Here is a 125,306-nt window from a genome sequence, read left to right on the forward strand (position 1 = left end):
AAAATACACAATGAAGGAAAACTAAAACTAAACTGAATTTCCAAGTAAGGTCAGAAAAACTATAGAAATAAAAACGAATATAAAAAGGCAAAACTATAATAACCTTGCTTCCCACTTTGAATTGGCCGACGTCTCGAGTTTGTCTCAGCACAACCGAGCGCGGATGTAAGTAGTCGGCAGCACCATGAATGTGGAGGGATACATTTAATTTACGATACACCACACAGACTGTTATTTGTGAAAGCATGTACGTCTGTTAAGTCAGAAAGCCTTTCATTGATTAATTGGTTTTCGGTTAACTAGCGACTCTAAACTGTCTCCAGTGTGAGTGGGCGCGGGTGCCCTCGGACTTTTATTCTGTCCACGATTGCTGGTGTGCTACTTTGCACCCTGTGCTGCCTACAGTTTGCACAAATATATTTGTAATACAGAACAGCAGAGGTGGACTTACAGGTAACAGGAGGCTTCACATAGGAGTATAATGATATCAGGATGTGAGGGTCCCGCAGTTGATGCAAGGCGTTGTATATCACGTGCACGGAATGGAGCTGTTAACCCTGGACTGACAGGGTCAAAGGCCGCCTCTCTAGTTAAATCTGTTACAGTAGTTTTTTTTTTCTTTCTTTTTTGTACCCGTCATTCTTTTAATTACAATTCTGCTGCAGGAGAGCCTTCATTCGATGAAACGTCGAGAACGCGCGGGACTGACTGACCGGCCTCCCGCCTTCCGCTCTCTCGCACGTTTTGACCCCAAGCGCTTTCCGTACTGCGTTTTCTTTTTTTTGGGCCCGGAATGAGAATTCGGAGGTCAGGCATTACATCCTTGTAAGGTACGTTTAGAGTGCTTCATGACAAAGTCATACAGCTTCTATTCTTTATTTTGAAATACTTGGGAGATTCTGGAATTACTTTAAATAAATGATAGGTGTACGGTGCCTGTTTGTAGATAGCAGAGGTATAGTTTAATAGTAGATTGTAAGTACTTCAGTGTCACGATGTCCTTTCGTCATAACGCGCACGGTTAGAATTAGATAGATAGATTGATACTTTATTAATCCCAAGGGGAAATTCACATAATCCAGCAGCAGTATACTGATTAGAAGACATGTTAATGTTTTGGTTATGTGGCTTTAATACGTGCACGCTCTTGTGAAATCTTAAAATATGGGACGTATGGACCTTGTAGATTTCGGTGCTGTTTACGACAGAACGTTTATGCCACAAAGGCTCTGAATTTTTGAATTCGATCTTAATGGGTCGGCAGTATTAATACGGCAGGGGCCGATCTTTAAACCCCGAGTTTCAGAGAACTTTTTGTTAATAGTTGAAATATACAATGTACTCTAACGAATGTCCTGGTGGCACAGTAGTAGCTTGGCCTCTTTGTTGTTTTCAGCGTTGGACCAGTTAAACTTTGCAGGCTGTCCCGGTGTTAACGTGATGTCTCTTCCGAGTCTCCTGCTGCCCTAAAGACGAGCTGGTAGAGGTCATGGACGATTATAAACCGGCCCAATGTAGGTGTATTTATGTAAAGTGAGTCGATGAGATGGGCTAGAACTCCATAATCTTTATTCCTGACTTGTGCAGACGGGATGTGCAACAGCTCAGGGACAACTACCCTGACCCAAACCTCTGAATTGGATTTGTATTTTACATTATATGTCAATTCACGTGAAATCAACAGGGGTATCGACTGGACCATCTCCGATTTGCTTCGTACTTGATGAAATTACTGTCATTTTTACCAAATAACTAGTGTGCAAAATTTGAAGCTTGTATGTTCACTAGTTTCAGAATTATGGGGACTTTAAAAATGGGGGTGGTACAGTAACGTTTGAACTCTTTATACGAGATGACATTTTCAGAAATTATTTAGTATTAGATGTCTTTAACATACAAAATCGTTGGGCCACAGTTGGATATTTGCCAGTTCATGGTTTGCTCATAATTGTGTAAAACTATTTATTTCACGCTTTAGAGCAAACTGCGACCACTATATTTCCAAATTAAATCCCATCAGATCTTTCAAATGTTGATAGATATAACGTGTGTGTGTGTTTGTTTTAGCAATTAGGTACATGTCTCAAAGAAATAGAAATCAGATTTGTGGGGCATTAAAAATAAATTTACGCCTATATTTCATGCCCATGTATGACATAAAAAAACTATACACAAAAACAAAAGTTGTTGCCTTGAAGCCCCACTATATTTACTAGTGTTGCTAATGGCTATTATTGCTTGAAATAACTGATTTCTAACTTCTTAATCACGTTTGACTGAAAAGCCCCATTTTCAGCAGCCATTCCTTCAGTGTCCTCCTCCCTCACCTTATCTTTAATCAGTCATTTTAAATGCAAATTGGTTATCTGAAAAACTTTGATTCTATTCAATAATGTAACTACATTGTCTTTCTTGGGTTGCAGGGTGTTGGCAAGTTCAGTTATTGGTTCAGAAATGGCCAAAATGAAACCGCTTTCTCAAGACACGTTAGTCTGTTGTTTTTTCTATAGAATTAAGTTTATTCCTTGTGTCAGACTGCCAAAAAATGGAATATTTCATACAAATGTGTCTATTACTGGCTCGAGCCAAGAGGACAAACTGAATCTAACCAGGATAGAAAAAGAAGAGGAAGGTGCAGATGGGCATATGAGAGTAAGGACATTGGAGTGTGTAGTTTGAGAAACAAATGCCTTGCAGGTCCTCAGTTGACTACTTTCTTAAATAAACGCCAAGTACCAGTGTCATCTGCATCAAAGAAAAATGGTTCCAGGATGCTGGCAGAAGTGGCAAAGTTTCAAAGAAAATGGTATATCTGAAACGAGCAAGGAAAAAGTAAAGTTTAAAATGGGGAAAAAGAACCCAGACATTCTCTGTTGTAGATGACACTGTGATTTAGAGTGTATTTAAGAGGGAAGTCAACTGAGGATCTGTAAGACGTGTTGTTTCTCACTCTACACTCTTTGATGTCTTTATCCTCTTATGTAGTTGGGTATCTGTGCCTTCCTCTTCTTTTCTGCTCTGGATGGATCATTTTCCCTGCTTCTCTCAAGACAGTGGTAGACACTTTTGTATGAAATCTTCAATTTCTTGGCAATCAGTCACACGGACTAACCTTCATTCTTTTTTTTTTGAGAAAGCTGTTTGATTTTTGCCATTGTAGAACCTAGAACTGAACTTTAGATACATTAGTAACTTGCAACCATTAAAGACAGTGTACTTGCATTATTGAACAGGTTTCAGCTGTGCTAATGCAATTAGCTGTCAGGTTTTGTTTGGAGTTTGTGTTCTGGTTTTCCCCATATATTCTGCTTTTCTTCCAAGGACAAAAGATGTGAATGCAACTTCTCAGTGGTCCCAGATTGTTCCTGTTCAATGGTGCTGCTAGCATAGACCCTGCCTAAAAGAACTCTCTACCAGATGTAGTGAGTTACTGTATTAAAAATGGATGAGTGCTTGGTTTTGGGGAAGGCCAGACTTTAGTGTTACAAAATGAAAATGGATGGTGCCTTCAGGACTTGAAGTGCTTTGCTGTAGCCTGTAATGATACATGACTGTGATGTCACTTTCCCGGTCCTCCTAGTTTATTTTCTTTTGGAAAGTGTTTACAGTTGAGGATGAATGTAATAATGGTGAGAATGTGGGGATGATCTTGAACTTGGAATTTAAAGGGGCAGCTCTCCCAGAGATATGTATAACAAGTAATACAAATTCTGAATGCATGCATCCATCCATCCATCCATCCATTATCCAATCCGCTATATCCTAAGTACAGGGTCACGGGGGTCTGCTGGAGCCAATCCCAGCCAACACAGGGCACAAGGTAGGAAACAAACCCTGGGCAAAGCGCCAGCCCACCACAGGGTTTGCACACATACACACCAAGCACAATTTAGAGTTGCCAATGCACCTAACCTGTATGTCTTTTTGGACTGTGGGAGGGAGAACATGCAAACTCCACGCAGGGAGGACCCGGGAAGCGAACTCAGGTCTCTTAACTGCGAGGCAGCAGCTCTACCCACTGCGTCACTGATTCTGAATGCAGCTGTTCTTACATTTTTTTGAATATCTAACTCCAATTGATAAAGTGGATGTTTTATACAAAAAAGCTTAATTTTTTTTGAATGCGGCAATAAAATTTTGCACCTTACGAAGACTGCTCATTGTTTCCAAGTGATGTCTATCCTCTCATGTTAAAGAAACTACAGCACTATAGAAATTATCTATGAATTTCTTTGGCAAAGGTACAGTAGGACATCAGGCTACATTATATTGTCATGTTGATAGATAGATCCTTTATGTGAATTTCCCCTTGGGATTAATAAATTCAACATTGAGTGACTCTGGGTAGAATAAATGATGGAGTGATACCTGCCTAAAGTGCTGGCGTTGTACTAGGTACATGCTTTACCCTCCGCATGCTGATCCATGTTAAGATCAAAGCCCAGGAGCAGTAAAACAAGGTGCTTCTAGGCTGGGCTAGGCCAGGACGGGGCACGTGGCTCAGCAGGTTTTGGGCAGTGGGCACCACATGCGTCCCATAGTATTTATGAGAGAGCTGGCTTTCTCCTGGAAACCTTCTGCACACAAATGAATACTGTAAATTAAGAAGACAAAATTACATTAAACTATGCAATGAAAACTTCCATAATTTTCAGGCCTGCTGCAATTTGCTTTCAGTTTTTAACATCATTAGGTGTTACTGACCTTGAAAGAGTATTAATAAAGTATCTATCTATCTTATTACCTGACTAGCTGTGCTACCTGTCTACGACCTCAGCGTTAAAGTTTGCAGTGCACCATGCAATGCTTATATCTTCAGTTCCACACCATTTGTATGAGATTTGTAAAAGCAGTGTTCACGTATGTGATGCACCATCTATCGGAATGACAAATGCAATGCATTTTATTACTAAAAATGTTTGTGATGTGCCATCTTTTTGAATGGCTGAGATATAGAAACCATACAGACAAACAAGACAGATGCACAGACACTTCCTTTCATTGAGGTGGAAGTAATGTGTTTAGTGGCGATGGCTCCGATGAGTTTTTTCTTAAGGTAGATACCAATTGCCAATTTCATGTTACTGGATTGGCCTATTCCCCAATTATATTCTTTTAATAAAAGCTTTTTACACTAAGCTCCAGCATATACAGATGCATAGAAGCTTTATGTCTTATATTAGTATTAATTCTAAAAATACCAAAGTTAACTGTAGACCACAGATGTTAACTATTCATTTTTGTATTAACAAAATTAAATTCTATAGGCTTATTTTTTAGTAGCCATAAGAAATAATGAAATAACATTTCCTTAAAATATAAACTTTAATAAAATATGTACAAAACTATTTACCCATAATACTAATGGCATAAAAGAAAATAAAATGCTTCTCATAATTAGAAGCTGCCATATTGTTTAATTTCTTCTGTAATTTACCAATCTGAAACAAAACTTAATTTAAAAAGTGTTTTTCACCATTTCTCTAACAAAATCTATAGATTCTTGCACAATCACTTCATTAATATTAGCAATTAAACACTGCTTAATATACAGCAATTAAAGCTTTTATTAGTTTTTAATCATTAATTGCACTACATGGTTTTTTGCGCTGTTAAAACATTCATTTACTGTGTTTATGCAGGTTTTTTTTCTTCAGTGTACTAACTAGACATTCCTAATTCTTGGTGTATGGCCTACCACTTCAGTAGTGCAGTACTTGTTTCTTACTAATCTTACACTGTATGACATACACAAATAAATATTAAACATTAAAAAAAGTTGCAAATGTATCAAATGTTCATAAGATGTTTATTAAGAAGACACAAGGCTAACATGCTTAACAAATTTATAAGACATAGTTTACCATTAAGCTAACAAGCCTATTGTAATTAAGCAGTAATTTTCAAATTCTTACCTTTTATTTTTAAAATAAAAATTGTAAGCTGCTGTACATAACACAATATCGCTGTCCAAACGCAGCAAATTGTATCTGTTGCAATTCAAGGACAAAAGAAAAAGGTCAGAATTCATTAAAGTAGCTTTCCTTGATGTTTGCCTGGTTGCACAGGACGGTTTCTCCGATTCCTTTTTTTCTCAGTTTATTGCTCCACTATCTTTAACGTAAATGCTAATATTCCGTTCTCCTCTTGCTGTCTTGTAAAACAAGCCTTGACTTGCTGCTCTTCGTTTACAATACAAGAAGTTCGCTGTTAAAAATAAATAAATAAAAAATAGGAGTGTTGGCTCAACTACCTGTAATAACTTGCATAAGAGATCACTGCATTTAAATTACCGTCAAGCTTAGAAAAGCATGACTAAAAAGATCGTGTTTTGTGATTGGCCAATGTACTGATCACCAATCGAGTCTTTTGTAGTGAATTTCGGCCAATTGATCAGCACATCCTTAGTGTTAAGTGAAATTGATAAAGTTTCCTTAAAGAATTTACTGTAAGTATAATTTGTATGTGATAAATTATGGTTTGGTTTGATGAGGTCTTCCACATCTAAAATTAGGCAATTTACAGTAGATACAAAATATAGGAAGATAAATCATGAACCAAATTCACATTTTGAAAACTTGAGCATTCTTTGTTTTTAAAAATGATGCTCTGGGAATGTTGTCATTTGATGGAAATGCGCAGTGTTAAAGTACTTGGCGTGACTGAGATTCATGTTTGCTATGTCGGCTCTTTCAGTGTTTGCTTCGTAACTTTGCTCTACTGACATATTTTAAGTGTTTTTATGATGCACCATTTCCCTAGTTGACTTGAAGGCTGATTTTTATTTCATAATGCCTGCTTTTTTGCCTGTGATAGGAGAGTGTGTAGTCTCAAATTAATTTTATTAAAAATGAAGTTCCCCAGATGTCTGGGACCATTATGAAACTCCAGTTTGAACTTTGAAAGCCATGACAGAGGTTGGACTTAGGAGTGAATTTCAGAATTGGGTTAGCTTTAATTATACATTTTATACATACAGTTAATCTGTAAAGTAACTTAATCTGTTGTTCTTCACTTATTTTAAAGCAACAAACCAAGAATGTTCCTGACACTGGCTTTGTTCAGAAAGGGGATTCCAGGTAAACAGTGGATTGGAAAGTACAGAAGACCTCGGCAGATTACGTGGCAGATGAAACGCAACCTAATTGAAAAGCTGGAGGTGGAAGCCGAAAATGAGTACTGGCTGAGTCGAGCCTATATGACAAAGGAGCAGGAGAAAGGCCATGCAGCGGAGTATCGCCTTCAGAGATGGGCTACACTGAAAGCTTCACAGATAAAGAGCTTTCCCGGGCATAGGCATGTGGGAGATCATCTAAACCAGTTGAACGTTTCCAAAAAGTGGACCATACCTTAGATTTACAAATTTTTACCTTGACAAGGACAATCTGAAAAAGAGACATAACTGTCAAGTTGTCGAGTTGTACTTGAAGTGTAAATATAATTGCAACAGCATATGTCCATTAAATAATTTTCCCTTGGTTTATATTCAAGTTATTTCTTTAAACATTTCTATCAGTTTTTATTTTTGTAACACATTTTATAAAGCGTGCCATTGTGAGATTCTTTACATAGGAAAAGTAACAGAACAAATTAAAAAAGATCATTTAGTAAAAGTACAATTAAATGGTTACAGTATTAAGAGCATAGAAAAGTAAAAATGAACTATTAGTATAAAGGAGTAGAGTCAGATGGAGCGGATATAGAAGATTTAATTTTAAGAAAAAGGAAAATGAATAGTGTTGAAGCCTTACCAGAAGAACAGTAAGCATTTCAGAGGGAAAAAAAAACCTCAAAGCTAAGTAAACAAATGCAGAGGACTATCAAGAACATCTCACAAGTTGGTACAAGGCCGGAGTGTAGGAACAAACAAACCAGTAAGGCAGCAGAGTTCTGAAGATGATATAGCATCCTACCGTAAGCCTTTTGAGGATGATCTGTTCATTGCTTTGTCAGCTGCATGGCAGTAGCTTTTTGAATCTGTTGTAACCTGCACTAAGAGTGAAAAACGGGGAAATAATTCACAATGTTGGCATACATAAAGCATGAATATTGGCAGCTGATGTGACAATATAGACATGAGAGAAGACTTGTTTTTGTTCAGTTCAACATACAGTGCTCCCATTAGGATCTGTTGGTGTTTATTTCATGTTTGTGAAACCTGTTAAAAGAGTTAATTATGCTACAGTTTTATTAAAAATGTTGTAGAGCATAATGGCAGGCTTTTTAAAAAGTGCACAATTTATAGCTAACCCAATATTGTCTATAGGCCAAACGTCTTTAGTCTTTTTCATACTACCTCTCCAACCAAATTAGTTGTCCTGTGTCACACTGCATAGACATGACTCCAGGGAATTATTGCTGCCTTGTGCCCAATGGTTGCTGGAATAGGCTCTAGGCTGCAGGCCCCTGCGGTCCTGCTCAGGACTAAGAGGGCTTAGTTAATTGTATTATATTTTGGGACTTGCTGCTTTATCAGAATCTTTACCCACACTGTTTGCAAAATAATACAGTTAATTTTGCATGTAAACATCCACTATGCATAGACCAGGCAGGTGACTTTTGTTTTAGTGGTCCCCAGTCCAGTTAGGTCTCTTAATCCAGTATGGCATTGGTATGGATGGAATGGCAGAGACAATATGACCTCTATATAGATAGAACAGCACAGACAATATGGTGTCTGTATGGATGGAATAGTTGACACAGCATGACCTTTAGATCAGCCTCAATTTGTACTTGTGCTAACCCTGACCTACCTCTTTGACCAGTGGGGTTGTTTCCCAGTAATTTAGCTTTTCACTTTAGATTAGATTTTACAGATTGCCTTGCCTTTCATCTTCCATCTGTATACAGACCTGCTTATCCCTACATGTATTTTGATTTCATCATGCAGAAATCACCTTTTACAGGATCTGGTTATCTGTTTGACCAGGTGAGTCTTAAATGTGCCCCAAACATCAGAACTAGCTTACTCAGCTTCCCTTTTTTAAAATGAGATATCATTTGTTAAAAAGCAATAAATAATAAAGATTCTCAACCAATGTGCTATATATTGCCACATATTTTTAAACATTTTTAGTCTCCACTACAGTGATATATCTTGTTAAAGTGGTTCCTGAGAAGCTTCACACCAGTATATTCCAGTATAAAAAAAGGTTGTGAGGTCAGGCCAGGTGCCAGGATCTCTGCATTTGTTAAAAGCCTAATACTAATAGAGCTAGTATGCCATAAAAGGTACAATTAAATAACATTGTCAAGTAAATCCTTATATATAATTTGATACTATCCGTATGTATGGTGTTCGCATCAATACCTCGACTCAATACAAGTCAGAACCATGCAATGGGACTCTGCCTCTGTAGTTAGAACGTAACGTGGCAAACGCGGTCGCAGTATTGCAGGATTGGCTAAGAATGTTCGAATGCTTCAGTGACGCTGCTGGACGGCCAAGTATAGTAAGTCGGTGTTGGTTCGAGCAGATAACAGTAAGTTCGGTTGGTTTTTGGAACGTTGGTTTGGTGGGGCGTACTTTCCAGGACTAACATCGTCAACTGACTTAAACCCTTTGACAGCTCCGGAACCGTAAGTAATTTAGAACGTATCGCCATTTGCTTGGTACTTGGAAATCTATCTTTGGGCAGTTCGGTTTTGACATCCATCCTTCTGACAGCTATTGGCAAACTGAGTAATGACGGCTGGGTATTAACAACGGTCATTGTTTAAATTTTAGCCGATCTGAAATCTAAAATGACCACACCAACATAATTATTGCTCCAACTCTGAATAGAGTCGTAAAATACAGTTTGTTTTGAAAATCTGTTTGCCAGAAAAAATCAAATGAGGTGCGCCGAAGAGCTGAGTTCACGTCTCGCAGCCCCGTTTAAACAGGAAACTCTTCATTACATCGGCCGAAAAGGTCGATTTTAAGCACAAATCAGTGCCATGATAACAAAAAACAAAGAATTCTTTGCAGAGAAAGTATGGATTTCACAAACATGGAATTTGTAACCCGATTTGATCGGGCTCTCAGTCGCTAGTCATTACAATATTTGAGTATGCAAGGCAAAGAGAGCAGATAGCATGGTATCACGTTCATATACAATGCGAGGCACTGCATTAGAGTGTGTGTTGAATTCAGAAAGAATGTAATGTCTTCTGAGGAGGAGTCAAAGAGCCACTTCAGAAAAGATTGCACAGTTTATTAAAGTTGTTACAAGTCTTACCTGTCGTTTTATTTGTCACTTTTGTACACCAAAGAGAAAAGACCTCATTAAAGTACTTCAGAGCTTATATCTTCCTTATATGAGAGGTACATCACCTGAAAATTTGTATCATCTGTTTCTGCCATTCAGTTGCTATCATTCTGTCATCTTCCTCTCCTAAGCTGCAGATGTCTTTGTTTTTACTTTTGAGTTGGATAGAGGCAATCAATGGCTTCTCCCAGTCCAAGGCTCTTGTCCATGTCTATCAGCAATTTAATGCCATCCACTACCAACTGAAGGAGCTCGACTTCGGTTACTCCGGCCGTGCGCTTGTTGAAAATTGTGCAGACTCCACTCCCAGAGGCACCTGTGTTTAGAGATCAAAATGAGAGAAGTATGATTTATGACATTTATATTAAAATAAAAAAGATAGGTAAACAAGGGCTTTAATCAGTAACTGAGAGCAGGATGGCACTCTGCTGTGGCTGGAGTATACGTGTGCTCTTCTCTTCTCTAATTGGTCTGTAAGGGAGTGTGAAGAGCTTTGACCCCAAAACCCGAACATCTGATTAACTCTTCATTATGCCTATGAATGAATGCATAACAACATTATCTTTTCAACGTACCATCCTATATTTACAGGTTTCGTGGCCATTTCTTCTCATTAGCATATCTTTTGTGTAAATAGTGGGTTTTGGTGCAAGTTTATCAGTATTCCTATATTTTATACTTCAACAGCACTGTACACATGGCGTCAGCTAAGCACCCCTTAAACAAACTGAATTCTAACGGCTCATTTATGTAGTGCTTAACACTGCTGCCTCACAGATCCGGGCACTTAGCTGCAGTCTGATTGTGGGCACAGTCTGTGAGTCGCTCATGCGTGTTCTCCTCGTGTCCTTCAGCTTACTCTCACACCAGCAGATTGGTGGGCATGGTGCAAGTGAGTCACGACTGTTGATATTTGGATAGAATGTAGATGTGACACTGGAAAGGGTTTGGAGAATGAAGAAATAAATAAAAAGTAAATTGATTTTAAGGGTGTTCATGTTTAATGTTGTTTACAATATAACTGGGAGTAAAGTCATAAATTATAGAAACTAACCAGTAAAGTGTAGAGGAAGACATAGCAATAAAATGCATGTGACAGAAAGAATAGTGTAAGGTGACTGGTGGATGACTCACATGATTATCACTTCACCCCCCAATACATTTTTAATGAACTGTCTTCTAAATTGGGAGGCAATCTGCCAACAAATCTCAAGATGGTAATTACATTGTGGTTGAAGGCAAGAATCCTGGGCTTTGATGGAAGATCAGCTAGCTGGGAGGCCCTCATAATGGATGGAGAATGGGATGACATAATGGAAGGGCAGAGCGAGAATGACCAATATACCAAGTTGCAGCATCCCTTTTCTGGGACTCCTACCCTGCTGGGTTCCTTGGGAAAGTGCCACAGGGACCTGCTGTACTTTTTTTAATTTAAAGATGTCCCAGCTGACCCAGCAGTGCTTGCTGGGTGCATCGAGAGACTGCTCCACTTCACCTAGAGGAGAACAACATATGCCTGAGGAGGACTGAAGAAGGATCGGGAGAGTTTTGCTTGTGAAGAAACCTGGAAAGGCATTTTTGTTAAATAGAAATAGGTGCATGATTTTTTAACCCAAAACTTGTGTATCTTGTAGTTGTGTCTGGGGGTTTAGGGTCTTATGTGCCCCCCCTACTGGCCACCATATTCAGGTGTTATAATTAATGGGAATGAAGCATAGTCCAGTGTAGTTCTAAAGGACCATGGCTGCCAAACACCTAGCTAGATGGCACATGTTTCTGGCCTTCTGTTTTACACCCATTTATCACTTGAAAGCAGATGTTCAGTCTTCAGATAGCTTGTGGCTCTCTCTTTGCTGTGATACTGCTAATAATTTGGAGAAAACATCTGCTGGTGCTCTGCTAATTTGCAGCAGTTTAATCTGGTTTAAGCCTGAGGAATTAAAAGCAAACCAAGATCTCACCTAAGCACAGTCGGCTGAGTATATCCTCAAATTTAGGGTGCTTGGAGATGTGATTCAGCTTGACTTGAACAGTGGCCTTTAGTCCTGTTCCAACCACTGCTGGCGAGCTGAGCACGTAGCCAAGGTGGTCTTTCCAGATGAAAGGATGTTTCAGTTCTTTATACATCTCTCCAAGCTGCAATAAACAATAGTGGAACAGTCAGATGTGATACTTAAGATGAATATCCATAGTAGATGGATTTTATGTGAAGTATCTGGAAGTGCTCTGTGGGTAAACTTGGGGTCGGACATCATTTTCAGATTTCACATTTTTTGGATAGTTTGTCACAGTGGAGAGGCTTTTTGTGTGTCGCCATGATCTGGAGAGCCAAAGCAGCTTGAGCTACACATTCCCAGCAGGTCCAACCATGCTGACTGCTCACACTATACTGGAGAGTATAGAGGTCAGCCTAATGGCTGCAACAAACTGGACCACCAGGAGATGCTTGGCCACAATGCCACTATTGGCAGAGTATTTCCAAACAACTCACCACTGCACTCGGGTCCCAAACCAAGTGACTCGTTGTGAGGTGGGTGCGGCAACACGCTGTCAGCACATGCAAACCAATGAAAATAAAGCAGATGGGAAATGTGATTCTCTCTCTCTCTCCTCATATAATTATATATATATATATATATAATTATATATATATATATAATTATATATATATATATATATATAATTATATATATATATATATATAATATATATATATATATATATATATATATATATATATATATATATATATATATATATATATATATAAAGATTGAAGAATGGTATGTACAGTTTGTGTGGAAAACCTCCAAAACAACAACTAGAGGAGAGATGAGCACAAAATCACTTTAGGGTACAAGAAACAACCAAATCAAATGTTATTTGTCACATACAGTTAGGTCCATAAATATTTGGACAGAGACAATTTTTTTCTCATTTTGGTTCTGTACATTACCACAATGAATTTTAAATGAAACAACTCAGATGCAGTTGAGGTGCAGACTTTCATCTTTAATTCAGTGGGTTGAACAAGAAGATTGCATAAAAATGTGAAGCAACTAAAGTATTTTTTGAACACAATCCCTTCATTTCAGGGGCTCAAAAGTAATTGGACAAATTAAATAACTGGAAGTAAAATGTTCATTTCTAATACTTGGTTAAAAACCCTTTGCTGGCAATGACAGCCTGAACTCTTGAACTCCTGGACATCACCAGATGCTGGGTTTCCTCCTTTTTAATGCTCTGCCAGGCCTTTACTGCAGCGACTTTCAGTTGCTGTTTGTTTGTGGGCCTTTCTGTCCCAAGTTTAGTCTTCAACAAGTGAAATGCACGCTCAGTTGGGTTAAGATCAGGTGACTGACTTGGCCATTCAAGAATTTTCCACTTCTTTGCTTTAATAAACTCCTGGGTTGCTTTGGCTGTATGTTTTGGGTCATTGTCCATCTGTATCATGAAACGCCGCCCAATCAATTTGACGTCATTTAGCTGGATTTGAGCAGACAGGATGTCTCTGAACACCTCAGAATTCATTCGGCTGCTTCTGTCCTGTGTCACATCATCAATAAACACTAGTGTCCCAGTGCCAATGGCAGCCATGCCCGCCCAAGCCATCACACTGCCTGACTCCACTGTGTTTTACAGATGATGTGGTGTGCTTTGGATGATGAGCTGTTCCACGCCTTCTCCATACTTTTTTCTTGCCATCATTCTGGTAGAGGTTGATCTTGGTTTCTTCTGTCCAAAGAATGTTTTTCCAGAACTGTGCTGGCTTTTTTAGATGTTCTTTAGCAAAGTCCAATCTAGCCTTTCTATTCTTGAGGCTTATGAGTGGCTTGCACCTTGCAGTGCACCCTCTGTATTTACTTTCATGCAGTCTTCTCTTTATGGTAGACTTGGATATCGATACGCCTGCCCCCTGGAGAGTACTGTTCACTTGGTTGGCTGTTGTGAAGGGGTTTCTCCTCACCATGGAAATGATTCTGCGATCATCCACCACTGTTGTCTTCCGTGGACGTCCAGGTCTTTTTGTGTTGCTGAGTTCACCAGTGCTTGCTTTCTTTATCAGGATGTACCAAACTGGAGATTTTGCCACTCATAATATTGTAACAATTTCTCAGATGGTTTTTTCTGTTTTCGCCTTTTATCTGATTAATTGATAATGACGTAACGACGGACTTGAACACACCTGCCTATGAAACAGCCTTTGAGTCAATTGTCCAATTACTTTGGAGCCCCTGAAATGAAGGGATTGTGTTAATAAAATGCTTTAGTTGTCTCACATTTTTATGCAATCATTTTGTTCAACCCACTGAATTAAAGCTGAAAGTCTGCACTTCAACTGTATCAGAGTTGTTTCATTTAAAATTCATTTTGGTAATGTACAAAACCAAAATTAGAAAAGAGTTGTCTCTGTCCAAATATTTATGGACCTAACTGTAATTATGTTGTACACAGTACAATTATGTAGCGAAATTCTTAGCTGCGAAGTTCCAAGACTGTACTTTAAAAGGAAGAATATTAAAGACAGTAAACAAATATCTACAGTACATACAATGCCAGGAGTGTGCATTATATTAATATTGTAAATTATATATATACTAGGGGGTTACCCCCTGCTCGCTTCGCTCATCAGCCCCCCTTTGTTGCGCCACATACAACTTGGCAGGTGGGCCGTGGCACCAATGGCCACATTTGGGTACCGAGAAAGAAACAGAATAGGTGAGGGTTAGTATTCAAATATAATTATCATGTTACTTATGTTATAGTGCTAATGACTAACAACAGAGATGCAGTATGTACAGTTAATCAGCAGCTCTAGTCAGGATATGCTAAACTGAAGTAGTGAGTCTTCAGCCGGGATTTAAAGGCTGAGACCGAGGGGCATCTCTTATGGAAGCAGGAAGACCATTCCACAGTTTAGGGGCCCTGTAACTAAAAGCTCGACCTCCCACTGTTATTTTATTAATCCTTGGAATCCTAAGCAGACCGGCATCTTGAGATCTTAATGTGCTCCAGGTTTGTAAGTCATGATAAGTTCAGACAAGTAAGCCGGACCTTGGCCATTTAATGCTTTATATGTTAAAAGGAGGATTTTGAAATCTGCCCTAAACTTAACTGGGAGCCAGTGTAAAGATTTAAGAACTGGGGTTATGTGTTCATATTTTCTTGTTCTTGTAATAATTCTTGCAGCGCATTTTGGATTAACTGGAGGCTGTATAGAGAACAGTTTGAACAGCCAGTGAACACCGCATTGCAGTAGTCAATCCTACTAGAGATAAATGCATGAATTAATTTCTCACAATCCTGTTTATTTAGAAAGCCTTAATTTCCTAATATTTTTAAGATGGAAAAAACATGTTTTGGACGACTTTGTAATATGCGCTTTAAATGACATGCTAGAGTCAAAGATAACTCCTAGATTGCGGGCTGATTCAGTAAAATTAATTGGGATTCCAACTGAGTTAAATGACGACAAAATATTGCTGTGATCAGCCATTCCCTCCAACAATTAACATCTCTGTTTTATCTGTATTTAAAGACAAGTAGTTCTCATTCATCCATTCCTTTAATTCACTAACACAACTAATTAAAGACAACATCGGAGAAACTTCATTTGATTTAAATGAAAGGTATAACTGGGTGTCATCTGCATACGAAAGTGAAAATTAACATTATGTTTCCTAATGAGAGATCCCAGTGGAAGCATGTAAAGTGAAAACAGTAAAGGTCCAGTACTGAGCCCTGGACACCATATTCAACTTCTGTGTATAATGATGGAGTACTGTCAGCACATTTCTGTACATACTGGAATCGATTTGATAAATAAGAACTGAACCAAGTAGCACGGGCCTGTAAGCCCAACATCGCTTTCTAGCCTGTGCAGTAAAATAGAATGGTCAATGGTGTCAAATGCTGCACTTAAGTCCAACAACATAATTACAGTGGAATTTCCTTCATCAGAGGATATCAGAATGTCATTTACAACCCGTGTTAGTGCCGTTTCTGTACTATGACCAGTGCGAAAGCCAGACTGGAATTTCTCAAATAAATTGTAATGCTAAGGTGTGACTGAAGCTGACTGGCGACTACTTTCTCTAGTATTTTAGAGAGAAATGGTAAATTTGAAATAGGCCTATAGTTATTTAGTATGTGTGGGTCTAGGTCTGACTTTTAAGTAAAGGTTTAATGACTGACACTTTTAGTGCATCAGGTACTGTGCCATGCAATAATGAACTATTGATAATGTTTAGAATTGGTGCTACAAGAACATCCATTGCACTTTTACTAGTTTTGTTGGCACTGGATCTAGGGAACAAGTAGTGGGCTTCATTTTCGAAATTAAAGTTAAGACTTCCTGCTCAGTTACAGGATTAAAATTATTAAAGTGCTGAATGCAATGTGAGCAGGGTCTGCTAAGCTAGTATTTGGTTTGTACTGTGATGCTGAGATCTGGGATCTTATATTTTTAATTTTCTCATTGAAGAAGTTCATAAAGTCTGTACTGCTAATATCTGTTGGTATTTTGCACTGTTGATCTGAATTCCCATTTGTTAATTTAGCCACTGCTCTAAAAAGTACCCTAGGATTTTTATTATTGCTATCTATTAATGTAGAATAGTATTCTGAGCGAGCTTTAAAGAGGGCCTTTTTATATTTATGCCAGCCACTTAACATCTTTGCTGCTCATGTTGTGAAGAGGGGGGCTGAACGCACCCTAAGAAGACGCGGTCGCTCCTCCGAAACACACTCTTAAACGGTGATACAAAGGGAAACAAATACCATTTTTTTACCTCCTCTTTGCTCGATCAGCTGCTGGCTTGCTGCTGCTGCCATGCCACGTGATCTGCATCTTGCGTGGCACTTCAAACATTTAAAAGCCTGTACAGCAGCTGTCCTACTCTTTGTCTTTTATTTCCGGCCCTGGGTTGTGGTTAAATCTCTTGGCACAAAGTCTTGTCTCGCAGGACGTGAGTTCTTGATATTGTTTAGTTTATAATTTAAAAATATAATAAGAATTTGAAAATCTAACAACATCACATTAAAGCTCGATAAATTCTGAAAAGAATGGTACCAAACATATATACTGTATGTAGGTTTTAAAATAAGCCTGATTAAAAGCGTGACATTAAAACGTCACATATAATTGTTACACAAAATCGTTGCACTTTTAGGCTTAGGATTTTATATATATTGTGGTAGATAGGGGCCGCTCTCGCTCCCTTGAACCCCTGTCCACGACTCCAGACGCCAGGTAAAAGTCCTCAGATCGACTTTATTTAATCGCCACAGTGTACAAAGTGCCCCCTCCTCCACAATACTCATATAACAAACACAAATACACAATAAACCAATCCTCCAGCTCCCAGACGCGTTGCCACCCTTCCACCCAGCTCAGCTCCCCGTCTGGGAGCTCCCACAGTCCTTTTATATCTCCTGACCCGGAAGTGTTCCCAATCCCCAGTCCATGTGATTCTCAATCACTTCCAGGTCAGGTAAAAGCTCTTCTCTTCAACCCGGAAGCCCGTCGCTCTTCCTATGACGAACTTCCGGGTCATAGGGCACGAAGAAGTCCTCGGTCCTCCCTGCAGCTCCCTCTTGTGGCCCCCATGGCATCCAGCAGGGCTGTGCATAAAAACCACATTGTCCATGATGTCCTGCTGGTCTTCTGGGGACCTCCATGCTGCAAGGAGGGCTCCACCTGGCGGCTTGGGGGTATTGGCCGGGATAAACAGCCAGCCATCCTCCACAATATATAGTAGATGTATATATGTATATATAAAATGAATATAAGCATGCATACATATGTCAAGTGACAATAAGACACCATGTAGCTCTAGGCACTGCCCTCATTTAGGATGTGGATGGACTGCGGACAGAAGCTACTCAGTCTCTCTGGACTGATCTTCAGGCAGCCATAGTGTTTACCTGACCACCACATGAGGAAGATGCCATTTTTGGGATGGCTGGCATCACTAATGATTTTCTTTGCCCTGGCCTGACATCATTTGTTATTGATGTCCTGGAGGTGTGACATCACACACCCACTAATGCATTCCCCTGACCGTACCCGCTGTCTATGGATTCTCAAGATGCTGCAGCATGCAGTTCCCTAACACTTTGTAGGACAAAGTGGGCATTGCCCATTCTGCTAGACTTGAGTGGTGCACAAGGCCTGTGTGTTTAATGGATGGTGTAAATATTACAAGGGGTAACCCGGCTGGTGCCCCAACACTTCCTCTATGACCAGTGTTCTCCCTCGGATGACACCACTTGCAGTATATATGCAGTTATCATATTTCTATAATCCTTGTGTTTATGAATAAATTGTATTATTCTGCTTCTTCAAATGAGTGGACCTCAGTTACCTTGATACAAGTGTAAAGGCCGGTACTGTAAAGTAAATGAAGTAAGAGCCCAGCCAAATTATTTAATCAATTGCCAAGTGATAGATAATTAACCAAGTTAAATCTCTTCTTTTTCATACCCTTCCTGTCAGGATACTATTGATGGTGGATTTACAGAAGTTCTTTAGTACTTGACTCTAAAATGTCTAAAGTCTCTAAGGTGTAAGACTTTGTTGTGCCTTCTTCACCAAGGTTTTGATGTGCTTAGAGCAGGTCAGGTCCTCAGTTATGTGGACACGGAGGTCTCTGAAACTGCCCACCCTTTCCGTCCGAGTGTTATTAATACTGAGGGAGCTCTAGTGCCTCTGCGGTTTTCTCCCCAAATCCCCAATCAGCTCCTTTGTCTTCCTGACATTCAGGAGCAGAATCTCCTGGCACCAGCATGGCTGACTCTGCACTTTATTGTCGAGTTTGCAGATGATACAGCAATGGAAGGCCTGCTATCTAACAACATTGAGCAGGCTTACCTGAATAAAGTGCAGTATATGCACTCAAAAAAAACATAATATTCAGGGTGGTAGAGCCCACAACTTCCTTCAGCAGCTTAAGATATAAACAGGAGCCGGCGCTCAACTAAGTGACATTCCATCACAGGGCCGACTCAATCAACCTAACATGCAGGATACTATGGAAGTGACAGGAAAATGCACATAGACATGAGGAGAACATGCAATCTCCACATACACGAGGACTGGGCATGGGATTGGAACCCAGGACACTGAGACTGGCAAGTAAGGGGGCATTAGTTTGTGCTTCTTTCATTTGTAAGTTATTCTACCTTAGATTTTAATTCATACTGATCTGGTGCCTGAATGAAACTGCAGACTACAAGTGTGATTGACAGTGGCCAACTCTTAATGCAGCAGATCAACATGGAGTAGAAAAGCCATCACCATCTGCCAAGCAGTGGGCACGCTACTAAAACTCAGCAGCTGACTCACAGCCATATTCAGTGTGCACTTGCTCTCATTTATTTCAAACAAATTGTTTCTTTTCCCTTTGGATGTAAACAGCTTTAAAACTGTACCTTTCTCACAACGTTGATTGCAAGTCCGAAGGCTTCTTTTATGCTCCCATCTTCCTGTTTAGACGTTATCTGAAGATGTTCTTCCATGTTAACCCATATGTAGACTGTTTCATTCTGACTTATCCTAAACAATGATAAAGTAAACATTACCAGACTGGAGCAAAGCAGCAAAACAGCAAAAAACGTGAATTCCTACCTCCTGAGAATAGCCCAGACAAGACCAGCAGGTCTCAAACTAATTTACCAAATTGTAAGAGGAGGGAGAAATCTGCACCTGGCAAATGATGGCTATGGACCGGCTTCTTGTGAGAGAAATAAAGAACAGGTGGCTGAGCTGTGGGCCGAGCACTCACTTCTCTAGCTACAGTGGCATGCAAAAGTTTGGACACCCTTGCTTAAAATGCCAGAAGGTAAACTGATCACCAAAAGGCATCAAGGCAAAGACGACACATTTCTTTGATATTTTAAGCCAGGTAATGTTTTAATTTGAACTTTATTTTAATCTTCTTGCCTCCTCCAATCTCACACCAGTTTCTCAGACACATCGAATTTTGTTGCTGCAGCATAGTTACCAATTTCTTAGCCAATTTATTTTGCCACTTCAACGACTTTTGATTTAAAACCAGCTTCATGTTTTCTTCTTATAGAACGCTCCATCGTAAATAAGGGATGCTTTTAAGATAAAGGTGTATGAGGGTGTGAGATACAAAAATCACAAATCAGTGCAAACGTTGCATCGGAATAGTTTGGGTATTACCGTGTGGTTACGTGGGCACAATAGAGAGAAAGAGGTTAGGAGCAGGCGCTGATACAGCGCATTGCCGCTCCCACATAGAAAAAAAAAAGGCAGTATGCTCCATGGTGACTCTCTCAGGTGGGTGTTAGCATATCGTAATCCCTTGTACCAATAGTGTGAGTTTTCCACATTCGACTTATATGACCGACATTATAAAGTACCAGAAATTATACGGTAAAACTAATCCGCAGGAGAACTTATCGGTGAGTATATACAGTACTCACAGTAACTTTTGCATGTTACTGTATAAGATAATATTTTATATGAAAAAATATCAAGTTGAATTAAAACATAGGACAAAGTTTTCCTATTCTCCCCTACTCTAGCATTGCTTTGTATTTCTTCAAACAATCTAAAAGCCCAAGGCGACATCTGCGAGTCTTGCGAGAGCCGTGTATGCACTGCAGTGCAGAGGTATCCTCACCATAAACCGACAATGCCACAACTAATTTGATAATGGAGTTCTGACGTCAGACCTACCAGACACCACGAGCATCAGGCCAGTCTCTGGCCACTCCAGTCCTCATCATCATCACAGAGGGGCCACTGGCTATACAATCATTCACACCTGGATCTGTTGCCTCCTGTGCCAATTCATGTAGTGGCCAGTATTTACCTGGAAAGGCTGTGTCCATTTTGGTAAAGGCTAAAAAAATAAATAAATAAAGTTCAATGTTTATATCCATAAAGGCAGATACTCCAAGTAAGTTGCCTCCTGCCCCACCAACAAGCCTGCAAATACAATACTATTAAGTGACAATGAGGGTCATTTACACTTACTTGTTTGGCTGATGCCGTTATCCAAGGTGACGTACAACATTTATGATACAACTGGTTCCATTTCTTTTGGGGTCACACAGTTTCAGTAGAGGCATCTGAACCCACAACCTCAGGGTTTGAAGTCCATAGCCATAACCTAATAGCCATAACCTACACCACACTGCCTGCCATATCATATAAAACTTTGAAATCCAGGACTTATGACATACTGTAAATATACTGGATTTAGAAATATTTTATACAGACACCCATATGTATACAGATCTTGTGGTCCAGATCTAATTATGCAATTTTCATTACACTACAACTTATTAAGTTTATTACATAGAAAATCACCCAAAAAATGACAGACCATCGAGAAGTGTGCAAACTGACGACATGAAGAATCGTCTTCGCACTGAACTGGAATCATCCCCGCATAAATCAAAGTCATCCAGACGATCTACATCTGCATAATTAGATCTGGACAACCCTGTACATTGTCACATATGTGCACCTGGCAATCACCTTCCTGGCTCTGTCGAGATAAACAGTACCACCCCAGGATGAGAGGGGGCGCTGTCAACAACATTGTCTTCCTTTTTTCATCCGCAGTTCAGAGATAAAGCTCAAGGAAGAGGCCTAGCCCCACCTTCAGCCGCAATCAGACTCTGCCCCTTCCAGTCAGGACACAATAAAAATGGGTTGTTCTCTGGAAGACCAACCGGCAATGGAGTCAGAGCTCCTGCTAACAGAACCCTCCTGGATTTCTTGGCTTAAGATTAATGTGTTGGCTGATTCTTGTGCTAAGACCACTGAACTTCCTTTGTTTTTTGTTTGTTTCTTTGTCCCACTGCCTACAGTTAAGCAGGGTAGTCTGGCTGGTGCTCCAAAGATTTTCCTGGCTCCTTTGTGGTCTGTCCACGACTCACAGAATGTGATGCCCTCAGAATGTATTCAGACCCCTTCTCCTTTTTCACATTTTTCTACATTATATCCTTGTGCTGATTCATTTTTCCCTTATCAATCAACACTCAATACCCCAGAATGACAAAGCAAAAACAAAATGTCATAAATTTTCACTAATTTATTGAAAATAAAAAATTTGAAATATCTAATTGGTTACAAGTATTCAGACCCTTTGCTATGACACTTTATAATCAGGCTCAATTGATCATCATTGAGATGTTTCTACAGCTGACCTGTGGTGATCAGCAAAGACACACAGCTGTCTGCAGAAGATTCCATTGTTGAACAAAAACCAAGCCAGGAGGTCAAAGGAATTGTCACACGACACAGATGTGGGAAGGCTACAAATAAATTTCTGCATCACTGAAGGATTCCAATGGAATCCAAATGGAATTAGTTTGGAACAACAATGGTTCTTCCTAAAGTTGGATGCCCAATCAAACTGAGAAATTGTAGGAGAAGGGGCATGGTAAGAGAGGTGACCACGGACATGGATGAACTGCAACCCTCAATTCAACACTGTGGTGATCTGGGCTTACAAGAGAGTGGCCTGAAGGAAGCCTCTCCTCAGTAAAAAGTGCATGAAAACTGGCTTGGAGTTTGCAAAAAGGCACCTAAAAGACTCTTTGGTCTGATGAAGCCATGGCTGAAATGTTTGGCCTCGATTTTCAGAGTCATATATGGGGGACACCACACCCTGCTTATCACCTGTGCAATGCCATTCCAATAGTGAAGTATGGTGGTAGCAGCAACATCATAAACAGGGGGCTGATTTTCAGCAGCAAGGACTAGGAGACTAGATAAGGTCGAGAGAAAGCTTAACGGAGCAAAGTACAGAGATATCCTTTATGAAAATCTGGACCTCAGATGGAGATGACCCTACATGCAAATCAAAGACAGCACAGAAGTATTGGTCATTGCGGAGGACTTCTGTTTGCTGATGCGACTAGGAAAGCATCGGCGTCACAAATATCTCACGGAAGGACTATAGCACTGCTCTGCATATGTCAGCCATATGCCAAAAATGTCATCTCTTTTATTATCAGCTCTTTTTTGTGATTAGCTTTTTATTAAGTAAAGACAAATTGATAGGATATATCTATCAACAGACAAATAATACAAAGTAACTCAACCCACCATCTCCCTTCCATCTTGAGCCAAGGGATCTATACTAATAAAAGGCAAAGCACTCACTCACTATTTCATCACTAATTCTCCAACTTCCCGTGTAGGTAGAAGGCTGAAATTTGGCAGGCTCATTTTTTACAGCTTACTTAAAAAAGTTGGGCAGGTTTCATTTCGAAATTCTACGCGTAATGGTCATAACTGGAAGGTATTTTTCTCCATTTACTGTAATGGAGTTGAGCTTGAAAGTCGTGGGGGCGGAGTTTCGTGTGACATCATCACGCCTCCCACGTAATCACGTGAACTGACTGTCAATGCATTACGTAGAAAACAAGGAAGAACTCCAAAAAGCGCTGAAGAAAACATGCATTATATAATTGAGAAGGCAACGAAACAATAAGAAGCGAGAGAGTGACACATACAAGCATATTCATGAGTGCAGCTACTTCGGAAACAAAGCATGGTGTAAACCTAAAGTTTAAATTACGTTCATAGACAGGCTGCCGCTGGCGTTTGTCATGCCAATGACTAATGCAGGATACAAGTTTAATGAGAGGACGCAGGGTATAAACGAGAGTTTTGATCACTTTGTAACTAAGTTAAAATTGCAGGTAAAGGTCTGTGCTTATGCAAATTCTGAGAGACTGTGTTTGTGGGGGGATTGACAGTTAAGGGGGGTGTGGGAGTCACGTCATCATCTCCCCTCCCATTCACCTCATTTCGCTCTGAGCTGAGCTCCACGGCTAATGTGGTTTTGCAGAAGCAACTTCGTCACACTGCCACCAAATACTCACAGAAAACTCCACAAGTTAATACACACGCTGTCTCTATAGAGTTTCTCCACACTCAATGTATTCCTCGCGTCCCCTTTATACCCTCTGATCTCCCATTTCAATTCAGATGCCTCCAATTTCCAGTAAGGCTCTGCTGCGCGATGATAATTAATAAGTCTCAGGGACAGACCCTACAAAACGATGCCATTGATTTCAAGCAAGATTGCTTTTCTCCTGGACAACTATACTTGCATTCTCAAGAGTGAGCTCGCGCAGCTTCGTCATATTACAACCGGAGTGCAGCCAGAAACTTTTAAGTGCCGGGTCTTAGCTACCATTAAATTAAGCTGTAGACATCGCAACATCACACAAGAGAGCAGCTCACGTGAACTTACTGAACGCAGTATGAGTGATCACTTCCATGCATCAAACCTGTTCAAAAAACGCATTACACAATTGACAAGGTGATGGCTTTATATGTCATTTGTTTATAAAAGATCGGAGAGGCTGTGTGAAGGCAACTACACAAAAAAACAGCGGAGCGTCTTATATGAGCAGGCAGTCAGCTAAAGAAGGGAATCAATAAATATTTATATAATCGTAATAAACGAGCAAAAAATAATGTACAAGCCGCGGATTAAATAAAAGAAATGGGTACCTGAACAGTAAAGTAAGTCTCGAATAGCTACACAATAACTATAAGAATCGTAATAAACGAACAATAAAACAGTACAGAACCGCGAAGCAAGGAGAAACGATGGCCTTATATGGCGTTCGTTTATAAAGCAGCGGAGAAGCTGTGTGAAGGCAGCTACACAAAAAAACAGCAGAGTGCCACACTCTGAATGTATTCTTGGCATCACCGTTATACCCTCTGATCTCCCACTTCAATTGAAATGCCTCAAATTTCCAGTAAGGCTCTGCTTCGCGATGACAATTAATAAGTCTGAGGGACACACCCTACAAAAGGTTGCCATTGATTTGAGGCAACATTGCTTTCCTCCTGGAGAAAACTATACGTTGCATTCTCAAAAGTAATATATATATATATATATATATATATATATATATATATATATATATATATATATATATATATATATATATATATATATATATATATATACATATACACACACAAACCACACACCCTGATCTACATACTGTCAAATAAACAAACCACACACCCTGGCGCTGACGTCCGAGGTTCGATTCCTGAGAGGGGGTGCAGTGAGTGTGTACTGCCTGATGAGTCCAGAATTAGGGCGAAGAACGTGCCACGTACTGTTTGCATTATTTGACAATAAAACTATTTCAATATATTCAATATATATATATCAGCGCTTCCCGATTCATTTTACCCTTGCACCCCCTTGGTTTGAGAAGAAGTATGAAAAAATATGAGGTTAATGCAGAAAAACAGATCACCAATTGAAGCTTTATGAATAATGGATACTTTATTTGCCATCAATAATTATTTTGGTAAAGCCATACTCAGTGTAATCCTCCTTCCATGTTATAATTTTTCCGCGACTAGCCATGACTACATGAACGGTAAAAAAGTAAGAGCGAAGCGAGGGTGACTTATTCAGGCAGGCAGGCAACAGCTCAATAGCTCGAATTTGGATATAAGTAGATTCTATTTAGTCGCCACAAATATCTTTGGTAGGAATGGAAGTTGGATTTACTCTTTAAATTTCTATGGTGAAGAAAAATCTATGCAATGATGACTAAATTTAACTTACATTCCTACTAAACATATTTCTGTCGACCAAATAAAAATTACTTATATTTAAAATTTAAATAGAACTTGAACAGATACAATAGTTCATAATACCCACGCAGCACTAAGTGCACATAAGTCATCCATTTTAACAAGCAGAGTATTGCACTGATACGAAATAGCCTGCCCATTTAATTATTTAGGAATGGATAGATAAATTAAGATTTGTACAAATAATGTTTTTAATTTTTCTTCCTCGATGGATTCTGGCACCCCCAGGAACAGCTGCTCGCAGCTATATATATATATATATATATATATAGAGATATACATATATAGATATATAGATATAGATATATAGATTATATAGATAAATAGATATATATGTGTATGTATATGTGTGTGTATATATGTGGATATATATATATATATATATATATATATATATATATATATATATATATATATATATATATATATATATATATATATATATATATGCCAGCAACACTCATAACAGTGACAAAACAATTACATTCACAATCATGTTACGTTATTATTAAAACGCTTTCCTTTTCTTTTCATTACTTCTTTAACACACTACTTCCACTGTGAGGCGCAGGAGGAACAGTGGTATTTTGCTAGTATAGTATATATACTGTATATAAGGTTTCTAAACTCTTTCCGCAAATAGATATATATGTGTATGTATATGTGTGTGTATATATGTGGATATATATATATATATATATATATATATATATATATATATATATATATATATATATATATATATATATATATATATATATATATGCCAGCAACACTCATAACAGTGACAAAACAATTACATTCACAATCATGTTACGCTATTATTAAAATGTTTCCTTTTCTTTTTCATTACTTCTTTAACACACTACTTCTCCACTGTGAGGCGCGGGTATTTTGCTAGTATAGTATATATACTGTATATAAGGTTTCTAAACTCTTTTGGAACTCCTCCCAACGGGTCGACACGCCGAAGAGCGTCCTGAAACGTGGTCGCCGCGTCTGTGGAACACAGCCTTTCGGTTTCCAGAGTAACCACAGGCTCCCAGCAAAAGCAAATCCAAGCCAATCGCATCTGTGCTATAAGTGCCTGTCTGATGCAAGGAACATTTTAAATGCAGGGAAAGGATTACTTGGCCAATAACCTGGCCACGACCCTGCCTGACTGCTGTGTCTGTGTATTGGAGAGTGGCAGATCACGCTACAATAAATAACCGTACTGTTCCAGTTTCAAGATGAATAAAACTTGTTTTGCTAAAGTACTGAGCCTCAGCCTTGTGGTTTGGAGTGCAAGACAGGGACTCACACGTCACTATATATATTGTCGCACACATGCGCATGGGAGGCAGCTAAAGGGTTTGGGTAAGGGCAATTCTGAACCAGACCAGTATGTGGCAGAGTGCACTGACTCTTTTTCTCCCTTTTCTGCAGACCATTCATGGAAGATCTCACCTGGCACTCATAGATAGATAGATTGAAGGTGCTATATGACACATAGATAGATAGATAGATAGATAGATAGATAGATAGATAGATAGATAGATAGATAGATAGATAGATAGATAGATAGATAGATAGATAGATAGATAGATAGATAGATAGATAGATAGATAGATAGATAGATAGATGCTATATGACACAGATAGATAGATAGATAGATAGATAGATAGATAGATAGATAGATAGATAGATAGATAGATAGAAGGTGCTATATGACACATAGATAGATAGATAGATAGATAGATAGAAGGTGCTATATGACACATAGATAGATAGATAGATAGATAGATAGATAGATAGATAGATAGATAGATAGATAGATAGATAGAAGGTGATATTTCCTTCAGGGCGTCTCGGCCGGGTCTTCATCCCTGACAATATATATATATATATATATATATATATACATGGTGAGTCAAAATTATCTTATCACTAAAGGTACTGCTATGTATATGCTTGTATCCAATTTTTGTGGACAGTTTATGTGCATGATGGCGAACAGGTTGAGACATTCCTGTAAATTATCTTGCACATATGAAGTATGTTTTGTGAATAAATTGTTTCCTCCATTCAAATGTTATAGGAGTTACAAGCGAAGATTTACACAATTGAGCCGCAGCACATCAGGATTCAATTACATTACTGGGCGCACCATTAATCCGCACTGCAGATACCTGCCAGACATATTAAGCTGTAGAAGGAGGACTGCCAGTTGTCAACAGTGACGCATTCAGGTGTCTTCCAGCGGGGGGCAATAATTAGTTTGGCTGCCAGGGGTACCCAGACAGAATAACTTACATTCAGAGAGTTTGAGCGAAAGCCTAGAATGGTTTAAAAGAAGAAAGATTTGAGGGATACTGCAGGAAAGAAAGGAAGACAGTAGGTGACATATGTTTGTCCAAAAAGAAAAGACAGAGCGACAGTGCTAGAACAAGAGGAGAAAAGTGCCAGGTAAACCAAGGGAACATAAATGACAGAGAGCATCAGCAGTGAGGCCCATCAGAAACCGCTTACGGAAAGCAGTTGAAGTCTGTGTAGAATTTTGAACTTGATGTGCTGGGTTTCATAACCCTTGCTAATTTGTTATATTTTTTAACAAGCATGTTTTTTACAGTCGGTTTCACTTTAGCCCAATCACAATAGCCCAAATTAAGAGTGAGATAATAGAGACATCGCCTTCACTCAGTTTTCAATAAAATCAACCAGCTGTGCCTTCAAGGCATGTCAAGGTACACTATGACATTAATGCTCATGATGGTGACATTTTGTTTTTATTTACAGTAGATACAACAGACCTCAACTAACACAGGGAGGGACCGAGAGTGGACATCCTAATGCAGAATGGACTGGAAATGACAAACCTTGCTTAGCCAAACTCTGCAGTTGCCGGCGTTCTCCTCTGCTGCAGTGTGTTGGGAACGAGAAGCCTTCAACATTCCGGCAAATTTGCATCTCACAGCTCAATACATAATCACCGTCAAGGGTCTCAGCTCCCTGCATGCGAAAATCGAGAAGGTCAGAGCCACAACCTGAGCCAGAATGAAATAAAGATTAGACAAGGACAGAGAAAATAGTTTTACAAAAAGTCTGAATTGGCGTAAGCACCCTTAAATCATAAGAAATGTAATGATTTGAATTGAAGTCGATAACAAACAACAATAGCTGTGTCAAAAATTTAAACATTTATACTCAAGCACTTATTTTAATATATATATTGTGACAGATAGAGGGCGCTATCGTCCTCTTGAACCCTCGGACAATACGTCAGACACTAGATAAAAGTCCAATAGTTGACTTTATTAATTAAGAACAGTGCACAAAGCACCCTCCTCCTCTCCACAATACTCATTAATAAACCCAATACAATAACAATAATCAATCCTCCACTCTCCCAGACGCGTTGCCACACTTCCACCCAGCTCAGCTCGTCGTCTGAGGATTTCCCATAATCCTTTATAGTCCTTGACCCGGAAGTGTTTCGCTCCCTCTGTCCACGTGACTAGGAACACTTCCGGGTCACATAAAAAGTCCTTCTTCTTCAACCTGGAAGCACGTCATTCCTCTTGTCCATGTGACTTGGACATACTTCCGGGGTGCAAGGAAAATTCTCGTTCTTCCCTGCAACATCCTCTAGTGGCCCCTATGGTATCCAGCAGGGCTGTGAATAAACACTCCAATGTCCATGATGCCCTGCTGGCATTCAGGGCACCTCCATGCTGCAGGGAGGGCTCCACCTGGTGGTGTGGGGGTATTGGCCGGGATGAACGGCCAGCCATATATCACTATATATATATATATATATATATATATATATATATATATATATATATATATATATATATATATATATATATTGTAAAAGGCTATATAGCACCCGACCCAGCACAGACTACGCAGAGGCACGTGTACAAAACACACAGGCTTTTATTTTTTCTTCACCCGTGGGCACACGCCTTACCCGTGATCCACAGGCAATACACAGTCCCAAAGCACTATAAATCCCACACAAAAACTCTTTCGGGCACCACCACTCCTCTCAGGCAACCTCATTCTCTTCCTCCCGATTCTGGCCAAGAATGAAGGGAGGTTGGCCTGTTTATAGCCCACCCGAAGTGCTCCAGGTGCCTGACCAGCTGGTCTTAATTGCACCTCCGGGTGGGGCTGGTAAGTAGTCCAATGTGGCGGCTGGCTCTCCGCAGCACCCCTAGCGCCACCCCATCTCCCAACCGGGCTGTGGTGGACTCCATGTCCCATGGAGCCATGAGGGAGACTGAGGAAGGACCCACGGCCAGGGAGGCTGCCCCCAGGCGCCCCGGGGAAGGTATTGCACTGTCCATGGTGGGACGTATGCAGCAGATGCGTCCCGGCCGGGCATGGGACCCGGCTGTCCGTCACAATATATATATATATATATATATATATATATATATATATATATATATATATATATATATATATAAATATATATATATATATATAATAAAAGTTTGAAAATTCGATTGTAATAGAAATTTGTCATTTTCACCTTCTGATGGGGGTCCATAGATGGCTAGATCCCAAGTAAAGAATCACAAATCAAAAAATAATTTCGTATTTGTAGTCACGGACATTGAAATAGTCTAAGACAAGATATCTTGTGTTTAATATACCACGACTGATCAGAAACAAATAATGGCAGAGGCTGCAACTTGCAGTGCCTGTTAACCATTTGTGCAGCACTGGCTCCGTCAGACAGCACACTATTGGTTGTCACAGACTGTACTGGAAATTCTGCACTCAGTCAGATTGATGGCCAGTGATTTTCAGTTGTATTAAACTGACATGGTCCAGCAACAAGTTCAGCAACTGGTCAGCAAGTCTAACATACCCCAAGACTAAAAGTCGCGTAATGTGAAGTGACCTGTAGGGGGCGTCACTGAGCCCCCAATCCCCAAACACACCGACACAAGTCCCGGGTTCAAGTAAAGATTTTATTATGCACAAATACCTCTCACAGGCTTCTTCTGAAGGTTGAACAAGCACAAATACAAATAATATTATTTTTCCTTCTCTGTCTTTCCTCTCCTTCCACTGCTCCAGGTGAGTTTTGTCCTCTACCTCCCGATTCTGACTCCCTGAAAAGAAGTGAGGTGACTCCTTTTATACAAGACCTGGGAGTACTTCCGATGTCAGGGCATAGCCTGTGGGAAGCACTTCCGGGTAAGGCAGAAATAGGGGGAGCTTCTTTGCGCAGAATCCTCTGAAGGCACCCAGGGACCTCCAAAATGGTTGCTTTTCGAGACTACAGGTCCCAAGAAACCCTGTGTGTGTCCAAACTGAGAGATGACCAGAGAAGCACTGTTATGGAATTAATTGTCTCATTCCATTCACTAAATCCCAACTGCCTTGACTGGGACAGGAATTATTGGACATCTATTGTGGCCTCCTGCCTGGGTAAGGCAGCACTCTCCAACCAAGTCGGGAATGTGGGTCCTTCCATGTTCCATTTAGAGACACATCATCCACAGTTTGGGGGATGCAAGACACAAAGAAACATTTTACCCAGGCTGAAAGACCATTGATAGAAAACTGATTCGTAGAAGGTTTGAGAACACAGGTTGTGCCTAGCCAGGATTGATGGAGAGGCATGAGGCACACACACGCAAGGGGATTTGGCCCCTGAACCTAAACCATGATGCCACATTGGTCCATGGGGTAAGGTAAAGAAGCACAAGGTCAACATAAACATAAAGCAAGCTAGCAGCTGGTTGTCTCTTTTGCTCTTCTTTCATCAATCTCCATCAAGATATCACCTCGGATCGAAGACCAATCAGCTCAGAAGCGCGACTCAAGATTGAAAAAGCCACATGATATCAGGTGTCACGTGTGTGCACATAAGGGACAGATTACGGGCTCAAATAATTGTAATCTTCCTCCAGAAAGCCAGAGGGTGCTGTTGAACCAATGCTTTTTTCTCTTAATCTCTCTGCAGACTGGAAGATTGACACCTCTGACATCACTTCCGGTTTCTGCCAGCCTGGACCCTCCTCTCCCTGCAAGTAACACCATCTTAGTCCAATTTGCTAGCGTTTTGTGTCGTCACAACATTTCTTTCTTCTTTTTCAACGTGCTGTACCTCGTGTTTTATTTGAATATATGGGGTTAGCCTTTGTGATGCCCCAAATATTTATTATCTCCTCTTGCCTCTTTGTTACACTGGGTACAATGGGTGCCTAGACTTCTAGCAAAGAGAGCCGATACCCATCCAGGCTGTACAGTTATGAACTGTGTGACAGATAGGGGGCGCTATTGTCCCCTTGTGCCCTCAGACCATATGTCAGACACCAGATAAAAGTCCCAATAATACATTTATTAATACAATAAAGTGCACACAGCACCTCCACAATACTTCCAATAATAATCAATACAATTCTCAATCCTCCACTCCCAGACGCTTCGTCACCCTTCCTCCCAACTCAGCCCGTCTGCTGGGATCTTCCACAGTCCTTTTATAGTTCCTGACCCGGAAGTGCTTCTATCCCTCAGTCCATGATTTCCCAGCACTTCCGGGTCAGATGAAAATTCCTTCTTTTCTTCAGCCCAGAAGTACGTCATTCCTTCCGTCCCCGTGACTGGGAAGTACTTCCGGGCTATATGGAAAATACAAGTCCTTAAGCCTCCCTGCAGCGTCCCCTGGTGGTCCCCACGATATCCAGCAGGGCTGTGAATTAAAACTCCAAAGTCCATGATGCCCTGCTGGGATTCGGGGCACCTCCATGTTGCAGGGAGGGCTCCATCTGGCGGCTTGGGAGTATTGGCCAGGATGAACTGCCGGCCATATACCACAACTGTCACATTCATTTGCTTTGCTTCTGCTTTAGGCACATTAAGATTCTTAGTTTATAAAACGTTATTCTACATCGACTGAATAAAAATTTGAAGTATGAACCCGATTATCTGCTTGCTTTGAACGCTTTCTAACAAACCTGCATTAGTCTAGAAAAGGGTGAAGTATTTTAACCACAGACACAGTCAACCTTAGTTCATTGTAATGGAGATCACAGACATCTCTGCGACAGGCTGGTAAGTGTTTAGTAGCACCACGTGAGAACTACATTTCCCAGCATCCCGACTGTCTCGGCCTGCTGTTGGGATGAAGCCTGGTGGCTCAAGTTTCAGAAAGAATGGCAATTTGGTCAGAAGTCTTTTTTATTGTTTGTCAATCGTTTTTCACAGCTGCAGTGATTTATTTTCCCTTCACCTTTCCTGGATTATAACCTCATCATTACCCACAATGTTTAGAGGTCTTTCCTGGATTTTTATGTTCTTCGTTGACCATCTGTTTGTTTGTGGGGATTCGTTTGTTAGGAGTCTGCATGCCTTCCATTACAGAGTTGCATTTGCATTCATCTGTACGGTAGGACAAAATGATCATTTTTACTGGGGGTTGCTCATTCTGCATTTTTTGTGTATCAACAGCCATTTTATCCAAGGTTTGTGTGCATTATGAGTTTGTGCGCGTTCAACTGTTTATTGTCACCATCATTGGAAGTCATCAGAAGGGATTTTGTAAATAGTTTCATATATGTCTGGGGTCTGAAAATCGTTTTCTTGTGAACGTACATTTTGAATTACTTTCCTTGGTGTGTGGTGTTTCTTTTTGGGAGAAGTGCGGGTTGGTTCACTTCCCCATTTAGAATAAATAAAATGCTGATTTTAATAATGTGAACTGGAGTTCCTCAGGGCCGTTACAAGTGTGATTTAATCGAGTGTTACAAGTGTGATTTAATCGAGTAAGAGTCAAACCGAAAGTCCAAAGGTGAGGAAATGGTCATCATTGAGCCCTTCCAAGACAAAACATTCATATGCACTTGCTGCATCTGTGCCACATCAGTTGGAATAAAACGGGTTAAAAAAATGTGTTAAAATTCTGAAAAAATGATCTGCTCTACCAGTTCAGATTGTTAGGGGGCATCATGGCAGTGCCAGTAAAGGCTCTACAGTTGAAAGACCCTCTTTGTTAAACATCCCAGTGCTGTTAAAAACAAAAGCCAAGGGCAGGTGGCCGAATGAAACTGAACTAGTATAAACCAGAGGTGGCCAACTCCACTCCACCCAGTTGCTTATTTAGAAGCCAATCCTCACCAATAACTGATCTTATTGAATTTCATGGCTTTTTAGTGTTTTAACTCTACCATAAAAGTTCATTCTTAAATCATAGATTTTTCTTTTTTCCTTTTCTAATGATACATGATCATCCAAGTGATTTGAAGCCTAAAGCAGACGAGTAATTTTCAGTTCTTCACTTTCTCTTCAGTTTCCTTCTGAGTATTTAATTAAACCAAATAGTGAATGATGAATACACGCGGGTGGAAATGGAGACAAGCTAGGTGGAGAACTGCTGGTTCCTTTGTCATTTGCATCTTATTGCTAGTAAGGTGCAGTTAAAACAATGGATTCAGCTGTTTAAGACTAAAATAAGCAATTAAGTGTTCAAAATCTTAACACGCGAGACCACTAAAATGAAGCAGAAAATAAAAATAAGTGCTTCATCAGCAATGAATGATTTCTCAAAAAGCAATTGGGTTGGAACAAAACCCTGAAGCCACTGTGGCCCTCCAGGACCAAACACGTGGCTCAGCCCTGATTTAAAGGGTCTGAGTCTTAAATGACAAATAAATTAAATGAAGTTAATTAGCAGCAAAAATGAGTCACTCATTACGAATACAGTTAGAGCCACTGTGGCACATGGGGTGTATTGTATTCAAATGTTTATTATGGGACCTACGTGCTTTTACGTGAGTTTCATAGACTTTTCTAGTACCACTGTGAGTGTGGGACGTGACTGACAGGTGTGTTAATAAATGACAAGATGAAGGGGGAGCACGGTTCAACAAATAACAGTCTCAACTAACAAGATGTGGGGCAGAACACTGATGAAGCTGCTTGGACGAGCAGTGAAACGTATCTACCTAACAAGAAAGAAGTCCAGTTGCCATGACTCAACTACCAGATGATTTCACCTGGATGACTGAGAATCTTCACAGACAATGCAGATAGTTTGATGCAGATGTGTAGGTGCGGGGTGATAGGGGAAAGGATTCAGAGGTTTTATATGATTTATGATTTTAAATTGTTTTGACCTGGATCCCTGTTTAGAGAGGCTTTAGATAGTGAAGGGGACCCATGGTGCCAAATGCTGAAACTATTTAGTTCTTTGTGTTATCAACAAGAAAAATATGTGGGAAAAAACTGCCGTGCCATTACTTGTACATGAGATCTACTGTACTGAAAACAGACATTTGGTAGTATTACTGTAAGCACTTGTTTGGTTTTTTCTTCTAATTTAGCAGCAGTTACTAAGTAAAGGAATGTTTAAATTTGACTGCCACAAATTCTGTAACCTTTGAGAAGTTATCTGTCAGGTGTTAGTGACAAATTGACTGTTCTGCCTTTATAGCAGAAAGGAATGAAGGTCAGTAGGAACACCAAGACAGAATACATGTGTGTGTATGAGAGGGAGGGCAGAGGAATGGTGAGGGTGCAGGGAGTAGAGTTGGTGAAGGTGGAGGAGTTTAAATACTTGGGATCAACAGTACAGTGTAATGGGGATTGTGGAAGAGAGGTGGAAAAGAGAGTGCAGGCAGGGTGGAGTGGGTGGAGAAGAGTGTCAGGAGTGTCGGTACTCAAATGTGGCACTTGGTGCCACGGCCCACCTGCCAAGTTGTTGTGCCAGCCTATGGTAAAGTCTTTCCCTGATGGAGGATCACTGGAATCATGGGAAAGAGAGGTACTTTCCTCGGATTGGCTGGCCCAGCACTGTTTTAGCTATGGAATGGCCAAATGGGGGAGGCAGCTTGATGGATGAGGTCTCCAGGACTCTAAACAAATCCAAATAATATTATGTGATGTCATCCACTGTTAAAATTCTGCTACATACTTCTAAAATTTTTATTTTGATACTGTATTGAGGATTTGTTCTGTTCTGTGTATTGTATTGACCCCCTTCTTTTGACACCCACTGCACGCCCAACCTACCTGAAAAGGGGTCTCTCTTTGAACTGCCTTTCCCGAGGTTTCTTTCATTTTCCCTACAAGGTTTTTTTTAGGAGTTGTTCCTTGTCTTCTTAGAGAGTCAAGGCTGGGGGGCTGTCAAGAGGCAGGGCCTGTTAAAGCCTATTGCGGCACTTCTTGTGTGATTTTGGGCTATACAAAAATAAATTGTATTGTATTGTAATTTGTGACAGACGAGTATCAGCAAGAGTGAAAGGGAAGGTCTACAGTACGGTAGTGAGACCAGCTATGTTATATGGGTTGGAGACGGTGGCACAGGAGACAGAGCTGGAGGTGGCAGAGTTAAAGATGCTAAGATTTGCATTGGGCGTGACGAGGATGAACAAGATTAGAAATGAGTACATTAGAGGGTCAGCTCAAGTTGGACGATTGGGAGACAAAATCAGAGAGGCGAGATTGCATTGGTTTGGACATGTCCAGAGGAGAGATGCTGGGTATATTGGGAGAAGGATGCTAAGGATAGAGCTGCCAGGGAAGAGGAAAAGAGGAAGGTCTAAGAGAAGGTTTATGGATGTGGTGAGAGAGGACATGCAGGTGATTGGTGTGACAGAGCAAGATGAAGAGGACAGAAAGATATGGAAGAAGATGATCCGCTGTGGCAACCCATTACGGGAGCAGCCAAAAGGGGTACCCCCCCTCAGGTGGACATTGCTAAAAAAATGCCTTTTGAAGAACACTAAGCTAAACAAAAGTAGTTCAAATAGGAAAAAAATCTCGATGTAGGTTTAACTTTTAAGAAAATAAAGCATAGACGCTGAACAAACCAGAAGCCCATTCATATCTTGTGAATACCACGACGTCACATGCCATGTTGCCCCCCGAGACTGAAACTGAGCCTGCTGTTAACAACAGGCCCTCTTCACATTTAGTAGCCTTGTCAGCAAGTTCAAGTAACGTCACATTTACCTTTAAGTTGTGCAGGTTGAAGTTGCTCTTTTGGCTCTGTGTCATTTGGAAGCCATGGTGGCAAAGTTTGATGATGCAGTCAAAAAATTCACAAAAAAGATTGTAGGATTCAGCATCTCCAGCCACACAGCCAACAGTCACTCTGGCAGGGTCACCTGAAGAAGGGTAAAAACAAAGGAAAAAGCCAGTTATGCTAAACCCTGGTCTAAAGGGCAACATGGCAAAATTGAATTAGGCCAGGGATATACTTCACGCAATGTGACACATGAGCTTGAGGACACTACAGCTATGCAAGCAGTCTACTGTCTATACTCGCGCGCTGTCACACACGGGGACGGTTTACAGGCTCAAAAAGTGTTATTCGTCAGCCAGACCTGGTGTTGGCGCTCTCACCTGATCCTCTCTCCTCTTGCTCCTCTACAGTTCAGCCGAAGACCCTTCCTCTCAATGACATCACCACCTGTCCACCAACTGTTGACGTTACTTCCGGCAACTCTTGATGACGTAATTTCCAGTACCCAGAATCCATCTAGCTGCCCTGACATCCACCTCTTCCTCTTATCCACAATATTTATAATCCAGTCAGTTCAGTTGTGAACTCCGCGTTTGTAAAGACACGTTGGTTTTTTTTTTATTTTGCTGACTTTTCAGTATACGGGGTGGCCATCCCCAAACCTTTTCTGTCTGCTGCCAAATTTTTTTACCATTGTGTGTACTTTAATTAAATGTGGAGGATTCCACCAGCTATCCAAGCGATAAATCATCACAGGGAGAAAACAATGTCCAGTTTCGCTGTGTTCTTTGGATTCTGATGCTGTTGTGAAGGGGAAAAATGTATAAGAAATAGATGAAGAAAAGCACTATGAAGAAATTTGCATACCAGCATTTAAGTTTGATGATTTGCTTCACCGCATCAAATCATTCACTAAACATCAAAGCACACAGATTGATCCTGTTGGAGCTGCAAGCCTGCCATCACATTTTGATACTAAACAATGATGCCGATGTCTCATAGCAAAACTTGCTGACAAACACCAACCACATTTTTGCTGGTACTGCAACTCGTGTATGCGTCTCATTAATTTTTGATGATGTGCTCAGAGGACTCGTCAAAAGAACGCTAGCAACACGTGGCAGTCATGATTTACGTGCGTACACATTCTGAGTATGAAGTATAAACTGGCCCCACCGTGAAGGACCCTAAACATTACAACTGAGTGCCTTCTGCGTAGTGATGAGCAAACCCCACTGAATTCAATTCATCTTGAGTTCAGCAAAAATGCGGAAATGTTCAGGAACTTTGGTGAACTCAGCAAAATGCATTGAAATCAATAGGAAAGGAGAAACTAAGGAGGATCACGTGACACAAGGTGGTGTATGGCGACGTTCCAGGAGTGCTCAGTGACCCAATCCTACAATTACTCTGTTTTCACAACTTTAACATACCTTTCTTGCTTGTTGATGTCATATATGGATCATTCAGGTTGAAAGAATCACCCAGGTTCTTCACATTTAAGCCCAGAGGACTTCGACAGAAGCTGGCATGGTGGCAGATAACTCTGGAGCAGTTTCAATTGACGATCCATTGAAGGCCTTTTCATCTGAGCAAAATGACGTTCTAAGTGCGACCTTGTTTTCTGACCTTCATAGTGATATTGACAAAAATCAGAAACGAACAACAGAAACTCTCCGCAGTTTGTATGCAAGTTCGTACAGAAGTGGAGTAGTATGACGCTGAGATACGTTCTGTTTGTGCTGAGGCCCAAACTCCCTGTGAGAAACTTTATGACCAAGAAGATAGAGAAAGAAAAAACAGCATTAAAATTACTGAAGTTCAGATTAATGCTGAAAGTGGGAATACATTTGGAGAAACAATGACCCGTTTGGTTTCTGTCCATCAGTAATTTCAGGCCTAAAATAATGGGGGCACATAGAATATATACACGGGACAGTGACAGTACACATCAAGCTGCTTCAGTATTCTGACCAAGTTACTATTTTTAAAGAAGCAAGCAAAAATCAAAGGTCGGAAGAGATATATATATATATATATATATATATACTGTGATGGACAGCCGGCAGCTCAACCCGGCGGCTACTTTGGGACATTGCCTCCCCCAGGACGCTAGATGGCAGCTTCCCTGGACTGTAGCAATACCCCGGTTTCCCGCAGTGCACCATTGGACATGGAGTTCATTTATACAGCACTGCTGGGTACCGTGAGTGCCATCAGGGAAGGCTGTGAGATAAGGATGTGAGGCAAAATGCTCGCCTAGCCTGGAAGTACTAGAAGGTCATGGGAACGGTGCTTCCGGGCTGATTAAAGAACTTGAATTCTCTGTCTGACCCAGAAGTACTGGCAGGTCACATGGATGGAAGAGCATAAGCACTTCTGGGTCAAGAACTATATAAAGGACTGAGGAACACCCAGCAGGCGAGCCAGAGTCAGGTGGAGGTGGACAAAGTTGGCTGGGAGGTATAGAGGAGAAAGAGAAAGAGTACTGTATTGTATTTGTGCTTGATTTATTGTTAATTACCTGCTTATAGTGGCTGTGGTGCTTGGAGGGCACTGTATTAAGAAGAAAAGTTAAATATCTTCATAGTGCTTTTACGTAGTGACCTGCATGTCTGTCTGTTGGGTTAAAGGGGTAACAGTGACCCCTAGCGTCCACTCTCTCTCTCTCTATTATATATATATATATATATATATTGTGAGAGGTCACCTGAATACCATTAAACAAACACCAGCACTTTATAAAACACACGTTTAATGAAGTCAAAAAGTCCCACACAGCACACAGTGCTCCCGCACCAAACACCCCTACACACGGCCTTCTTCAATGTCCGGGGGCCGGCTCTCTTCCTCCTATTGCTGGAGCTTCGTCCACCTCCAGCTCCCGACTCTAGCTCCTCAACCGTAGGAAGGTGGCCCCTTTTATATTCACCCGGATGTGCTCCAGGTGCTTGTTGATGACCTTCCGGCAGGACTTCCTGGTGTGGCAGAAGTGCCACACTAGCACCTGGAAGCACTTCGGGCATCCCTGGAAGGTCCTTCCTCCACCTGCCCAGATGCCATGGGCCCCACTGGGTTTGAGCCTCCTTGCTCCGTCCTGGTGGTCCCCTCCTTATCCTGGAAGGTTACCTCGCGGCCCGGGACATACAAACTGTCACTGTCACTACACATATATATAGGTAGACAGATACACACACACAGTCTATGTCAGCGTATATTTTCATTGGTTTTATTGAGGATTTTGAATTCATCTGTCATGGACCAAGAGTTGTGGCGAGTTGGGAGGGATCAGCACGCAAGCCTTACATAGTCCGGTGACAGTGTGCCATCTCCTTGTGGTTTCTCTCACCCCCTAGTTGTTTAATATCTGCTTGCATGTCATTTTTGTCTTCAGATGTATTTTTTCGAATTTTCGCTACATTGACCTTTGTGATGTGGATGATGGGGATAAGGTGGGATTGTTTGCCGAGCTCTCTCTCTCTGTGTGTCCACTTGTGGGCATAACATGTTGGTTTCTTTGTCGTTTTCTGTTTAATTGACCTTGGTTTGGCTTTTTGCGTATTTTCTGTTAGGTTTATAACAGGGGGCTTGTGGGTGGGATTCTGGAGCTTCTATAGTATATGCAGTTGCTGGCAGGGTCATGGGGTAAACATGTAACAATCACCTTATTTATCACCACCCATAAGAGAAATGGACGATGTTCAAAAGATATACCAGTATTAAAAATATTCGGTGCTCGACCCCTCTCCCCCCAAACTCTGCTCCCGCTAATACTCAAATGAAACCCTGAGGAGAAGCAAAACTGATTAAATATGAAAGTGTATTGCAATCAAGAAAGCAGGGTTTACATAAAAAGGTGACTGGGTGCTCATTTTGTGATGCCATTTCCCACGGATGCCCTCCCCCCGACTAAACACGTAATCCCCACTCTGATATACACACGCAAAAAATAGAACAAAAAAAAGAGACAGAATATAAGAAAGAGAATGATTAAGTCACACAGTCAAACAACAATGAATCCTGTCTTAAGGTTCTCACTGAATGATGTGAAAAAAATGGACAGCAGGTGGGTATGGCTGCTTTCTTACTATCCTGAGGAATTAAGAGGGAGTCTGACTCATCAACGGGAGCACTTGGAGAAATATCGGGCTATATAGCGAAACCCACACATCTTCTCAGGCATTCGCCTCGCTGTTTCTTTTCTTCTGGGAGGCCACCCCACAAATAGCAGATGTCTTCCTAGGCTTAGACAGCCGAGCCCTTTGCTTTGCTGCTTCCTTTCTCTCTACTTTTCCTTCTTGGTTAGTTGTCCTCCTTTAAAAAAGTTTCCCGCTAAAATGTCCCATTTCCTGTCCTGGTAGTCATAGGAACAGGACACCTGCCCTACTCAGCTGGAATTCCTACAAGCACAGTCCTCTCAAAGTTAACTGTCGACTACAATGCCAGAATGGACACTCCTTCATTGTTATTAAGTCCCTGTAATATAGTGACGGCAATCATAAAAGCAAACCTGATTTTAATTCTACAGTATTTAGTCTTGCTGCAAACACACTCGTCACTCTTTAATGTGTTTCTCTTACAGTTCCTTTTTGCTTTCCCTTTTCCTCTACTATGGCTAATCCTAATGTCTTTTCCTGGAATGTAAAGTCGCTTTCTTCTGCTTGTTAGCGCTTGAGTGTTGCCGATTTATTATCTCGCACTAAGGCACACATACTGTAGGCCCAGGGCTAATCAATTGCAATTTCAGTTGAGCCAGTTTTTCAAACCAAGAAATTTAGCTGGGCCAGACGTTTTCAGAGGCCGTTAAGCACCAGGTAATAACAAATTTTAAATCAACAAAAATTAATGTATTGAGAAACCAGTAAATGTTTAGTCGTTGTTTCCCTTTTACATTTGGTCACATCCGACACAAACGCATCAAAAACTGTATAAATAAAACAACGAAAAAGCTATAACTGAACAGAATCTGAGGTGGCAGCAATACTTTTTTTCCCCATTTCTGAAAAAAAAAAAATTGGTTACATCTGACCCATACAGATGTGAATTAGGGCCACAGAGAAGAAAAAAATACAGACACAGTGAAGAAAAAGCAGTCTATGTCAAGAATAAAGTCAACATGCTGACTTTATTCTTGACATTTCCAATCTAGTCTCAACGCTTATGTTGAGATTAAAGTCGACATGTTGACTTTATTCTTGTAGTTTGTTTGGTCATTAAAGTAGAACGTCGTAAACTTCATCTTACGATCAATGTTTAATTTACTAGATTTTCTCAAACCCCGTCATAACTAATGTAGCACATTAAATGCTTTGTGTTAAGTGTTCACGACCCATTTTAATCGTTATGTGCTTCTTAAACTGATTTCCTCTTACACTGAAAGGAGGCACAGGCAGCGATCACCACACAGAATACATTCACTTCATGATATTCCTGCTTTCTGAGCATTTAGAATGCTAAGATCCATCCATGCATCCATTATCCAACCCGCAATATCCCAACTACAGGGTCACGGGGGTCTGCTGAAGCCAATCCCAGCCAACACAGGGCGCAAGGCAGGAAACAAACCCTGGGCAGGGCGCCAGCCCAATGCAGGGCACACACTAGGGACAATTTAGATCAATACTTGATATTAACATTATCTCACACATATGAATCCTTATTGGGCTATAAAATTAATTGCAGCAGATCTGCACTGCTCCCTATAAACCAGGCTTATCAACCAGTCTCTGTATGTAAATACAATTTATCTGTTCCAGACCATACGAACTGTATGTAAATATATTTTCTTTAAAGATTTTTAAGCATAAAAATAGTTAATTAGACCATACAATGCACAGTGTAATAGTAAACTAAATGTAAAAACATTGAATAACACGGAGACAAACACCCAGGCTCTCTGCACAGGCTGGTCTTGTGTATCGTGCAGCCTGACCGCTGTAGGCAGACAGAATCTCTACAGAAGTGATTCTCAAACTGTGCACAGGGGCACCATAAGAAAGAGTGGTTAAACAATTTATCACTAGCAGTGCCACAGCCGACGCTGATTGGTGTTGCGTTTCTTAAATCTTGAATTATTCATCAGTGTGTATGTCACACTCCTATCCTTCTTTAACTTTTTCTAAAGTGTTGCACTTCAAATGACCACGTTGTCGCCAACTCTTAAAATTTATTCAGAAAAACTTGATTGATAGTGTTTTTCTTTTCTTTTAAGTGAAAGATCTCCTATTTCCACCACAGACAATGACACTGAACGAAGGTACCGAGGTGCGATTCGCTGTCTCCTTCCTCCGGCACAAACTTGACTACATTTGTATATGCTTTGTACCTCAGCAAATCCTCTCCTGTGTCTGTTGTTGACACTCCTGTACATTGTTTTCCCAGATGTGAATTGATGTCTCTCTTCAGCAGACAACTATAAAATCTCTCTATTATAAAAAAAAAAATCCTGGAATACAAAAAGCAAGGCGACGATACGTGATTTTCTCGGAAGTTCTCGAAAGACATTTAAAAGACCCACGAGACAAAAGAGACTTGCCACGGAGTGACTCGCGGGGACCGTAAACATGAGACTTGGTGCCAAGAGACTGTGCCAGGGTCGTCTCGCGGGGACGTGGAACATGAGATTCTTGCAAGACACGCCCTACTCACAAATGATATCATACATGAGCACATGCATCAAAAAACAGTCAGTTGTGTAAAAGCACGTAGTTCATACAGATCATGTGCTCTCAACACATATAAAGCGTATAAGGACAATACGGAGAATAGACACCCAAAGGCGTTGGAGAGAAAAAAAGGCAGAAAAGAGATTATGAAAACAGTAAAACTCGAAAGTATTGTAGCGTCCCAGCCAGGTTGCGGCCTTTTTGGTTTTAAGTGACTGTTCAGTCCGATTGAGGGAAGGCGGAGTACAGCACGGAAGACTGATAGCGGGGTATTGATTGATGCGGTAAGGGGGGATGAGGGGTTGGAGAAGGTGCTAAAAAGTTGTGTTTGGGGTTATGAAGTCAGCGATTGTTCAAGTAAAACTTTTGTGACACTTTATCATGTCAGCTGCTGCAGTATCAAAGAAAAGATAGAAAAGATTGCATTACCACAAAACAAAAGGTGATTAATCATCAGAACCAGGTGTAATTGAAGAAAGAGTAGGACAAATCGAGGTCAGAAATAAAAGGCAAAGAGTAGAGTCTTTTCACATTCTCATAATTCTTATGCACAAAACGTGGATTTACACAATAATAGACCATACGCTATGAGAATCTGTGGTCCCGAACAGTTAAAGCAACGACAAGCTGAATTTCAAAGAATACACAATTCGGTCAGGTGTATATTTATGATCACAGAGAAGCGATGCAAATTTTAACTGGCAAAAAGAAAGGTAATGTATATATTCCGCGAATAACATTGCATACCAAAGGAGATCGAGATATGCCATTCGAATTAAAATGTTAACAGTTTACTGTGAGAATAGCTTTTGCTATGACAATCAATACATCACAGGGACAAACTGAGCCAGTTTTTCAAACCAAGAAATTTAGCTGGGCCAGACGTTTTCAGAAGCCGTTAAGCACCAGGTAATAACAAATTTTAAATCAACAAAAATTAATGTATTGAGAAACCAGTAAATGTTTAGTTGTTGTTTCCCTTTTACATTTGGTCACATCTGACACAAACGCATCAAAAACTGTATAAATAAAACAACGAAAAAGCTATAACTGAACAGAATCTGAGGTGGCAGCAATACTTTTTTTCCCCATTTCTGAAAAAAAAAAAATTGGTTACATCTGACCCATACAGATGTGAATTAGGGCCACAGAGAAGAAAAAAATACAGACACAGTGAAGAAAAAGCAGTCTATGTCGAGAATAAAGTCAACATGCTGACTTTATTCTTGACATTTCCAATCTAGTCTCAACGCTTATGTTGAGATTAAAGTCGACATGTTGACTTTATTCTTGTAGTTTGTTTGGTCATTAAAGTAGAACGTCGAAAACTTCATCTTACGATCAATGTTTAATTTACTAGATTTTCTCAAACCCCGTCATAACTAATATAGCACATTAAATGCTTTGTGTTAAGTGTTCACGACCCATTTTAATCGTTATGTGCTTCTTAAACTGATTTCCTCTTACACTGAAAGGAGGCATAGGCAGCGATCACCACACAGAATACATTCACTTCATGATATTCCTGCTTTCTGAGCATTTAGAATGCTAAGATCCATCCATGCATCCATTATCCAACCCGCAATATCCCAACTACAGGGTCACGGGGGTCTGCTGGAGCCAATCCCAGACAACACAGGGCGCAAGGCAGGAAACAAACCCTGGGCAGGGCGCCAGCCCAATGCAGGGCACACACTAGGGACAATTTAGATCAATACTTGATATTAACATTATCTCACACATATGAATCCTTATTGGGCTATAAAATTAATTGCAGCAGATCTGCACTGCTCCCTATAAACCAGGCTTATCAACCAGTCTCTTTTTACTTTCTCATATACGAAGTAAAGTTGAACCTTGGGTCACGACCGTAATTCGTTCCAAAACTCTGGTCGTAACCCGATTTAGTCATGACCTGAAGTAATTGCCCCCATTGGATGGTATGTAAATACAATTTATCTGTTCCAGACCATACGAACTGTATGTAAATATATTTTCTTTAAAGATTTTTAAGCATAAAAATAGTTAATTAGACCATACAATGCACAGTGTAATAGTAAACTAAATGGAAAAACATTGAATAACACTGAGACAAACACCCAGGCTCCCTGCACACGAGCCTGCGCTCGCTCTCTCTCTCTCTCTCACACCGACTTTCTCCTCCTGCTTCCTGCCTTCTCTTGCAACCTCCCATTCTTTCTTGTTCTCTTTTTTTTCCCTTTAGCCGACTTGCATTTCTATTTATGAAGAGGACGTGGTAGTCATGGCAATTACAGATGCGGACCACTTCTCACCCGTGCACTTAGGTGAGAAACGCCCACATCACAAACTCCTCAGGAACCGCTTCGGCCACACACCACCATGCCCCATCACTAAGCCGCGAGTGCGGTGATTATTTATTAAAACTGGCCTTTTTGACGGGAGCTGTGGACCCGTTATACCACAGGAGGAAGCTGGGTTGAGAGGAGGTTACGGTTTTGAGGGAGAGTCCCTCTGCGCGATGCACCGAGAACAATGTACAGTACAGGGGGAGACTAAACACGTGCAGAAATCATTGGCGTGTATGAACTGGAAGGGAAACTGGCTTGTTCGTAACCCGAGTGTGTGGTCATGAACAGATGCAAAAGTTTGGCGAACTTTTTGGTCGTAACCTGATTTGTACGTGTTCAGAGACATTCGTGAACCGAGCTTCCACTGTATAGGGAAAGTATTGTAATCGTCCAAAGATTCGATGTTGAGATTTTGATGAATCTCAACGTTTTAGACCTCCCTGACTTTCTTGTATACAAACTATAGGGAAAGTATTGAATTCCTCCAAAAATTAAATTTCGAGATTTTGATGAATCTCGATGTTTTAGATCTCCCCTAGTCCGACAATACCATTTTTGGAATTATGTCTGTGTGTGTGTAAACACGATAACTTGAGTACATTTTCACTTAGGTCAACCAAATTTTGCATACAAAGTATTGGGTACAAAACGTAGATTTCTATGATGTTTTGGGATTTTCCTGTTAACCAGCCAGAAGTGATACTTTACCTTTTACCATTAGACCCTCCATTACTGATATTGTGTTGTCCAAATTTCTATGCCCTGTTTAATGAGGTAAAACAGTCCCACCCCCTCTCCCCTTTCAATTCCGTTTGGCAATCATTTAAATGAATATTGTTCATCTTCTAGGTTTTGTTAATTCAATGCCACCTCTTCCCCACACCTTCCTCCTTTTGGTACCAGGTCAGATCAGCCATTAGCTTTTTTATGGAGTGGTAAAAGGCCTGTTATCAAACACTCCATGTTGATTCAAGCCAGGATGAGTGGAAGTATCTCCCTCTCCAGATTTTGAACTGTACCATCGGGCACATGTCCTATGTCTGATCTCCCTGTGGTTAAACCCTCCACTTTCCCCTCAGTCCTGGCTACTTATAGAAACAATCCTTGTCTTCCTTCACTCTCTGCAGCAGTTACCATTTATCAGGTTTAAGCCAAAACACGGTATAGATGAATATAATCCTCATATAAATTATGCTTGTCTCCATTCCACGCTGGCACTCCCTTACGCCACTGATTCACAATAACTCTCTAAGTATTGCTAACCCACTTGGGCTTCCTGAGGTATCAGCACACTCAGTGGTTTGTTTGATGGAATCGGGCTTGCCTCTTTCCACTTTCTGAAAGACAAATATGCAATACCTTCCCTCTCTTTCTTTTTCTATTTACAGGTTAATTCCGTTCTTAGGACATGTGGAATATTTTTCTACCCCGTACCCCCATTTGTTATTTGACCATTTTTTCTGGTCTTCATTTTCCGATAAACGCATTTCCTTTTTGTGTGCCCATCTTCATGATTCCATAATTACACTATCCCAGTCACTCAGAAATGGATCACTGATCTATACCTGTCAACACCATTGTGTTAGAACACAATTTTTAAAAACATAAAAAATTCCTCTAAAAATTCTAATCATCATCACATCCAGTGTAAAATTGTCCATAGAAAGGGGTTCATGATGGGTTGAGCTCCTGATCAACTCTGCTCCCCGCAGTGGGCCCTTAATTTACAGAGCACTTTACTCCACACGTTCTTGGAATGTCCCACTGTTGCTGTTCTGTGGGCCTCACTTGCTTTTGTGCTCTCCTCCATTTTATCCGTCTCTATTCCTTACTCTTCTCTAACTCCTGTTAGATTTCTCTACTCTGGCTCTCTCTGATCGTCACCAGCGCATTATTTCAATAGCTACAATCACAGCAGCCATATGTGCTTATAATTTCCCAATGGAAGAGCTCTGAACTTGCTGCTCTCTCTCTGTCTGCAGGTCCTCTTTTCACATCCTTGTTCTGTTAGAAGTGTCAGGCGCACATATCAATGGGGTCTCATAGTATCAGTAAATGGAAAGACACCATTTCCATGATCAAGTCATGGATGAAAGAGAATACCCATAATTCAATTTGATATAAATGTACCAGTTTGCTTTTGCTCAGTCAAACCTGCGGGCCTCTGGGACTTCAGAGACCTGCGTCACTTTCTCTTTTATAAAGCTCTGGAGTATGTTGGACGCCAGTTTGGAGTTCAAATTTCTATATAGAAATGTCTTTCCCTGTTATCCTCTCATTTTTTGAAATTTAGTTTTGAGTGGATTCTAATGGTGCAATAGCCTTTGAGGTGTCCCTTAGGGTTAGGGAAGTGTCTGCCAACTCTGCTGGACTGATTATTGTGACTAAAAATGTCACCTGTGCTGTGAAGCAGCAGTGCTAACCACTGCACCACTGTGGCTATTGGAGATACAGTACATGTCACATATCGGGCTGCCTCAGTTACAAAGAAAACACATCTTGACACAGACAGAAGTTACAGAAATGCTGGATCAGCTGTGGTCACACCCATGTCTCATATCTCACGGTAATAAAAACCTTTAGAAGCGATTGATTGTGTGATACACTGAGCTATAGCTGTCTGAGAGGCTGGTCTTGTGTATCGTGCAGCCTGACCCCCTGTAGGCAGACAGAATCTCTACAGAAGTGATTCTCAAACAGTGCACAGGGGCACCATAAGAAGGAGAGGTTAAACAATTTATCACTAGCAGTGCCACAGCCGACGCTGATTGGTGTTGCGTTTCTTAAATCTTGAATTATTCATCAGTGAGTATGTCACACTCCTATCCTTCTTTAACTTTTTCTAAAGTGTTGCACTTCAAATGACCACGTTGTCGCCAACTCTTAAAATTTATTCAGAAAAACTTGATTGATAGTGTTTTTCTTTTCTTTTAAGTGAAAGATCTCCTATTTCCACCACAGACAATGACACTGAACGAAGGTACCGAGGTGCGATTCGCTGTCTCCTTCCTCCGGCACAAACTTGACTACATTTGTATATGCTTTGTACCTCAGCAAATCCTCTCCTGTGTCTGTTGTTGACACTCCTGTACATTGTTTTCCCAGATGTGAATTGATGTCTCTCTTCAGCAGACAACTATAAAATCTCTCCATTATAAAAAAAAAATCCTGGAATACAAAAGCAAGGCGACGATACGTGATTTTCTCGGAAGTTCTCGAAAGACATTTAAAAGACCCACGAGACAAAAGAGACTTGCCACGGAGTGACTCGCGGGGACCGTAAACATGAGACTTGGTGCCAAGAGACTGTGCCAGGGTCGTCTCGCGGGGACGTGGAACATGAGATTCTTGCAAGACCTGCCCTACTCACAAATGATATCATACAAGAGCACATGCATCAAAAAACAAACAGTCAGTTGTGTAAAAGCACGTAGTTCATACAGATCATGTGCTCTCAACACATATAAAGCGTATAAGGACAATACGGAGAATAGACACCCAAAGGCGCTGGAGAGAAAAAACGGCAGAAAAGAGATTATGAAAACAGTAAAATTCGAAAGTATTGTAGCGTCCCAGCCAGGTTGCGGCCTTTTTGGTTTTAAGTGACTGTTCAGTCCGATTGAGGGAAGGCAGAGTAGAGCACGGAAGACTGATAGCGGGGTATTGATTGATGCGGTAAGGGGGATGAGGGGTTGGAGAAGGTGCTAAAAAGTTGTGTTTGGGGTTATGAAGTCAGCGATTGTTCAAGTAAAACTTTTGTGACACTTTATCATGTCAGCTGCTGCAGTATCAAAGAAAAGATAGAAAAGATTGCATTACCACAAAACAAAAGGTGATTAATCATTAGAACCAGGTGTAATTGAAGAAAGAGTAGGACAAATCGAGGTCAGAAATAAAAGGCAAAGAGTAGAGTCTTTTCACATTCGCATAATTCTTATGCACAAAACGTGGATTTACACAATAATAGACCATACGCTATGAGAATCTGTGGTCCCGCAACAGTTAAAGCAACGACAAGCTGAATTTCAAAGAATACACAATTCGGTCAGGTGTATATTTATGATCACAGAGAAGCGATGCAAATTTTAACAGGCAAAAAGAAAGGTAATGTATATATTCCGCGAATAACATTGCATACCAAAGGAGATCGAGATATGCCATTCGAATTAAAATGTTAACAGTTTACTGTGAGAATAGCTTTTGCTATGACAATCAATACATCACAGGGACAAACATTTGAAAAAGTCGGATTATTTATTAGAGAAACAGAAACAATATTCACTCACGGGCAGTTATACGTTGCATTGTCACAATGTGTCTCCAAAAAATATTGTTTTTAACAAAGCTTTAAAGTAAAAGTGCAAATAATGAAATTGAAACAATTCCAAAGAAAAAAACAAATTAAAATTGTATATCCGATTAACCAAACATAGGGGCTGGCGAGCAAAGCGAGCAGGGAAACCCCCTAGTAATCAAGGAAAAAATGTCACAATCACGTTGTTTCAGTACGTGGGATGAAGAGAATAAATAAATCTGAGAACTGCCAGTGCTCCAGTTATTCCAATCAGGTAAGAAAAATGACTATAAACTCACCTGAAATGGCATAACAATGTTTTCACAGACATTGCAGATGTGAAAATGAATGCAAATTCCAGAATAAATGGTGGGCTTTCTTTGTGAAAATAGAAGGACTTCAGGATGTATGTTGAGTACATTTTTCTGTCCCCATTCCCAACCACCCATTATTTGAGTACTTTTTCTCAACCTTGTTTTCTACTAAACATATTCCCTTTTTGTATGCCCACCTTTATGATTTCATAACTACACCTATCCCCATCACTCAAACATGGATCAATGATCTTTCCCGTTTAACACCATTGTTTTGGAGCACAATTTTTAAAAACATTACAAATTCCTCTAGGAACTCTAATCACCAACACATCCAATATTAAATTGTCTGTTTTGCCTTGGTACAGTTCTATATTACTCTACTTTCTCCTTTTGTATTATTAATTGGTGGCCTTTGTAACATACAAGAAGGAGTTAAGTTACACTGTAAATAATGTATTATTGATAATATGCATAAATAATAACAATAAGCAAAGTACATTTAAACATTGGCAACCATACAACCTAATAAATGCTGATGTGTAGTTTCAGGCGGCACACAGACTTGTTAGTTAATAAAAAATGTCTCTTTTTGGTCAACTTTCTTCAGAACAAGCCGCATGCCTGTCTCAATATGGCTGCCAAGCTGTGCTCTTCATTGTGTTGTTCTTTTCATTTTATGGTGTGTGAGATGCTACTTTATCAGTTAGTAAGAGACAGAGAGGGGTAAAGCAAGCAAATTTATAGATTCTCTGTCCAAAACCTACAGCCAGTAGGGTGTCATGGTACTTTAAAGGCTTCTGATACAAGCCAATTCTAAACAGACTTACTTCAGACATGTGGGGCACAGGATACCTTCACACCTGCCCCCAAAACCATTTGTTAAGGTGAAGTGCACCAGCTAGGAAGTCTGGCTTTCTTGTGGGGGTTGATTGAGAGAGTACTGCAGAGAATCACTTGCCAAACTGGTTTGAGGCACTTCTCCCAACCCAGTCATAAAATTAGAAAGGACTGGTTCTTAACCATCAAACCATTGCTGTTCTTATCAATGATAGACATTAGCGTTAAGTTACAAATAAAGACATACAAAATATATATGCAAACATCCACACCACAACACTGTCCATATTACCCTAGGAAGTGTTTCCTGATGAGCTTAGCCCCTGATTCGCTCTGCCATCAGTGAATCCCTAATGTACAGAGCACCTTTACCTACACATTTTGGAAAAGTCCCACTGCTGCTGTTCTTTGGGCTTCGATTACAGCGGTCCTATCCTCCATTTTATCTGTATCTATACCTTGCTCTCCTACCACTGTACTTCTGTTAGGTTTCTCTACTCTCTGTCATCACTACCATCTCATTATCTCATTGGCCACAATAGCAGGCAAAAGACTAATAGTTTCCTAATGGAAGAATCCCAAATCTGCCACTTTCTTGATCTGGAAGTCCTCTTTTTACAACCTTGCTTTATTAGAACTATCAGCTGCGCAGATCAATGGGGTACCTGCACATGCTGTCACTAAACGGGAAAACACTATCTCCCTGATCAAGTCACGGCTGACAGCGAATCCCTGATTTCAATTTAACACTTTTCAAATTTGTCGATATGGAAGAAAATCCCTGAGGAATGCTTCCAGCACCTTGTTGAATCCATGCCACGAAGAATTACTGTAATTCTGAAATTAAAAGGGGGCCCAAACCGCTACTACCAAGGTGTACCTAATAAAGTGGCCAGTGGGTATATTGTTTTGGTGAGTACATTTTTTATTTAGTAAGTCTTCATTGAATCTAAAGAAGTGTCCATAAAACATAATTAAGAATCAATGACACATTGTGAAAGAAGAATGACTATCTACCATCTTGACACACCTGGATGTTAACACCAAAGGATGAATACAAAGAGCAAAACAGCAACAAAAGGAGAAAACCTGCTGCCCGTCTGGGGTTCTCATCAACTTGTCCACTACTCCAGTTAGTTACTCTGTGCTGCCACCTGTAAGCCATGGATACATGAAGTGACATAGTAAAATAAAAACATTTCACATAATACTGCCCAAATTATCAATGTCCAACCACATTCAGCATCACAGCATGAATAATGCAAGTTACAACACCAAAGACACACAAATGGCTGAAATGCTACTGTGAATAAACCAGTCTCCAGAAGGGCTTTGTTTGTAACTTAATCCCAATAGTTGTATTTAACATCCTGTTAACAATAACACAAGAAAATTTTAAACAAAAAATTAAGGGTTTCCAGGATGCTTACAGAAATATTTGCATATTTGCATGGGTCCATGTTAATACCTAATAACTGTCAAATACTATCGAAACCTCGAGAATAGTCCTGTCTTAAAACATCTCAGCATTTCAATCAGATCAGTTGGATCTTATCAGGTACTAGTTAACCTTATGGTTTGTAGCCACAACAGTGCAAGATTATTTCTTTAAATGTAGCAGTCCATAGTAGCAATACACAGCTTACCCTGTGTAATGACCTTCATCTGAGTTTGTCAAGGTTTGGTTTGCTGTACTTCAACTTCCTTTCATTTAATTTAAATCTTCCTGTCCTTAGGGTGAGACCCATTATTCCAATGTCATCCTTCAGTATTTCCAACCATTTTGGCTTCATCTCCTCTGCCTGTGTCACAGTGCATCAGCTCACCTCCACATATTCAAACTACATCAGCTCAATTATCCTTGCTACATAACTTCCTCACTTCCACTCCCTCACTCTCTCTTATCTTAAACTGGTAGTATATCATGCGCTACTCATTCTTCTTTAGCATTCAGATTAGTAACAACATATTCCATTTCACACAATAATAGTAAACTGGAAAAAATGGCCACTCATGATGTTTAAACTATACTTACCAGGATCTTCTAAACCTGGCTGTATAACATCATCAAAGGTGAAGCCACTTTCTGTGACTTTCTGACAAAGGCGCTTATACATTGGCACTGTTAGCACCCTGGCCATAAGTGTATAGTTTCTATGAAGCTCTGGAAACTCCTCCTCTGCAGACAGCCTAGAAATCTTAATCACAGTTCCAGTGTCTCTTGACAAAGTCTGTAAGAAGGCAAGAAATTATTATCATTAATCGTTTCTTTTAGACCAGTTTCTAGGTTTGTTGATAGCCCCATCTAGGACTGGTTATTTCCTTGTACTCAATTATACCAGGACAGACACTGGTCTCCTGAAACCCTGAAATGGATAAGTGGGGTCAGAAAATGGCTGTTGAAGACATCATGTGGCTGGCCAATTTTTTGTTTTTGTCTGATGTAGTTGTTTTCATCCTTTTTGAGTTATAGTATATTAAGTATAATATTTCAATTCTGCATGAAAATCAGTGAGTCCAATGGAAATTAATCTAACAAAATACTGCAGGAGACTGTATCAAACGCTGCACTCAGGTCAAGCAATACCAAAATGGTCAGCAGCCCAGAGTCAGTATCAATACTTTTGTCTAACTGGTGAGCTTGCCTTGTCTTCCAGGAATCAAGTCACAGGTGCTTTCCTATGTAATGTAGTTTATGCAGCTACAGTTGTGGTTGAAAGTTTGTGAACCCTTTAGAATTTTATATATTTCTGCATAAATATGACCTAAAACATCATCAGATTTTCACTCAAGTCCTAAAAGTAGATAAAGAGAAACCAGTTAAACAAATGAGACAAAAATATTATACTTGGTCATTTATTTATTAAGGAAAATGATCGAATATTATATATTTGTGAGTGGCAAAAGTATGTGAACCTTTGCTTTCAGTATCTGGTGTGACCCCCAAATAACTACAACTAAATGTTTCTGGTAACTTTTGATCATTCCTGCACACCGCCTTGGAGGAATTTGAGCCCATTCCTCCGTACAGAACAGCTTCAACTCTGGGATGTTGGTGGGTTTCTTCACATTAACAAATCACTTCAGGTCCTTCCACAACATTTCGATTGGATTAAGGTCAGGACTTTGACTTGGCCATTCCAAAACATTAACTTTATTCTTCTTTAACCATTCTTTGGTAGAACGACTTGTGTGCTTAGGGTCGTTGTCTTGCTGCATGACCCACCTTCTCTTGAGATTCAGTTCATGGACAGATGTCCTGACATTTTCCTTTAGAATTCTCTGATATAATTCAGAATTCATTGTTCCATCAATGAAGGCAAGCCATCCTGGCCAAGATGCAGCAAAACAGGCCCAAACCATGATACTACCACCACCATGTTTCACAGATGGGATAAGGTTCTTATGCTGGAATGCAGTGTTTTCCTTTCTCCAAACATAACGCTTTTCATTTAAACCAAAAAGTTCTATTTTGGTCTCATCCGTCCACAAAACATTCTTCCAATAGCCTTCTGGTTTGTCCATGTGATCTTTAGCAAACTGCAGATGAGCAGCAATGTTTTTTTTGGAGAGCAGTGGCTTTCTCCTTGCAACCCTGCCATGCACACCATTGTTGTTCAGTGTTCTCCTGATGGTGGACTCATGAACATGAACATTAGCCAATGTGAGAGAGGCCTTCAGTTGCTTAGAAGTTACCCTGGGTCCTTTGTGACCTCGCTGACTATTACACGCCTTGCTCTTGGAGTGATCTTTGTTGGTCGACCACTCCTGGGGAGGGTAACAATGGTCTTGAATTTCCTCCATTTGTACACAATCTGTCTGACTGTGGATTGGTGGAGTCCAAACTCTTTAGAGATGGTTTTGTAACCTTTTCCAGCCTGATGAGCATCAACAACTCTTTTTGTGAGGTCCTCAGAAATCTCCTTTGTTCGTGCCATGATACACTTCCACAAACATGTGTTGTGAAGAGCAGACTTTGATAGATCCTGTTCTTTAAATGACACAGGGTGCCCACTCACACCTGATTGGCATCCCATTGATTGAAAACACCTGACTCGAATTTCACCTTGAAACCTACTGCTAATCCTAGAGGTTCACATACTTTTGCCACTCACAAATATGTAATATTCGATCATTTTCCTCAATAAATAAATGACCAAGTATAATATTTTTGTCTCATTTGTTTAACTGGTTTCTCTTTATCTACTTTTAGGACTTGAGTGAAAATCTGATGATGTTTTAGGTCATATTTATGCAGAAATATAGAAAATTCTAAAGGGTTCACAAATTTTCAAGCACAACTGTATATGAGTTAATGTGTGACATCATGGCAGCAATTTTCCCCCTATAAATGTAGACCTGGCAGTATAGTACGATCAGCTCTCCTGATTCTGTTTGAAAAGCAAGACTTTGGTGTTTAAAGTTATTTGTTATTTTAATAGCAATAACCTCAATATTTTGTGCTTTTGCATGCTGTGTTTCAACACCTTTGAGAATGCTTTTTCAGTGCTCTATTATCATTGCATCAAGTACAGTAAACCCTCGTTTATAGCGGTAAATCCGTTCCAGACTCTACCGTGATAAATGAATTTCCACAAAGTAGGATTCTTTATTTATAAATCTAATATTTTCGCAGTTAGAGCATAGAAAACCTGTTTACGACCTTCTAAATACGTTTTTTAACATTATTAGAGCCCTCTAGACATGAAATAACACCCTTTAGTCAAAAGTTTAAACTGTGCTCCATGACAAGACAGAGATGACAGTTCTTTTTCACAATTAAAAGAATGCAAACATATCTTCCTCTTCAAAGGAGTGCGCGTCAGGAGCAGAGAATGTCAGAGAGAGAGAGAGAAAAGCAAACAATCAAAAATCAATACGTGCTGTTGGACTTTTAAGTATACGAAGCACCACGATAAAGCGGCCGTAAGAAAGGGAGCAATGTGAAGGTAGTCTTTCAGCATTTTTGAGAGGAGCGCCCGTATCCTCTAGGCCTGGGGTGGGCAAAGTCATTCCTGGAGGGCCGCAGTGGCTGCAGGTTTTTATTCCAAACCCAGTTGCTTAATTAGAAAACAATCCTTGCCAATAATTACATTTCATGGCTTGTTAGTGCTTTAACTCTGCTATGTCAAGTCATTTTCATATCCTAGATTTTTTTTCCATTCTAAGGATATCATCCAAATACTTTGAAGTGTAAAACGGATGGTAATTCTCAATCCTTCACTTTCGTTCCAAGTATTTAATTAAACCAAATAGTGCACGATAAACACACACAGGTGTAAAGGGTAACAAGCAAAATGGATAATTGCTGGTTTCTTTTGTCATTTGCATCTTATTGCTAATAAGGAGCAATTAAACACTGAGAATGCAGCTGTTTAAGACTTAAATAAGCAATAAGGGTTCAAAATCTTAATGAGGGAGACAACGAAAATGAAGCTGAAGTGTTTCTAGAGCAATAAGTGCTTCTTATTAAGCAACTGGGTTTGAACAAAAACTTGCAGCCACTGCGGCCTTCCAGGAATGACTTTCCCCACCCCTGCTCTAGGCAAACAGCCACTCTGCTCACACCCCTTCCCTCAGGAGCAGAGAATGTCAGAAAGAGTGAGATAGACAGAAAAAAGCAAACAATCAAAAATCAATAGGTGCTGTTAGAGCTTTTAAGTATGCGAAGCACCACACGGGAAGCATATCGTATATATCATTGAGGAGTTTTATTTAATACGTAATATGTGATCTGATTGGGTAGCTTCTCAGCCATCCGCCAATAGTGTCCCTTGTATGAAATCAACTGGTCAAACCAAATGAGGAAGCATGTACCATAAATTAAAAGACCCATTGTCCACAGAAATCCGCGAACCAGCAAAAAATCCGTGATATATATTTAGATATGCTTACATTTAAAATCCGCGATGGAGTGAAGCCGCGAAAAGTCAAAGCGCGATATAGTGAGGGATCACTGTAGCTCATTAGGAGTTAGTTGATGCAGGTAGGTTTGCTCATAAGGCTTTCCATGTGTACTTCCTTTTATTAGGCTACCGTTGGGACCTGTAATAATTATGGGTTTTGATCTTCTTGTGTCTTCTTATATCTAGGTAATGCAGTTGCTCTGTTTATGCCTCATTCATTTTTTTCATGCACCTCAACCAAAGCAACCTGGATTTACTTAGACTTAACTCAGAAAAGACTATGCCACTGTTATGTGAGAGATAGTCAAGATACTAAAAGGTAAAAAATAAATTTGTTTGGACTAAAGAAGAATCAGGATGAAAGTAAAGAGTAACACAAAGGGATTAATACAGGGAAAACAAAGTATTGCTTTTTAATGTTTAAAGTGAAATGCTTGGACAGAGGTCAAAATTTAAATTGATAATGCCACTAATGTGTTTCTTCTATACAGGTGATAATGAGAGAATTAGAAGTCTTGTGTCAACTGCTGAACAAGCATATCAGATATCCAGGGCATCAAATCAACTTAAAATGTAGCCAACCCACAGATCTGAATATGGCAATATAGATAAATGAACAGCATGTTACTGCACTGCAGGCGACCACTGGATACATTCCTGACAGAGAATTCTCCAACTGATTTTAATAGCCCATGCATTAGGAGAATACCAAATAAGCTTCTGTTAAGCCAAATTAATTTGATGACATGTATTCATTTCTCTATCCTTCTTAATATCAATTTACTTCCCTAAGAATAACAGATTACTTCTGTGAAGTAAAAGAAGTACTAACCATAATGAGTGCTTATTAAGCAACAATAAAATGAAGCATAACACAAACACCTCAAATCAAAGGAAAAACTATATATAACATATACATGCTATCTATCTATCTATTAACTTTCCCAATCTGCTTATTCCAGGACATGGTCATGAGATAGGTGCAAATGGGTTTAAACAATATAAAATGTATTTTTTCCAACAGTAATGTTCTTGCCTATGCAATTTGTACTAATTATGTGTACATGGAAATCATGTTTTCTTAATGTGCTCTTTAATTTAACCCTATCTCTTATGCCAGTCCTTTATCACTGTTGTGCTGCTGTTTTTTTTTTTCGTTTTTTGCCCTTTTCACTTGTATTTCTATGTCATGATGGCCAAATCATTTATCTTCAAACTGTTATGTTTATTTAAGTGACTAATATGTGACCAAGGCATGAATGTTTTATGTTTTCAATTCTCCATTTCACTTGTCCATTAGGAGTTTGCAATTTCACTATACACCAGTAGATTTATTTTGTATAAATCACAACATTGTTGAATTGATTCACAAATACAGAAGCTGGTCTGTATAGGATAAAAAGTGGAGCAGAAGTATCTGAATGTGGAATACTGTTTCATGTGTAGTAATATAGATGTACTGATGAAATGAAGTCTAAAGATTACTCACCAACCCAGGGCTTGCCCTGTAGGTGAACATTAAAGAGAAATGGGGTTACTCTCACATGGAATCTATGTGAAATGCACAGCATCCTTCATAAGCCATGCTCATTGCATTTTGACTGCAGCCCAGTCTCTACATGCAACTGCTAACTGCTTTAAGAGCTGTTAAAACACCGGCATGGGTTAGCACTGCATAAAAAAGATAAATTATGTGTGTTTGCTTAAAAGGGCAATGCATATTAAGGACTGATATTTAGTTTCAGAATTTGCTTGCTTTTTTAGCTAAGAGGAATATAGTAGTGGACAACTGGGGAGAGAGGGTGAGCTATCTGTAAGTACCTAACTGTAGATGGATGCTTTGATAGATAATAACATAGTAATACAAATGAAGATCTGCAAATTAAGTCCTAAATGTGTTACAGAGATCAGTGATTTGTCAAGTAGTACCGCTTGCCCAAGTTGTTTTTCAGGGACAATAGTAAATTACAAAGTGAGTGAATGTTTGCAAGCCTGATAAATGCCAACCAATTCCTGTCAAGATAATAGATTCATATTGTCTTTGTAAGGCAGCTGGAATGCCTAAGTGCTTGATGCACATTCTTCAGTAGATCTTGGAAATTGTCCATCTATTTTTTCACTGGAAAACAATAAATTATTTGCATTTTACAAATGCTGCAAAATGCACAAGTTTAACCTCAGATATTGATATATAGTATTAATAGGTTTAGTAAAACTTTAATTATCCATCACTTGATTAAATGTCAGTCTCTGTTAAACGTCAGGCCCAAAAAACAACCATTGCACACGCCAGCACCTACCTATTACTGTACTACTACTGTCATGTAGTACACTGCAAGCTACTATGTACGTTGGATCAACTCTTACTTGTGCTAGCGCATAATTTTCTTCCCCAGCACCAAGTGTCATGCCACATTTTGAAATCACAGTGTCAGTTATGTACCTTCAGTTTTAATAGCGTTTCGTAGCTTTTCACTTTTGCTATAATTAATCTACTATACATTGTATTAGCCGATAAATGCGTGTGTGTGGTGTTGGAATTGTCACAAAAAAAAAATTGAAATTATTAAACGTATGAAACGGGAAAGTGCTTCAAGTATTGCTCCAATTTGTGGAGTAGGAAGAACAACAGTGACTGATATAAAGTGTGATGCTGACAAAATTGAAAAACGTGTTGATTAATGTTAATGTTCTTCTGCATTGTTCTGTCATGTTTTGTTGCAGGCAGCTTGTGAAATGCTGTGTGAGAGCAGAAAGGGTGGAATGAATGCTGTAAGTGATGGGACTGGCTGAAGGGCATCTGCTCTGTAAGGGGAGGACATGCCTCTTAGGAGATGAGTGACCGGAGAAGTTAGGAGTAGGGAGTCAGGAGACACTAAGCAGAAGTGTTTGCAGTATACAGAAAAAAGAATGTAACTATCGGAAGATAAATTAACTGGTAGGGAAAGCTTTCTTTTACTGTTTTGGAGGTGTGCTCTGTAATCCAGATATGACAGGGCACCGCTTGTTATGGAACAAAGACTCCAAGTAAAACGTAGAAAACTCTAGTACGTCTGAGTTGGATTTGTTTATTAGGCAGGTTGTTACAATATTATATGAATTAATTAATTTTGTTAATACTATATTATATTTTGTTAATATAGTTTTGTTTTGTAAATAAATACAACTATTTTCTAGACTAATCTACTGTATATCATTTTTAAAGTAGCTGTTCTGTTATCTGTCTTTCCTCTTATCCATCCCGGCCTCAGTGCAGACCCCTGATGGATAATCGAGGTTTTACTGTATTTTAATACATTCCTTGTTTATCATGGCACTGGAGATTGGTGAATTGTTGCATGTTGCTCAGACAAAGATACAACAATTTCAATGTACATATGAATGTAGTGAAAAGTCAAGCAAAATGACCCCTTTTATTGTCTAACTAAAAAGATTACAATATGCAAGCTTTCGAGGCAACCCAGGCCCGTTCTTTAGGCAAAGATGTAATCTAATCTAATCTAATGTACATAAGACAATACTACTACTACTACTTTTAGTTTTTTCTAGTGAGAATGCCTCCATCATAGATTAGAACACTAACATCTAAAAAACCATACACATGGGGCACTGTAACAAGACTAAAACATAACACAAACTTTCTTTTTTCTTTTCAATTATGAATCTTGTAGTCATAAATATTTATTTTAAACAAACATAAGATCATAGGAGCACAAAAGGCAAAAGGGACTGCCTTAAACAACAATGCAATTCAGGCCAAGTCCCAAAAACACAAATCCAGAAGGCAAAGTCAAAAACCAGCAAATTCACAACAAAGCACAGTTTGATCACACAAGAAACTCACCAACCCCAGCTCATTCAATGAACCACAAGGGACTGCTTAAATTTGTGACCCGACATTTGCGCGATACACATATGAGCGCCGACAAAGTAGCGTCCATTAAAACACGTCGTCAAAATCGCGCTGACAAGAAAAAGTAAATAAAATCACAAAATCTTCTACTTACAAAGTGTTCAAAAGTTTCATTAAATATGAATTACTAGTTTAAAGCATATATAATAATGTTTATTTTAGAAGTCAATATTATGAGACACGGCTCGCAGATAGTCCTTTAGATCACGCCCTGCATATGTAGGAAGAATTGCAGCAAGACGTCTTGATAGTTGAGCATATTTAGACTTGCTGGCTGCCTGACTGCTGGTAATTCCGCTTTGTATATTACTGCTGGTTTGTTCTGTTAAGTCTTGTTCACAATGGAAATTATCAACCAATCTGTAAATGGTAGGATGGTGGCACACGACAGATGACTAAGTATAACGTATCATTCAATTGATTTCTTCTGACTGTATTATAACCTAGCACATTATGCGTACATAATGCGCACGTATGCGTCCCACTCTCTTGGCCTCTCTCGCAATTTTGTCGGCACGCATTTGTCGAAAACCAGTTGGCGGGTTTGACGCCGCTCATTTGTCCTTTGCGGTTTTGTCGGCGCTCATATGTCTATCATGCTTTTGTCGGTGAACTGCTTAAATTCTCAGCCTCTATAGGACCGAGGGCAGCACTGTAACAGTGATAGGCAGGTGGCCCTGCCTCTTGGGGAACCACTCACAAGACACACAAAACACAGCAGAGGATACACAGACACTTAAAAACTAAACAGCACACATAAAATACAGAAAAATAAAATACAATTCTTAAACAACAATAAAATAAAATATTGTAAAACCATAACAATAATGATTTACACAGGAAACACTAATAAAATACAGGTGTAATCTTTTTATAGTATATGGTTAATCGTGGTTTCCAGTTTAGCAAGGAATAGGCGTGTTACTTAGTAACAAAATATACTTATCACACTGTATTTGCTTTGTGATGATATTCATCTGCACAACAAAATATATTGCAGGTAATTCAAGTGTACCAAATACATTAACAGTGCTACCTATAATATAGCTAAAATAAAAGTTTTTAGGGTGCAAAAACTGTCAAAGGAATTTCTTTATAAAATACCTCAATAACAGACTTGTATTTCGAAGCCAGTGGTAATTCTAGTGGAGCTGAAACAAACAGAAACAAACAAATAAAAATCAATGAATTAAAATGATTAATGATACACCTTGACCCTATATGACAACATCTTAGTCAAGTGACCAGTCTCATCATTTTTGAGGTTACATAAAAATTAAATAAATGAACTCACGTCGCAATTTCCACATTTGAAAGCTGACGTCCTTCAAAAGACACAGTATGAATATAAAGGTGAAGATAACCAACTGGGCTCGGCCTGACAACTGAACTAGCCAGATATAGACTGTTTATTTATAAGCCCCACATTACATGGGAGGTCCCTGTTTGTTAGCCACCTGACACATGCTCTGATTGAATTCAGAGAATGGTTTCAAGTTACAGGACTGTTCAATAAAATGTCACTGTAGAACAAAGACATACTCTACAGGACTCTTTTTTTGTTTTAGGGAAAGGTAAATTCAATGAAAGAGGCAGGAAAGTTTATTGGTTTGATGACTAATTAATAACGTCAATGATATTGCAAAGTGTAACAATTCCAGAGGAATATGGTATTAGTGATTAGAAAAGTTTCAAAAATAAATATGCAAATGGTTCAAGTACACATAGGCTTTAATAAGCATTCTGGAAGAAAAAAAATTTAAACAGAGAGATTCAATGTAACACAAAAAGTGTGAGCAACCCCATAAAACAAGGGACCCTAGCCTGTGAATGTGTAAACAGGTGTTATACTTTTCATCAAGTTATTTACACTCTGTATCCTAGATGACAGTTTGATACGAACACGACATCACCACTGATACCATAACTAACATTAACAGAAATTAATTAAAATCTATTTTAACAGATAATCCTGGCTTCTCTTAATAAAGTATTTGGAACAATCATGAAATGTTATTTTATACTTGCTTTCCAGTCTGTAAACAAAATATTAGCCTTTACAAGCTCATCCCACATATAAATGTACTAAATTATAACTGAAAATGTATGAATTTGGGATAAATAATAAACTTTAATTCAGTCACTAGTAGTAGTAAAAATCTAAAAGGAAAAGGCAGCAACGAACGTCAGCATAAGGCCTGGCAAAGGCTGCGTTCTTTCCTTTCCAGTTACCAACATTATCAAAAGAAACCACATTAATATTAATAGCAACAACAGCTGACTACAAGTAAATAATGCAAATTTGACAGATTTTACTTTAAACATTTTATGCATTAAAGGCCTATCAGCAACAGTGATTACATTTCCATTTTAAAACAGATAGGTTTGAGCTCTAGATGATTCATTTACTGTATACATGAATCAAGGTATGACCTTTCCTTTTCTATTGGTGATCATAAAATTTGCACTTAATAATATAATTTCAGGGATACAGGCAGCCGCAGCCAATCACAGGGTTGTAAAGCAGGGACAACCCTTGGATGCAATGTGTCAGTTAGGATATTCATATACAAGTATATATTAATTCATACATGGTGCTTGAACATCCCTAGGATGTGAGAAATATCCCTTTTAAACAAGAGGAGAAACAAAATATGCAGAGAGCAAGCAGGTCAACGCTGTAACCCAGAATTCTGGAGCTATGAGGCATCGGCATTAAGCACTCTGCAATCATAATACAAAATACTACTATTATGTCTCCAAAATGTGAAAACAACAAAACGTATTGCTTGCTTATTAGGCACAGCATCTAAAAAACAAATTATCACCCCAGTAATCGTGTCCTCCTGTCTTAATCCATAAACAGTGGTGTAAATAAAGTATTCCACATACAAGATGTACAGAAATCCTTAACATTTTTTAACATCACTGATATGCTAAAACAGTTTTAAAGACATTTTAATTTTGTACATAATTTCAAGCACATATTCTCATCAGTTCAAGTAAAAAATAATAAAATTAAGGAGTTGTTTTTGTATATCTAAACTAATCATTTCTTTGCTAAAACAAATAAATGCAAGATTGAAAAGCTTCAATTATTTAAATGCTTTATATCAAGTTCTATGTTGCACAACCTTTAACACATACAGATGTTCAACATCATTGCAATTTTACACATAAACCGAAGTAGCCTAAATTCTGTTAAAAGCATTAAATTAACTGGTAAAATAGTTTCACTGGATTCTGAGAAAGAAACAAATTTGAGCGACTTTTTTGATACCATATGTTTCAGAAATGGTACCATTAGAGCTCCTCTAATCCATTTAAGTCTACTTTGACCTTTACAAATAAAGTTTCATCTTTTATATAAATACTTTGTTTTGAAGACTCCAGAGTGGTATGAGGAACAAAACAAGGAAAACCAGAAGCTACATTCATTTCATTCACAGGCCTCTTAAAGCTACCACTATGTAGGTCTGGTTTAAAAACATCTACAATGTCACTTTTAGCTCCACTTTGGTCTAGGATCATCAGTGTCACCATCTGTTTAAAAGGCCAAGGTAACAATGAGTCAAATTCCCCTTTCATCAACACAATGTAAAGGGATAAGTGTGTGCCTTTGCCACTGCCATCTCCGTTCAGGTATGCCCTTGCACCTAGTTTATATCCACAGCGACTTGTGTAAAATGGTTGACTAAAAATTGAAACAATGCGACCTTCTGCTGCTTCCTTCTTCTTCTTTTTATAATCTCGTATCTTCCATATGAATTTTCCATTGTACGAGGTAGATTCCAAACAGCTAAATCTTTCTTCATTTAGGTTTAGCTGGTCAACATGTATATTTAATTGTCCAGAATGACGTGTAGATTGTACTTCTAAGGAGGCTGCAAAAAAAAAACAAATATATATATATATATATATTTATATAGATAGAAAAATTAGAAAGGAACTATATAATAAGATAGAAAGATAGATAGAAAAATTAGAAAGGAACTATATAATAAGATAGAAAGATAGATAGATATGAAAGGCACTAGATAGATAGATAGATAGATAGATAGATAGATAGAAATGAAAGGCACTATATGACATAGATAGATAGATAGATAGATAGATAGATAGATAGATAGATAGATAGATAGATATAGAAATGACTGGATTTTAATAATTAGAGGACAATAAATTGTATTAATACAATTAATGACTACATTCCTATTAACCTGAATATTTTGTGCTAATATGCACTTTAGCTTTAGCAGCATTAACAGCCATATAAATATAGCTGGAAACAACACTTATGGATGGCAATAACTGCCCAGACTGAGAATACCTCACTTCTACATCTAGCAAAGACAATGGGGCATACTGCAGAGCGTCTTTGTGCATAGACAGCAAATTAAATGTGGTCCTTTTATAACAAAAAAGAATGAGAAAAATAAAAGTAATATCTGGAAATTGAATGAATGCACAAAATGGCAACACTCACATTTTGCTATATGAACATGTTTTAGTAACTCTGTGCGCCCCACTCCTTTCATCAGATAACCATTACTACTAGTATTACTAATGCTTTTTAAGTAATCAACTAGCAGAGTCAAGATATTTATACAGCATATAAACCTAGTACTATGTTCAAATCAATTTATTTTCACATAGCAGTGTTGTGCACTGACAGACTCCAAGTACTATACGTTTGATTCATCTTTTCTTCTGTGTTGTATGGACCCTACAGAACACTGAAGTACTAAGTGAAATTTTGCAGCTGCACAAAGTCACATTTTTTTCCCTGAAGGGTGAAGTGCAAACCATAACATTGTAAGCATATCCATAAGACATGACCTTCTATAAAACACAAATATTTTTTTTTCTTATTTTTCAATAGGAAACTAAACTGTATAGTTTACTTATCAATCATGACATGAAGATACTCGGCGCCAGAGTGTAAAAAAAATAAACATTGGTTCTTCTTTTCTTATTAATATTTATCTTGAAGCCCACTGCAAAAAACCTCACACTATTCCATTCCATTTGAACTAGTGTGATACTGAGATGTCACCCACTGCATGGCTGCACTTGGATCCTAAAATTGGGATGCTCAGGTGGTTCATCGTCTAGTAGGTATGGCAACACACTGTATCACTGCATGCTCCCAACTGCTCTCTCTCTCTCTCATTCTCTCTTTGAGCTTATGGACCTTCCAATGCAATAGGAAATAAAAAAAAAAACTTTCAGCAGGGAGGCTTGTTAGATGTAGAATGGGACTGGCTCCATGGCACATAGCACAAAATGGTTGGATTTTCACAGAGCTCTAAATCCACTGCAAGGAAACTGGGAAAATCTAATACAGAAATTATGTTCTCTCTCTCTCTCCAAATCTTTAAGCTACTTTGCTGCTTCTTCATCACTTGGGAAGAAGTCAAACTCATAAATGATTTATAACAAGTGGAATTCACGTATTGTGTCACAACAGTCAAATTATGTAAAATTAATTGCTTGCCTATGCACAAGAAATCAGTGTCAAATTTATAATCAGCATTGCAAAATGTCAACAGCCATGAAAACAAAATGGCAGTGTGAAAACTAATAAATTCTTATACAATAAAGAGTAATGTACAAAATAGTCTTCTATATTAGTTATAAAGTTCATCTTTAAAAAAAAAGTATCGAAAAAGCAATGGGTAAAATATTTATTTTGATTAAGATAGATCTGTTCTACTGAAGGCAGAAGTGATTGAATAGGACCAGAAAAAATGGCATAGTCAAATAAATGGTGGAAGGTTTAAACCAAGTAGATGTTCTATCTTTTTTCAAAACGTATTGCTTGCTTATTAGGCACAGCATCAAAAAAAACAAATTATCACCCCATTAATCGTGTTCTCCTGTCTTAATCCATAAACAGTGGTGTAAATAAAGTATTCCACATACACTGATATGCTAAAACAGTTTTAAAGACATTTTAATTTTGTACATAATTTCAAGCACATATTCTGATCAGTCCAAGTAAAAAATAATAAAATTAAGGACTTGTTTTTGTATATCTATTCTAATAATTTCTTTGCTAAAACAAATACATGCAAGATTGAAAAGCTTCAATTATTTAAATGCTTTATATCAAGTTCTATGTTGCACAACTTTTAGAAAGCAATGGGTAAAATATTTATTTTGATTAAGATAGATCTGTTCTACTGAAGGCAAAAGTGATTGAATAGGACCAGAAAAAATGGCATAGTCAAATAAATGGTAGAAGGTTTAAACCAAGTAGATGTTCTATCTTTTTTCAAAACGAAAATGCTTATCAAAAATAACAAGCTACAAAGCACTAAATTTGTCAACCAGGAAAACTAAGAATTGAAAAGGACCACTAACCAAGTGTTAAGATTTATACGCAAACTCAGAAGGTCAGTGAATGCATAATCCTGACCTTTTATCCCATACTGGTAGTGATGTTGCATGCCATTCATTTCCAGTGAAATTTCCATGACAATGTTAGGTCACCACTAAAGAGCAGGACAGCATTCGCACGAATCAAAATTAAGTCTAAATAAGATGCAAGTTATTTTTAATATCTTGAACAACTTAAACATTTAATCTGAATTCCTTATGGCTCAAAACCCCTAACATAAAGTAAAAAATCTACTATTTGACAAGGAATAAAGTGGAGCACAATCATGGGCAGAGGCTGACATATAGGCTGGAAGGGGAAGCAAATGATTCATAAAAAATAATTGCATTCATTTGTTATATTATCAACCATGCTATTAAATATTTAAATCATATCCCAGGTCAAAAAACATAAAAATTGTTGATTACATACAGTTAAAATATAAACTAAACTGCACTTACACTAACATGTTGAAAACGTTTAAATTACAAAAAAGTACATTGTACCGGGGAGGCACGGTGGCACAGTGAGTAGCGCTGCTGCCTCGCAGTTAGGAGACCCAGGTTCGCTTCCCAGATCCTCCCTACATGGAGTTTGCATGTTCTCCCCGTGTCTGCGTGGGTTTCCTCCGGGTGCTCCAGTTTCCTCCCACAGTCCAAAGACATGAAGGTTAGGTGCATTGGCGATTCTAAATTGTGGGTGTGTGTGTGCCCTGCGGTGGGCTGGCACCCTGCCTGGGGTTTGTTTCCTATGTTGGCTGGGTTTGGCTCCAGCAGACCACCGTGGCCCTTAGTTAGGATACAGCGGGTTGGATGATGGATGGATGGATACATTGTACCGTTAATGATATTTAAATAACAGAAACATTTTTTTTTTCAGTTTGTCTGCTCGTTGTAATTATGACCAAATATGTACAGTACTTTTTTTATTTTTTTAAAAAACTGGGAAAAAGTATGCATGATGTAACATTTCAGTTTTTAATTTTTTATTTACTTTATCAAAGAGACACTTTCTCATTGTTATACCTATTGTGTATTTTATGGTGTTGTGTAACGTGTGACAGAGGTGTTTGCTCAGATCACAGCATCTCTGTTTGTACAGGCAGCCCATTCAGGCATATGCCATGGGAACAATGACACACGCGCACAACTCTAGCCCGTACAGACTACTAAGATATCAGATTGCAGCCATTGGCAGCTATGAGACATGTAAAAGTACGTAGAATACAAAATACACAAGAAAAAAAATCAAAATATACAAGCTAAATTTGAAATAGTAAACTAATTCATAACCAAAGTCATACAGAATGTTTTTCTGTTTATTTTAAAGATAGGGGATGTAGAAGAGATATTTACTTTAGGTATGATGGATTTAATTATCAATCTTTTGATTGCTAACGTATTTTCATTACTGTACAGTAGCTGTGACTTAAAAAAAGCAAATTGAGGAAAAAGTAACATTTATTGGAGATGGGTTTTAGTTAACATACTGCAACTGTTGAGTGGGCAGGGCCCCCGACCCAGCCACCCCTTAAATTCCCCCCATGAGAAAATAAATAGACTGAATCAAAAAAGGATTAGCAATATAAAAACATTTATAAAACTAAGTCAAGTTCCACTTACCTAAGCGATCTCGGAGTGACTCAATAACGGATACTTGCTGCCGCAGGTTATCTACTGAGATTCTTAAATGCCCAAATTCTTTTCTGCTTGGGTCTTGGTTAAATGACCTGCTTAACTGCTGTAACTGTAAATGGATGTTGGATACTTTCTCTTTCTGGTCTTCAAGTGATTTCTGTTTAAGCAAACCCAAACAGCAAATTATAAACTTCTTAATTCAGAGTAACAAAGGAGGAACGCTTTTTAAAAAATTAATTTGTTATTACTAATTGTAGTAATAGTACACAATGGGCAATTAAGTGGGCCTGCATTGTCACTGATATGAAAACTGCTTACACCCACCATTTCCTTTTTTTTTGTTCCTAGAATTTTGTTCTATCAGTTGCCTTCTGATATTTAAAAGGGGAAATTAATTCTGCCATTTCTTGTATATGAAAAAATAACTGCATAATTCAAAGTCATATTAAAGTATTTCTAGAGCTGCCTTATTGCAGTTATCTTCATTTATTCATTGTAAGATGATAACTTTTAAAGTGGCCACTAGAACCCACAAAAGATATGTCGTCTTCAAACCTTGACTTATATTCAAGTACCAATGGTAAGAGGCTGCATAGTTATATTTGTATGATAAATCTTACACTTTCAGACTCCATAAACATGTTCTAGGTACAAAGGAATTAAAAAGGCATAGTTCAAACTTAAACAATGACCTTAAAACTGAACTTTTAACAAAACACTACCTGAGAAAGTATAACCTGAATTTAAAAACCTTCTTAAATGGAATGTTGAAAAGAAGGCAATAAGAAGATGAGGCCAATGTCTTAATTACTGTGCACAGCATATGAGACACAGACATGTCAAAGTAAAAATTAAATGATCAAAGCAGCTATTGACTTTGAATGCCCTGATGAAGACTGATTTAACTGAAAAAACAAGTATCTGTTAAATGTACATACAATCAAACTTGTGTTAAAACTCTGTAAGTACTATCCTCAGTTGTTCATCACCATCAATGACTTGATAATTATACTCTGTACAAGTATTTTTCAACTGGTGCACCGTGGAAATCACAGTGTAGTGCTCCTGGGTCCTAACCTGAGAGAGACATGCTCCTATGCTTCTAAGGTGGTTGAGACAGGACTACCTGGAGAAGCCGACAATAAAGCAGCTCTGTGATTGCTGTTTTGCAGACAGTTTAGCATATGTATAGATTTAGTGCTTTTGTGGTTGGTAGAATTGTGCCTTGGGATTTTTCGGGTTGCAAAAAGTGTGCCACCACAGAAAAACAGTTGGAAGACACTGCTCTAATTACACCTTTGCTCCTGGTAAAATTAAGAATAGCTGCTATCTCACTTAAAAATTGACACTGTGCATTACTTGGATGGTTATGTTATGTTCCTTGCATAAATTAGTGAAGATACTACAAACTTGAACATGCGTATGGATTATCATTACACATCTACTTCGTAGAATTTTGTCATTATATTAAAGCAGTCAGCACTTTAAGCTGGCTGGCAGACTGGTGGGTTAAATACAGAGATGCTAAAGAGTTATTTTGTTTTTAGTTCCACTCAAAGATAACTTATTTACCACTAATATGATAACATTGATTCAATCTTCTTACAAAAATTTGAAAGGAAAAAAAGAGAGGGCATCATTTTTTTAACTTTGCAACTTTCCTCTAGCATTGCACCAGGACTGCCGTAAACTCCCATCCCCACCCCCTTTCCTCCCAGTCCCCTGCTCCCATGTCAGTATGTATAATTCAAGAAAATGAACACCAGTGCCACGCATTGACATGTGGTGTAGTGTTGTGAACCACATAATACGAAATGCTAAACCTTTAAACGGAAATATTTTTTCATAAAATTTTTAAGGTAGCATATACTGTAAATATGGTACTGGATGTGTACATAATTCTTTAGGTACACACTTGACTTATTTGAATTTTTGTTTCATAATGTTAAAAAAACAAATTACATGAAAATGCCACCATGACCAAAGCACTGCCTGAGACGTTTGCCTCGTGGCCCTGGATGTGTCAATATATTTTAATGCATTAAACAGGCAACATTAATCACAAAAAGTAAACACGTTAACTTTCCCAGGACTAATACACTGTGAGGGATGGCTGGGAGTCTGGCCCGGCTGGGATGCCCTCGATGTGGAAGGACAAGAGGAGACAGCTTACACAGGGCTTTGTCTCCCCCAAGACACTACATGGCGGTGAGTCGAGGTTCAGATCTCGGCATGGCTGCCCTCAAGGCATGTTGGGTATCGCAATCCTGGGGGGACAGTCTTGTTGGGTTCCCATGAGGACAGCCAGGGAGAGATGCAAGATTTGGGAATTCCTACTCTGTAGGGCTAAACCTCACCCGGAAGTGCTTCAGAGCTGCAGCGTTATATAACCAGATACGCTCCCGCAGATTAGATAAAAGAAGCTTCCTGTCTCACATCAGGGAGCCATAGTCGGGAGGATGGTGGATGATGCTTGTGAGGAGGAGCAAAGGAGGCATTAACCAGTAACTAAGAGAAAAAAGACAAAGAGTCTGCTGTTTCTCATATTGTACTTGGGGCTATGGTGGTGGAAAATGCTTGGTTTAAACAGTTTACCCACAATAAAAGATTGTTTGTTTAGGCCTCCTTGTGTTAGGCGTTTGGGGAGCTGAAGTCCTAATTGGGGCTCCCCTTGCAGCATTCGAATCTCGGACATCAGTGCCCAAGGCAAAGCCTCAGATGTTGCACCATGGCAGCTTGTTCACTTACTTGACAGTGTGTAGATCGGTGTATTACCTTTATAGGTCTGATCACAATCTGATATTTGGGTGGTTACCCACCAGGTAACGTTTGTGGTTGTTCAGCCAGTCGGCAGACATCTGCCTCACCCTCTCAGTTCGAGAAGCAGATCATAGATATGGGCGAAACACATGTTGTGTACTCTTTGTATTATTTGGCAGGTACTATATTATATATATTGTCACACACTCACGTTTAAGAGACAGCCAACAAGCCCAGAGGTGAGTGAAATCCCGAGAGACATGGGGTTTGTGTCAGATACTAACGCCCCTCTCTTTCTATCTTCAGATCCAAGGAAGAAAAATAATAAAACACCACGCTTACCTTCTCCGTATCCAGGCTCCCAAAAATGGCTATTCCACCAACGAAGATACCACTTCCAGTCCCACTACAAAGACGCCAACCCCACTTTCCTTTGATGAGTTCACTTCCAGTCTCAACCTTATGGCGTCACTTCCATTCTGCTGCTGTGACGCCATGTCCAGTTCCAATCATTTTCAGCAATCATTTTTCCCTATAAATGCCCACGATGTTTTGATCCCTTAGACCACAGGTGTCAAACTCCAGGCCTGGAGGGCTGCAGTGGGTGCAGGTTTTCTTTCTAACCCTTTTCCTAATCATTGTCCAGTTTTCACTGCTAATTAACTTCTTTTCTCTCTATTTTAATAGCCCCGTTTTTAAAGATTAATTCTTCTGAATTGATTTGTTTCTTCATTAAATGACAGCCAAACAGAAATGAGACCTGAAACGAGTCAACCAGCTGACCAGCTAAATTGGGGCTTCAAACTCCAACCAGTTCCTTAATGAGAAGCTGATTTCTGCTGTTAATTAAACCCGTTATTCAATTCCACAGCTTGTTGCTGCTCTCTTTTTGCCACAGCAGACACTTCCAAAGCTGCTGATATTGTTTTTTTTTTAAAAACTCCTAAAATGTTTTGGTAACCTGAGGGATCAACCTTACTGAGACCTTCATCTTTATTTTCAGATTTTGTTTGATGGGTATAAGTGAGCTGGTCATGCCCTGCTTGTTTTATGTCTCATTACTGTCCAGCTGCTAATTAAGGAAAAACACAACTAAGGGGCCTGAGTCAAGCTAATTAAAGCTAAGGCTAAAGAAGTTAATTAGCATCAAAAACTGGTTATTAATTAAGAAGATGGTTAGAATGAAAACCTGCAGCCAGTGCGGCCCTCCAGGACTGGAGTTTGACACCCCTGCCTTAGACGAACGTCAAATCATTTTTGTTCGTGTCTGGACAACATAATATGGAGCTACCACCCCATACATTTTTGAATAGTTTGTCTGCTTATATATATATATATATATATATATATATATATATATATATATATATATATATATATGTACATGAGTATTCACAGCCTTTGCTCAATACTTTGTCGATGCATCTTTGGCAGCAATTACAGCCTCAAGTCTTTTTGAATATGATGCCACAAGCTTGGCACACCTATCCTTGACCAGTTTTGCCCATTCCTCTTTGCAGCACCTCTCAAGCTCCATCAGGATGGATGGGAAGCGTCGGTGCACAGCCATTTTAAGATCTCTCCAGAGATGTTCAATCGGATTCAAGTCTGGGCTCTGGCTGGACCACTCAAGGACATTCACAGAGTTGTCCTGAAGCCACTCCTTTGATATCTTGGCTGTGTGCTTAGGGTCGTTGTCCTGCTGAAAGATGAACCGCCGCCCCAGTCTGAGGTCAAGAGCGCTCTGGAGCAGGTTTTCATCCAGGACGTCTCTGTACATTGCTGCAGTCATCTTTCCCTTTATCCTGACTAGTCTTCCAGTTCCTGCAGCTGAAAAACATCCTCACAGCATGATGCTGCCACCACCATGCTTCACTGTAGGGATGGTTTTGGCCTGGTGATGAGAGGTGCCTGGTTTCCGCCAAACATGACGCCTGGCATTCACACCAAACTTCAATCTTTGTCTCATCAGACCAGAGAATTTTGTTTCTCATGGTCTGAGAGTCCTTCAGGTGCCTTTTGGCAAACTCCAGGCGGGCTGCCATGTGCCTTTTACTAAGGAGTGGCTTCCGTCTGGCCACTCTACCATACAGGCCTGATTGGTGGATTGCTGCAGAGATGGTTGTCCTTCTGGAAGGTTCTCCTCTCTCCACAGAGGACCTCTGGAGCTGTGACAGAGTGACCATCGGGTTCTTGGTCACCTCCCTGACTAAGGCCCTTCTCCCCCGATCACTCAGTTTAGATGGCCGATCAGCTCTACGAAGAGTCCTGGTGGTTTCGAACTTCTTCTACTGATGATGGAGGCCACTGTGCTAATTGGGACCTTCAAAGCAGCAGAAATTTTTCTGTAACCTTCCCCAGATTTGTGCCTTGAGACAATTCCTTTGACTTCATGCTTGGTTTGTGCTCTGACATGAACTGTCAACTGTGGGACCTTATATAGACAGGTGTGTGCCTTTCCAAGTCATGTCCAATCAACTGAATTTACCACAGGTGGACTCCAATTAAGCTGCAGAAACATCTCAAGGATGATCAGGGGAAACAGGATGCACCTGAGCTCAATTCTGAGCTTCATGGCAAAGGCTGTGAATACTTATGTACATGTGCTTTCTCAGTTTTTTTATTTTTAATAAATTTGCAAAAACCTCAAGTAAACTTTTTACGTTGTCATTATGGGGTGTTGTGTGTAGAATTCTGAGGAAAAAAATGAATTTAATCCATTTTGGAATAAGGCTGTAACATAAAATGTGGAAAAAGTTATGCGCTGTGAATACTTTTTCAGATGCACTGTATATAATATATATTATTAGCCAACCCGCGGTGTACCATACGCCGCATAATCAGGCCAGTTTTTTAATGATTTTTAAGCACAGGGAGAAAATGAACATTTGAAAAATCGGTAATGTAATAAATCAGCAAGAAAAGCAATATTGTACCAATGCATGGAACGAGCACAGGTGCGGAGGGTGGAACGGGAGGAGAGGAGAAGGGCGTCCACTCCGCTCCCTCCGTCATGCTAGTCTGCCGATTTCTCGTCCAGTATGCACTGCCAGCTCATGTGCCCACCTCCAACTCGTCACTCGAGTCGTTGTCGTCTTTGCACAGTCCAGATGCAGCTGTGACTCACGTAGACTTTTCATTGCTCTGTGCGGTTTTGGCTGCCTTTCTATATATAATCAACCAAGACACCCGACCACGGTAGTAGCGAGGTGGGAGGGGGGTGTGTACAAAGTGCAGGAGCATCTAAGAAGACGCATGTTTGTCGCGGATGCGAATTGCTGTATGTAGCGTGTAAAACAGATCGCTATGGTGCACGCGGTCATGCGTCGTAACCAAAAACTCGGTTTTTAAAGACTGGTTACTTCATTGTGTATATGACTGTAGGTGAATGAAAAGATGTAACTCTGGAGAGGGCAACATACAACACAGCGTTTTACACGCTGCATACAGCGATTCATATCCGCGACAAATATGAATCTTCTTAGATGGCGCTGTCATGTCCACCCATGCTTTTGAAGCACACACACTGCCTGGTCATGTGCCCGCTCGTAAGAGCAACTAACAGAGACCCGTCCACCAACTGTAAGACTATGGGATACCCCTCGGAAACTGCTCTAAATGCCGCACACAGCGATTCACATCTGCGACAAACAAACTGTTTTACACACTGCATACAGCGATTCACAGCCGTGACATGATTTTTCTTAGATGGTCCTGTCGCGTCCACCCTCGCACTCGAAGCATACACACTGCCTGGTCATGTGCCCGGCCGCAAGAGCAATTGACAGAGACCCGGCCACCGAGTCGAAGACCATGGGAAACCCCTCAGAAACTGTTTTACACGCTGCATACAACGATTCACATCCGCGACAAACATGCCACTTCTTAGATAGTCCTGCCGCGTCGTGTGGTGCCTCTGTGTGAACTGGTCAGGCACAGAGAAGGTCAGCTGCTGAGAGAGCGTCTCGACTGTTGCAGGGCCTGCATTGGTGAAGCAGGTGAGACGGTAATGAAACAGAGGGACAGGGCTTATTGGATTTTAAAGACTGCTTCCTTCATTGTGTTTTAACCTCAGTTTTAAAGGATTGTTTTAAGGATCCCATGGGATATCCCTCGCAAACTGTTTTACACGCTGCATATAGCGATTCACCTCCGCAAGAAACATGACTCTATAAACAGTCAGCGAGGCTCAGAGCTGCATGTGGACTGTACGACAGACGAACATAAATGACGCCGTTTTTCCTGTGTCGTCGCGTCCGAGTTGGTGGGCGCGGTTCTGCAAGTTGTCGTCGTATCCAATGGTCTTAGAGTTGGTGGGCGTGGCTCCTTCCTGCATGCACCATGGGTGTCTTACTTGTCGGCGGCTTAGTGAATCCATGCCCCTTCCGGCATGCTTTCCATGGGTGTCTTGCCTTAGTGAATTATATATATACAGTAGATAAAAGGAAATCCTGAGATGAGAATTTATTGGAGATAAAACATTTACAGCCACACCCACGGTCCAATCACTTCTCATTCGTGTAAATGCTATTGTCAGACACATTTCCTGCGGTCTCAGCTTCAAGCAGGGTCAGAAATAAAACACAAAGAGTAGAAGACAATGTAGAACATCATAAAGAGGTTCAAAAACGTTGATGCGATACACATGCAGAGCAGGTTAGAGATTATGAAAGTACTCAAATTTGAAAGTCTCAAAAAAACTGATAGTAAAGATCACATTAGCGCTAACAAATGGAAATTATTACTAGGTGAAATAACAGAACAAAGCAAAACAGCAAACAGCAACAGCAAAAAGAGATAGAATATATGGACATAGATGATATCACAGAAGTATTTAGTTATTGTTCGGCTTTAAACTTTTAAGTCGGAGACTTGTAGATCGTCTAATTTGTGTTGCTATCAGGGAAATGTAGTGTTTCTTCCCAATGAATAGGCTTATCCGCGAGAATTAAAAGATTTGTTGGTTGGTGAAAGTGAAATCCACCTACGCGAGTGGCAGAGATGTGAAGTGGCTGGCGTGTAGCGCAGGCTGGGGGGTTGGTGAGCGTAGCGAGCAGGGGGCAAAGTGAGAGATGACACACTGAGACTGGCATCCCAGCCAGAGCAGAATTGGGATCCTTACCTGGCAGGGATGCCAATAGAGTGGAAGGCAAGAGGAAGACAATTTACTCAGGACATTGTCTCTCTCAATAACCTAGGTGGCAGATGAAATAACAACTTCCTTAAAACAGTAGTGGTGAGATGGGCATCTCTGAACACACAATGCAATAGACACTGAATGAGCTGTAGCCATAGAAAACTGTGCTGGGTTCCACTCTTGACAACTAAGAATAGGAAGAACGGTGAGCATATGGTTGCCAGAAATGGATGACTGACAATCAGTAAAATGTTGCCTGGTAAATTGAATCAGTTACTGGTGTACCCTTCAGATTACATGGTCAGAATATTGCATAAGCAGAATGAAATCATGGAATCATGTGCCGGTCCTTTGTAGCTACAGTCTATCCCTTTTCAAATGGATGCATTAAGCAGCATATGCACCATGTCACAAATCTTGCACCATCATATACCTTCAGAATGAGGTAAAACAGCATGAATAGGAGGCTGAAAAATCTGTTATTGTGTTGGTATTATAAAAAATCATTAAGGAATGTTTCCAGATCTTTGTCAAATTAGTACTTTTTTGTTTGTTGTGTAAACCAAAAAACCCTAACTTTTATGGTGCCCAATATAACTTTATGCCTTGGATTATGTCAAATTTAATTTAATTACCAGGATGAAAAGGATGTTATACTTTAAGTGTACACAATATTTTACAGTAGTAGTACTGCACGTCTGCTTTAACATTATAAAGAACTTACTTGAATAGCTGAAAGCATATTGTCATTTCTAGTAACATTCTGCACAAGGGGTTTGATTTCTTTCTCCATCTTGTCAACAACTCTTGTTAATTCTTGTATTTCATTATGCTTTTCATGTAGAGTCTCCTTAAGGCCTGTTATCTGTATGAGAACAAACATTAGAAAAGAGAGTTTAGACAGAGAATAGACCGAGGTTGAAAAATGATTGTTGTCATTTAAAGGAAAAATAGGAAAAAAAAAATAAAAAACAACAAAGAAATTCTGAAAGAATGAAGTTATTGTATATATATTAAAAAATCACTAGACTGTTGTTAAGCTACATGACGTCATTCACATGTAAATAACACAGTTGACACATTCCTTTATCTCAAACACAGGTCTATCAGTGGTAGTGTACTTTCCACTTTGTTCCGAGATAACTAGTCCTGGTAATGTAGAAACTGTATTAAAATACATACTATAACTTGATGAAAAAAATATAAATGTTATTAATTTGAATTCACTATAAACAATTTTTAGACTTTGCCCACGTAATAGAGTCTTAGTAGTAATATAGGACTTGTTTCTTTCAAGTTATCAGCAAAACCTTTCTATTTAGAAATTTATTTTTCACATAAATGAAAAAAGAAATTTGGTATAGGTATTTTATACTTGATGTAGTACCCTTTATTTTCTATCAATATTAAAAGGCATCACTGTTTATCTGTAACTGACTAAAAGAAAGCAACATTTTCAAAGTCTTCCAAATTGATAATTAATATAAGTTCTTACCTGTTTCTCCAGTTTGGTATTATTCTCCACTACAAGAAGCAAGTGGTTCTTCAGAGCTGTGTCCTCATGAGCCCGAACTTTAATACGTTTTTCCTACTTAAAAATACAGAAAAATGTGATAAATGATGGAAAAAAACTGAACTGACAAAAGTAATGAGAAATTGGTTAAAGCTGCATTCAGCAAATTCTTTCAAATTAATGGTCATTTTTAGAATCTGACATAAAAAAAAAATAAGCACCTTGCCACAATCAAATAGAAACTCTTGTGAAACCAGTGAAATTTTACCCTTGACTCATTTAAAGAAATTATGTGATGTTGGAACAACTGGCATATCTTAAAAATCAAAATGGATGTTTACCCCCTTAACTTCTGACATTTGAAACGCAGACAGAAATTTTAAAAAAGACCAGGTTCTGAGGTTTAGGATTATTTTCAATTGTTTACTAGAAATAAACATATACATAAACTTTCATTTTGCTCTGACTAATGATGCATACTATACAAAAGTATCAAGAAATGGGTCAAAGGAAGGCAAGCTAACACATCCTGACGGTATGGCTTCTGTCTTCTTTATTAGTTATTTTCTTAAAACTGCTCATTTTCTGTTTGGTGGGACACTGTAACTGTAACTATAGTATCATAGGGCAGCATGGCATTAAACAGAAAACATGCAGCAAATAAAATAATACTACCAAACTCATCCGTAAGAGTTAACTTATTTAATTAACTTGAATATTTTATGTTGTCAACACTCTCTAATGCATTTAGTCACACCCAAAAGGCTATTTCTCTGTTTGGCTAAAAAGGATTCTGTGTACAACATTTAGATAGGAAACTCTTCAGATACTTCCTTAAGTCTTTTGAATGGTATACTTTTCTAGTATAATAGTTTTACAAAACAGAGTTTACAACTAACCACGTGAAATAAAATAAAATATCAATGTTAATTGACAATGCCAAAAAATAAAATTTCAGGTGTAATGACTTCTAAATCTTCTTTTTTCATGAGCCTGATTTTTGGCATTTTCAAAAAATCCTCAACATCAAGTGGCAGAAATTTTTGTTGGACAAAGTCCAGGTACAGCTTCACAGACTCAAGTCTGATTCTTAACCCTGTGTCTGTCTGGTAGAGTTTACATATTCTCCCTACATCGGCATGGACTTCCTTTGAGTATCCATCCATCCATCCATTTTCCAACCCGCTGAATCCAAATACAGGGTCACGGGGGTCTGCTGGAGCCAATCCCAGCCAACACAGGGCACAAGGCAGGAACCAATCCTGGGCAGGGTGCCAACCCACCGCAGGACACACACAAACACACCAAGCACACACTAGGGCCAATTCAGAATCACCAATCCACCTAACCTGCATGTCTCTGGATTGTGGGAGGAAACCGGAGCGCCTGGAGGAAACCCACGCAGACACGGGGAGAACATGCAAACTCCACGCAGGGAGGACCGGGAAGCGAACCCGGGTCTCCTAACTGCGAGGCAGCAGCGCTACCACTGCACCACCGTGCCGCCCCCCTTTTGAGTATTTAAGTCTGAATTCTAGCTGGTGCATAATTAATGAGTTCATTTATGTGTGACCTGTGATGGACTATAATCCTATTTATAACTGATTCCTGCCTCACACTTGGAACTAACAATATTGGCTCTGGCTCCCCACGAACCTGTAAGGGGAAACGTGAGTTCAGAAAATACATGATTTTAGTAAAATAAGAAAAATCTATAATCAATGCCTACAATATATTTTAACTTTTCTTTTTGTGATTTTTTACATGTACAATAAAGGAGTAGTATGTTCAGGAACTGGAGTTGAAATGGCAGGGCTAGCAGATTCCTGAAATGTCTTTGCTTTAAATTAAAGACAGGTACAAGTACATGCCAGTAACCATGATCAGTACTACACAAAACAATGACCGACTGATTTAATAATCTATACCAACCCTGACAGTACAGCCATACTTCTTGTAGATACAATCAACTTCAACTTCTGGGCACTCGTGGAAGTGATCAGCAAGCTGAGGAAAAATTAATAAAAAAAATATTTTTTAGAATGCTAAGCAACATGTAAATGTACTACAATTCCACCACAATGCTATGATCACAAGAGATTGTTACAAGAATGACATACAAGGTAATAAAAGAAAAAGACTTTAAAATATTTAAAATTTAATTTTTAAGTTGCCTTTAGTAGATCTGACCTAAGTAGCAAAAGGCTTCTCAGGTCAAATCAAGCAAAGGAAACTGTAAAAATTATATTCTGAATATTTTAATCAAGTAATTATTCAATTTGCTTCAACAGATATATTTTAAATAAATACTTTTATACTGTAAGTAACAAGTAATATTGGGTTGAAAAAATAGTATTTTGAATCTGATTTAAAAAAAAAATAATAAACAAAACACAGTCACATCTTACCTTACTTCGTTTCACAAATTCTGAACATTTATCTGGGCATGGAACCAAATATTCCAGACATTCGTACTGTTCGTGTGTCTGCAAACAGAGTTAAAGAAAGTGTTCAATAAGTCTGATGGAGAGTGTCTGTGTTTTAGTACCACTCTCTTCCTTGTGTCAGTTATTGTATTCCATTTGTATACCACATCTCAAAAGCAAGTATACTATAAAACATGGCACTCTTAATGTGCTCTGAAACAAACTAGCGTGCCATCCAGGTTTGGGTTCTGCTTTGTAATTAAATCTGCTAGGACAGGGTTCAGCTGCTTGCAGCCCTGTAATAAACACAACACTTTCAGAAAAAGCACAGATAATATCATTAATAGCATTAATGAAGAAATCCTTACCTTTACCTGCAATACCATTACGTATGTCTGACAATATGAACATGGCTCCAGGCGATATTTACACTCATTTTTGATGTGTTCCTTTAAATCCTTCCTAAACAGTGCTACTGTGCATCCTTTGTTAGTGCACTGTACAGATTCATATGGACACTGCTTAAGGTGATCCTGTAATTAATTCAAGAAAACCAAGCTAAATACATTTCTTTATTAATTCTTCATCTTAAGTGCCCTAAACATATGGCACAATCATTTTTTGAATTTTCAATTTTTTGTCCTTTGAAACATAATCAGATTTCATCTGGTGTTGCAATCTGTTTTAATCCCTTATGCACTAAGGGGTTTATGGCCTTGTTTCACCTAAATTACATACCAAAAAATAAACAACTATCACTCTGCATACCTAATAAAAGAAGGTACAAATGGCTGAAAAGAAAATATATGTTTAAAAACGTATTAACTAAATAAAACACAAAAAAATGGCCCTTTAGAGATTTCTCTTCAAAAAACTAGATTTTACAATTTATATCAAAGACATTTTATGATGCACAACCCTGAAATCAATTTTCTTTTGTACCCCATCTGTCAGCTATCCCTGTGCCAAGTTTAGATGTCATCACTGTTTGGCCCAAGGTGTCCACTTATTTGGTAACATTAAGTTTCTTGTACCTAAACAACTTCTCAAAACAATGCATCTCTCTAATGTTCAAGTAAACATTCACACTTATGAAACTATTACTGGCACACTTTGTGCATGATTTTAAACGACAATGGACTGGAGTTAAATTCATGATTTATTAAAGCCTGATATGTAATATTAGCTCATACACTCCAACCATAAAAAGTCTCTAGAGGATGAATAGAAAAATGGAAATTGATATAATGAGATCTTGAGGTTTTAAGGAATGTATAGTGTGTGATAGACGGCCAGGAACCCTGCCCCGACAGGATGGCTGGAGGAAGGTGGAACCGGGAGAGAGGCACTTCTTGTCCTTGGGTACCCGGCCGGTCCTTGATCCCTGGGGGACAGCATTCCGGGACACCAGGAAGTGCCGACAGACCAGGGATGGTTTATGCCCGGAGTGCTTCCGGGTGCAAGGGTAGCACTTCTGCCACACTGGGAAGTGCTGCCAAAAGTTCATCGCCAGGCACCTGGGACACATCCAGGATGGGATAAAAGGGGCTGCCTCACTCCAATCAAGGAGCCGGAGTTGGATGGAAGAAGGACGGAGCTTGCGGGACAGGAGTGGAGGTGGCCAAAGGAAGCAAGGACTGTAAACTGTAAATAATAATTGTACATATTGCTGTAAATAAACATGTGTGTTGTGGACACTGCGTTGTCGTGCCTGTCTGTGGCCAGGCTAACTTTTACAAGTGATTAAAGAAAAGCAATTCAATTGCATTTAAGTCGCATACTATCCATCCATCCATTTTCCAACCCGCTGTATCCGAACACAGGGTCACGGGGGTCTGCTGGAGCCAATCCCAGCCAACACAGGGCACAAGGCAGGAATCCAATCCCGGGCAGGGTGCCAACCCACCGCAGGACACACACAAACACACCCATACACCAAGCACACACTAGGGCCAATGTAGAATCGCCAATCCACCTAACCTGCATGTCTTTGGACTGTGAGAGGAAACCGGAGCGCCCGGAGGAAACCCACACAGACACGGGGAGAACATGCAAACTCCACGCAGGGAGGACCGGGGAAGCGAACCCGAGTCTCCTAACTGCAAGGCAGCAGCGCTACCACTGCGCCACCCCTTAAGTCACATACTAAATCTTTAAAATATAACCAGATTTTTTATTTGTTGAGTGCCAACTTGAAATCTCACAAATTTATCCAGAGCAGCAACAGCCAGCACTGTTATTTTAAGTAAACTACTGTAACACCCCACAAACATTTAAATCTGCCTAACTTTTTATACTTTTCTTTTAGTGGATTATGAAGAAATGTGTTTACAAACCAACATAAGTTTTTGGAAATTCAGTTATTTAATTTTCCATTACATCAGTTCCAATTAATTTGGACTGGTGAAGCTTATGCAGTTAAAACAATAATACCTATCATACAAAATAAGGACCCGTCTCAACAGACCACAACCAACATCTTTATCACATTACTGAATATAACCATTAAGGGAAAGGTGTTAAGTTCATGCATCTCACAGCTCATAACTAAATACTATTAAGAATTTTAGTAGTCCTCCATCTTGACTGACCGGAGATGTGTACAGTGCCAGCGTAATAGAAAATGAATGGTTTGTTGGCTGGATGTTATAGGCTCTTACTGGCTTTTGATTTCAGTCTGCAGCAATATATTAAATCCACATTTGGGACATGACAACCAATGATTTTAGTAGCAGCACACGCCACTTTGTCTAACTTCTACCTGAACTTGACAAAGATACAGCCATACCATCTATGAGTGAGTTAGTCAAAACTCATTCTTGGACTTGTACAAGAGCTTCTTTGCTTTCTGTGATACTTTAAATTTTAACTGTCTCAGAAAGAACAACCTGTTGTGAGCTTTCATAAGCATTAATGGGTGTGCAGACGTCCCATATTACAGTCCTGAAAAGTATGGTGCCCAGGAAGTCCTCCATTACCTCAACAACATGACCATGTTAGTGTAGAATAGAATACAAAATAAATAAAATCATATATAACAAAAAGTAGTATTTTAGTACTTTATAATGCAGTGAACAATTGATTAATAACCAGTTTACTGCTTCTCGTTTCCAGTGATGTGTAAAATCAGCAGGTAAAAAAGGAAAAATTATTAATTAAGAGTGAAGCAGAAGGAAGGTGTATTATTTATCATTTTAATACTGTAAGATTCAACAGCCTGTGACACATTATTCCGAAGCAGGACCTGAAAAGTCAATTATGTCTGTATGCCCTCATCATTATATCACACTTAGTTAGCAAAGTACAGGCAAATAAACAGAATGTAAATGAAAGCATAGTAAAACTTACCTGCAAACGACATAAAATGACTTTAAACAAGCAGTTAGGGGAATTGACACAGAAGACTTCTCGATTCAGTATTTCCCTTTTGCAGCAGTTATCCAGAAAAACCTTGCAAAAATATTGAAATATTTTGAAAATACCTGTTAATATATAAACCTAAAGGTGACATATATTTATCTGCCTAAAAATATGATATTTTGGGGTTTTAACAAGGTATTACAAATACTTTTTGAATGTAAGCATGTCTTTTCATTTTTGTTATGTTCCCCTTAAGTTCTTTTTTAATGAATCTTTAATATACTACTTTAGTGCACTTTAAAATAGAATAAAAAAATAGAAAGCCTTATGTTTCCATACTTACTTTTACAACAAGTATATACACTGAAACTTGAATTTCATGTGTATCAGAGAGGGAGCGATTTTCCTCCAAGGTTAACAACAAATTGGATCATGTTTTAGCTTTGGGTAATTTTAACATGGGTTTTATAAAGAATGATTTTATTATCATCATAGAGTATCCAAACTATCATATTATGTGCACATATTAAAATTTATTCACTTACAGTTTCTTTCCATTAACTAAAAAATAAATACTGCTTAAAGCCAATGCTACAAAAATTCAAACATTATGTCTTTGCAACATGAATTAAGAAATATCAATATAATTCCAAATATTTTAATTAACACAAACTCTTTAAAATTGCTTTTACTAGAACACATCCTTCAGTTCAAGTTCGTCAGAAAACCACTTTGTCAGGATTGTGACATTTGCTCCTTTGAGATTTAGTGTCAGTGTATGGAGGATATGTTAGATGATCAGTAACATTTACTGAACAGTAATATTTAATCCACAAGTTAAATTAATTAAAATTTCAAATGTCAAATACCTGATGTTTCAATGTTCAAAATCTTTACCCCCTTTTTTTGGATTTGTCTCAACTTTAGCACTAACTTTGGGAATTCAAACATTTTAAGATTATTTTAAGATTCCCATAAGACTGCTTCTGTTTTGATGTCTTCAAGTTATCTCACAAAAGTGACCAGTGTTTGCTAATACTTATCTATGTACATTAATGCAGAATTATTCACTGAACTGGACTAACTGTAACTGCAGAAATTTCTGGCTAATGTAAAAACGCTAACTAAACTAATTTTATTTCAAAATGATATGTAGTCAGATGTGGGCAAGGTTAGCACCCCATCTAAGGCTGACACCTGCTTTGTGCCCAGTGTAGCTGGGATAGGCACAGACCCCCAACGACACTGAACTATATATGCCAGACAGAAAATGGAGGGTTGGATGGACCACTATAGCCCTGCTCATAACAATAAAAGGATAAAAGTGAAGCTTCCATTCTTTTACTGTGGCTGGATATGGCACTGTATTAAAAAGTGAATAATCTGGCCATTTGCTAAACTCATTCAACTGACAGTTGACTGCTCACAACTTTTCACTCACAAAGCATTAACAAATCGTGTATTTTTATTTTACAACTAATGGCATGGTAGAGGCAAAAAGAAATCCTTTATTTGCTTTGAAGGTGTAGCAGGAATCTACTGTTCTATTAATTTAAACCATACTAGCCAATGCTACGCCGCATAATCAGGCCGCTTTTTAAATGATTTTTAAGCACAGAGGAAAAAATAAACATTTGAAAAATCCGTAATTTAATAAACCACCAAGAAAAGTAACATTGCAACAATGCACGCTACGAACCAACATACAATTGTCCGTGACTGAAAACCGGAGGAGCGCGCGTGCGCGCTTTCTCCTTCCAAAGCGAAGGACGGGTTGAACGGCGCCGCTCAGTACGCACTGCCCTTATGTGCCCGCCCCAACTCCCTACCTGAGTCGCTTTCCTGTGTACAGTCCACACGCACCTGTGAGTCACATTGACTGTTAATTTTCCAAACACCGTCTCAGTCGGTTTCCACGTTGATTTTTCATTGTTCTTTGCGATTCCGGCTGCTTTTTTGTATATATAATCCACCAAGTCACCCGACCATGGGGGGCTTTACAAAGCGCAGGAATGTAATCAGTGCGAACGTATGACCCGCACGTACTGGGAATTTCTCGTTCGTGGGGAACAATTGGAAGCCACGGTCTCCATCACGAATGGGGTTCAATAGCTTACCTATGCCTCCCCGCGCCGGGTAGACACACGTTGATCCATTCAGTGTAGCACGCGTGCAGTACCGGACATACAAGTGCATCACAGACCTGTTAATGCTCAATCTCACGTGGCTGAAAGCCAATTGTCCCTCTAAGAATTTGGACGCCGACCGCTGTTAGGTCGTGTAACTATTTAGCAGGTGGGAGTCTCGTTCGTTTTCGGAAATAACCAGCCAAATCGCTCCACCAACTAAGAACTGCCATGCACCACCACCAACAGAATCGAGAAAGAGCTATCAATCTGTCAATCCTGTCCGTGTCCAGGCCGGGTGAGGTTTCCTGTGTTGAGTCAAATGAAGCGAAAGGCTCCACACCTGGTGGTGCCCTTCCGTCAATTCCTTTAAGTTTCAGCTTTGTAACCATACTCCCCCCTGAACCCAAAGACTTTGGTTACCCAGTTGGCTGCCCGGCGGGTCATGGGAATGACACCGCTGGATCGCCTGTTGCGGGGCCTGCATTGGTGAAGCAGGTGAGACGGTAATGAAACAGAGGCACAGGGCTTATTCGTTTTTAAAGACTGCTTCCTTCATTGGGTTTTAACTAATGCACAGAACGAACCAACACACAATCGTCCATGCGGCGCTCAGGGTGGAACGGGAGGAGAGGAGAAGGACATCCACTCCACTCCCTCATTCATGCTAGTATGCTGATTTCTCGTTCAGTATACACTGCCTGCTCATGTGCCCACCTCCAACTCGTCACTCGTGTCGTTGTCGTCTTTGTACAGTCCAGATGCACCTGTGACTCACGTAGACTTTTCATTGCTCTGTGCGGTTTTGGCTGCCTTTCTATATATAATCCACCAAGACACCCGACCACGGTAGTAGCGAGGTGGAAGGGGGGTGTGTACAAAGTGCAGGAGTATCTAAAAAGACGCATGTTTGTCGCGGATGCAAATTGCTGTATGTAGCGTGTAAAACAGTTTGCTATAGTGCACGCGGTCGCGTCGTCACCGAAAACTCGTTTTTAAAGACTGCTCACTTCATTGTGTTTTAACCTCAGTTGTAAAGGAACGTTTTAAGGATCCCATGGGATACCCCTCGCAAACAGTTTTACACGTCGCATATGGCGATTCACCTCCGCGAGAAACATGCCTCTATTAACAGTCAACGTGGGTCGGAGCTGCATGTGACCTCTACGACAGACAAATATAAATGACGCCGGTTTTTCTGTGTCGTCGTGTCCGAGTTGGTGGGCGTGGCTCTGTGAGTTGTCGTCATATCCAATGGTCTTGGAGTTGGTGAGCGTGGCTCCTTCCTGCGTGCGCCATAGGTGTCTCACTTGTCGGCAGCTTAGTGAATCCACGCCCCTTCTGGCGTGCTTTCCATGGTTGTCTTGCCTTAGTGAATTATATATATAGATAGATGGAATTTTTAAGTAATAGGTGAGAAACCTGCAATCCCATGCTGAAATTCGTAACCATGGAAGAGATTCTTGACATGTAACAGTAACTGAGGCAGCTTCTCTCTCTTTTTTGTGTAGTGAAGTTCATTCTCTCTCTCACACTCTCTGTTTCTGCTCGTGTTTACATTTCCCAGCTTTTTTTGTTTATGTGCTCCCTCACATACCACCCAGTAATTCTTCACATACTTAAGGCTGAGAACCACTGCTTCAGAGAGTAAATGAGTTTGCATCCAGAACAGACTTTCATTTTCACACAATTTCAAAATTTTCAAATTAGATTCAGTGCCTTTCGTACAATACTGTACTTGTGTAATAATGTAATCTTAATTTTAACTTCATACAGTGCAACACTCTAACAGTAGAAGCAGATGCAGTCAACAACTCCAAAATATGGTGGCATCCCTTGGACCCATTGGTGGACACCAATGATAAGGAAGGTGTCAAGCCAAAGAAAGAGGCCTATCATGTATTATAGCTAAGATATAACTCACTTAATAACAGTGGATTACTAAGCCACATTGCTCTTTAATCATGTCCTACAGAATCATTCCTATAATCAGTGCATTTTCTACAGTATCTCAGTTGATCTTTCACATACAGGTTTGTATTTACTTCCCATTTATTTTAATTTTCTTCCATGTATTGTTTCATTCCAGTAAATATTACAGAAGCTGCACCAAATCGCTGTCAAATAAGGAAAACCAAGGTTTTGGTTATGGTAAATGTCAGATTAGCACTCCTTTCAAAGTACAAGCATTGCTTGCAAATGTTTATACACAGAAAATATAATAAGAAGAAAGACTTATTAGACTTGCTTGCTTTATGGCTTACCTCATTTGCTTTTATTACGGTGTTGTCAACAGGACACACTGGATTGGTTCTACATTCCCTAAAAGATAACACAATAACATAACAAGCTCAAACCCATCTAATCCAATGCTGGATCACTAGAGAACAAGATAAACAATTATACTAAAAATAATATTAAATTGACTAGTCTCTCTAGATATTACAGTTATATACATAATATGTCTGCTACAAGTGTGCTCTATTCTGCTAAAGTAATGATAATTGTAGTCTTCCTTATGTAAGGTTGTGGTGGTAGTAACAAGAGGACTGCGACTCTCATCAAGCAATAAGAGTGTATAGGTGATGCTGGGAAGACACCTTTGTCAGTGCACATTTCAACTGGAGTCAGGAAACAGTTAACTGGGAACAGTTAACGTTGGAAATACACCTTATATTTCATCCAGTGTTTGTTTCCTGGCTTATGTTTATCTTCCAATATATTTTATTTTTGCCATTTTTAAAATTATTCTTTTTCAGGCATTTTTTGTTTTTATGCATTTTTTTTTAAATATTATGTTTGTTTGTTTGTTTGAGATTTATACCCGGAGTATATATGTATTTAAAGGATACTTTTTTGTGGGTGGAATCCTAAGAGGTAGGACGACCATTACAGTACTGCTGTGAAACTACCCTCAGCCCATATATTTCAGGCTACGGAGTGAACACCTGAAGTTCATTGAGGCTGGAGTAAAATATTTCATAGCTGTGAGCAAAGCCTTTTGCTCTATTTTGCCTTTTTTTCACTTTTTTGATGTTAATAAACTCTTCATTTTCAAAGATACTTCATTTGTTTTGTCCCCCCTAGAAGGGTATATTTGGTACATTTAAAAGTGTTATTGAACTGTTAAAGCCAATGTCCAATTTTGGGCCTGGGCAGATTTAAAAACTTGCCTCAAGTTCAAGGTCTGGCTGTCTGTGATGAGGCCTGTTTCTGAGGCTGACCAGTGAAGTCATGGTCAGGTTTCTTGAATATTTGAATGTATATTCATCCTTTTCCACCATTTAGTGCATTTCTACTCTTTGGGAATGGTGTTATTTATTACATGTTATGTCCTGTTATCATGTCCATGGTGCATGCATTATAGTGTAGTTATCTGTGCTACCTGTCTAAGACTTGTCTAAGGTTGAAATCCAAATAGTTAACATAGACCTCAGTGTTAATGTTTGCAGTGCACCATGCAATTAATATTTCTCTGTTAAATGCCATTAGGTAATGGATTCATAAAAGCAGTGTTAATGTTTATGATACCCCATCTATTGGAATGACGAATGCATTACATTTTATTACTAAAAATATTTGTGATGCACCATCTTGTATTGTAATGAAAGACATAGCAACCAGATGGACACTCAAATACTTCTTATTTTATTAAGATGGATCTTTAAAAATATTTTTGAGATTTTAATATAATTATTCATTTACATTTTTCTTTTATGTCTCCTGTGTTTGTTGTGTGTTTTGTGGATCAGACCAAAGCTGGGTGTATTTCAGGTATCCTGACTAAAATACATTAACTTACTGCTTAGACATTGTGAAAATCTGAACAAGCTGCAAACCCATCTTTGACTGCTACACAGTTGTGGCATTTAGTCTTTCAGTATACTTAATGCACATGTCTCTGCATTTACTGTGCTCAAGATGTATATCCTAATAATAATTCATTGTGTGACAAACATTTGGTGTTGCTAAAATATGATGCATACAAAATTTCATTTGAAGCCTATAAAGCCTAAAAGGATGATAAGCAGAGTTAAGAACATCATATTTATAGCAACCAGTTTTTTAATCTATGGAATGTATTGAAGACTTTGTGAATATTTGTTTTAAAAAGAGCTTAGTGAATATTTACACTAAAAAACAGCATGCATACATCTGTTTTCTTAAAAGCTAATTTATTGACCAATGTGAACATGTATAAATTGTTTATTAAGGAACAAAAACCACTAATGACATTAATTCGCATTAGTGTAATTAATTAGAAGAATATTAGTAAATAGTTTGAGGACAATAGTATTTTAATAGTTAAAAAATATCTCAATAATTCATCTAGCCAATGATATACTCTACATGGTTAACATTAAACTGGTTATAAAATGGAAAATGTGGAGGTCAAAAACTATAAAAATCAGGCAGTCTTAATAAACCTCAACACGCTTTCAGTCTAAGAGGATGGAGAAGGCTGATGTCGTGGTAGTGAAAACAAATTTTGGAGACATTCACCAGGTGTAAACAAATAAAACTTTACTGCTTAAGACCGATTGTTGTCTGTTATTTGATTGAACCTCCCTTAACTGAGTGTGCTGAATATTCTTATTGCTTTAAATAAAGTCAAAAAAACTGAAAAAAATGAAACACTTACAGGAACATTGTTATGCATTGATAACAAAATATGTGTCCACAGCTAGCCTGGTGAGGATTAATAACAAATCTGCAGCAACTGGGACATGTGTATTGATCTTCTAGTTTCTCCACAAACTGCAGATTTCTCTCCAGTAACGTCATTTCAAATTCACAAGAAATGCCTGCATTAGAATTCTGTCTAGAAATAACTCCTATATTCTCATAAGAGTACTCGTTTGCTGCCATCACCACCTAAAAAAAAATTAAAAATGTAAAAATTAATAATTGTCTTTCTAAATTTATATTCATTATATACTTATTATTACTAATTAGCTGTTTTTCTACAGTCATAAGCACTGAGCTTTTATTTCTCCAAACAAAGAAAATATGCTATCAACAAAAGACAAAATTAATGCATACTATTATATATTATTACAGTGTTCTCCCCAGAAATTTTTTCCAGCCGGGTGGCACAAAAAAGTAGCCAGGTGGGGCAGGACGGGGAAATTTAGTGTTGGGGAAAATTAAATATGCACTATTTTTATTAGTTGTTTTTCTTCTTTCGGCTGCTCCCGTTAGGGGTTGCCACAGCGGATCATCTTGCCCACATATTGATTTGGCAAAATTTATTATTATTTTTCCAATGCTCAATATGACTTCCTTTTTGAAGGTTTGACACTTGTGCCAGAATATTTTTATTAAATTTAAGAAGTATCCAATTCAGGATCCTGCAACCCTAACAAAAAATTTAAATAACAATTGTTATGACATAAACCAAGAGGCACAAGTATTGTCGCTGTCAGGAAGAAAAGTCAAAACAATGAAAAAAGTATGGGAAACCTAATCAAGAAAAATTTTAAAATTCTTCTTCAAAGTCAACTTGAATATGCAGAAGGTGTCTTCAGTTACATGTTTATTCTTCTTTTCTTCCTAGAGGCCCAATTGTCTGCAGCTTTCCCATAATCAAAGTCCCCAGGATCTGGGCCCTCCAAGGATATCACTCATCATAAACTGTCGTAGTGACTGTACTGCAAAGTCATGAGACAGCCATCTAGTGTCACTGGCCATTTTCAGCTTCTGGGGAATGTTCAGAATATTTTGAATTTCCGTTAAACCAACCATCCTAACTGAAGAATTTTGGAAGAAATAGAACAGCTGCCTTAAGATGTCGTTCAGTTTTGCTAAATAAGGTGCAGCAGCTTCTGCTTGGGCACTTGCAAGGGGCAATCGGTGGTTTACACAGTGGCAGTTGACCTAAACCCCAGATGTTTTATCTTTAAGCAGTTTTGCCACACCTTTCTGTTTCCCAACCATAACAGCAGCTCCATTTGACCCTAGTCCAATCAGATTAGCAGTTTTCAAGCCTAGAGTTAACATTAGCAGTTTTCAAGCCTAGAGTTAACATTATACAAAGTTATTGTCTGTTATACCTGCAATTTTTTTACTCTTTAATTTAATATTGTTTTTTATCAGTATGCTGCTGCTGGAGTATGTGAAAATCCCCTTGGGATTAATAAAGTGTCTATCTATCTAGAGCAGTGGTGGCGAACCTATGGCACGCGTGCCAAAGGGGGCACTCAGAGCCCTCTCAGTGGGCACGTGCGCCGTCGCCCGAGCACAGAGTTCATTACTATAAAGCCAGAGGAATGTGGGGCCGGGCTGCTCCCCTCACCGTTCCCCCTCTTCACGCGCGCCGGAGGACTTTTCTCACATCACCCGCCCCTCTGCCCAGCAGCCCAATGGGAGCGCGTCCTTCCTCTCCTGTCTGGGGTAAGGCGGGCGGTACACATGCTGCTTGAGGGTGCGGCACGGACTGCACCCTTTTGAGTCTGTGATTTCCGTGGTGGGGTTGGAGGGGATGTGGTATAGCGGGTCCACAGCTCAAAATTGAAAAGGCCAGTTTTAACAGATAATTGCCGCACTTGCGGCTTAAAGGGGGTTATGGTAGAGTGGCCGGAGCGGTTTCCGGGAGCTTTGTGATGCGGGCAGTCCTCGCTTAAGCGCACAGGTCAGGAGTCGTCCGCATCTGTAATTATTGCCGGGAGTTGCTAATCGCCACACCTGATCCACGACCCCGTAATATATAATGGAAGCTTTGGGGGAGGAGCTTAATAGGGAAGACCTGCGTGAAACACTTGAGAGGATCGAAGGGATGACAAAGGACAGCACAGTTAGTTATGAAAATGAAATCCTTAAAGTGTGGAATTCTCTGCCAAATAATCTTAAGTCAATGAAGGCACTTGAGATTGCTTTCCTTACTTTGTTTGGAACATCTTATGCTTGTGTGCAGCTGTTTTCAGCTTTGAATTAAATCAAATCTGACACCAGAAACAGACTAACAGATGACCTGAGTGCTGCATGTGTTGCTCTCAAGCTTACAAAGTATGAGCCAAGGTTAGACAAATTATCAGCATGCATACAACAGCAAAAAGCACATTAATTGTTCAAAAGAATACCGAATGCAAACTTTTACCTTTCAACAAAAAGTTGTTTGTATCATTGAAAGCTCTGTTATTATGTTTTTCTTTTAAGACAAAAGATGTTAATGTATGAGTGGCTTTTCTAAACTAAAAGCTCAGCAGATAGACAGACAGAGCATCAGTGTTGGCAGTTCAGTCCAATTTATCATCCAGCTGCACTCCCAGGTATTTATAGGTCTGTACCCTCTGCACACACTCACCTCTGATGATCACGGGGTCCATGATGGGCCTGGGCCTCCTAAAATCCACCACCAGTTCCTTGGTTATGCTGGTGTTCAGTTTTAGGTGGTATTCAGGTTAAATTGCCATGTTGGCACTTTGTGATAAATAAGTGGGTTTTGGATTGCAGTTTGGGCACTTGGTTTCTAAATGGTTCGCCATCACTGATCTAGAGTGTCCATAGACTCACTCTGTGTGTTGCTTATAGTCTCCGCTTTGCCATCAATCATATTGCGGGTTGATACAAAGCTAATTCTGACCGCTTTAGTGACCTGGCAAACATCTTTAATGTAAATGATTAATTGTTTTACAACTGAGATGTCTGTGGTTTCATCACATAAAGAATACTGAAAAAATTTTCTGCGTGTATATTTTTCAGTATGTTAGATTTTATTTCTGATGCTAAGACATCCAAGCAGCTCTTGTGTTATTCTTTCAGAGGTGTAATGTGCATTTTTACCAACATTGAGATGTTGTAAAAAGGAACAACCCATTTCTTTACAGTGTTCCAACAGCTTTTCTAACAACGTTGTATGCGGCAACTCACTTTTTGCCAACCAATGTATGGATCTTAAAGCTCCCACAAAGGCATCGCTCTGTAAGTTATTTAACACAGATACAGATCTTTCATTTTGACCCATTCCAGTTTGCTCTAGTACACGCTTTCCTAAAAGGACAGCAGAAGGTAACTCCCTCCTTGGGGGGTGTATGTTTGAATATTTCACGCACAATGAGCACCACATACCATTTTCTTTGACCATTAGCCAATTAAAATCTTTAAACCATTGTTTGTTTATGCTGGATAAGTGGTGCTTAGATTTATCAATTGGCAGAGTTTGTGCTGAAGAGATTTCCCCTGATGGACCAGACTCTGCAATGCCTTTGTCTAAAATTGCCACATTAAGAGTTGACGATATACCTTCATTAGTTTGTGGCGTCTCTTTTCTGAAATAACTGAGCAGTGTTGTTTTCTGAACACTTTTTTTGCTCATGTTGGTAAAACGTTTGGAAAAAATTAAAAGTACCTATGAATAAGACTTTTGAGTGGAAAAGTGAGAGCCTGTTGGATATTCAATTCACAAAAGCACTACAGAAGGTACGCATTCTCAACATTTCCACTTTAATCTCGACGCTTATATCAAAAATAAAGTTGACATTTCCACTTTATTCTTGCTGTTTATCTCGAGATTAAAGTTGACATGTTGTCTTTATAACATCATAAACTAAACTTCATCTTAAAGTTAATATTTAATTTACTAGATTTTCTCAAACCCTGTCATAAGTTATGTAGCACATTAAATGCTTTGTGTTAAGTGTTCCCCGACCTGTGTTAATCGCTATGTGCTTCTTAAACTGACTTTCTCTTGCACTAAGAGGAGGCGCAGGCAGGGATCACCACACAGAATACAATAATTTCATGATATTCCTGCTCTCTGAACATTTACAATGCAAAGATAAATACTTGATATCATTTTCATGATGAAATGCATTACATGTACTACATTAACTTATGGCGAGGTTTGAGAAAATCTAGTAAATTAAACATTGATTTTAAGATGAAGTTTAGTATACAATGTTCTAATTTAATGACAAACTATGGGAATAAAGTCAACATGTTGACTTTAATCTCGAGATAAACAGTGAGATTAAAGTGGAAATGTCGAGAATGTGTACCTGCCATAGTGCAAGTGTCAACATGTCGAATTTATTCTCGACATATAGTTATTTTTTCTTCACTGTGGCCCTAATATGCTTCCGTACAAAATCCTCAGCAATTCAGTGACAAAACTTTTGCTCAGGACGAAGTGTGTGCTGCAAGGGTTTCTGCACACTTTTGGCAATATGGACGCATGTCCAAATATGAGCAAATATAAGAACGGCAGATGGGGTCACTTTAACAGGAACCACAGTGAGTGCTACAAGGATTTTAGCACACAGAACACACCTAATGCTTAAACAACGGTATATATATTGTCACACACGTGCGCATGGGAGGCAGCTAAAGGGCTTGAGTGAAGGCAGTTCAGAGGCATGCCGGGGTGTGGCAGAGTGCACGGACTCTTTTTCTCCCTTGCCTGTAGACCATCCCCGGAGGATTTCACCTGGCTCTCCTGACATCACTTCCGGGACTGAGCCAATGGAAGTCGGCCACACCAGCTCCAGTCCCTCTGATGTCACCTCCGGCTACGAACCAATGGTGGAAGACCACGTGCCAGATCCATATGACCTCACTTCCTGTCTCCCCCTTTAAAACCTGCCCCTTTTCCTTTGTTTCCTCAGTCTTGTACTGGACTCGGTTGAATGCACTTCAGTGCTGATTATTTTGACAAAACGACCTTTTGCAGCCAGGATACTATATTATACGGGTGGCTGCCCCAACTCTTTATCTGTCCATGTCTCGTTCTTGTGACTATATATATATATATATATATATATATATATATATATATATATATATATATATATATATATTTATGTACTGAACAAGAAGAGAGCTGCTGTATGCTTCACAGAACTATACAGACTGCACTGACGCTGAGAACAGAGACGTCACTTCTTGACGCCCTTTTTCTGATATCTGACAGGCTGGTTCCACTTCTTCTTCTTCTTCTTCTTCTTCTTTTGGCTGCTGCTCCCATTAGGGGTTGCCACAGCGGATCATACAGGCTGGTTCCACTAGACTTTTTTTATTTTATCAGTCCTCCTCTCGCCCGCCCACCTCCAAATCCTCTTTGCTTGTGAACTGCGACTCCGCCTCGTCCCCGCTATTAGCTTTATCATCGAGTGATCAGGAACATCCTGTCCCGCACCTCTCTCCTCGCAACTTGCGATCCTGCTTCTAAAATATTTGCCCGCTCATCCCTTGCCATCTCTGCAGATCATTAGATCTGCCTGTGCCTTTAAATCTGCGGCTGTCATCTCACAATGTCATGCTAGATGACAGCCGGGCGCTCAACTAAATTAGCAAGGCAGAGCTAAAAGATGCTAGGGAGAACACTGTTATTATATACTTTTTTATAACAGAAAAATGTTGTTATGAAAAAATTCTCTTCAACCTGTGCTGTTTAAAAGAAAAATCACTATGATTAATAGCTTTTTATTAAATTACATAAACTATACATATAAACAAAAGAGTTCCGTTCCTGCCAACATATGAAATCCAAATTTGTATGTAAATAGGAAATTGCACTAAAAATGTTTGCTAATGGCAATACAGGCAAAAATGCACAATGCTTTATTACTAATTTTATGGCAACATGTCTCACATTTATTGATAAAATGACAGTGAAGCAAAATTACTCTACTTTAAATAACAAAACACAAATAATTTAAACTAAAATGAACCTCATAGTTTTTGATAAAGATACACTCTGTACCTCAGACATGAAAAAAGATTTTATAAAAAAAATTATAAGATGATCGAAGCCACTCCTTTTCAAGTTACTATGTCTTTTCTGAGTTGATAAAGATGAGGAATCTGACACATCATCTAGAGTAAGCATATTTTGCTCCTTTCACAGCTTTTTACACAAATTGATAAGTGGTTGAGTTATTATGAATGACAGACCATGCTCTACATAAATGTGGTAATACATATTTTTTGGTTTTATATATGATCTGATATACAGTAGACATACTGGCAGTCCTATGGTTATCACTCCTGGTAACGCTGAGTTAAACTTGGCAGTGTGAGCAGCAAATCTGTGAGAACTTAGAACACACAGTGCAAAAAACAAGATACAAGAGGTTTATTGTCATATACACAGTAAAAATGCATGTTCAAACCATGTAATAAAATTCTTACTTTGCTTGCTTACCTTCATATACAAAGACAGAAATACAAAAGACAAATTGCAATTACAATTATAAGGTTACAAAATAAGGTGCACAGTGCCTGATGACATACTGCAGCAGTCAGTACCATTTATGAGGCTATGAGTTGTGGTTTGGATTGACTTTAACTTTTAGCATTGTTGAGGAGTCTGATTGTGGAAATAAAACTGTGTCAGTCTTGTGGTGTCTGATTTCACACTACTGTAGCATCTCCCTGAGGGATGCAGTGTGAAAAGCGTGTGTTGAGGATGAGTATTGTCTTTAATTATGTTGCGCACCCTCCTGATGACCCTTCTAGTGTAGATGTCCTGCAGGTAGGAGAAGGTAGCTCCAGAGATGTTCTGTGCAGTTTTAATTACGCGCTGGAGTGCCTTCTTTTCCTGCAAGGAGCAGTTACCGTGCCATACAATAATAGAGCAGGTGATAACACTCTCTATTGTACCACTGTAGAAATTGGTGAGAATTTTGGTTGGCATGTCAAATTTCTTCAACTTCCTCAGAAAGAACAGTCTTTTTTTGTTTGCTTGGTTAATGAGGTATTGTGTATTGTAAGACCAAGTCAGGTCCTCGCTGATGTGGGTTCCAAGGAATTTAAAGATTTTTATTCTCTCCACCACAGCCTCACCGATGTAAATGGAAGTGTAATGCAGCTTCCTCTTCCTTGGGTTGATAATCATCTCCTTGATTTTATCTGTATTCAGGGAGAAGTTGTTTTCCTGACACCAGGACACGAGTTCTGCCACCTCTGTCCTATATTGTGCCTCCACCCCCCCAGTAATCAACCCTATGACTGTAGTGTCATCAGCAAATTTAATGATGCTGGTGTTGTTCTGAGAGGCCACACAGTCGTAGGTAAACAAGGTGTAGAGCAGCAGACTTAGCACACAGCCTTGGGGGCAGCTGGTGCTGATTGTTCTTGTGCCTGATGTCTGGCTTCCCACTCTGACTGACTGGGGTCTGTCTGTAAGGAAATTCAGCACCCAGCTGCAGAGGGATGATGTCTGTCCAAGAGAGTCAAGTTTATTGCACAGTTTCCATGGGACAACTGTATTGAACGCAGACCTATAGTCAATAAACAGCAATATTACATATGTGTCCCTTTTCTCCAGCTGTGTGAGAATTGTGTGGATAGCACCATTGACTGCATCATCAGTAGAATGATTTTGGCAGTAAGCATACTGTAGGGGGTCGAGGGTTGCTGGAATTCTGAATGTGTGCCATGACTAGTATCTCAAAGCATTTCATCACAATAGGGGTGAGTGCAATGAGACAATAGTCATTTAGACAGCTCACCTGGGATTTCTTTGGAAGGGGCACGATGGTAGTGGTCTTGAAGCAGAATGCACGAATGCCTGTGCCAGGGACAGATTGAATATATCCGTGAGGACCCCAGTCAACTCCGATAAGCAGGCCCTGAGTGTACGCCCAGGGATGGAGTCAGGGCCTGCTGCCTTACGGGGATTGATTCAGGACCTGATGCACCTCCGCTGGTGTTACTGACAACGGTACATCATGTGTGCCTCCAGTGACTGGCGGCCCCCCATAGCAATGGGTGTTAAGCTACTCGAGATGTGCATAGAACTCGTTAAGCTCATCTGGCAGAGTGGTCTGGCTTGCTGTAGTCTGCAGTGTCCTCTGTTTATAGTCAGTAATATACTGCAATCCTTGCCACATGTGCCGGGAATCCGAGGTGATGTAATAATCCTCCAGCTTCAGTCTGTACAGTCTCTTGGCTTGTTTGATAGATTTACGCAAGTCGTATCTGGTCCTTTTTTAGTTATCTTCATAACCAGAGATAAATGCAGCAGAGCGGGCATGCAGCATAGACCGCACCTCCCCATTAATCCATGGCTTATTATTAGGATAAAACCTACAGAGTTTTGTGGGAACAATGATGTCAGTACATGTGCTGATATACCCAGTTACAGCAGCAGCATACTCCTCCAAGTCAAATGTGCACTCTCCCCTCAGAGGCAGTTCTAAAAACATCCCAGTTAGTACTATCAAAGAAGTCCTGAAGAGTTTGCTCAATATCTTCATTCCATATCCTGGTTGTTTTATTTACTGGTGGTGTTCTTTTGAGGAGCTGTCTGAAGGCTGGATATAGGAACACTGACAGATGGTCTGACTGACCGAAATAGGGGCGTGGCACTGCTCTGTAGGCATCCTTCACGTTGCTGTAAACGTGGTCGAGAATGTTACACTCCCTTGTTAGAAAAGATACATACTGGTGATAGTTAGGTAGGACGTTCCTTAGGTTGCAGTGATTGAAATCACCGGCCACAATGAAAACAGCATCAGGGTGGAGCGACAAGCACCAGATCTGTTTAAATTGTGACATCTAGTGCTAAGGCATAGTCCTTCACCACCCAAAAGACAAACCTTTCATCCAACTAAGCCCAGCTCCAATTATTTTTAACATCTTTTTTTATTTCACTTGAGTCTTTTTCAAGCTTAATAAATTTTGATTTCACCTCAGAGACTCACAGAAAGCGGAATGTTAATTATTGATTAACAAACCACAGACCAACCTACTAACATACCATTGTTGCTGCTCTAATAAAATGGCCAGAAAATATTTTTGTGACTCTAACGACAGCCAAATCCAGTTAAGTCATGAATTTTGGAAATCAGAAAGAGCAGCTTGTAGAGGTGCCCAGGCATGTATTTTATATGTATCATAAGTAATTATATAGAGAAAACAAGAAAATTAAGAATTATTTAGACAGGAACTAATCCCACCCATATATAAATGAAGCTCATGGAGAAGATATTGGGAACTTGTTAGCCAAAGAGTGTTCAAAAGTACTCAATACTTTAAATAAGACACTAGGGTTGCTTAGTATACCAGTTCTGAAAAAGGACTGGAAAACCTAACAATGTTACCATACCAGCATTTTGCAAATTTCAGTACTACAAGTAAAGAGTAGTTATGAAAGACCTTATGCTCAGCTCTTTGTTCCTTTTGTTTTCTGAAACTCTTTAGACTCCGTGAGGGACAAATCCTCACCTATTCCTTTCGATGCACTAGAACAGTTATTCTTAAACTATGGGTTGCGAATGTTTGTGATGGGTCACAACATAATTTTGTAGTAAAACTACAAAAAGTTCATCCAAGTGTGAATTCTGTGCTGAGTGATATGCCTGCATCTATTTGTCGTATTTTCAAATGCAGAAGTGTGCAAAACAGCTGCATAAATGCATCAAAGACAGCTTTCATTTCCGTGGCACAAAAATATATGTATAAAACATATAATTCCCATCTCACAACCTATAAAACAGTCTGTCTCAGAAGACTGAAAGAAAATACACATATAAGAAAGAGACAGAATGGAGGAGCTGACAGACAAGTATGTAAGGTGAAGAGACTGTAGCGTTAGATTAAAATGTCAAAATGAAAATAACAAGTGCGGGACAAGAATGTGACGATTTTCATGGTGTTAAGGACAGTGAGTGAATTGGGTTGGATTATATACATGCTATACAGTACCTGTCAAATAATACAAACAGTACATGAAACGTGTTTTGCTCGAATTGGGGCTCATCAGGTGTATGCTGCTTTGCTTCCCCTTGCTGGGATCGAACTTTAGATGTCAGCTCCTGAGGCACAGTCCCAGGTGTTGTGCCATGGTGGCTGGTTGACTTACTTGACAGGGTGAAGATCGCAGTATTACATCCATAGGTCTGATCACAATCTAATCATTTGGATGGTTACCTACTAGGTAATGCTTATGATTGGTGGGCCAGTAAGCAAACATCCAGTGTCATGCCAGTATTACAGTGGGTACGGAAAGTATTCAGACCCCCTTCAATTTTTCACTCTTTGTTATATTGCAGCCATTTGCTAAAATCATTTAAATAAATTTTTTCTCATTAATGTACACACAGCACCCCATATTGACAGACAAAAAAAAGAATTTTTGAAATTGTTGCAGATTTATTAAAAAAGAAAAACTGAAATATCACACGGTCCTAAGTATTCAGACCCTTTGCTCAGTATTTAGTAGAAGCACCCTTTTGAGCTAATACAGCCATGAGTCTTCTTGGGAAAGATGCAACAAGTTTTTCACACCTGGATTTGGGGATCCTCTGCCATTCCTCCTTGTAAATCCTCTCCAGTTCTGTCAGGTTGGATGGTAAACGTTGGTGGACAGCCATTTTTAGGTCTCTCCAGAGATGCTCAATTGGGTTTTTAATTTAAATGATTTTAGCAAATGGCTGCAATATAACAAAGAGTGAAAAACTGAAGGGGGTCTGAATACTTTCTGTACCCACTGTATATGCAAAATGCAATTTCAGTGGCAACTCCTTTATGGCTCATAGCATGTTTGCTGTTATGGCATACATTTATTCCAAATCTGTAGCACAGGTGCAAAGAATATTTTGTATTAAGGTTGCGAGGGCAGGCCAGCTGCTCAACCTGGCCGGGACGCCCAAAGGATGGGGGAAGGCAGATATTTTTGGACACTGACTCCCCCAAAAGGCTAGATGGCACTGAAGTGTAGCGGTAGGGCATCCTGGGACTTGGAGTTCTGTTTCTCAGCCTTGTTGGGTACTGTGGGTGCCACCAGGAGGAGCTATAAAAGGACCGGAGGAGTCATGCCTCATCCATAAGCCCGGAAGTACTCACAAGTCACAAGGATGGAGGCTCCGAAAGTACTTCCGGGCTGAAGAAAACTCAAGTCCTCCATCGGACTCAGAAGTGCTGCCAAGTCACGTGGGAGGAAGAACAGAAACACTTCCGGATCAAGGACTATATAAAGGACTGCTCTGAACCTAGCAAGTGAGCCGGAGTCGGGAGGAGTAGGACAGAGCTTGCTGGGAGATGTGGAGGAGAGATTTGCGTTTATTATTATTGTTATTTGAGTTTTCTTGCCTGTTTATTGGTGGATGTGGTGTTTCAAGGGCACTATTTAAAGAAGAAATTAAAATAACTTCTTGGTGCTTTTACCCTGTTTCCAGTGCATCTGTCTGTTGGGGTTAATGGGGCAAAAGCGACCCCTAGAATTTACAAAGTAAACATGCCTTGGCGAGGAAGAATTCCTTCTTGTGACACTGTATGAAGACAGTCTGATAAATGTCCATCAACTAGTATTATGAAGGGCGTATTTGTTAGACACGCAGGTTAGTTGGATGGAAATGCTAACATGGCCCAAGTGCACATGCGTGTGAGTATGTTCACCCTGTGATTTACTGGCACCCTGTTCAGAGGTTGTTTCTACCTTGCACCCTATGCTTGCTGGGATAAGGACCAGGGGCCTCATGTATAACGCCATGCATAGAATTCACACTATAATGGATAAAAGCAGAAATGTTCGTATGCACAAAAAATCCAGATCCATAAATCTGTGCGAACGCCAACTTCCACATTCTTCAACTACATAAGAGTGAAAAGTAACGCACGTGCTCGCCCCTGCTGTCCCGCCCCAACTCCTCCAAGAATTACACCTTTTTGAATATGCAAATCAATATAAATAGCCCTTAAGCTCAGCATTCTGTGAAAAGACTATGGCAAAAGCACGGGGGAAAATAGAAGAATTTCAGTGAATACCAAGTGGGGGCAAGGAAAAACTTACTATTTGTTGGTTTAAACAGTGATATAATCAACAAAAGGAAGTTAATCGAGTGACACAGTGTTGGAGAAACTCAAAAGCTCAAGTTCACAAAGATGCACAGTGCCCGAAATAAAAAAGAAGCGGTCAGATATCAAAGTCGCTGTGAAAAGGCGAGTCGTAGCCCACTGTCTGAGTGTCATATGAAAACTTATTAGGGTACAGAGAAAAAAAAAGGCACACAGTGAGAAAAAAGCTCGAAATGCCAACTTTAATCTCAAAATTTCCACTTCAATCACGTAGCTTATTTTGTCATTAAAGAACATCATAAACTTCATCTTTAAATTGTTTAATATACTAGTTTCTCAAATACCATCATAACTAAAGTAGCATGTTAAATGCTTTGTTTTGTATGTGTTCTTCTATGTGCTCTATGTGTGTGAATCACTACTTGCTTCTTAAACGGACTTTGACTTCCTCCAACAGGACACAAAATCCATTACATTCGTGATATTACAGTTCTCTGAATAATTAAAATACTGAGATGTACTGATACTTGATATCATTTTCATGATGACAGGAATTAAAGCATGTTTTTAAACATGGGGACATTGTTCCTGTCTCCCACAAGATGCTTGCTGCACCGTGCGCTACCTTCAATGAAATTTATTGTAGCAGTACTGTCTCTTACAAACATACTAACCCCCAATTCCTGTCCTTCCTTTTCTTTCTCTACTGTAAGTACCCAATCGCCACATACTCAGCTATGTAATAGATGTTAAGCCATCTGTAAGCTTAGAACGCTGATTCTTCAGAACATTTAAGGAACATTGAAATATCTTCATAGTACACATTTAATTATTCTATCCATCTATCTTTCCAGTGTCGCGCCAGCCCCAGCAAGAATACAGCGGGCAGGAACAATCCATGAACTAGCTAGCGCTGCGCCACTGTGTCCTCACATGTTTAATTATTAACAATATAGATTATTTAAATGACATTAACATTTTATCTGTATAATGTAGTAAACATATTTTGCTGCATTTCATCTTAAAATTATATCGTCATCATATGTAAATATGCGCTTTATAAAGTGGCGCAGGTTGTGCAATATTATAACTGTATCATAAGTTTACAGTAAGGTAATTGTACTTATAAGTACAAACAGTTCTACAAGGAGCACTTGATGGACTGATTAAGTGCGTTTATAGTTCTTGGGATGAAACTGTTTCTGAACCGCGAGGTCCGTACAGGAAAAGCTCTGAAGCGTTTGTCGGATGAGAGCAGTTCAAATAGCCAATGGCTGAGGCAGCGTGTGCTTGATTCTGTATACTGGTAATTCTCTTTGCAATCAGCTCCTAGTGGTGCAGTGAGTGTAATATAGACAATGATCTGCTGTGGCAACCCCTAACAGGAGCAGCTGAAAGTAGAAGAAGAAGGTGCAGTGAGAGTAACAATTCTAAAGCAGCTATGGTATTTTGAATAGTTTGGCCATTCCGTGGACCATTATATTGTTACAGGTTAATTACAATCAGATGCCTTAAACTAATGAACAATATGCGGTTAATTTCAGTGTATTTGATAAAGCCGGCGTTGTGGATGTAAAAAATAAAGGGAAACCACACTTGAACAAAAGCACTGCTTTGATGCTAGGTGGCGCCAGCTTGCAAAACCGAGCGGAGAACTTGCATACGCCAGGGTTGGAGCTACCGTGAAAATGTGCGTGGCTTTACGCCAAGTTTAGGTTTTATACATCGCGATTTGAGCATGGAAACGGGCTTACGCAACATTTTTGTGAGTACGCACTGTTTATACATGAGGCCCCAGATGTCCTATAACCTAACTCAGGATAAGCCAGTTTGGACAGATGGAGTATTGTTTTAGCAATACATTTGTTTTCTATTTTTCTCTTTTAGTAATATTCATGTGAGAAATATGCTTAAAAGGAACAAAACCTTTTACTTTTTTTATTATATGGCCACCGTTGTTTGTTTGTTATGACCCTGTTGTCACTTTAATAATAATCTTCATGGCTCCCAGTTTGGTACTGATTTTCTTACTTGGGTCCTCAGATTAAAATATTTAAGAACCCCTGCACTAAAGAATTCAAAGGGGAACCGCTGCTTGTAGCAAGGCAGTGAGATGTGCTGTAGACTTGGTGTCGGACAATTCTCCTAAACCACCCTCTCCCCTTCAACACACTTTAGACCCCACAATGAACAAACCACCATACCTTACATCCTACCTCTTCTTCTTTTCAATGTGCTGTGGACTCTGCAGTGGACAGCAAATTTTGGTGCAATGAAGGATTCAAAGGGAAACCACAGCTTGTGAGAAAGTGGGGAGACGTGCGTTTATGAGACGCAACAAGTGAAACACATTTTTGTGCAATGCAACGTGTATGCTAGCAACTGTGCAAATTGGCTGCTGGCTACACTTGGCTGGGGAGGGGGAGTTTTCCACTTCAGTTCTGTTTCAGTACCGGTAATTTGGTCCAAAAGCTGTTGATACTGAAGTCGAAATTTTAGAACCATTCCAACATTACAAGACAGGGTGCCTGGAAGAGGTAATCTGGTTAGGTAGCTATTGACCACGGAATACAGTCAAATGCAAACGCCTCCACTAAACGGAGCCACCATGTAAGCATTATGAAATTTTGAAGGACCAGCAGAACAAGGCAACACTGGGAGAAAGAATAATTCTGTTTTACTCATTAACTTTAACATCATCTGCAGTAATTCGAGGAGGGTTTTGTTAATTGACTGTTTACAGGATGAAGGAAAATTATGAATTCTAATGTCCTTATGTTGTATGTTTGTAAAGATGTTTTACTTGTATGCCCTTCATTAAATGAAACTCCATTCATCTAAGATCTTATTGGCATTAATGTTATTATTTATTAACTTAGTAGGAGGGTAAAGAAACTGTCTCACAATAGAGTAGATATATTTTGTTATTAAAAAAGCAGGGCAAGCAAGCCTTATTTGTATTACTGTGTGTTATCCTATTGTTTTTCTTGTTAACACATGTACAGTTGTTATCTGATGCTATGCAAATAAAGAAACTGTGTTATGGCTTACATAATTGTAGAACACTGGGAATATCCCATGAAAACATATAACCCAATACATGAGATTAAGCAGTGGCTTACATGAAATGGTACTAAACCAGAAGGCGTAATTTATTTTAGAAAGTTAATTAAAACATTGATGGTCCACTTCAAATTTTTGGTAGTCCAAACTTATTTCAGGACAATATAACACTAGATGTGTCTCAGGTGCAGGGTAAAATGTGTCCTCTTCAATACTCAGACTAGCATTTGGCAAGATGACAGACTTATAGTACAACAAAGAACAACTACAGTGCAACAAGCCCAATAAGGCTAAAAAAACTCATTGAATGCTCAGGGGCCTTCTCAAGGTTGAACAATGGCTGGGGCAGTATTTTTAAACCAAATCTGAGCATGACATAAATTCAATCAATTTTTATATAGTACATTTTCATTTTAAAGTCCACAGCTAATAAATGTATAGTGTGCCTAATGATGTCTGTGTATACAGCATGTATCATGTCTTTGATGTCTTTATTCTGCAACATAATATCCATCCATCCATCCATTTTCTAACCCGCTGAATCCGAATAGGGTCACGGGGGTCCGCTGGAGCCAATCCCAGCCAACACAGGGCACAAGGCAGGAACCAATCCCGGGCAGGGTGCCAACCCACCGCAGGACACACACAAACACACCCACACACCAAGCACACACTAGGGCCAATTTAGAATCGCCAATCCACCTAACCTGCATGTCTTTGGATTGTGGGAGGAAACCGAGCGCCCGGAGGAAACCCACGCAGACACGGGAGAACATGCAAACTCCACGCAGGGAGGACCCGGGAAGCGAACCCGGGTCTCCTAACTGCGAGGCAGCAGCGCTACCACTGCGCCACCGTGCCGCCCCGCAACATAATATCTGTAAATAAAACAGGCTTTATCTGTAAGGTAATAATTTTGATATTAATTACCGTATACACTCACGTATAAGTCGGGACTTGAAACCCGAAAAATCGATCATAAAAATCAGACCCTGACTTATACGCCAGTTCAAAAATGCGGCATTTATTTTTAATATTTTTTTTTTTTTTACATCTTCTTGCCTCTTCCGATCTTGTATCAGTTTCTCAGACACATCGAATTTTGTTGCAGCAGCGCAGTTACAAATTTCTTTCACTATGTCAACAACTTTTAATTTAAAACCAGCTTCACATTTTCTTCTGATCGAATGCACCTTCATAGATAAGGGATGCTCTTACGATAAAGCTGTATGAGAGTGTGAGATAAAAAAAAACAAACACACAAAACAGTGCAAACGTCACTTCGGAATAGTTCAGGTATTACTGTGTGGTCACGTAGGCACAATACATAGAAAAAAAAGGCTGTGTGCTCTGTGGTTACTCTCTCAGGTAGGCGTTAGCATATCATAATCTCTTGGACCAATAGTGTGAGTTTTCCGTATTCGATTTATACAACTGACATTATAAAATAACAGAAATCAAGTCCCGACTTAACCGTGGGAGAATGTAAACGCGAGTATATACGGTAGTAAACTTTTAATGCACTTTACAGGAGCAGAATGAGAACTCAGCTGATTAATGGGCGATACATCATATAAATAACATTCCAGTTTAGGTTTAAGATCTTGACAACACTATGCACAAGGTAAAGACCAATTCTGATTGGGACACACACACACACACACACATTCTCTTCCAAACTCACAAGGGGGTCATTTAGAATCATAAATTAACATAACACATATAATTGATGTGATGCATCAGGTATCTGTTGCCATTGGAACAACATGAAAGATTTCACTCCAGGACACTGACTCACCTTTTTATTTATCCTGACATCATAAAGAAGAGACTCTATGCACAAATGCACACAATTTTACATTCCTTATTTATTTTATTTTTGTTTACCTTGGTAAATTGAAAAATGACAAATATGTATTTCACTCTTACACTCAAAGGATTTTGCATGAATGTTTGTGAATGACAAATAAAGTTTTTGGTTTTTTTTTTTGCCTCTTTTCAAAAAGGGGATTTTGATTGTGCAGTTCCTACTTTATGATGACAGAAACTAGCCTTAAAGCTGACTGGTTGAAAGTTAATGATTGTCCTAAAAAGACAACTTAGAAGCAGTTACAAGACCAACAGAAACCTGATGACATCGACATTGAACTTGCCTAAAATACACAACTTTCGGATGAGAAAGGAAAAGTACAAAGAGGAAAAACCCACAAGGCATACTGCACTAAGACTGAACTTGAACACAGCATTTGTGCCCCCTATGCCTATAAATGATATATTTTTAGAAATTATATTTATCACAAAATACAACTTGGAAGAAAAATGATCACCTTATTAGTCTCAACTGTCTAGTTTTTTCATCATCCTAGTATTAACTACAGCCCTGAAGCTTAACAATTCCTGCTACCAGGCATCAGGATTTTGACTTTTTTAGACATTTTGCCACATTTGGGCCTGGTTCAGGTGCACGTTTTAAATCCACTTTCATCTAGTACTGTTCAAATGCCATTTTCTGCAGGAATGTGTACAGTTTTTTTTTTTATGTAGTATGTCCAATATAGTCATAGTAACAAGTTACTACCATTTAGTGTTGGATATCGCATACTCTTATTTTACGTACAGCAAGGTCTGAAAGTATGCAAATTCAGAGTACAATTCTGCTTATACAAACCCGACTCACCCATTAAAACTTTGGTGGGAATATGTCACTCTATGTAAAAATAGCAAAGACAATAAGGGGAAAAGGGAGAAAAATGTTTAAGTGGATGTGCCACATCAAATCACAGGCCTTCTTTTGCTCCTGATTATCCTGTTGCTAGCTGAAAATATTTAGTAATATGCCTACTTCAAAACCCAATTTATTTAATAAGTAAGAAATGGAACTATGCACTTGTCTTTGACCTTAACATTCGCATTTGTTATAGTGTCTGGTCTGTTGGTAACACCTGCCTAGTGGAAAGGTTGCACTGGAGACAAATCAGCATTTGGAGACTGTTACAAGCTGCCTGCAACTCAACGTGATACTATAACAGTAAAACATCAATAGCTGAAAGACAAAATTGTGGGGCATTTTCATATCCATCCATCCATCCATTTTCTAACCTGCTGAATCCGAATACAGGGTCACGGGGGTCTGTTGGAGCCAATCCCAGCCAACACAGGGCACAAGGCAGGAACCAATCCTGGGCAGGGTGCCAACCCACTGCCGGACACACACAAACACACCCACACACCAAGCACACACTATAGGGCCAATTTAGAATCGCCAATCCACCTAACCTGCATGTCTTTGGATATAAAGATACGCAAAACGAAAAGGACAGTTTGTTCAGATCTGTTCCCAATTTGCCCAACTTTTTTTGGCAAATTGTTAATTCACCAATCAAACATACTACTTTGATGTTAATTAGGTCTTCAGCCTATCATACATATTCTTTAAGCTTTCTGTTAAGTGGGCTTGAGAATTTTCTGCCATATCCATATGTTATAAACTTAGGAACCGTACACTTTACAATATGTTAAAAACTTTAAATAGTCCGACTTGCATACTCCAATGGAGATCAAATCTTAGCCTGTAGAGTCTCTGTGTAGAGTGTGCACATTTTCTCCCATGTCAATATGTCTTGATCTCCAAATATAGTGGTTTTAATAATAATCATTGATTATACTTCTATAGCGCTTGTTCAACATACTCTTAAGTGCTTTACACAGGCAGTAGGAAACCACTTCAACCGACACGAATGTGCAGCATCCACCTGGGTAATACGACGACAGCCACTCCTATGCCATTATGCTCACTACTCGTTAGCTATTAGGTGGTGAAGGGGTCAGAGAGATAGTTAGCCAATATGGGACAGGGAATGCTAAGGGGCTAGAATTGAGAAGGCAATGGTGGGCAGTTTAACCAGGACATTGGCAAAAAACACCAGGAATCTATTATGACAACAGACAATCAGGACTGCGGTTTTATGTCTCACCTGAAGGAAAGAGACCATTTTTACAGCAGTGTCCACGTTGCAGCAACCCAACTTTTAACTCATCTAAGTAATGGCTGGGCCCAAACCTGCCTAGCTTCATGGTGGATTACCTGCCCTTACATGCAGGTGGCGTGGTTACTGGCTAGGACATCCCAAAGGCAAGCACATGCATCACACCTGTATTAGTTGCAAGCATACACAGGGCCCTCACCTTGGTTTAGCTCCTGTTGTGCACCTGCACAGCCTAAGACCCCTCAAGACAATGAAATCTATTAGGAATAGTCATTAATATATGGATAGATTGATAGAGAGTGAAACAAATAATGTAACGGTACCAGATCGGCACATTCAGGAGCAACAATTAGTGCACAAATTCAGCTCTGAATTGTGTGTCATTACAGTCATCACGCGGCTACTAGAAATAACCTCAGTTAGAGAGTAAGTGCATTTAAAGTCAATCAAATTACTTGAAACCCTACTGTACAGCAAGACGGTGCTGCCGGATATGGTTTTCAAGCAGTATCTGTCAGAAATCCCCTGCACATATGTAACGAAACTGTTTTGTTTGTTGAGGGACACAGGAAATGTTAACGCCTTACATCAAATATCGTATATATAGAAATTATCATTATGATTACTGCTATATAAATAAGCGAGTTTACAAAGAGATCGATCGCTGTTGTAATGAAACATTCTCAGACCCGCTTAATTCAATCGGGGTCTCGGTTTACACCTAACGCATAATTTAGTTATGTCCGAAATTTGTGTCGCACTACGCTATGGCATATCTAATAAACTCGCAGCAAATAACTTCTATGTAAATATGGATATGAAAAAGAAACGATTCCGTTTTAAACCGAAAGTAGTGAAGTTTAATCTATCCCCTATTTATTAACGCCTATTCTACATACATATATAGCTGAACTAAGTGAAACTGAAGAGAGTTTGAAATGAAATTAATCACACAAGTGCAAAAGGCCGACGAGATCTTTCAAAAGATTGATTTAAAAGTCATGACGAGGCTGGAAAGCGATTTTGCAGCATAGGTTGATGGAATAACAGACATACAAATTCACTGTAACATAGAAAATAACTAGGAAGACAATTCTACTAAAAGCACTGTCGGCTTATCCTACTGTACTCTTACCTAAAACTGTACAGGATCACGAGAGTCAAGGGATCAAGCCGATGCACAGACTTCTTGGTTTTCCTATTTCATCTCACGATCATTAAAGTCCCCTTTCCCAAAGCAGTCAGTTAAGGTACCATCAGGCGACCTCCGAAATGAAGAATGGCAACGTGCTGCTCATTATATAAACTGCCTGGTTTCGAAACGCACGCTTCTGGAGGTACGATATACGGAATGACATCACGCGGTCAACTGTGGCGTCAATCTCGAGGGGAATGTCACACCGCCGCAGCACCTCGCACGCCCGCTATTTGACGTAACGCCAGTGTCACACGGCCTGGGCTGGTAGGAGGTTCGCTTTTTGTGTATTTTATATATTTATTTTTTTAATATCGTTACTCTTCGTTAAGCCGAAAGTCTAAAGTATTTAAAAGGAAGCGGAATTCGAGCGACCCAGCGGCACTAGGGAAATAAAAAGCGCTGCACCCTGCCCCCCTCTTTTTACTTTCGGTTTCTGGTCGGTCACCACACACTTAAGCACGGTACCTGGTGTTCTGAAAGAGAGGAGGCGCGTCTTGTGGCTGCTTTCAGTAGGAGGACTCGGGGCGGTGAGTAGGAGGCTGTGATGCGGCTCGTGTCCCGTCGTAAAGCTGACAGATTTCCGACGTGCACTTTGCGCGCTTTTTTCCAATTGTATCCGGCTGCAGTCAGGACAGTTTTAGGCCTCAGACAGATTTAGCGACGTGAGACATTCTGAGGCCCCTGTCAGTTGCGTCTCTTTTGACTCCACCCACTTTCCACGCCCCAACCCCGTGTTAGCGGTACACACTTTTCTGCTAAATGGACTGTTATAGTAATGGTGGCAAACTGTGCAGAAAAATATTTATTATGAATAAAAAAGCTTCACCATAATAAACTGTCATGCTAATGTAATAAACGTCTCTTCGTACTTGCTGCGAGGTCGCGAGCCATCAACACAAAGGTACACAAAGCCGCTCAGCTAAGGGAGCAGGTCTTAGCTGGATGACTCAAACGACTACATTGTATCTCTTCGTGCTTCTGAGGGCGAGTGCGTCATTCCTCCGGAGCATAAACTCCGCCACAATTAATGCATCGTTCAATCTAAATAAGGGCGGCACGGTGGCGCAGTGGTAGCGCGGCTGCCTCGCAGTTAGGAGACCCGGGTTTGCCTTCCGGGTCTTCCCAGCGTGGATTTTGCATGTTCTTCGGGCGCTCCGGTTTCCTCCCACAGTCCAAAGACATTAAAGTTAAGTGGATTGGCGATTCAAAATTGGCCGTGTTTGGGTGGGTTGGCACCCTGCCCGGGATTGGTTCCAGCAGACCCCCTGTGTTCAGATTCAGCGGGTTGGAAGATGGATGAATAATATAAATAATAAAAATTGTGTGCACTAGCAATAATACAGTACTAATGCTATAACACGGAGAGGACCACAAAGACAGCCCCTAACGTCTGGCGTGTATTACATATTTTGAATGTTTACACAAATTAGATGATTTACTCGATTCAGAGTCTATAAGAATATGTAGTGTTAATCGTATCTGAGTGCAACATGTAGGCTAATTTATTCTTCTTCATCTTCTTCCTTTGCATTTCCCACTTTTATATGGGGTCAGCCTTCGTATTACCAATATGGATCGTCAGCCACTGAGCTGCTACTCCGTTGAGTGCAGCACATAACTAACGTATTAAAAAGTGCAGTTTCACGAATTAGACTTTGCAAACGCAGATATTAAACATATACTATAAAATACAAAATTATTTTTTTGTTCAATTTGTTGCTAATATATGACACCAAAACAACAGCTTCGGATGCAAAACTGAGAGACCTCGATAGTTTACAAGTTTAATAAATGCTGAATCCACATTTGAGTGTAGGAACTAAAGGGAATTGAAGTCATCATGAGGGTCATGTAACATAGGCATCAGTCCACCAAAGTGTTCAGTTTTGGTACCGAGGTGTCACCCATTGCACGGCAGCCAAGAGCAGCATTTGGGGGTGGTAAGTGGGGCGACCTCCCCAGGCCCCGCTTTCGAGGTCCACGTGTCCTGTTTAAGCGGTTTCGTCAAGTTATATTCTCCAGTAAATATACTGCTCACAAAAATTAAAGGAACACTTTTTAATCAGAGTATAGCATAAAGTCAATGAAACTTTGGGGATATTAATCTGGTCAGTTAAGTAGCAGAGGGGGTTGTTAATCAGTTTCAGCTGCTTTGCTGTTAATGAAATTAAAAACAGATGCACTAGAGGGGCAACAATGAGATGACCCCCAAAACAGGAATGGTTTAACAGGTGGAAGCCACTGACATTTTTCCCTCCTCATCTTTCTGACTGTTTCTTCACTAGTTTTGCATTTGGCTACAGTCAGTGTCACTACTGGTAGCATGAGGCGATACCTGGACCCTACAGAGGTTGCACAGGTAGTCCAACTTCTCCAGGATGGCACATCAATACGTGTCATTGCCAGAAGGTTTGCTGTGTCTCCCAGCACTGTCTCAAGGGCATGGAGGAGATTCCAGGAGACAGGCAGTTACTCTAGGAGAGCTGGACAGGACCATAGAAGGTCCTTAACCCATCAGCAGGACTGGTATCTGCTCCTTTGGACAAGGACAAACAGGATGAGCATTTCCAGAGCTCTACAAAATGACCTCCAGCAGGCCACTGGTGTGAATGTCTCTGACCAAACAATCAGAAACAGACTTCTTGAGGGTGGTCTGAGGGCCCAACGTCCTCTAGTGGGCCCTGTGCTCACAACCCAGCGCAGTGGAGCTCGATCAGCATTTACCATAGAATACCAGAATTGTCAGGTCCACCACTGGCGTCCTGTGCTTTTCACAGATGAGAGCAGGTTCACCCTGAGTATATGTGAAAGACGTGAAAGGGTCAGGAGAAGCCGTGGAGAATATTATGCTGCCTGTAACATCGTTTAGCATGACTGGTTTGGTGGTGGGTCAGTGATGATCTTGGAGGCATATCCATGGAGCGACTCACAGACCTCTACAGGCTAGACAACGGCATCTTGACTGCCATTAGGTATCAGGATGAAATCCTTGGACCCATTGTCAGACCCTACGCTGGTGCAGTAGGTCCTGGTTTCCTCCTAATGCACGACAATGCCCGGCCTCATGTGGCAAGAGTATGCAGGCAGTACCTGGAGGATGAAGGAATTGAAACAATTGAATGGCCTTCACGATCCCCTGACTTAAACCCAATAGAACATCTGTGGGACATTATGTTTCGGTCCATTAGGCGCCGCCAGGTTGCTCCTCAGACTGTACAACAGCTCAGGGATGCCCTCATACAGATCTGGGAGGAAATGCCACAAGACACCATCCGTTGTCTCATTAGGAGCATGCCCTGACGTTGTCAAGCATGCATACAAGCTCGTGGGGGCCACACAAGATACTGAAAAGCATTTTGAGTAGCAGAAATTAAGTTTTTGAAAAAATGGACTAGCCTGCCACATCTTCATTTCACTCTGATTTTAGGGTGTCTACACAATTGAGCCCTCTGTAGGCAGAAAACTTTTATTTCCATTAAAAGACTTGGCATCCTTTTGTTCCTAAGACATTGCCCTGTCGTTATTTGTATAGATATCCAACTTCATATTGAGATCTGATGTATCTAATGTGTTTCTTTAAAGTGTTCCTTTAATTTTTATGAGCAGTGTATATATCAGTAACAGCTTTAACAGTTCTCATCCTCTTTCTCTGTACGTTTAGCATTCATTTGCTCAGAGGTTGATGCGCTTGCTGCTTCCTGAGCAGCTCTTCTTTTCTTCCCCCTTGTGGCCCACGTCTTCTCTTCTTTTGTCTGCATCTTTTCACGTTAAAACTGATTAAGTCAGTGTTTGTGTTGCAATTACTTGTGTCCTGCACACCCCTCTGACGGCTGCACTTGGGTCCCAATTCGCGTGGTTCGTCGTGTGGTGAGTATGGGCAGTGCTGCTGCTCTAACTTTCAGGAAAAACATAGACTATGTCAGCAAATAAAAACAGAAAAACATAGATGTGTACAAGGAATTTTCTAATGAAACACAACAGCAGCACATGTCTGCCAAATAAATCTAAGTGTCAAAAAAAACTTATCATAGTGTGGTGGCTCTGAGGCTAAGGATCTGCGCTGGTATCCAGTAGGTTGCCGGTTCGAATCCCCCGTCACTGCCAAAAGAGATCCTACTCTGCCGGGCCCTTGAGCAAGACCCTTAACCTGTAATTGCTCCATGGGCGCTGTACAATGGCTGACCCATCGCTCTGACCCAAAGGGGTATGCAAAAGCTAACAAATTCCTAATACAAGAAATTGTATAAGGCAAAATAAAGGAAATAAAAATGTCAAATTCAAGCTTGGGAGCAGAACATTAAACAGAACTCGTACTCACTCAAATCAACAACTTTAAATTTTTCTGTTTGTGCTTTCTCTCAGTTTCTCTCCACATCATTTATGGCCCCGTCCTTCTTTCATGTTTTCGATGACAGATGTTGGTGCTTTCCAAGGGTAGCAGTTGATATTTAATGACCTGTTTTGCTATCAGCACATGACTGGCTGACATTAAGGCCTGTATGTGCACTATGCAGGATGTGACGTCAAGGCCCATGCCACCAAACAAATTACCAAGTTAATTTGGTTATGCACAGACTAGTAATTACATTTTAGTGCTGCGCAGAGTTGATAGTTTTTGTCAAGGTCAGAGGCGGCCTTTGGGGGTGGCGACTAGGGCATGCCTAAGGGGGGGCCCGCGATAGGAGATTCTTTTGTCACCGTCGGCTCATCATACAAATATGCAGGGCCTCTGCAAGACATTCAAATCTGTTATAGACTGAAATACGATATGTGGTGGATTTCTTCAGAATAAGACACCTTGTTTTTTAACAATAATAAGGCGTACAGCATTAGCGGCGGACAAGCCCGTGAGCGTGGTGGTACGGTATATAGCCTACACTTATGGCTCTCGGCCCCGCATATGACACTCGCCCAAGGCCCCGCATACTCCTAAGGCCTCCTCTGTCAAGATGTACAAAATAATAAGTTTATGTACAGAAGAAACTGTTTGTTCAAGAATTGTCAGTCAGTCAGTCAGTCATTGTGCCACCCGCTATATCCTAACTACAGGGTCACAGGGGTCTGCTGGAGCCAGTCCCAGCCAGCACAGGGCGCAAGGCAGGAACAAACCCCAGGCAGGGCACCAGCCCACCACAGGGCACACACACCCCACACCAAGCACACAAGGGACAATTGTAGAATCGCCAATGCACTTAACCTGCATGTCTTTGGACTGTGGGAGGAAACCGGAGCTTCAAGAATTGTACTAAAAGAAATATATATGATGAAAAAACAAAGAGACTCAGGAGACAAAAACATCGAAACATAGACAGGAACAACAATATAGAGCTAGGTGGAAAAACAGAGAGGTGGTAGCACTGGGTGCGGCAACACGCTGTAATCGGCGCATGTTCCCAGCCTCCTCCTCTTCCTCCTCCTTACCAGTGTACAGTGTAAGACAATGGGCGTCAGTTATAGACAAGTCAAGTTAAGTTGGGGAGCATGCACTACACTACACGATAAAACAACTCGGGATCCCGGTTTGCAACCCCCTAGGCAGACACGCGGTCCAGTCCCACCCTCCGGAAATTACCCTCTATCTGCTGCAGCCAGGTGTTACATGAGCGACCCCTTGTCCTGGTCCAGCCACTCAGGACCCCAACAATGAGGATCCTGTGAGCTGGATCACCCTCTGGGAAATGTGCCACATGGCCGTAGTGCTATACAGTGACTGACGCTCCCTCACAATGCAGCTAATGTGCCTCATTCGGGACTCCATGAGCAACACAAAGTCAAACCAGCTGTACCCAAGGACTTTCTGAAGAGACACAGTACTAAAAGAGTCCAGTTTTCGTCTAAGGTCACTGGATAGCATCCATGTCCCGCAACCATGTAGCAAGACAGGAAGCACCAGAACTCTAAAGACTTGTACTTTCGTCCTTTTGCATAAATATCGGGAGCGCCACACGCCCCTTTACCTCATGACCCCCATGTTCTCCTAATCCATCTACTGACTTCATGAGAAGAGTCACTAGAGACATGAATGTCACTGCCAAGGTAAGTAAACTTGTCGGCGAGGTCGACACTCTCTCTCCGCAGACAGAAACACTGCTGATGGCCGTGCCCAAGAGCTCATTAAAGGCTTGGTTATAGTGCTGTTGGTTAATCAGGTGTATCAGTGTGCATAATATTTGTAGTTTTATTTTTTTCTTCTAACCAAGCAAGGGCTAATATTTTTGGCAGGCAGTGTTATGTAATAGTGAAAGCTTTACACCTAGGACTTTAAATCCTGAGGTTGAAGGTTCAAATCCTGCTGTTGACACTGTGTGGCCGTGAGCAAGACACTTCACCTGCTTATGCTCCAACTGGAAAAACAAAAGAAATGGAACCAATTGTAATCTCAAGTGTTGTCTTGGATAAAGGCATCAATCAAATAATAAGTAATATGATTATTATTAGGTCACTGGAGCTGCCCACTCTTAAACATGCTATACACAGTTGTTCATGAGTAAAATATTAATGCATTACATAAATTCCTGCTTTTCCTAGTGGCTTGGCTATTGTTAATTGTAATTGCAAAACACGTGTATTCTTTTGAATAGAAAGGTGTATTCACGGACTCCGACCTAAGCTTTAAATTGCACCAAATCTTACTAGGACTGCATTTTTTCACTTGAGGAACATTGGAAAGGTTAGACCAGTTATAATGGGGTGGCCAGCTTCAGTCTTGGAGAGCCACAGTGGTTACAGGTTTTCATTCTAACCATTTTCTTAATTAGTGGCCATTTTTAGCCGTTAATTAACTTAATTTAATTGATTTGCTATTTAAGACTCGGACTCTTTAAATCAGGGACTAGCAGTGTCAGTCCTGGAGGATTGCAGTGGCTGCAGGTTTTTCTTCTAACCCAGTTACTTCATGAGAAGGCAAAGGGATAGATAGATAGATAGGAAAGGCACTATATTATAGATAGATAGATAGGAAAGGCACTATATTATAGATAGATAGATAGATGGATAGATAGGAAAGGCACTATATTATAGATAGATAGATAGATGGATAGATAGGAAAGGCACTATATTATAGATAGATGGATAGATAGGAAAGGCACTATATTATAGATAGATAGATAGATAGGAAAGGCACTATATTATAGATAGATAGATAGATAGGAAAGGCACTATATTATAGATAGATAGATAGATTGATACTTTATTAATCCCAAGGGGAAATTCACACAGATATGGAGGACTGTTCAAGACTATCGGCCACTTATTACTATAAATTACACGTTGCAAATATTACATTCTTTTTTCTACCGATGTGTGTGAAAAAAATACAGTAGTGTGAAAAAGAACAGTTGGCACACAGACTCAGACAGTAAGTTAGTAAGCCCGGAGAGTGCTGTTTGTTGGAAAGTACCTCCTTAATTGAAGTGTCTGTACTGCTCCCGCTGTTATGTCTTTTGGAAGGTGCCCAACGAAAGAAAACAAAAAACTCGGCACAAATTGGACCCCGTTAAACTTTCACTGCTCTTCATATGTTGTAAGCTATTTCTTGTACTTTTTTTCTTTCAGCTACCATACTGGTTCCTTTTTTGTTGATTTTACCCACAGGTCTCTCTACCTGTCATGTCTCTGCCTCTCATCTATCATATTTTTCTTTTGCTTCCTGACAATCTCCTATTGCTTCCAAGGATCCAAGATGACTAGCACATTATGACATCACTTGGACGAGACAGTGTGATGTGGCAGGTATGGTCACATAGTTAATAGCATGGGCATGGTCAAGTTATCTTTACAGCCATTGTGGGATGTTCTGTATACAAACCTGGAAGCATGTTCTGATCTTTTGGGAAAAGAGGGACATTTATTTACCGTATTTGATTATTTTGAAGCACTTGTGCCAGTGCATGTTGTTTTTCTTTGTATGTTTTGCACATTTTGTCCTTTGGTGTTCCTGTTTTTTTTTGTATTTTTTCAGCAGTGTAGTGTTTCATTGTCAGTTTAGGAGCTATATAAGATAGGCAGCTGCCCATACTGACTAAAAGGGATGAAGTAAACTCTTGTGGACTCTGCATAGTTGTGCCAGCTAGCGACCCTCAATGAACTGACTCTTCTCTAGGTGCAAGGACAGGTTGTAAGCACAACACCACCACACTTCGCCTCACACCACAGTGCAAATCCTGTCAGCTATGCCAAGTGTTCTTTCGTGGGCTCACACACACACACACACACACACACACACACACACACACACACACATATACTGTAAGCCACGAGCCTTCAGATTTGCACAGTGGTAACTACTGGCAGCCGGCCTTGAACTTGCAACTTTTTGGATTCTCTCAGAATTAAGCACCTTTTCAGCATAAGCTAAAGGAGGCTCTCACTCAATTGCACAGCTCTGCAGCAGCACCGCAGACATAATGTAGATACACTCTGGACCAGTAAATGAAGGCACGAACAAAAGAATGGTCTGAAATCAGACAGCTGCTCAAAACAAGGAAGTCAACAAATAAATACTGAAGATGAAGTGCCAAAAATAGCGTGCAAAAATCATAATCAAAGTTCTTGTTCAAAAACTGATGTCTGCGTACAAAATTGTAATGTGTGGGTCACAGACTTGCACAAGAGAAAAGAAAGGAAGTCCAGATTTCTTAAAAATGGATCAGTTGTATTGTCATCTCAAAGTTATCCAAACGGGAGCTGTCTCTTCAGTACTCTCGGAAACCACGCTGTTGTCATCCTGCAGCTCCTAAAAGAGTAGACAGACTTCATGCACAAGTGAGTAAACAGCAAGTCAACACACGGTCAGCCCCTCATCAACCAGCGGGCAACAGGCGCGCAGAGACGGTAAGCTTGCAGGTGCACTGGCATTGGACAACCGGTGCCTGCCGGCATTGGCAGAGGGTCTGTGCACAGTGCAGTTGGGGGACTGGAGGTCTCAAAACTCACAATCTATATACTAGTGTGTTCGTGGTGCATTTTAGTAATTCTTTCTGCCTCATTTGAAGTGTTTTTTTGGACTTTTATTTGTCTTACATTGGGTTTTACACCTCAAAGTGAAAATTTATTTTTGCTATCTTCATTCCTTTAAGACTTACCCTTTTTTCTTCTCATGATGTTGTTTTGGATTCTTGTGAGTGGCAGCATTTTGCAAGCCATTGCCTAGGGGGTCTCCCGAGAGCGTATGGCACATGACGTCATAAGCGTGACCAGTTAAAAGGGTCACCAAAGGCATTTCTTCCTCGTGGATTGATTCAGCATTTCACAGTCAACAGTTTTCTGCATGTTTCCCATAACGTTTTCTAGACTCAATTTCTGACTAATGAATTCTGATTGTTGTTTAGTGTTTTCTGGTTCATTTGAAAGATCTTTTTTTTCTCACTCTGGTATCCACTCTCAAACATATTTTTTACCTCACTTCATCTCCTGACTTCTGCCAAATCAGAACAAGGATATTTCTGCTACTGTGAACAGAGCTGGCCTTAGGGCGAAGTGAACGAAGCGACCGCTTTGGGCCCACAGCTGAAGCTGTGACGCTGCTACGGAGGGCCCAATGGAGCAACAGACTCCCCTTCTGGGGCCCTCGGTATCAGTTTGCTTCAGGCCCGAAATTGTCTAGGTCCGGCTCTGCTGTGAAAGCTGCTTAAATACAATATAATACAATACAATTTATTTTTATATAGCCCAAAATCACACAAGAAGTGCTACAATGGGCTTCAACAGACCCTGCCTTTTGACAGCCAAGCCTTGACTCTCTAAGAAGACAAGAAAAAACTCGCCAAAAAAAAAAACCCTTGTTCCCTTGTAGGGAAAATAAATGGAAGAAACCTTGGGAAAGGCAGATCAAAGAGAGACCCCATTCCAGGTAGGTTGGGCATGCAGTGGGTGTCAAAAAATGGGGGTATATACAATACAATACACAGGCGAGAACACAAGTAATCCTCAATACAATATAAAAGTGCAATAGAAATATTACAAGTACAGAGCAGAATTCAACAGGAGATGATATCACAGAATACAATTTGGATTTGTTCAGAGTCCTATGGCGCTTTTCCACTGCATAGTACGGCACGACACGGTTCAGTTCAGCTCACTTTTGGGGGGTTTTCCACTGGGAACAGTACCTGGTACCTGGTCCTTTTTTTAGTACCACCTCAGCCGAGGTTCCAAGCGCGCCGAACCATTACCAAAACGTGACGTGTAAACTCTGCTGGTCACTGATTGGCTGGAGAAAATTGTCATTACTGTGTCACTGAACTTGCGACACGAGACACAACAGACCCGCTAGATTTTTAGCACAGCCAGCGAAGGTTCGGACGCACCATTTTGTTTTAACCAAAAATGGCTGTTTCGCGGTCTATTGAGGAAGTACAGACGTTCATCTCGTTGGTAGCTGAGGAGCGGATCCAGCGAGAGCTGGATGGGGCGACGCGGAATGAAAAAGTTTTTCAGGAGGTCGGCGCAACTATAACGACATGTGAATAATCCCGCCCACTCTAAAGCGGTACTAAACTGCAGTCGAAATGCAAACCGAGCCGAACTGAGCCGAACCAAGGTGAGCTGTACTGAACCGTGCTGTGCCGTACTATGCAGTGGAAAAGCGCCACTAGAGACCTCGGCCATCAAGCTACCTCCCCCTATTGGCCATTCCACAGCTGAGTCAGCGTTGGGCTAGCCAATCCAATGAAAGAACCCTTCTACCCGATGATTCCTGCGATCTTCCATCAGAGATGATTTTACCTTAGGCAGGCAAACCAACTTAGCAGGTGGGCAGAGGCACCAAGTGCCACATTTGAGTACCTATTAGAGAAACAGAACAGGTGAGGGTTAGTAACAAATTATAACTGTCATATTACTTATGTTTTAGTGCTAATAACTGACAACAGAGATGTGGTCTGTACAGTTAATCAGCAGCTCCAGTCAGGGTGTGCTAAACTGAACTTTGTGAGTCTTCAGCCGGGATTTGAAAGCTGAGACTGAAGGGGCATCTCTTATAGTAGCAGGCAGGCAGGTCCACAGCTTAGGGGCCCTGTAACTAAAAGCTCGACCTCCCACTGTTATTTTATTAATTCTTGGAATCATAAGCAGACCGGCATCTTGAGATCTTTATGTGCGTTACGGTTTGTAAGTCATGATAAGTTTAGACAAGTAAGCTGTACCTTGGCCATTTAATGCTTTATTTGTTAAAAGGAGGATTTTGAAATCTGCCCTAAACTTAACCGGGAGCCAGTGTAAGGATTTAAGAACTGGAGTTATGTGTTCGCATTTTCTTGTTCTTGTAATAATTCTTGCAGCAGCATTTTGAATTAACTGGATGCTGTATAAAGAACAGTTTGAACATCCAGTGAACACCGCATTGCAGTAGTCAAGCCTACTAGAAATAAATTTATCACAATCCTGTTTATTTAGTAAACACCTTAATTTCCTAACATTTTTAAAATGGAAGAAACATGATTTAGACAACTTTGTAATGTGCGCTTTAAATGACATGCTAGAGTCAAAAATAACTCCTAGATTGCAGGTTGATTCAGTAAAATTAATGGAGATTCCAACTGAGTTAGATGATGACAAAATATTGTTGTGATCAGTGTCATCCCCTCCAATAATACCAACAGTGCCATTGCTAAAAACACTGTATAAATGAATTTTCTTTGATTTATGTGCTTGCTGGTCATGACAGAAACAGCACTGGGAAATTTCCACAATCACCATGTCCTTTTGCAAGGATGAAGAGTTGTTCCAGGCAATTCATATTCCTTCTTCTGGTTCTGAGAATTCGCAGCCTCCAGTCTAAGTCTCCATTCCTATACTTCGCTTTTAGCTTTCCTGACTGGGTCCATGGAATGAGATCCCAACATAGTTATAACATACCCATTTGCAGCCTTTTGGGAACCACAACCCCAGTTTGCAGGCCTTTAGACACTCTTCCCAATACCATTCAACATTGAAGAGCCATTATACCTCACAGCAGCAACAGCTTTCTGAATTTCTTGTCACATATTATCCATCTCCAATTTTTTTTTGTTTTCCATCACAATGATTTTTGTGAGAGAAATGGACCAAATACTACATGATAGAGTGTATAGTTTTTCTTCCAAAGAGGAAATGTCCACCAGTGTTGTGTTTACTTTAAACACTTAAAAAGTTCCATCAAAATTGAACTGATAAGAGCATAGCAGACTTCCTTCTGAATGGCCTTGGCAAGGATTCATTAAGCAAAAGCCAGGGTTAGTAATATAAGAATCAGTGCGATCTTTTTCTAAAACCAAAACATTAGACAAATTACAAAGTGGAAAATGTAGTGAAATCCATAACAGTAGCCTAAATAGTTTTGTTTTCATAGTAAAGTTGTTCCAAAATAAAATTTCTGATGTTTCTTTCAGTAGCAACCAGAAGCATGAGACCAACAATAGATGCCATTGCTTCCTACAACATGGCTGCACCCATGAAAAACAGCCACACCAATAATAATACAATGGCATTACAACTACGGTAAGAAAATATTTTCAAAAATAAAAAATATTCAGAATGAAACAAAAGGAATCACATATCCAATGCATTCCTAGTACACACTGGATTTATCAGTTTTGTCTGATTGCTCTTGATGATTTCCCCATTTCCCCCCACTTGCCAAGGGCAGTATGGCCAGTGTCCCACGTCTTTCCAAATCATCAAATGGCTTGCCTGAACCAGTCAGAGGTCATTCCATTTGGTCTCCGACTTACAGACCTTTGGCTATGGACATCTTTTCTTGTTCATTTCTCTTTGTCAGATCTTAAGACCCTCCTGCTGCCTTAGCACAAAAGGAGTCCTTCTTCAATTTGACAGCTTCACTCAACCCTGGAACCTTGGGCTGTCATGGCAGTGCTAAATACCATCCAGCCCCAGTCCTTAGATGCTGCTTCTATTACCAATGTTATATAGACTTCAAGAATAAGTAGAATGTTCAAGTGTGTGATAAGCTTGCAAATTTTGCACCCCTGCTTATTAGCACAATCTTTCTCAGACAGACAAACATGTGGCTACAACTCAATAAAAACACATGTAGTCATACTCAATGCTTCACCGCTCCTGTTTAACCAACCATTAGAATGTGATCTAAGTGACTTTGACTGTATTACGACTATGCCAGGAGTGGTGGTTCTAGCAAATCTGAAACAGATGCCCTCCTGGGATTTTTGTGTATTACATTCTATAGAATATACACAGAATGGTGTTATAAACAAGAATTCCATTACTTTAGGGAAAAACACTTAGCTGATGAGAGAAGTAGGGTGAGCACAAATACTCAAATAATACATTACAATGAAGGAGCATCTCTGAAAGCACAACCAACAAAATCTTAAAGCACAAACACTATAGCAGCAGAAGACAAGGCCTTACTGCACTGCTGTTACTGAGACCACAGTGGACAGGTGATCTACAAAACTAGTCAATGATGACTGGAAAATTGACTTCCCCACTTGACAGAATCAATTTTTGCTGAAACGTGTAGACAGCAGGGTTAGAATTTGTTCCATACAGCATGAATCCATTCTTGCCTTGTGTCAAAGGGGCAGACTGGTAGTTTAGCTGAATGTTTGGGACGTTTTCTGGACACACATCAGGCCTTTTAATACCAAGGTGAGAGTCACGTGAATGCCATTCACAGCGTACGTAACGTTATTGCTGACTTTGTGAATCCCTCTTTGGCCATAGTCAAAATGATAACCTTAAGCAGGATAATGTACCATGTCAGTGACAGTGAAAACTGCTTGATGTTGTGAAGTCAGCATGAGACAAATTCCCCTATGAGTGTTTCCAGCACTTTGCTGAACATAAGGCTCAATGAATTCAGGCACGTCTGTTGGCAAAGGGAAGTTCTACATAATACTAGACAGACTATGT

General features: G+C 39.8%; 3 protein-coding genes across 4 annotated transcripts; 1 reads left to right on the forward strand and 2 right to left on the reverse strand.

The window, feature by feature from the left end:
* The first annotated feature begins 725 nt into the window (after positions 1-725).
* On the forward strand, positions 726-7,485 carry mrpl57 (mitochondrial ribosomal protein L57). Its single transcript, XM_039738559.1, has 2 exons — positions 726-830; positions 7,027-7,485. Exon 2 carries the CDS (start codon positions 7,040-7,042, stop codon positions 7,352-7,354), a length of 315 nt encoding a protein of 104 aa, XP_039594493.1. The 5' UTR covers positions 726-830; positions 7,027-7,039; the 3' UTR covers positions 7,355-7,485.
* A 2,696-nt stretch (positions 7,486-10,181) lies between these two features.
* zgc:172076 lies at positions 10,182-62,723 on the reverse strand. The gene is made up of 9 exons (XM_039738518.1): positions 62,404-62,723; positions 62,214-62,260; positions 53,326-53,521; positions 36,835-36,989; positions 28,737-28,869; positions 20,959-21,124; positions 19,683-19,806; positions 12,212-12,386; positions 10,182-10,566 (listed from the first exon to the last, which is right to left on the reverse strand). Exons 1-9 carry the CDS (start codon positions 62,417-62,419, stop codon positions 10,400-10,402), a joined length of 1,179 nt encoding a protein of 392 aa, XP_039594452.1. The 5' UTR covers positions 62,420-62,723; the 3' UTR covers positions 10,182-10,399.
* Positions 62,724-62,822: 99 nt separating this feature from the next.
* Positions 62,823-112,146, reverse strand: traf5 (Tnf receptor-associated factor 5). 2 transcript variants are annotated; one of them, XM_039738513.1, is made up of 11 exons: positions 111,900-112,146; positions 91,093-91,325; positions 88,715-88,772; positions 84,313-84,414; positions 81,333-81,497; positions 80,947-81,024; positions 80,471-80,545; positions 78,521-78,613; positions 77,750-77,890; positions 69,114-69,285; positions 62,823-64,993 (listed from the first exon to the last, which is right to left on the reverse strand). In XM_039738513.1, exons 2-11 carry the CDS (start codon positions 91,317-91,319, stop codon positions 64,413-64,415), a joined length of 1,692 nt encoding a protein of 563 aa, XP_039594447.1. In that variant the 5' UTR covers positions 91,320-91,325; positions 111,900-112,146; the 3' UTR covers positions 62,823-64,412. The 2 variants fall into 2 exon arrangements, with proteins under 2 accessions (XP_039594447.1, XP_039594446.1); XM_039738512.1 differs by lacking the exon at positions 111,900-112,146 and adding an exon at positions 111,372-111,808.
* Between the last annotated feature and the right edge of the window lie 13,160 nt (positions 112,147-125,306).

Source organism: Polypterus senegalus, chromosome 16 (genome assembly GCF_016835505.1).
Source record: "Polypterus senegalus isolate Bchr_013 chromosome 16, ASM1683550v1, whole genome shotgun sequence".
Taxonomy (NCBI): Eukaryota; Metazoa; Chordata; class Cladistia; order Polypteriformes; family Polypteridae; genus Polypterus; species Polypterus senegalus.

What these genes read in the sequence shown, in the direction of transcription:
- mrpl57 (XM_039738559.1), top strand. Translation starts at nt 7,040, where the DNA reads ATGTTCCTGACACTGGCTTTGTTCAGAAAGGGGATTCCAGGTAAACAG.
- zgc:172076 (XM_039738518.1), bottom strand. An exon ending in AATACAAGTCTGTTATTGAG is followed by an intron (nt 53,522 to 62,213) that starts GTATTTTATAAA and finishes GCCTTCTTACAG; the next exon opens with ACTTTGTCAAGAGACACTGG. An exon ending in ACTCAGCCGACTGTGCTTAG is followed by an intron (nt 10,567 to 12,211) that starts GTGAGATCTTGG and finishes CTCTAAACACAG; the next exon opens with GTGCCTCTGGGAGTGGAGTC.
- traf5 (XM_039738513.1), bottom strand. Translation starts at nt 91,319, where the DNA reads ATGGCAGCAAACGAGTACTCTTATGAGAATATAGGAGTTATTTCTAGA. An exon ending in ATATGCTTTCAGCTATTCAA is followed by an intron (nt 69,286 to 77,749) that starts GTAAGTTCTTTA and finishes TTGCTTAAACAG; the next exon opens with AAATCACTTGAAGACCAGAA. An exon ending in GTCACTCCGAGATCGCTTAG is followed by an intron (nt 64,994 to 69,113) that starts GTAAGTGGAACT and finishes TTTTTTTTGCAG; the next exon opens with CCTCCTTAGAAGTACAATCT.